The 121,896-nt window shown below is 41.9% G+C and overlaps 1 protein-coding gene across 3 annotated transcripts; it reads right to left on the reverse strand.

Moving 5' to 3' along the window:
• Window positions 1–26,218: 26,218 nt before the first annotated feature.
• Dpy19l1 (dpy-19 like C-mannosyltransferase 1) lies at window positions 26,219–121,339 on the reverse strand. 3 transcript variants are annotated; one of them, XM_057768218.1, is made up of 23 exons: window positions 120,963–121,339; window positions 103,420–103,444; window positions 102,729–102,816; window positions 99,761–99,898; window positions 96,631–96,751; window positions 95,729–95,822; window positions 76,829–76,886; window positions 69,893–69,984; window positions 65,625–65,724; window positions 62,120–62,197; window positions 51,624–51,710; window positions 50,002–50,061; window positions 49,496–49,576; window positions 43,606–43,707; window positions 41,677–41,748; window positions 39,846–39,895; window positions 36,020–36,044; window positions 34,594–34,713; window positions 33,060–33,234; window positions 32,315–32,414; window positions 31,228–31,353; window positions 28,742–28,931; window positions 26,219–27,453 (listed from the first exon to the last, which is right to left on the reverse strand). In XM_057768218.1, exons 1-22 carry the CDS (start codon window positions 121,252–121,254, stop codon window positions 28,775–28,777), a joined length of 2,241 nt encoding a protein of 746 aa, XP_057624201.1. In that variant the 5' UTR covers window positions 121,255–121,339; the 3' UTR covers window positions 26,219–27,453; window positions 28,742–28,774. The 3 variants fall into 3 exon arrangements, with proteins under 3 accessions (XP_057624201.1, XP_057624202.1, XP_057624200.1); XM_057768219.1 differs by having other exon boundaries at window positions 26,219–27,474; XM_057768217.1 differs by having other exon boundaries at window positions 26,219–28,931.
• Window positions 121,340–121,896: the final 557 nt, after the last annotated feature.

Genomic DNA, 121,896 nt, shown 5'->3' on the forward strand with positions numbered 1-121,896 from the left:
GCATATAAGCTCCCACTATCCCTTTCAAGGACACTTGGCCCCACCCCTTCAGGGTTCTACTATCTTCCAGTAATCAGCACGCTGTGAGTCAAAGTTCTTAATGTTTGACCTTGGGGGAACACTCCACATCCAACCCTTCAAATCAACCTGACAGCCTACGACTTTGTTCTTTGCTCTGATGTCGCCAGGTCTGCATGGTAGGGGTCCTCCAGCACAACACTCCATAGCTCTGTGGAGCAGTGTAATCCTATGCATGTGGACAGGAATCAAAGCTTCAGGAGTGCCGGTCCTGCAGGGAGAGCAGGCTTGTTATGGACACACCGTCTGAGTAAATGATGCCTTGGCTTCTCAGAAGTGGCAAGTCGGCTGGGAGCTAGCAGCCATTTTTCTGTCATCACTCAGTCATTTCCCTGCACAGCTCAAAAGACAGTCTGGCTCAGATAGGAATGACATACGCTGTGCTGTGTGGAGCCGCCAGCCCACTCCACCTGCCAGACCCACTTGGAGAAGAGGCTGAGTGAAAGGGGCAGGTGTGAGCTCAGTCTATTTTGACAGAAGAGTCATCTACTTACTCTCGCTTGCCCCACCCTAAAGTTCCATATGCTTGAATGAATTATTCCTATTCTAGATGAAAAGCTAAGGGAAATGGCAAGAAATTATTCTGGGTGGGTTAGCAACACACTTAGAAGGAATGATATAAGGAAAATCTCAGGGGAATTGTTGACTGAGGTTTCTGTTCTGCATGGTTCCCACAATCGTTAAGTCCCAAATAAACACACAGAGGCCTACATTAATGATAAACTGATTGGCCTATTAGGTCAGGCTTCTTATTAACTCTTATAATTTATATTAGCCCATAATTCTTGTCTATGTTAGCAATGTGGCTTGGTACCTTTTTCGGTGAAGCAGTCACATCTTGCTTGCTCTGTGTCTGGCTTCTTCTCTGTCTGGGTGATGACTGCAGACTGAAAACTCCCCTCTTCCCAGAATTCTCATTGCCTGTCTCTACTTCCTACCTGGCTACTGGCCAATAAAATTTATTCAAAATACAAGTGACCAGTGTCCCACAGCAGGGAATTTTGGTATTGAAATGGTTAGGAATGAGGCCTGCTCAGCCCCAATTTGCTCATTTGTTGTGGGCAGAGTGATTAAGGAAAGACAAAGTAGCAAGATATTATTTGTTTTTTTTTTTTGTTTTTTTTTTTTTTGGTTTTTCGAGACAGGGTTTCTCTGTGGCTTTGGAGCCTGTCCTGGAACTAGCTCTGTAGACCAGGCTGGTCTCGAACTCACAGAGATCCGCCTGCCTCTGCCTCCCGAGTGCTGGGATTAAAGGCGTGCGCCACCACCGCCCGGCTCAATATTATTTGTTTTAAAAGCTTCCTATTTATGCTTTATGGTGAGCGAATTCATCTTTTAGAGCCTGAGGCACCCATTGAACAAAACAACCTAGAGGCTGTATTTGGTTGTGAACATGAAGCCCCCTTGGCAGAGGGGATCCCAATCAGAAGATCAGACAAAGGGGCTGGAAAGATGGCTCAGCAGTTAAGAGAGCACTGACTGCTCTTCCAGATGACCAGGGTTCAATTCCCAGCACCTACACGACAGTTCACAACTGTCTTTAACTTCAGTTCCAGGGGATCTGACTCCTGCACACAGACATACTTACAGACAAAACACCAATGCATAAAAAAAGATCATATGAACAGGAAATACGATTTTCCATGTAATGAATGGGAATTCAGGCTTTGCCCAAATGGTGACTTGTTGACAAGAGGAGGAATGAGATTGAGACCTAAGAATAGCAGGACAGAAAGCACGGACTGAGAAGGAGCCTTAGTCAGTGAGAAATGTCTTTGTTGGAAGAGGCGACAACGGCAGTCATGTTACACAAGTCACGTGGCACAGTCCTTCTCTTGTCTGAACCCCAGCAGAAGTCTGCACCTTGATGCCCCTCCAGTTGACTTACAGACAAACAGGCTGCCTGCTCAGTTCCTGGAGAGGAAGAGGGAAAAGTCACAGAAGAGATGTTGGCACATGTTTCTGTCATCTGAGACCCTTTCAATATTAAGTAAAAGACAGCTAGTAATACCAAAACAATGTCGCAATAGCACATACCTCTTACACAAGTGCTGTAGAATTGTTTTTATGTGGTAGACACAGAGAACTTCAGAAATGTTATCACATTGCTGAGGTCTACTCAGACTTTCCTAGAAAATGGCCAAGGCGGGATGCAGATCTCTGTTCTGGGCCACTCCATCCTGGTGTCATGGCCTTAACTAGCGTGGTTTTGATGAAGCTTCTATGTCCCCAATGTAACTGTGGCCATCTTTAGTGATATGAAATGTGACATTTATTCTATAATGAGTGTCCAATCCCTGACATGCAGCAGGTACTTGAGCTGATTATGCTAAATAGGATCACAGAAATGAAATCCTATCGGTTATGACACGGAGAATATCCCACAGCTAGCTCAGAGGTAAATTACTTTGTTCGCAGTCATGCAGCCAGGATGAGATGCACTGTAACGGGGCTCCATCAGCCCTAAGTAAACACAAACTTTATTTGAGCCTGATAGAGGTAGTGAAAAGAAGAAAAGGAAAGGAAAGAAAAGAAAAGAAGAGAAAAACCCGGTCAGCATTTGATAATGGATACATCCAAGTGCTAAGGGAGCCCTTGGCAGATCAACAACCTAACTGGAAGAAGGAAGGAGTAAATGCTACCTTTTCATACCTGATCAATGAGTGAGAGATGGTCAAGACACATCTAGCAATGGCCAAGACTAAAGTAGGAAGACATGATTGGAAAAGATTGCTTCTTTTTGATGGTAAGATGGGTCATCTTGACTACTTCAGAAAAGGAAAGCCCAGGACTTGTCTTGGAGTTTGGGTCTCAGAAACTGCTCACCCTCGCTCTGTGGAATATTATCAATCTAAGAGACCCAGCTCTCACTGCTATGAGCAGCTCTTGGGGCCCACACTGTCCAAGATAATAGCAAGCACCACCTGTGTAATTGCAGCTGTTTAAACTTGCTAGAAAGTAAATTAAATTTGAAATGTAATTTCGTATCAGACACATTTCAAATGCTCTATAATCAAGGGTGGCCAGGAACTGCCTTACTGGGCAGCTCAGATATAGAATGCTTCCATTGGTATGGAAAGTTGAGGCACGATTTTGCTGTCAGACTCCTTTGTCCTTCTGTTGAAGCCTGAACTCTGGTGTGGAAGCACCCGGCATTTCTTCTCTAACTGGTTTGCTATTCTGCCCTGGTTTTCAGTCCCTGAAGGTTTCCCATCTTGGCATTCCGCAGTGGATCATACCACTATGAGTGTTTCAGATCTGCTTTCCTGATCACCTCTGGGTCCTTCTAGACGATTTGGGGTGTCTGTGCATTGTTGTCAGCCTTCCTCCTGGTCCATGGAGCTGTTCAGTTTGTTCTCCTGTCAGGTGGCTGTACAACTGAAAGGCACGCTTTTCTCTCAGCATGGGACAGCTACTCCTCCAGAAAACTCACAGCAGGCTCTGATCCTTATGAGGTGATTGTCAGGACTCTGGCCAGTCACTAAGTTCTCAGGAATGACAAAGACATACCAGGAGGAAGTGACACATTTTTTTACACCCCTAAGTTGTCCCCTCGTGGTCATTGGCCTATGTTCTTTTTCTGTGAGATGATCTTAGAAATCCTCCTGGCTTCTCCAAGTAGCTTGATTCCCAAGGTCATCAATGCCACTCCTAGGTGAAGACTTTGCCCACGAATCCTCCCATCTTCATTACTCCTCACCTGTAATGGGCGTAACCAGACTAGCTTAATATGAAGCAGCAAATTTTAATGAAGGAATATCTTACAACACCAGGGATCCAGCGATAAGCAGAAAATACAAAAAAGAGAGCGGCGGGGCTCACGCTCGCCAAATTTATACATAAACATTAGCCCAAAGTGGACAGGGCTAACCCTACACTCACCCTTGTGATGCTTGCAGGGCTGACATTAGCCTTATAAGCTCTGTATTTGCTTTCTGTCCCTGTAACAAAGACTCCCCTTTGGTCCCACTTCCTTAATATTTCTCTACCTTCTAAGCTGGTCTAAGCCATTAAAATACATGGGCTTTCAGGGGCACATTTTTGGACATAAGTTATACCATCTATGGTTTGGTACTTTGGAGAACCCCTGGTTTACCAGGCCTGGCTTTACCAGGAAGTTACGGCTGAGGAAACCATGACCCATGTGTGGGAATCTCAGACACCAGAATGGAGGCTGTTGCTGTTCCCAGGGTGCAGCTCTCTGTCTTCATGAGCTTCGTGAAGCCTTTCTGTTGCTTTAGAACATAGCTGCTCCAAGTCCCTGGCACTGCTCTCTAGAAGAGTTTTTTGCTGGTCTTCTACATCTAGCCTCTTTAAGGGCACTTTCCACACAGATCCCAGTAATAATGGAATTTGGAATGTGTATGCTGTGTGTGTTGAGCTCTGTGGGAGGGGTCCTCACATTCTTCCCTATGACAGTTCTGCAGGGCAAAGATCATTGATCCCATGCTTTCTGTGGAGAAAAATTAGACCCCCAACCAACTGAAGACTTCAGAGAGCAAAAGCTCAAGCTAGAACACCTGAATCCTCACTGAGATCCTCCTTGCCCAGTCTCTACTGTTAATTACTCAGAAGGGCTTACGTGTCTTATACCTACTTTCCTTTCCAGAACTCTAGAAATGAGCCTACATGCAAAGATTCTCTTTCTAGCGGTTGCTTTATGGACACCTTGACAGGGGAGTCGTATTACTTTATAGGCAACTTTGCAGTCATCCTGCATATACAGTACAAAGTTCTAGTCTCTCAATCTGCTTTTGGCTAATAACAGAGATCTAAGTGGAAGCAGACAGGTGGTATTGCAGAGTATTCTCAATAGTGAATAATGCCTTGCCAGTTCTTTGTTGCTTAGTGTAAGATCCTTGTGCTGGTTAGTTTGTTTGTTTATTTATTTATTTATTTTATTATTATTATTTTTTGTCAACTTGATACAAGCTCGAGTCATCTGGAAAGATCATCAACTGAGGGACAACCTACATCAGATTGGTCTGTGAGCCAGTCTGTGGGATAATTTCTTATTATTTAGTGTAAGATCCTTGTGCTGGTTAGTTTGTTTATTTATTTATTTTTATTATTATTATTTTTTGTCAACTTGATACAAGCTCTAGTCATCTGGAAAGTGGGTCATCAACTGAGGGACAACCTACATTAGACTGGTCTGTGAGCCAGTCTGTGGGATAATTTCTTATTAATTATTGATGTGGGAGGATGCATCTCACTGTGGAGGGTGCCACCCTTGGTAGGTTGTCTTTTTGTCCTTTGTTGAACAAGCCATGGAGAAAAAGCCAATAAGCAGCATTTCTCCCTAGCCTCTGCTTCATTTCAAGGTTCCTGACCTGCTGGCTTCACTTCGTGATGGATTAGAGGATGAAGGAAATCCTTTCCTCCCCTGATTACTTTTGGTCAGTGTTTTATTACAGCAATAGAGAAACAGACTAGGAGAATTCCCAAGCGAGGGAAGATAGCCGGCAGTGGGGACTGGGGACATTCAACAGCAGAGTCAGCCATTCCTGAGAAGAGGGTGGGAAAGAAAGGAAAAGGAAATGCCCACGGACGATGAAAGCTAAAGCCTCCAGCTTGGGAAATCCTCCATTCAGCTTGATTCCTTTGGTCCCCACAGGGATGCTTTAATGATAAGGAAAGCTTTGTAGAATAAATGAAAGAAAGGAAAAAAAAAATACCATTGTCGTTTTCACACCTGCAAAGTAAATGTCTACTCATGTAAGTGGAAACAAATTCAGTGTGAACGTTAAACTAAATGCAGGGGCATCAAGAAGATACTGAACAAATGGTGCACCCAACCATTTGCAAGCAAACCCAGAGAAAACCAGGGCTCCTGTCCCTTGCGCCAGTGTGGGGTCTCCCTACCTGGTATGCGTTGGGCTGACAATGTTGTGTCCTTTCAGGCTCCTTGTCTACAGTCCTTGTGTGCTAGATGTAAGGGAAGGAGCTAGTTTCAGTGACACCCAAACAAGAAACTTGTACATAGTAATTTAACCTTCCTAATAAGCCATCTGCTGCTGCGTCACTTTTATAAAATTGTTTTCAAAAAGAACACAAACTGTCTTTTCTCATTTCACATACCAACCCCAGTTCCCACTCCCTCCCCTCCTCCCATCCCCTCCACTTGCCCCCCCATCCCAGCCCCCACCCACTTCTCAGAGAGGGTAAGGCACATTGCTTTGGGAAAGGTCCAAGTCTCTCCCTACTATATCTAGGCCTAGCAAGGTATCCATTCAAAGAGAATAGGTTCCCAAAAAGTCAGTACAAGCAGTACCGATAAATCCTGGTGCCACTGCCAGTGGCCCCGCAGTCTGCCCCAGCCATGCATCTATCAACCACATTCAGAGGGACTAGTTTGAACCTTTGCTGTTTCCTTCCCTGTCCGGTTGGAGTCAGTGAGCTCCCATCAGCTTAGATAAACTGTTTCAGTGGGTGTCCCTATCATGGTCTTGACCTCTTTGCTCATATTCTCACTCTTCCCGCGTTTCACCTGGACTTTGGGCGCTCAGTCCAGTGCTCCAAGCTGCACTATTTGTTTTATTTGTTTGTTTGTTTTACAGTTTCTCCAGAGAAGGAGCTTTGGGGACTAGAACTGCCTTATGCTCACCTGCACACCAAGTAATAAAGCCTGGACTTCCAGCAGTCAATTCTCAGATCAACGTTTCTTTCTCGACTCCAAGGTGAACGGAATGTCCTGGGCTAGGACCTAGGGCCCGTCTTCCTCGTTTCAGCTTTGTTAACTAATTTCTTGTGTAAACTGAGGTGAATAACTTCACTCAGAGCCTAGTTTCTTCTTCTAGAAAAAGGGGAGTTGGTTTCCATTTTATCTGATAATATGGTCTTGCCATAATATCTGGATTAATTATCCTACATGACCACTGATGATTTTATAAATAACACACCTGTACTCTTCATTTAGCTTTTCACTTTCCACTCAACTGAGGGGCCACCACGACACCAAGGGAAATGTTAATTACGTTCAGAGTTTGCTGGAGAAACTCTCGATTCCTGACACACATATTTTGTATAGTCTTTTCATCTGGATAAGCATCTGAGACTCTCTTGCCTCCGTCAATATTGAATGGATAATTATAAAATATGGGTGAGGCATAATTACCTGCACTTTTGACTTACAGTGATTTAATTTGGGACTTTTCAACTTTGCAAAAGTGCAAAATGACTTTTGGTAGAAATTGTACTGTAAACTTTGATTTTTTTTCTGAAGCTGGAGACTGAGCTAGAGCCTCATATACGTGAGCAAGAGCAATATCAAACAGGAATTTTGAATTTTAATCTTCTCCCAAGCAAGTATTAAACAGTATAATTCCCCCCTTATGTTACTGGACAGTCACAGGGAACCACGGCTCCCAGTCAGTCATATATCACAATGGGCACAAATGACACCTGCCACTCTATTGTGTTGCTGTGATTTTCAGTAGATTAGGTGAGTTCAATGCATTTTTCAAGTTATTTTCAAAGCAATGATAGATTTACCAGTATACAATCTCGTTATAAGTCAGGGAGTGTCTTCCAGACAAAATTATTCCACATATTCACTTGTTCAATTTAAAGACTATAATCTTTAACCTTGAAAACACTCTGTCTCCTTCCAGCCCATCTTCTGAGAGATGGCTGCTAGTCTAACTTCATATCTATCATTCAATTGGTTTTCTTCACTGTTCACCATGTTTTACCCTTAAAACACTAAAGTTGGCGGTGTGGCTCAGTTGTAGAGCTTACTATGACTCGGTGTAATCCTCAGTACCACACATACATATTAACCTTGCATGTTATTGAAATTTCTGAAAGTGAATTCGTGGCATATGTATTCTGCAAATTACACTTTTGCTTTTTAACTAAATTTCTTTAGAATTTCTGAAGCTGCAAACAGTTTCGTATGGCCCTGCTGTGTGCTTATAACTGGTATTCTCATCCATCCCAATCTTTATTCTTCCAGAGCATGGAAGGTCATTTCTGGCCTTCTGTTTCTGTGAACCACAATGCAGAAAATATCTGGTGACAGCCTACTGGTGTCGTGTGGTCTAGAAATTTTTCTGAAATTAGAGGGAGAAGATAATACTGGGCCACAGAATGAAAATTCTCCCGTTTATTGGCTAGTCAAATATTTCCAGGTGGTTCTTTTTCCAGAAGAAGTTAAAACTCATGTGCACCATCCCACCCGCTTCTCAGCGCTAAACATTTAGCCAGTTTTACAAGTCAAAATGATGACATTAGAGAAAACTGATTTTTCCTTTCCCAGAAAATTCAATGACAAATAGTTTCTTGATTAGAGGCGGACCTTTGCCCACTTCTGCTTCTTAGGCTGGGGCTTGGTTTGGTTTGAGCTGTGAAGATCTTGTGCATGCTGCCACAGGCTGTGGGTTCTTGTGTGGAGCAGTCCTGTTGCATATGGAAGGAAGGCACTGTTTTCTTGAAATCCCTCCCCACCTCTGGCTCTTACATATGTCTCCATCCTCTTCCTCATAGATCCCTGAGCGCTGGGGGGAGGGATCTGATAAAGACATTTCCTTTAGGTTGAAGTGCTCCAAAGTCACCCACTCTCCACACATTGTCCAGCTGTGGGTTTCTTTGTTAATTATTGTCTACTGCAAGAAGTAGCTTCTCTGATAAGAGATGAATGATGTTCTGACGTGTGGGTATAGCATATGTCATTTGTAGTCATTTTATTGCTAGTATTGCTATTATTCCTTTTAAAGGAAAACTTGAAGTTTAGCAGAATAATAGCAGCAAGTTTTCCCTTATGCCCATGACCTATCTAGTCTTTGGTTCTTGACCACATTAGCGGTGCCAAGCATGGGTTCCATCTCATAGAGTGTGCCTTAAATGCAATCAAAAAGTGCTTGGTTACTGCCTTAGTTACTGTTCTATTACTATAAATAGAACACCATACCAAGGCAACTTATAAGAGAAAACTATTTAATCAGGGGCTATATTACAGTTTCAGAGCGTAAGTCCATGACCATGATCATGGGAAGCACCACACCAGACAGGTATGGAACTGGAGCAGTAGCTGGGAGTTTACATCCTGACCAGAGTGCAACAGGCAGCAAAGAGAGAGACACTGGATCTGACATCAGTTTTGATATTTCAATGCCTATCCCCTCCTCCTTCAATAAAGTCACACCTACTCCAGCAAGGCCATACCTTCTAATCCTTTCCAAACAGTCCCACTCACTGGTGACTAAGCATTCAAATACATGAGTATAGATTCATAGAGACCATTCTTACTCAAACCCCAACAACTACTCCTGTAATATTTGTATCACTATTGTAAGCCTGTCACTACTGTTTGTAGCTGGCTGAAACTGACGGCTACTTTTCTCCTCCAGTGTCATGAAAGTACATTCCAACATCATAAAGCTAGTCGGTAGGGGTGAAGCTTCTAGTTGGGCAGCAGCTAGATTTCTCCATGTTTGATGACATAAGTCAGATCTGTCATTAGCAATGAGGCCCTACCATCAGGTTATGGAGAGCAACTAATAGCTTTGACAATAACCTGTGATGTTCTGAGTGGGAGTTGTCTATGGAACCCTATTGGTCAATGACTCAACAAGATGTAACCTGTTCCTGGCATTGAAAGTTTTACTTGGTGTCATAAGACATCTAGTTAGGGCATTGTCTCCCCATTGTATGATGACTCTTCTTAAATAGTTTTCATATATGCATCTATTTTAGGAAACTTCTACAACGGCACTTTCCATACAGCTTTTCAGCTGGGAATATCAACCACACTGCAGGGCAGCCCTCATGCTCATGAGTAGCTGGCAACACAAAACATACTCCTTGTTTTTATTTGTGTGTGAATTTTTTGTTTCTTTTGGTATTGAGTTATTGATTTTTGCTTTGATTTTTGGTTCTTTTGCTTTTGTTTTTCATGTTCTTTCCTTCTTTCATTTTTGAGAGAGGTGGGAGAAAACTACAGTTAGGTAGGTAGGGAGGTAAGGAGGAGCTGGGATGAGTTGGAGGAAGGGAGAGAATATGATTAAAATGTATTATATGAAAAAAATGAAATGAACAACAAAAATGGCAACAATGCACTTTTATTTTGAATTAAGAAAGTTTTGATGTTGTAATATTTATGAATCTCTTGAATTTGCTTTCTCTGAAATGCCCACAGCCATTGATTTCCTAGCGGATCCTGCGTGCTTCCTTAGCTCTTCCTTATTCTCTATTCTAGTCCTTCCTCAGGTCTACAGTCTTAAATCTCTCCCATGCATCATGGATGACTGTGCTCCTTTTTGTATCTGTAACTGAACCCTGCTTTACATAGTGTTGGGGAAAGGCCTTGGGAACTCATAGTGAGAAATGTTTTTGAGGAGATAGATAGTATTCTATTTGGTCTTCTAACTCTTAAACTGTTGCCCATGTGTTTAGGAATTTAATCCACCCAGGGTTTCATTTTGGTGTATGAAAAATTCTATAGATTTGCACAGCTTCCTTTGTTAAATGCACCATTTGTTCCCAAGCTGTTTCCTGTTGCTAGTCAGCTGCTTCTACTCCTGTGCAGGCATGCCACTTCCACAGCTGATACAGTAAACCTTGCTGTCTGGTAAAAGAAAAAAAAGCCCTTTCATCAGACTTACCTTGATTGTATTTCACCTATAAATATTTTGTTATTTGTCAAGTCCCTTATTTTGATTTTATTAAATATATAGATAAATTTGAAAAAGCTTGATATATATATATACATATACATATACATATACATATACATATTTATCCCTGGCTTCTCATTTGCATCTTTAGTCTTAAATGTCATAGACCCACAGTTTTCCTTCACTGCACCGACCCTACTCTGCATTTTTTTTAGATGTATTTATTTTAATCTTATGTGCATGGGTGTTTTGCCTGCATGCATATGTATGCGTGCAGGGCCCACAAAGAGTAGAGGGCTTTGGCTCACCTGGAACTGAAGTTGCAGACAGTTGTGAGCCAACATGTGGTACTGGAAATCAAATCTTGGTTCTCTGGGATAATAATCAGTTCTCCTAACCTCCAAGCTATCTCTCCAGACCTGTACCTACTATAAATGCTGCAGTTATCAGAAAGATTAAGTTCTGGAGCTCATGAGATGACTGTGTTGGTAAAGTTGTTTGTCAACAAACCTAATGGTCTGAGTTTGATCACTGGGACCCATTTTGTCAAAGGAAACCAAATTGTCTTATAACCTTCACATATACAATATTACATATGCACACACACTACCATGCATTCATGCACACCAGTTTCCTTATTTCCTGGTCTCTAGAATAGAGTGGTAACATCACTTGTGTTAGGGTTTTTGTTGCTGTGAAGAAACAGGATAACCAAGATACTTTGGGAAAGGAAATGGCTTCTTTCTGCTTAGCATTGCAATCACAGTCAGGAAAGTCAGGGCAGTAATTCAAACAAGCAGGAGCCTAGAGGAAAAAGTTGATGCAGAGGCAATGGATTACTGCTGCTTACCGACTTGCTTCTCATGGCTTGCTCAGCCTGCCTTCCTAAAGCATCCAGGAACACCTGCCCAGGCATGGCACTGCCCCATTGAGCTGGGCCCCTGCACATTAATCTTCAATCAAGAACCACAGACTTGCCTACGGGAGGATCTGTTGAGGGTATTTTCTCAATTGAGTCCCTAATCCTAAATAACTTTAGTTTGTGCCAAGGTGACATAAAACTAGCCAGTATGCTGTTTTCCTGAAGGCTTAGCAGAAGAGGCATAAGACTGGATGTTTTCTTTGGGGGTAGATTTTTTTTTTTTTTGCCTTAAAGATAAACTTAGTTTCTTCGCTGCAACTGAGTTAGTTGCAATTTCTATTTCCTTTTAGGTCAATTCTGAAAAATGTGTATTTTTCAAAGAATGTAGCCATTTCACCTGTATCCAAGTTTATTGTGCAAGTTGCTTCTGATTTCCTGCCATATATCAGCTCTCTGAAAATTCCATAATTTGACACTCCTGGCTTTTTAACTTCCTACCTTTCTCATGATCATTGTTTCAAAAAACAACTTTGACTTTGCTGATCTCCTCTATTTCATTTTCTGTTTCACCAATCTGTGCTCATTTTCTTCAAATTTGACTATGAGGGACTATTTTGCAATTATTTATCTATATTCCTGACACAGACATTTGAATCAATCAGATTTTGGCTTTGTGCATGCATTTTAAAATAAAGATAACTATTTTTATGCCCACTTTATGTCTCCCAAGTTTTTCATGGCATCCTAGTTCTTTTTGTTCTTTGAATTTTTAATCATAGATTCTTGTCTGCTTTGCTTAAAATGTGTTTCTTTATTTTGGATTTACTTCTAATCTTCAATTTTGCTCTTGAGAATTGCTGTTTGGCCCTTTGTATGACGAGTTTCTTAAGCCAACAAGTATTGAGCACCTGAGTGGCCAGGGATTGTTCTAGGTGCTTGAGTTGAACTTGTGAGCAAAATAGGCCACAAATTCATGTTTTCCTGGGTGCATGTTCCATTATCAATTCTTGGAAAATCAAGTAATAGAAAGCACATTCTTTACCTGCTCAGTTCTCCTGTTCTATCTACAGGTAGCTACTAAATCAAGATTGCTTATTATTCATATCATATATTTCTTTACCCATCTTTTGATCATATCATATCAACTTCTAAAGACTTATGTTAAAAGTTCCTGCTGTGGCTGTAGATTTGTCTGGCTCTTCTGCTTCTAATTGCCACCTAGAAGGCAAAGCATCTGGAAGACAAGAAACTGTGCTCAAACTGAGACACATGCTTTATCTCACCGTCTGTATGGGATGGATCTGGGATCCAAATTTAGTTGCTGTTATACAAGTGTGAACTGTCAGATGGTCACTGTCTTTTACCTAACAGTCTCAAGTGATAACTAACACACTAATCTCTTCTCCTCCTTTGAGAAGTGCCCCTTTCCTGACTCTAGCCACATTAGCAGGTTTGCTGCACTTGAGTCAGAAGCACATTGTACCCTTGGGTACCTACTGCAGTTCCTAAGATATATAAGCATCCCGGTTCATGGACCTGTGGCAGACACACTTGCCTTGGCCATCTTGCTTTCCAGGGTTATCCAATTCAAGTTATACTGCAGAAATATTACTGTCTAGTAATTGATGAAAAACATTTTAACCTGTGATATAATTCATCTATAGATGTTGTAGATATCATTATACTCTATAGCTACCCTATTAAATCTCCATTTACTTTTACTTCATTTACAATATCATCAAGCCTCGTGACTTGTTGGGGTTGTTGTTAGGAGCCATGTAAACTCACAATGGAATAAGACACATGTTTCTTCTGTGAGGATTCAGTGTAGTTTAGGGAAAGCCATGTTGGTAAATGTACATAGCTCATGGGTGATGAGAGCTTGGGGAGTGGTCAGCTCACTTGTTAAAATGACCGGCAGTCAGGAAAGGCTTCACAGGAAGTGACAGAGATGCATTTTGAAGTAAATACTAATAAAGAAAAGCATATTCTAAAAATTATGCAAAGAGAAGAAAGTTGATTTTTTTTTCCTACATATTGAATGGTCAAAGTAACTTTTTTAAAAAAAGATTTATTTATTTATTTATTTATTTTGCATACAATATTCTCCCTCCACACACCAAAGGAGGGAGACAGATCTCATTACAGATGGTTGTGAGCCACCATGTGGTTGCTGGGAATTGAACTCAGGACCTCTGGAAGAGCAACCAGTGCTCTTAACCACTGAGCCGTCTCTCCAGCCCCTCAAAGTAACTTTTAAAGTATTTTCTCCTTTGGATTTCTACCTGACAGACTAGTCAGGGCTTACAAATGACTGGAATTTAAACCGTTGCTTCTTCATCAGGCCTTGTCATGTAAAATAAGTTGTAATTGTACAAGGATTCTTTCTGTAATAAGCCAGCACAATTGTGTTCCATGATGAGTGGAAATACTGGAAAAATTAATAATCATTTTGTGCATAAATGCACTTTTTCATGTATGTATAAACATGTTTGTAGATAGCCGCAGAGGTCAGGGGTCAATGTCAGATGTCTTCCTAAGTTTGTTCTTCACCTCATTTTTGGAGACATGATATTTAATTGAGAACTTTTGGTTTGTGTAGACTGACTTATCAGCTCCAGGGTTCCTCCTGTCTCAATAACCCCATAGTGCTCAGTGTTTTCACCGGGGGGCTGTGGATCCAATCCTGGTTCTCACCAAGTAATTTACTGACTGAGCCAAATGCCCAACCTCATAATAACTATTAATAAAAGAATGCACTTGAGAGCTAACTGCTATAATTTATGAATACAGACCCATAAAGGGTAGAAAGCCAGAAATGAGCAGAGACAACAGGCTATAAAATGTTGGCATGCACTAGGCAAGGTGGCCTATGATGGATACTCTTGGTTGTCAACTTGACTACATCTGGAAATAACTAAAACCCCCAAATGGAGGGCACACCTGTGAGGGCTTTTGTTTAATTCGAAGTGTGAAGATATACTTCTAATTCAGATCTTTGTGGTGGGAAGACACATTTTTTAATCCAGATATTTAATCTTTAATCTGGGTTATACCTTGCGCTAGAAGCCTATATAAAGATGTAGAAGAAGGAAGCTTTTGTTTGTTGCCTGCTTGCTCTCGCAATGCTTGGAAGTCCATTTCTTTGCTGGCATTAAAGCTTATTTCTTCAAGATACCAGTGGATCCTGAAGACCAGCCGAGATATCCAGTCTCAGAGACTGAGCAACTACTGAATTCTTGGACTTCCCATTCACAGCCAGGAATTGTTGGATTAGCTGAACCATACCTATAAACCATTCTAATAAATCCCCTTTTTTTGTATTTATTGTTTTTATTTGAGCTATATAATTTTCTCCACTTTACCATGATCCCCACACTCCCAATTTATTCAGGATATCTTGTCTTTTTCTACTTCCTATGTAGATTAGATCCATGTATGTCTCTCTTAGGGTCCTCTTTGTTATCTAGGTTCCCTGGGATTGTTTATTGTAGGCTGGTTTTCCTTTGCTTTATGTCTAAAAGCCACTTATGAGTAAGTACATATGATATTTGTCTTTCTGGGTCTGGGTTACCTCAATCAATATGATGTCTTCTAGATCCATTCATTTGCTGTTGTAATAGGAGCAGCAGGCTACGTTCCTGGCACCCAGCCGCCAGCACAGCTAGCTTTACCTGTAATAATTACGCGGAAACTGTACTCTTTTAAACACTGCCTGGCCCATTAGTTCCAGCCTCTTATTGGCTAGCTCTCACATCTTGCTTTAACCCATTTCTAATAATGTGGGTAGCCCTACAAGGTGTGGCTTAGCAGGAAAGATCTTAACCTGCGCCTGTGTGGGGTGGGAGAATCATGGCGACTCACTGACTCGGCTTCTTTCTCCCAGCATTCTGTTCTGTCTACTCCACCTACCTAATTTTCTTTCCTATAAGGGCCAAGCAGTTTTCTTTATTAATTAACCAATGAAAGCAACAAGACCCACCTCCATCATTTCCCCTTTTTCTGTTTAAACAAAAAAGAAAGGCTTTAACTTTAACATAGTAAAATTACATATAACAAAACAGTTATCAAGTAAGAATTACAGTTACAATATTTATATCTATTTTATCCTTTATCATAACTAAGGAAAACTATAACTAACCATTCTTCAACTCCATCAAAGACTCCAGAAGGATATAATACTACCTAAGTAAGCAAGAACTAAGAAACTTCAAACTCTAGAAATGACAGACACATCTCGCTGCCTGGACAGTCACCCAAAGTTCTTTTGCACCGTTGGGGCATCCATCTTCAGCCTTCAGGCCCATAGTATCCAGCAGACATTTTCATGAAGCAGGAAATTTCAAAGGCAGTCAGTCACTTTCTGGTGTGTCCTGCAGAATGTCTCGCAGACTCTTTCATGAATCAGGAACCCCAAAAGACTATCTCATCTTTAGGCAAGTTCAGCAGTCCTCTCTCTGCGGATTCTTTGTGTCCAGTTTATGCAACAGTCCAGGCAAGAGCAGTTTCTTGCCCAAATGGCTATCAAACTCCATAAGGAGCCTCTTTGATGCTCATCTTCCTCTTGAAGTAGATTGTTGCTGCCAGGAGCAGACGTGTCTCATTGTCATGAAAAGTCCTAAGTTATTAAAACATTAAATGCCATATTCTGTAGACTTTGAAAGATATGAAGAATGCCTATCCAACTAAAATATATCTCTATATATCTAGAAAATCTAACATGACTACAAGCTTTACTATTATTGATGATTATCCATTAACAACCTATATTTTCTAATTATACATTACATTTTTAAATGAACTACACAATCACAATACCTTAATCAAGAGCAGAAATACATATACATATAACAAAATTGACCTTAATTTTAAATCACTAAAGCAAAATCCATATCAATGCAAATTATTCATATCTATATCATATCCCCCTTTAAATGTAAAAGAACATTTATAAACAATATTTGGGAACATGGGCGCAGATTTTTTTCTCCAAACTGCTTCCTGCTGAATGGGGGCACTGTTATTTAGGTCTTTTATAGAATAACCTGTGTGCTAGATTTATCTCAGTTGACAGTTGAGCGAAGTAAATTTTTGAGGGTGTTCACTGCAACCTTTCAGGAGGGCGTGGTCTATCACACCATATTGGAATAGAAGCAATCCATAGTGTCTCATCCTCTGTGAAAACAAAAGAAGAAACTCCTTTCCAAAGCATCATATCCTTAGACCCAAATTCTGAAATCATAATATCCTTATGATATCCATTCTTGGCAGCCCATATAATGAAATGTCTCTCTGTACTTAACTTTCACAGTCAAAAATTTTAAAGAAAACACAATAATACAAAGAATTCAGACTCTCTGTGAATTTTCCATTTTTATGTGGCTTATTTTTCTTTATTTCTTTTAATCTACAACCATCTGTACTCTGTCTCTTTAAAGACTTTACCTTTTTCTTTAAACAATTAACTTTATTTTCTATATTTTTTTCTTCTCTCTCTCAAGCCTACGTACACTCACCAACACTGTGGTATTTTATGTCTGAATCTGTAACTTGTAATTTTTTTACTATTCAAGAGCATTTCTTAAAATGTTAAGCACTTTTTAAAAACTTAAGTTGCACCATGTACAGGTAATATGGTACTGCCTGTGTCCTGCCCAGTCTAAACCTTAACTGTGCTATTATTATGGTAATTACGGTAGTTTCTGCCTGAGACCAGCACAGTTCAGCATGGCTGAGCTGAACTGCTCCTGCCTCAGAGCCATTTGGTGCCCCTGAGCCACACACAGTTTCAGGCACACACACAGCAGTCCACATTGCCATCAAGCAAGCCGTAGCACTTTAATCCAAATGCTCCATTTAAAAGCTCTGTCTCCCACAGGAGCCAGACAGAGATCGCAATGGCAGCACAGCCCAGAAAGCCGGCATTTTAAAACAGCCAGTTTTTTCCTGCTGCTGAGTCAGGACAATTTCTCTTTGTGGCACGCAACCCACAAACAGCAAAAAGCTGTCTTAAATTTTCTCTCTCTCCTTTTTAAGTCCTCTCAGGTTTTACGTGGAGTTCATAGCACGTTGGGTGCCACTCTGTTGAATATGGAGCAGCGGCGGGGGCAGGGCTGCGTCCTGCCACCCGGCTAGCTTTACCAGAAATAATTACACGAAAACTGTATTCTTTTAAACACTGCCTGGCCCATTAGTTCCAGCCTCTTATTGACTAGCTCTTACATATTGATCTAACCCATTTTTTAATATTCTATGTAGCACCACAAGTTGGCTTACCAGGAAAGATCTTAACCTGCGTCTGTCTGGAGTGGGGGAATCATGGTGACTGCCTGACTTGGCTTCTTTCTCCCAGCATTCTGTTCTGTCTACTCCACCCACCTAATTGTCCCAGCATGCACTCCCACCAGCAATGCAGGAGTGTTCCCTTTACCCTACATCCTCTCCAGCTTTTGTTGTTATTAGTGTTTTTGATCTTGACCATTCTTACAGGTGTAAGAGGGAATCTTACACAGAGTTGATTTGATTTGCATTTCTCTGATGGCTAAGGATGTTGAGCATTTCCTTAAGTGTCTTTCAGCCATTTTAGAATCATCCGTTGAGAGTTCTCTGGTTAGGTCTGAACTCCATTTTTTATTGGACTATTTGTTATTTTGATGACCAATTTCCTAAGTTCTTTGTACATTTTGGTGATCAGCCCTCTGTCCAGTGTGGAGTTGAAGATCTTTTCCCATTCTGTAGGCTGCTGTTTTGTCTTGTTGTCCATGTCCTTTGCTTTACAGAAGCTTCTCAGTTTCGTGAGTTTCCATTTATTAATTGTTTCTCTCAGTGTCTGTATTACTGGGGTTATATTTAGGAAGTGGTCTCCTGTGCCAATGCATTCCAGTGTACTTCCCACTCTTTCTTCTGTGAAATTCAGTGTGGTTGGTTTTATGTTGAGGTCTTTGATGTATTTGGACTTGAGTTTTTTTCTTTTCCATATGAAGTTGAATATTGTTCTTTCAAGGTCTGTGAAGAATTTTTCCTGGGGTTTTGATGGGCATTGCACTGAACCTGTAGATTACTTTTGGTAAGATTGCCATTTTTACTATGTTAATTCTACCTACCCAAGAGCATGGGAGATCTTTCCATTTTCTGGTGTCTTCAGTTTTTTTCTTCAAAGATTTAAAGTTCGTTCTTGTCATACATGTCTTCCACTTGTTTGCTTGAGTTTCTCCAAGATATTTTATATTATTTGTGGCTATTGTGAAGGGTGATGTTCCTCTGATTTCTATCTCAGCCCATCTTTTTCATCTGTATAAAGGAGGGCTACTGAATAAATACCATTTCTATATAAAGAGATTAATTCTTTAATTTTTGTTACTCTAGAGAATCTTGACTAACACATATCCCATGCTTCTAATTTCAGTACCCAGAAGGCAGAGGCAGACAGCTTGGTCTACATAGCAAGTTCCAAGGCAGCCAGAGATACATAATAAGGCTATCTCAAAAAACAAACAAACAAAAAACATTAGCACAGACATTAGGTCTCCTGAGGGCTTTAAAACAATTCCAAATCTCAGTCTGTAACTTTCTGGGATACTACAGCATTTCAAAATTTGAGAATTTGTTACAGGAGTATCTACTAGGAAAAGTCCAATGTAGTAGGGAGCTGCGGGCCTCTTCCCACAGCCCGGCTCATGGTTGCCTGGCTAGCTTATGCCCCAAAATAACGACACACAAACTCTATTCTTTTAAACACTGCTTGGCCCATTTCTGTTCATGTATGTAGCACCCCAAGGAGCGCTTACCGGGAAGATTCTAGCCTACGTCCATCCTGGGTCAGAGCTTCATCGCATCTGCCGGGGAGAGGGGAGCATGGTGCATGGCGTCTGCTCCAGAGAGCAGAGCTGTCGAGTCTGAGCTCACTTCCTCTTCCTCCCAGCATTCTATTCTGTTTACTCCACCCACCTAAGGGGTAGCCTATCAAATGGGCCAAGGCAGTTTGTTTATTGACAAATGACCTTCCTCTATCATTTCCCTTTTTTCTGTTTAAACAAAAAAAAAAGGAAGGCTTTAACTTTAACATAGCAAAATTACATATAACAAAACAGTTATCAAGTAAAAATTACAATATTTACATCTATTTTATCTTTATCATAACTAAGGAAAACTATAACTATAACTATCTATCTATTATTCAACTCCATCAAAGACTCCAGAAGAATACAATATTACCTAAGCAAACAAAAAGTAAGCAACTTCTAAACTCTAGAAATGACAGAGACATCTCACTGCCTGGACAGTCACCCAAAGTTCCTCTGTACTGTTGGGGCATCCATCTTCAGCCTTCAGGCCCATAGTATCCAGCAGACTTTTCCATGAAGCAAGAAATTTCAAAGGCAGTTCAGTCACTATCTGCTGTGTCCTACAGAATGTCTCGCAGACTCTTTCATAAATCAGGAACCCTGAGAGATCATCTCACCTTTAGGCAAGTTCAGCAGTCCTCTCTCTGTGGGTTCTTTGTGTCCAGTTTATGCAATAGTCCAGGCAAGAGCAGTTTCTTGCCCAAATGGCTATCAAACTCCATAAGGTGCCTCTTCGATGCCCATCTTCTGCTTGAAGTAGATTGGTGCTGCCAGGAGCAGAGTGTCTCATTGTCATGAAAAACCCTAAGTTATTAAAACATTTAAAATACCATATTCTCTAGCCTTTGAAAGATATGATGAATGCCTATCTGAAATATATGCATGCACATCTAGAAAATCTAACATGACTACAAACTTGACTATTATTGATAATTATCCATTAACAACCTATATACATTACATTTTTAAGTGAACTACACAATCACAATACCTTAATATCAGAAATACATATACATATAATAAAATTGACCTTAAATTAATATCAGTAAACCAAGATTCATATCAATGCAAATTATTCACATCTATATCATCTCCCCCTTTAAATGTAAAAGAACATTTATAAACAATATATGGGAACATGGGCGCAGTTTTTTCTCTCCAAACTGCTTCCTGCTGAATGGGGGCGCTGTTAATCAGGTCTTTCATGGTATAACCTGTGTGCTAGGTTCCTCTCAGTCGGCAGTTGAGCAAAGTAATTTTTTGAAGGTGTTCACAGCAACCCTTCAGGAGGACGTGGTCTATCATACCATATCGTGATCAAAGAAGCAATCCACAGTGCCTCTTCTTCTGTGAAAACAAAAGAAGAAACTCTTTTCCAAAGTATCATATCCTTAGATCCAAATTCTGAAGTCAAGGTATTTTGAAAATATCTATCTTGGATTAGTTCAGCAGCATTTATAAACAAATATCTTTTAGCAAATGTTGCTCTTTCCTCAGCATTCAAACAATTCAAAGAGAGCATAATAACATACAGTATCAAGATTTTCTGTGTACTTTCCATCTTTGTGCGGCTTTATTTTAACTCTATTTTGTTTATTTTTACTTTTGTTTTATATTTTCTGTATATCTTTGTCCTGGAATAACTCTTTAGACCAGGCTGTCCTTGAACTCTCAGAGATCTGTCTGTCTCTGCCTCCCAGGCATTGGGATTAAAGGCGTGTGCTACCACACCTTGAAGTCACAGAGGTCAATCTCCCTCTGTCTCCTAAGTGTTGGGATTAAAGGTGTGTACTACCACACCCAACTGCTTTCTTCCTTATTTTTTTTAAGAACTTTTAGCCTGCATATACTTTTAACACACTGTAAACAATTTAGAAATTTTCTTTGTCTTTGAATCTCTCTTTACTGTATATCTCTCTTTTTCTGACCACATGAGTCTTTAATTTACCAAGCAATATCAGTAGGAAGAAAGCCGTGGCTTTGACGGCTGGATCCAGCACATTCCTTAGCTTTCCAGCCTCATGGCTGAGGTACCGGCTGTAGCCATGTTTATCACCACAACTCTGTGGCGTTTCAAGGTCCTTGCCAGCAAACAAGCTGCAATACTATATCCACTGACAACATTCAAGTCCTCTCTCTGTAGTCAGCCCTCCTGCCTCAAACAGTCAGAGTTTGCCCTGGCAGGATGGCCCAGAAAGCCGGCATTTTAAAACAGCACAACTTTTTTCCTGCTACGGCTGAAAACCGAAAAGCATGCCTTCAGCTTTTCACCAACACCGTTTTAAGTATTTCGTGGCAGGACCTCTTAAATGAGCTGCAAAGTTTCACAGCTGAAGCTGAGTCAGGAAGCCTCTCTTAGATGAGAGCGCTTGCTTGCCTCTAGCAAGCAGAACAAAACCAAGAAATTGCTGCTACCAAGAAAACATGCTTTATTCTTTCCCAAGCTTTCTCAGGCTTTCAGTGGATTCAGTCATCCACGTCTGGGCGCCATCTGTAGTAGGGACTGTGGACCTCTTCCCACAGCCCGGCTCATGGCTGCCTGGCTAGCTTATGCCCCAAAATAACGACACACAAACGGTATTCTTTTAAACACTGCCTGGCCCATTTCTATTCATGTGTGTAGCACCCCAAGGAGTGCTTACCGGGAAGATTCTAGCCCACATCCATCCTGGGTCGGAGCTTCATCGTGTCTGCTCTGGAGAGGAAAGCATGGCGTCTGTCTCTCAGAGGAGCTGCCCTGCATCTGAGCTCACTTCCTCTTCCTCCCAGCATTCTATTCTGTCTACTCCACCCACCTAAGGGGTAGCCTATCAAATGGGCCAAGGCAGTTTGTTTATTGACAAATGACCTTCCTCCATCAGTCCAAATCATCAGCAATGTGAACTGCATTCAAACTGAACCCAGAAAGATGGTTTTCCTGGACCAGAGGGAGGCTATCAAGAAGCAGACACCAGGAATGGAAAACTGGAGACCATCAGGGGCCAGGCCACACAGGAAACCAGTAAAGCACTACCAAAAGATGTTCGCAATCTTCTCAGAAGGCTCATTTCTTCTTAAAAATAACTTCACAAGGATTAAAGCTGGTGAAAAATCAGCATAACAACTAAATGTGGTTAATTTGTTAAATTAAATATTTTCCCCCAAGTATTAAATTTGCATACCACAAAAGAAAACCATACCTAGATGCCTAAAACATTTTTATATTGTATTTAAAACAGCATGCCTTCCCTAACAGAACACCAGGCACCATTGCCATTTATTTGAAAGTCATTTAACAACATTGTGTATAATTAGTTTGTAGTTAGGGATAATTGAGCATAAAAAAAATGCTTTGAAAGTCAAGCCAGTGTCAGTATCACTTTCTAAAGTTCTTTACAATAGACAGAGGAAAAGAAGGAAAGAAAAGAGGAAAGAAGGGAGGGAGGAAAGGAGAGAGGAAGTGAGGGAGGGATGGAAATAGGAAGAAAGGGAGGGAGGGAGGGGGAGGGAGCTCTTAGCTGCCTTATCTGGAATTCACGGGAAGAAATACAAAAGTTAAGTTTCTAGGACATTCCAGTACCTCCTCCACCCTGGCTGGTGAAAACACACTTATTCTGACACACCACTGTGGATTAATTTGCAAACACAATGAATCTCAAAGGCAGCTCCATGCTTTTTGCACTGAGAGTTAGTTTACAGATTTACATGAGGAACATCTAGTTGGGCACAGGAATATAGAAAGTAGGAGGAGCAGGTGGTTGATGACCTAGTACTGATTCACAGTGGCCTTCAAATAGTGGGAGAAGATTGAAGATTTCCAAGGCAAAAAAAAAAAAAAAAGTAATAAAGTGAAAAAAACTAAAACTTTCAAACCCTCACACATCACTGAATTTTATCTGTTTTTCTCTTAGACAAAGGAATCAGTTCCATTTCAATAGATTTTCATTCACTTTCCATCTCTGAAGTAAAAGCGAACAGGAACAGGAGCGCCTCGATGCCTCAGCCATCCAGCTAGTCCATTCCCATTCACTAGCACAGACATTCTCAAGCATGGGGCCCTGGACAAAATCAGCATAACCTATCTGGTGGGAAATGCAAATAAGAGGTCAAGCAAACTATGGATAAAAAGCCATAAGAAACCTGCAACTTTATAAGCTAATAAAAAAAATGAAAAATGTTTGATCAGTGATACACCTGTGCGAGTGAATAAAGCTGCTCCCAGAAGCCATAACGTTATTAAATTGCCTAACTATTTTGGATTGTACCCATTGTGATGGTTAATCTTAACTGTTAATTTGATGCAACCTAGAATCACTGGGGAGATGAGCATGCCTTTGGAATTAGCTTGATTTTATGTTAACTGATGTGAGAAAACCCAGTTGAATTGTGGGCTGGACCATTCCTTCGGCAGGGAGTCATCATGGGCCCTACAAAGTGGAGACAGGAAGCTAAGCATGCACTGGTTCCTCTCTGCTTCTCAACAGTGGATGCAATGCAATCAACTAGTTCAGGACCCCACTGCTGTGACTTTCCTGCCATGATGGACTATAACATGGGCCTATAAGCCAGAACACATTTCTCCTTTAAATTGCCTTTGTCGGGTATTGCGATCATAGCAGCTAAAATGATCAGTGTTTGTAATGTTGGTCAGGAAAGCATAGATTTGTAATAGGTGATGGTTGCTTTGGAGACTCATGACTGGTCAGTGTTGAATGACGCAAGTTGTGCCGTAGACCATCACAGAGGGTCCAGAGAGAATACAAGAGCTGAAGGAAAAAATGCAGTGCTTGGAACATTGCATTCCTAAACTCTAATCAGTGGTGTGAAAGAAACATTACCCATCAATACTGCCACGAGAGGAGAGGGAATCACAAAGCCATCTTCCCTTGAGATTATAAATATAGTTAATGGTTTCTGGCAGGAAGGAGACAATTTTCTTCAGTGATCTAGCCACGGGTTAAGTTATACATGCTTCTGAATGCAATGCAATGGAACTCTGAGTCCCAAAGACAAACACTTGATAAGAACTGGGCAACTGAATGGGAGAGGAAGAAGGGGGAGCAGAATAAAAATGACAAAAATACATAGTATACATGTGTGAAAATGTCAGAAATGAAAATCCCTGAGCAGGGGTGAGCTTCCTCCCCATAGGTTGTTGGCCAGGAAGACTACACATGTACCCAATATAGGTCAACTGCCCCTGATGCTGGCTGTATATCGTAGCTAGATGGTAAGACCCCATTACTACACACAATACATACTTTGGTTGAAAGGCAGGCAGAAGTCAAGTTGCAATTGAGCTAGAAGCCTTCTCCTGTAGGCAAGATTTTATGATGCTGGAAAGCACTGAGCAAGCTGTTGGCAGGGAGCTGTCCATGCTCCTGTGCACATCCATGAACCCCGGATACTACAGTGCTGACCTTCTGGTCAAGATAGGCAGGGGCGCAATAGTGCCAAGGCTGTTGAGGATAACTGCTTTCTGAGGAGACTTGAGGTCTACTTCACATGCCTGGTACTGCAAACCTAGTCAAAAGCCATGGCTGGGAAGGACTTAGGCTTTTGTGGGGAAGCTCTTGCTAAAAGATCACCATGTAGCTGTCATTCTCCTTCTGAATATGACTATGCCCATGGAGTAATGCAGCGGTCAGCAGTTTCCTTTTGTGCTGATTTGCAGTTCCTACAGACGTTCAGAACTGGTAGGTGCTAAGAATAAACGACCACTGAGTGCTAATCCATGAACATGACATCTATGTCCCCCCACTTCCAGGTGAAACAGGAAGGGGAACAAAGAATGTAAGTGACAGAGGGCAAGTACTATGTGGAAGAGTCTTCTGGACCTAGCAAGACCATTGCATTCTTCAACTCTTGGCAAATGATCACTGATAAAACCCATGTAAGACTGGGTTCATGATTTGTCATAGAGTCGAGAGGGCCCACCTCTCCCTGATTACTTATAGGTAATGAACATTTGCCAGGGGAAGGGCTCATGAGGCCACATTCATCCCTGAGGATCTTCAGGCAGTTAATAAGCTGACAAGAGGAACTGTTTCTTCAGCCTTTAGCCTCTGTTAAACTGCCCCTGCTCTTATGAACCTTTAAACAACCCTATATAAATATGTTGGGTCACACACACATAAAAGACACAAAAGTAGAAAAGGACACTTTGGGAATAGGAAGGGGATCAGTGAGCATGGGAGGCGACAACGGAAGGCAATGGAGGGGTGAAAGTGCCCCAAACATATTCATGTACGAAAATGTCATCATGAAACCCATCATATATAACTACCATATGCTAATAAAAACGCAAATCTTAGGGTCCCCATCTTAGACCAACCAAGTGAAAAACTTCTGTGGAAGGGCCACTTCCAGATTGAAAATTATCATACGAGAACATCATTCTCCACAAGATGTCAGAATCAAGTACAACTGTGTTAGGAAGTCATTTCTACATGGGTAAACACAACTAAACTGCCCTCCCTCCAAGTAGGATAAACAATAATGCACAAATATATGGATTACAATTTGAGGAACTTTTATACCAAATTATCTGTGGTGTAATGTATGGGAAAAGTTATCAACAACTCTGTAATTATACCAACACATATGTCCCTGGCTGAAAGAAACAATGGAACACATGTGGTTTTGACCATATACATGATAAAATTTTGGATGATTTTGGCACCCAGCATCAGCAATGGGCCCCTTGGTGACTATCCCTCCCCTTTCAATGAGGTCTACGAGATGATGTAGAGCCGTTCATGGCCATCTGTAATGAAAATGGGCATGGTCACAGTCAGGGTGCAAAAGAAAACAGCAGGCAAAGAAAACATTTTGCACATTTTTCATGTATTTTTTATTTAACATATATAATACATGTAAACAAGGGGCATAAAATTCATAAAAATACAATACTCCTACGCAGTCATCACTTCATTTCGGACACATCCTTTTATTTTCTCCTTAATGCTATTGGCCTACTTTAACAGCACACATTTTAAATCAGGCATTTCAGAGGCTTATCTTTGTATGGAAGTATTACCCAGCTTTTTAAAAAATGTCACAATAATAACTATTTCAATTGCCTCCTGTCTTTCCTTACTTTCCTCACACTAAAGCAAAAATATTTGTAAATGCTAAAAATATGCAAAATACTGAGCTTTAATGCTGCATTGTCAGCTACACAGAATCTATTACTGTTCCATGTCGCCCTAAAAGTGCTTAAGTCGCAGAGCACCGGCTGCTACTGGATGTGCTGGAGGCTAAATACGCAGTGGACCCCCAAGGCCTCTGTTCCAAGCTGACTTGCCTAAAATACAAGCAGAGCTTGCTGGTGGAGTCACATTAAGAAATACTGTTACAAAAGGCTTCTGCAGAAAACTAATTTAGACTGCTTTTAATGTTTCCCAGCGTGTGAGCTGGTTCTAATAGTATTTTAATGTTTTGTTTCTCTGCACAGAATTGCCAATCAATACACATGAACTTATTATGAAGGGACTTGTTAGAGGGTAAGGATAGAAAAGAACTTTTAAAAGGTGATTTTTAAAAAATCCTAACTGCTGTATGCACACAGCAGTCACATCAGTGTGCAGAAGGAGTGCAGACAAGCAGGGTGTGCATGTGGCCCTCACACCCACGCCGACTCTCTCTCCAACCTCAGGAGCCCTCTTTCCACTTCCTCCCAATCCTGCACCATCACTGAAACACTCCTAACCCACCTATCTCCAGCTGCCTCCCTATGTTCTGAGTTGGTAAAAGCTTATGAAATAAAAAACTGAGCGCCACATGAGGAAGCAGAGTCACAGTGTGCAACACTAGGAACGACAGTCCCTGGCAGCTCCAGGGCGGGACAACCTGGGAGGCGAGGTTGGCTCTGGGGACACTGAGGCCACGCTCCTCAGTCTCACATGCTGTCTTTGCAGGTGACAAAGCTAGTGCTTCCCCCAGACAAACTTGTTCTTGGCCTCTGGTAAGAAGGCAGGAAGAGAACAGCTCTTCTGTGGCTGCCAGGATGGGCACCGGAAACCATCCCTGAGGACTCAGGTCTCAAGGACAATCCACACTGAGGTTAATCAGCCTGTGGTTAATAAAGAGAAGACTGTAATTAAATGTGTAGTCATCCATGGTCACAATTTGCTTAGAATTTAAAACCTGAAAACCATTTCTTACAACAGTGAAGATCCATGGTTTTGAAGAATCTCATTTCACACAAATTAACTTCTAAGAAACAAAATTGTGTAAAAATTCAAAGCATGTTTGGAAATTTTTCAAAAAAAAAAAAGGAAGAAAAATGGGGAAGACTAAACATACTCATTCCTCAAACTTAATCTTTTATTTTAGACAAAATTATAAGGCTTAAGGCTTTGTCTTATCAAAGACAGGCAATTTTGAAAGCAAAATAGAAAAACTCTTCATTTATCATTATTCATTTACATTTTGACAGAAAAGTTAGTTATGTTTTGTTTTATCTTAATAGCAAAAGAAAAACTACCATATACTATAGTCTACCATAGCTATGTCTCTCTATATATTAGACTCTAGATGCATCATATTTGGGGTTGTCCAAAATAGCTTTTCTTACAACTGCAATTAATCATGAAAAAATTTTAAGTGAATTAAAGATATTAAAATATAATATTTGATTAATACTAAAAATGAGAAAAATACACATTTCCTAATTTTTTAACCAAGAATAAGCACTTGCTAATCAACTAAAGACAAGATAGCATTTGTCTGAAAGCAAAAGCCCATGTGGGAAGAGGCAGACACCACACGGCTGGGAATTAAAGGAGCTGTTCCTCCTATCATACCCAGGAATCTGGGCAACAATGGGCAGGAAACACTTGATTCACAAGCGCCATACAGAACAAAAAGAGCACCCAGAAGTGAGAGGAACAGATGATCCACAGGCCACTGACACCTGGACTAAGAGCTGAGATGGGTTGACAAGACTGGAGTACAGAATCACCCAAGTATCCAAGGTAAGACCAGGAGGTAAGTAAGGAGCAAGGCTGTGACAGACAGCCCTGCAAGGAAAAGCAGGCCCTCCCGGTTCAGAAGGAACTGCACTTTCAGATCATCTTTGTCATGACCCATGACGCATTTCTACACAGATGGCTTTGTTCACTGTAACACAAATATTTAAATGAAGTACAAGCATATACTCATTTGCATAGCAAATTTTAACAGGTGCACTGAAACAGTAACTAATTGATCTGGTGTAAGTCATTTTTACAATCAGAATGACAAATTGATAAAATAAAATGGTTTCCATTTGAAAACAGTTACTGTAAAAGACTTGTAAAGGTTTTGTAATCTGAGTTAAAATGATACACGACTTAGTGGCAAAGCAGTAAAGCCATTACTGATGCGGTCTCTGTAGCTGACGCGTGTCGCAGTCACTCTTTGATAACTTCTAGGACTTTGTAAACACCGTTCTGGAACACTGTGTTGAAGTGAGGCTTAGAATCCTTCCCCAGGATATTACACAGGGGTGTCTTCCCAGCATTGGCTGGATCCTCCACATCCCAGATTTCAGGCATGCTGCACCCAGGCCTAGAAGAGTAAATGCACGTTACAAGCAGCGCACGTTATCCAACCACAGACAGCCCAGAACACTGCTTACGCACCTTGTCTCAGTTCAACTCTCCTACTTACATTGTATTTTTTAAAATCTTGTAATAGTTACCTTTATTTTTGTAAGCTGCCATAGTCAGCCTTTAGGACAAGGGAAACACAGGGTGCATAAGGACAGACCTACAGAATACATGCGCTCAGGGACTAGCTAAGACAGCTCAGAGCCCTGGAAGCTCCGCCTCTGCTACTTGTCAAGAGTGTGTTGTCATAGTTACTTTCCTCAGTTGATTCCCACGTGTGTAAGGGGGAAGATGCCGTACACTGGTTTGCACTTGGTTCCTGTGTGTAAGGGGGAAGATGTCGTACACTGGTTTGCACTTGGTTCCTGTGTATAAGGGGGAAGATGTCGTACACTGGTTTGCAGTTGGCTCCCACGTGTGTAAGGGGGAAAATGCCCATGGTTTGGGTTTTCATGCAGAATGTGCAGATTGAGGGCAGTTAAGTAGCTACAACACCAGGTACAGTACACAAAAACAATAGTTTTAAAGATGATAAAATTTGCTTAGTTCACAGGGAAGGTGTAGTCAGTATACTCTAAAATAAATCAATTTAAAGGAAAGCCTTACTGTGACTGTATGAGAGGGGCACATCAAAGAAACTGCCAATCACCCACTTCATGGCTTTAACTGTAGGTGAAAGAGAAAAACTATCTGGAGAGAGAAAAGCACTGGACATGGCCAGGGATATCTGTGAGAGGGGCAAGAACAGCATGAGAAAGACTAGAAGAGCGACAGCCCCACAGAGCGTAGAGAACAGAAGCTAAGGGAGGAGGGCCCGGGTGCTCGTGCGGACTCTGACGTGTACAGCAGGTGAGAAGGAGAGCTGTGAGAAGACAGTGGGGAGCTTGCAGGTCAACATGGGCCTTGACATCCAACCGCATGTGCATGACAACACAGCCATGCGGCCCTTCTGACAGACCTGAGGGAAATCACTCCTTTTGGCAGATGGGAACCAGTTTTACAAGTCCCCAGGAACACTGGCTTTTTAGACTACTAAAATTCTCCTAAAGTCCAGTTTGAACTCATTCTGGATGCATGGACTTCCTGAGATCGGCACTGGTAAGCTTACATCTTAGATGAATAAATAATTAAATCTCAAATACAATGTACTTCTTGCCCCCCTCAAAATCAGGGTCTCGTTGTGTGGCCTTATACATGCAACCTCCGACCTCAGAGTCCAAGCCTTTGGGCTACAGGAATACTAGGTCTACCTGTGCGCTACCAGGCCCAGTCAATAACAGTTTATAAAGAACAACAGAAGTAGTTATTCCTAGTACTTGGGAGGCAGAGACAAGAAGATCTCTATGAGTTCTAGGTCGGCATAGGTCCAATACTGAGCTCCATCAGAAAACACAGATATTTATATTACATTTCTTAACAGTAGTAAAATTATACTTATGAAGTAGCAATGAAATAACTTTATGGTAGGTAAGGGTAGCAGCAGTAGGAAGGTTGAGAACCACTGACCTAGAACAATAAGGCTAAGATTTTGGTTTCCAAACCAAAATGCTCATGCACACATCAAAGCTGAACTGTTACCACACTTGGGGCGGAGGAGAACATGACGATTAAGAGTTCAAAACCTACTCTGGGTTTCCCAGAGATCAGCATCCTAGAGAAAAGTGAAGGGGCAAAGAGCTGGCTTATAGCCCCATCTGCCTCTGTACCACATACTACTTTTATTCTGCAAGTCTCCCTAGTGACCAGTACCATCTTTCAATAGCATTTGTGATGCGGGACACAGTGGTGTATGTCCATTAACCCTGGATCCCCAGAAGGCTAAATAGGAAACATCAGTTAAGGACAGTTCAGGGCCAGGTTGGACAACAGAGTAACACCTGTTATCAAAACAAAAAGCATCAGTGAGAACCTGAATAAGTCTTCTTCAATATAAGTACTTTAACTTTATTCTAATTAAAGGTAGTTTTATTTGAAAACATAAAAGTTTATAAAAACTCATCTACAATTACTTATTTAAAAATGGGTACTTTTAGTTTAAGGCAATATACACATGCATATCACTATTTAAAAGTATATTTCTAAAATGAGTAAAAAGGTCTAATTTAAATAATTATGTATAGGATTTTGACTCATACTTTTGAAATGTTTTATTTTATATATATTATACCATGTACTACTAATAGAACTCTTGCTATGAGCCTACACTAACTTTTCACTCTTTTGATTATAAGCTGATAATTGTATGAAATACTCACTTGGATCTTCTTATACACCATGATTCTTCTAGAATGTAGTAATTCACTTTTAATTTCATCAATTCCTTCTTTACATCTTCAGCTGCTTTTCGGCTATACATCGAATACACAATTTTTGTTCTGGCTCTTCAAGAAAAAAGAATAAACTGGCAATTTTTTTTTTTCAAGATTAAAAGGATACAGTCAACATTATCGGGAAGCAAGCAAGGGATGGGAACAAGCACACTCCAGAGCAGGAAGGAGGTGAGCACCTTGGAGAAGCCAGGGTGAGATTACAACTGGAAGCGGACACAGCCTCTAATGTAGCACATTTCCAAACTCAGTCTCCTGGTGCTTCACCTGTTTCTACTTGTCAGCAGACAGGGCTGAGAGCAAACACGCCAGCACTGCTGGAAAGGGGAAACAGCTCAGCCCACTTGATTTCTACATTTAAAAAAACCTCACTCTATGAGGTTGCTTTGGAAATTAGCTCATTAAAATTGATTTTTTAACGAAAAGCATTTTATTTATAAAATGTATATTTCATCATTATGCAAAACAATATACTAATAGTATTAATCTGATCATTTGGAAAATGAATACTTTATCTCCTCTGGAAAGTGTATTGATAATAAATCTTTACCTTTTCTAGAAGAATACAAGGCATAATTTATGGGAAAAACAAGCCTTATCCCATCAGAAAATATCTAAACTCATCACAGCAAACAGCTTCATGACAGCAGAGCAGAAACCCCACCGAATGACTCTCCTACGACTCCTCAGATGTCAAGAGAGAAGCCTGTAAGGAGCCAGCGTCACTAAAAGCCTTAAACCAGTGTCAGACAAAGCAGAGGACGGCATGAGGAGGCCTGGCTATCTTGGACAACCGCTCAGATTGCTTTTCCTTCTGCTGAACAGGAAACAGCACAAAGACAACAGCTTTACTGTAGCCCCAAGGGCGTTAGCCCAGCTGTCTTATTTCAGCATCTTCTTCCCTCCCCATGAACGACTCTGAAATGCCCCTGTTGACCCCGCCTGCTGTAAAACTCCGGTGGGTTCCTCACTCACTATCTGGATGAAACCTTTCCCCATGCACCTGTGCACTAACCTCAGACCTGCATCTTCATAGTGTGGGTGGTTCACCACGGGCCGGAGAGCAGAGAGTTTCACACTTGCCATGGTGGGCATGGCGCCTGCAAACACTGCATCTGGAAGCAATGGCATGGTCTAGCATCACACTGGGCAGCACCAGCAGGGGTTTCCATCAGGACAGCCCATCTATTTCACACGTAACCCAGCTGGCTGGGGCCCAGGGAGGTTCACAAGTTATAGATTCAATGCCAGCAGCATAATGAAGCCATGAGACCAACAGAGTACAAATCTGCAGCCAGGCTTGGAGCACCAAAGAGCGCTCATCACCTTCCTTTCTTTCACTTTCCTTCTCTAGCACACTGGAGAACAGTATCCAACCGACTGACTGGAAAGTTTGAAAGACACTTTAAGAGTCAACCACTTCATGCTGGGACAGTAAGTTTCCATAGGGACACTTGGATTAAACAGCAGGTCACCAGTAGAAGGGAATGGGAAGGCTAATATTGAAATTCTATTAAGAAAGGAAACATAACAAAATCATGCTAAATATAGAACCTACAACTTTGGAAAACTTTTATAGATTTAAATTTCTGGAAATGGCAAAATAAATTACTAAGGTTATACCGCATCCCCCTGCAAGTCATGCAGCCAGTAGTCACAGCTCCTTTAAACCCCGGGTAGGATTTTGTGGTGACATAAAATTATGGAGGAAAAAGAATCCTAGTGAGATAAAAAGCAACCAGTGTTCTCGTTCTTTTTACCTGGCTTTGTGCTGTATCTGATCCATTCTATGAGCTCTTCTTGTGGTAAATTGCTGAACTCCCCTACAATGTTCCACTGGGTTTGCAGGTTTGCTGAGCCTTGAATCGACATCGCTGCTAACACAGCGAACACAACAGTACCAGGGTGAACTTTGCCAAAGAGCCACCCAAAGAGCTGAAATCAAAGTGAAACACTGGTCATTGGCAGTGCAAAGCAGTGTGTTCCAGTAAGAAAACCATCCTGAGGAAAAACTCAACATCTGCTGTGGTCCCACGTATGGACTGTTTAAAATAAAATTTTATGATCATGGCTGTGGGAGGGGCCAGAGGTTAGAAAACAACCTCAGTGGAGTCAATTCTCTCCATCTACCTTAGGTGATTTCCAGGGACTGAGCTCGGGTGACTGTGCTGGCATCAACACCTTTACCCACTGCATCATCTTACTGGTCCAGAGAGCAGTCCTTCAGCATCCAAACAATTCTACCCAAGAGGGACACAGCTTCAGAAGCACTGCAGGAAGAGCCAGGTCACCTGCTTCCTTTACAAGGTCCAGTCAAAGAAAAATGAGCACCCGTTTCTAGGTGCATCCAGGACAGGCTAGGGACACAGCTCAGGAGCCTGGGTTTGCTCCAGCACCACAGCAGGAGCAAGCCTAAGCCAGTGCAGAGTCCTAAGTTCGGAACATGGTGCAGAGACTGTTGCCTGTCCCATTAATGCGATGGGAGTCAAGATGGAGGATCTGCCACCAACTTTCTTTCCTGTCCCAACCCAGCCTAAAGGGAGGAAAGTGAGGGAGCTGGGTCCTCTTTAACACAGCTCACACTTGGCGATGGGAGCCTGAAGCCCAGAAAAGCAATGCACGTAAGCAACAGCCCTGTCCATTGCTTTCTTCCCGGGCATCTCCTGACTAACCGGGCGCTGGATCTCAAGCTTCTGGGGAGCAGAAACACAGTTTGATTTTTCCGAGCTGGTGCTTAGTAAACGCTCATTGCAGGTAACATAGGTGATGCTTCTGCACGGCCCCTTTGCTGACTGATTGTCGGGCAGCAGCACCACAGAGGAACGAACATCTCTAACCACAATTATATGACAAATAGTGAATTACACGTGGAATAGTCAAGGATGATTAAACTTCAGAGCAAAATTGGGCACATCCATACAAATGCACACACAACAAAAAACATCCCAAAACTTGATTCTGAATAAGACAATATAATCTGAAACATAACTTGAAATCCACTTTTAGAAATTATGTGATATAAAGTTTAAAACTTTCTATAGTTGAGCTGTACTTTCTATCGGGGCCTGTAGTAATAACGGAAGAAGCCAGGCTGCACTGATTGCACTTGTTTGCCAAAGACAGTGTCACAAGGTAGAAGAGCCGACATGAGCAGTTCGGGCCATTAGGTTAGGAAGCTGCAACAGAACCAGAGAGCTCCAGTGGTCAGGAGCTACAGAAGCCCTTCGGTCAGCACTATCTTAGGACCACTGAGTAGCTAAGGCTGGGCTAGAACTCACCATCACCACACGTTACCTGTCTGGAGCAGATCAAGGACGCCATGACACACATGTGTGGTGTCAGGAAGAGCTTCAGTCTCATGATCAGAACCCCGAGGGCTGTGTATGCCAACAGCTGCAGAGCATGGTAAACCAACTGAAGGGAGGGAAGACAAGGGCTCATTTCTACCATTTGTCAAATTAGGAACATACTCTTAATCTGGACACATAGAAATGATTTCTTAAATAATTCTTCCTATGTGGTATTTTTATTAATTCTTCGAGAATTTCAAAGAAGGCGTTTTGAACACAATCATTCTCAACCCTTCCCCTAGGGTCCTCTCATCTATGTCCCCAAACTCTCCACACCTTAACTTTGTGTTCTCCTTTAAACAAACAAACAACAACAACAACAAAAACCCCAGTCCATTGATGCTTCCCATACATACACACATCCTCCCCTCTCCCTCCCTCCTCCACCCTCTCATGGTTGCAGACCATCTACTGGAGCACTGTAGACCTACTAAATCTTAAAAAAAAAACCCTGATCCTCCCTCCCTTAAAAGCCACCAGCTGTCAATAGCTCCTCAGTTAGGTGTGAAGGCTCATAAGCCCCACCAGTCCATGCTAGAATGCAGACTGAAGACTGTCTTCTGCAGCTGACCACACTGCTGTGAGGTCATGAGTGCAACAGTCCTGTCATCTCCAGAAGCAGGTCCAGTCCTCCTTGACCCCTGAATCTTACACTCCCCATCCCCCATCTTGGGAGCTGGGCTTGATAGGGGGAGGGGCCATACAGACATCACATGAGGGGCTGAGCATTCTCTTGATATTTAGTCTCTGCACTTTGGTGAGAACTGAGACCTACCTCAATCTATGGGCATAAGGCCCTGTTAAAATGTGCTTGCAGGTGGCACCATTTTAACAACCTGCATTGAGAGAGCTACTGAGTCAGTCTGTGTAATTGTACTCATAGTACAGCCTGCAGTTGACACAGCCAGATTTCTGGATCCACCTTGTTTCTGGCATCAGACCAAGGCACAGAAGTGGTCAGGGGAATTGAAGGTTTCTGCCATCCAACCACAGTGCTCTGTGCTGGGCTATGTGGAAGCTGCTCAACTCAGGAAGGTGAGAACAGAAGCCAGCCACATCTCTGAAGCTTCAGGACAAGGTGGGCGGAAAAAATGTGGCACTCTACCAAGCAAAAACACCTTGTACTTGTGCCTCACTGGGCTCCAGAAACTGCTATTACTGTAAGGCTTACTCACAGACCAAAGTCTTTATTTCAGCAAAAGAGGTACCCAATCAGCCTGTAACATTCCCACAAAAAAAGTAGATAAATTAATGATAAATGCCAATAAACTTAGATACTAGCTCTGCAAAACAAACTCCACACACACACACACACACTCACACACACACATATATATATATGTATATATGTATGTATGTTAAATATTTACCTCTCCGTGATCAAATTGGTGTTTTCTGAAATGGAAAAACAACCGACTCATTACTGAGGCACTTGCTCGCTTTATTTGTACTTTTATCTACACATATGAGCTTTTAACAACTTCTATAATATTCCTCCCACACACATATAAGCAAATCAAAATAATTAAAAGTTTTATCCCAATACTAGTATACAACCATGTAAGACTGTTTGAAAAATGACAACGTGTGTCTGACTAGGTACACATTTACTATGGCAATAATCATATGGCGTACACCCCAGCTCACTTGAGGCGTTAGGTGAAGAGTTCTGCCTCGTCCCCTGGTGAACCCTGAGCTCTTTGTGCTAGTGCTGCGCCAGAGACGGCAAGGCCACGGCAGTCGCACGCACAGTCTTCTCAGGCAGACAACAAATCTGCCCTTGGCATTGTTTGAACGTTCTCCTTTATTTTTCCCCCTGGATATGTGTTTAGAGACTGACAAGTCCCGCCCTCATCTTTCCCTGCCCATCATCAATTCTCACAGTAGCAAGAAGAGCAGTTATAAAAAGGGCCAGTCAGCCACCTACTCCTTTGCTTCAAAGTCTAAAATGGATGAGGTTCCTCTGCAATTCCTCTGACTCTCAATTCACCATCTGCAACATAAGTCCTCCAGGGCCCCACTTCTCTCCCTGCACAGCTACCTCCTCCTTGTTCTCTCCTGAGTGCAGTGACCTGGTCACAGGCTAACTGACCCCTCAAGCCAGGAAAGCTTGTATGGTACACCAGTGCCCACCCCATGGTCATGCCTATGGCACCGCCCTTCTCAGAGGAGACAGAATTCACACTTGTATTTTGCATATCACTTCACTTGCCCTTCTACATTAAAATGAGACAGACCTGCAAGAGACCAGGGTACAGATCTATGGATCTATTCATCCACCTATTCAAGTTCCTTGAGTACTGAACACTCAGGAGATAGAGGGGTGACAAAACAAAACAATCCTTATCCTCTCAGTTTACATGTAAGTCAAAGGGAAAATAAGGGGTGGGATAAGACTCTGTGTCACAGTGACCAGAACTGCAGAGAAGACGCAGGCACATGAGTGCCCAGAGAGGCACCTGATCCTCAGGCACACCACCCCTGAGTGATATTTGAGTGGGCTCAGAGATGGGAGAGACCGGGGGGCGGGGGCACAGTGGGCAAAAAGCAGACGGATCAAAAAGTCCATTGTAGGGAGGTTCTGCTGGGCCAGCCATGAAGACAGTGTGCTTGGAGAGGAGAGAAGGCAAAGACTAAGAGAGGAGTGGTTGATGTGAGGTGAGGGGTTAGAGGCAGAGTCAGAGAGGCAATGGTGATACAGAGCTAAGTGTGGGAAGAGATAACCATAAGTCTGGATAGAATTCTAAATATGATAATCACAAGATCTGCATACTGTTAGTATATGGACCTACGAGCAGAACCAAAGCTTACAGCTTCTAAGACAAGATGCTGAGGGATGGAGGGGTCTGGAAACTTTCTTTCTTTTTTTTTGGTTTTGAGACAGGGTTTCTCTGTGGTTTTGGAGCCTGTCCTGGAACTAGCTCTTGTAGACCAGGCTGGTCTCGACTCACAGAGATCCGCCTGCCTCTGCCTCCCAAGTGCTGGGATTAAAGGCATGCGCCACCACTGCCCGGCTGGACTGGAAACTTTCTGACAGAGAATTCCGAGCTGTTCCCAAGGCTTGAACACAGATGAACATCTGTACCAGTGATCATTCTCGCCAACCTAGGCAGAACATAATCTAATTTGGGAATCTAGTCTCAACAGATGTGCACGCAAAGATTTCAACAAATGCACTGATCAAGTGTGAAGAGGTGGAATGCCCCTTCTTCATTCATTCCTAGTAAAAACTCACCCTCTATTTCCTGAGCTCCCCTCACAGTATTAACAGACTACAGTCGCCCTACAGATGGCATGGAAGCCAAGCCCAGTACTCCCATCAGCCAAGCCTGCACCCAGGATGACCTCCAGGCTGAGGCAGTTTCTCCATGGGCCATGCCTACTCTCCTCTATCTTCAGGTATTGAATAGAGAACTTAATGGTGATCACATCCAAATTAAAACGTGCCTCTTTCTCTTCCCTGCTCTATTTTATAATGGCACGCCTTTTCTTCTCATGTAAATGAAATGTCAACATGCCATTCCCTTTTCCACAGAGAGCTTCAGCCCTACTGAACTGAAACCCACTAAGCTTAGGTTTTCTGAACCCTCTGTAGCAAAGCTGTTCTTCAGGAGCACTTCTAGTTTCCTTGAAAAGTTCTACTTTCCTTTTCCAGAGTTGTATGGTATGGTTCTAACTTTGAGGCTTCTCCAAACGCTTCTAAAAAAATTACCTCAGATGAATAGAAATTTTGACATTCTATACTAGAAACATTTCCCCTTTTCTGCCTATCCACACAGGGACAAGCAAGGCATAGTTATAGCCAACAATTTCTAAATGACACAAAAGACTCTGCTGTATGTTAGCAGAGTTCTGGAGCTAAGGGAATGGTGGAAAGGTGAGGATACTCAAGTTATAAGAGAAAATGCACGCACATACTGCTTAACAGTATAGCTGTCATATATGTATATTGTTTGGCTTTTGAAAAAAAAACGATATACGATTGAACTATTTTCATAAAGATGGTAAAACACTTCACTATAAACCTGGTATAAACCTGGACCGTAATTTCATTTTGTACTAATACATATTTTGACCATGCTAACTTTCCACATTACACATAACATTATGCTATGCATCCTTTGACCACTGTCTCCATTCATGTGAACACTTCCACAGCAAGTACCTGTACTCAGGGAACTGCTGACTTGAAGAGCAGGCCCACTGTATGGCTTCCTGCCTCAGCCAACTATAGCCCATTTCTCCCAGTTGTGCAAGCACTGAATATTAACAATCATTACTAATCTGGTAAGTAGAAAGACTTTCATTTTGTTCAAAATGTCTCAATCACCAAGACTTTAGGGCTTTCTGGGCCTCTAGGTGTCAGGTGTAAATACTCACCCTTTCAACCATCACTCTTTCCCAATGGCTATGGAAAGAGTCAGGCTGTAAGGAATGCAAGAAACCAATTATGGGCAAAGGGCTCAACTCCTGCAAGGCCCAGAGTCAGGGCACAAGAAGGTTCCAGGGACATAAGTGTGGTGGAGAGGGAAAAGGTAAACTCACTCTTCATTTGGTTCCCTTTTCTGTGTCTTCAATTCACTTTCTAGTGTGTCTGAAAACTTTCCTATTAATTTTTCTAGGTTCTTTATATGTCCTTGGCTGTCATCAATCCTGAGTCACATATCGTGAATATTTGCTGTAACTGTCCTTTTCCTTTCATAATACTTCTAGCAACTTCATCAAACAAGTACTTCTGGCTGATGATGTCAACCTTCCCAGCATGTAAGTGCTGCATCCTGCTGAAAAGACCTGTCACTTCTTCAATTACAAGTACCTCTCTTTGTCAATTTCTAGGTACATTGGGTTACCTATGTTTCAAAATTGCTTAATAGGGAAGTTAAGTAAAAAAAAAAATGAGGAATGGATCTAGTTTTATATTTCCCTGTTTATTTCTCAAATATGAGAACCTATTGGCCTCCATACAGAATAATCAATTTTCTCTGCTGAACCGGCAAAGTCATGTCCCCCTAGGAAAGAGGATGTGGGTGTCACGGTCAGACTTCTCTGAGTGAGCCTGACGGGTGCACACAGAGAGGAAGGGGAATGGTGCCAATGGAAAACACCACATGTGAAGTGTAAAACATGTAAGCACACAAGTAAATACTGCAATAAACAGTCAATAAGTGGAAGTAAGAAAATTAAGTGCATATTTACCTTAGATGTGTCTGTTGTTTAGCCATGACACCCCAAATATCACTAATAATCTGAAAATGGATTTTAAAGACTTTAGAAGAGCTGTTATAAAGAAAACAGATATCAAGGCTCTTAACAGAAATATAATAAGTACGGAGATGAGAGACAACTCAGAAAATAATAATTTCAGCATTATCTGTACTACCACAGTCCTTGATGGTGATACTTTAAGCATCCTGTTAGGAAAATTACAATGCCCCATTTAGGATGTGGGCAAAAGGCTCAAAAGGATGAAATGACCTTCCTGAGGGGACAAACATTAAGAAGCACTGCTGGTCCTGACACTCCCGCTCCTCCCCTACCATGGAGGTGGTGGACACAGAACTGTAGAAGTGGCTCAGACACAGCAGCTTGCACACGCCCTAGTTAAACCCTTGGAGGAACCACTGGGCTGCTGCCCAGGCTCTTATACTCTCCTGACTGGTCTTAGCATTTCCGGCCAAAAATCCTATCAATGACCATATTTCCAACGTACCAAAAGGAGCATAGTCATAGTTTCCAAATGTGGGCTTTTAAATATTTGAAAATAATTACCCAGCTTCTACTTGAACCATTTGCTCTTCAAACTAAAGAGTGCGGCTTCATTCACCTGACTGCTATATTCCATCACATCTTGCCATCAAAGCTGCCGTTTTTTGTTCTGTTTTATTGAGCCGAGTCTCATCTTACTGTGTAGCTCTAGCTGGCCTACAACTCAGTACACAGACCAGAACAGTCTAGAACCCACAGATATCCACCTGCCTCTGCCTCCCAGGTGCAAAGATTAAAGGTGTAAGCTATCATGCCTGGTCACTGCAGTCTTTGGACAGGTTCTTGACGGTCAGAATCTGGTCATTTTTGAGGATAATTATGTATGAATCACAGGGCATCCCAAGTGAAGATGGGGTGCAGAACCTGGCACACAACAAAACTGAGTAAAGTGACAGAAGCCGAAACAAGTGGAGTCCAAAGCTGAGTGCCAGCAGGTGTCTGCAGGAGGGGGTTAAGACCGAGTCTAGTGAGACAATGGGCACAAAGGGAGCTACTAACGTCCTTCATCTTCCAGGGCAGTGTCTGTTTACTTGGATGAGTGACACATCCAAATATGCTATGAGGGAGTACGAAGCACAGTACAAATACAATGTGAACGGTAATCACAAAACAGAATATCCCACAGATAAATACATTGTGTTAGCACAAATCACTAGAGATCAATAAATTGCGAGGCTTTGGCATCTCTTCTTCGATTGCACGCTAATCTTATCTCTTAGGTCTCATGTAGTTACAGCCTTCACAAGCTACTTAAGAAACAGTTTCATGCCGGCTTTTCTTCATAGAAGACTGGTATTTCTCAGGCTTAGTTTACACAGGGCTTAGAATTTCATTATCAAAGGAAACTTGGAGCCTAAACATGTTATCCACTTCATTAATATACTGCACTTTCCCAATTTTTCTTTTTTATTAATAATAAATCTCATTCAAAAGTAACAGAAAATTGCTCATATATCATATAAAAAGTTAAATATTAAATATTTTAGAAATATTACTCAACATTAAAATCCAGTCAATAATAGACATGACTTTTAAAATGCATGATAAGAACCTAAACTATTCTTTCCTGGTCTATTTTAGGCTAGCAGGGAGCAGAGTATCTTTAAGATCTCTAAGCACTCATCAAAGGCCATCAGTAAGAAAATACAGAATGTTTCAAAACTTCAGTACAAAACTATCCTATTATTGTGTAGCAAATATTATTGTGTATACAAAAACAAGAACACATTTAATTCTGAGAAGCATCTTGTGGCATGCGCACCTTTCTGACGATTGCAGCGAACACGATGAGAACAACAGGAAGCAGCAGTGTCTTTGTGTATCTCAGGGGAGTCTAAAATTGAAGGGTATTTGTTAGAAGGAAATGTTTTAGTGAAACAAAACTTCTTTTCAAATGATGAAATGGGTGAATTTCTAGAAGCACAGGGAGAGAAATACAAACATTCATCCACCAAAGAGGCCGACCTATCCACTGACTCCCATCACTGAAACTAAAGCACGTTTCCATAGAAACACATTTCATCAATGCTGAGTTGAAAACACTAAAAATACAGTTTGCAAAACTCGCGTGAAAGACAACTATAGATTCTTCTCTTCACACACTACTTGTCTAACTAAAGACCTAACTATTCATCCCAAGCACACAGTAATTATTTACAGGGAAGAAGCTACTGTATACATTTTATGTATATTCTTAGCCACTGCATTTCTTCTTCTAACACACAAATCTACACAATAAATTTATAGAAATGTATTTAGTAACACAGTCCTGTGAGCTTCTCAATTATGTCCCACTCGAGGCCTGGTCAGGATGTTGCTCTTTCACTTTTGTGAGTTAATCACAGGTAAGGTCTTCTTGTTTACTCCATTACACGTTTTAAGCATCTTTCCAGGTCAGTTTGGAATTGTGTTACACTCCCTCAAGTGACAGACACTCAGCTGCCTGGCAGCACTGTCCCTAAATCCAGACACACCCAGACACACATGGAGACAGGAATATATACAAGAGCCTGACTTTCTGTTTAAGCTGAATGGAGTCATGCCATGCCTCAGTACACAATATATCTCACTAGATGGGCAACGAAAACTCGGGGGTTACAGATGCAAGCATGACAGTCTCTGTGGTCTCCGGGCCTCCTACAACATATCACTTCTCTGCGTATCTTCACCTCTATTCCCATTACCACTTCGACGAAGAGTCTAGATTTCCTCTCAACCGGTATCTGAAGACATTTTCCCTTTGATTTTTCTCACTATCATTTGTTTAGTTTTTATCAGCTATTATGAATCAACAGCATAAATAGGATAAATGAGGGCCAAGATGCAGTTAAGGTCATCAAGGTACACGTGACTAAAAACAGACAAGTCTACACTGAAGGCTGCTGGCCTGGCACTCGGGACACAGAATTACCGGAGTGGGAGTACTGGAGCGATGAATATGTCAATAAAGTAATGGCCAGTTTAGTGCATTCCCACAGATATAGCCTTAGAGGAAAATGCATCACGTGTAAACAGCAATAAAGGAATTCAACATGGATGGGGCTTCTGAGGCTAATATAAACATGCTTGTTGAAACAAACTACCTCAAGAAGTATTGAAATAATATTTCACTTAAGAGATCAAAGTACTTTAGTATGTGAAATCTCATTTTATCTTCACAGTATCTGTTTGCAGTATACTACTAGAAGCTAGTAGACTGTAACACAATGAGTAAGATGTGTTCGTTCAAGACCATTCATTCCCACTGCAAGATGCTGTCCCACAAACCACTACCCACTCTCAGGCTTTCCCATAAACATCAAATATCTGAATCAAATTTTCAAAAGAGAAATGTCAGCTATGAAAAACTTGTGCTTAATGATATTTAAATGCAATGAGATCATTCAAATATGCACACAGTAAGTGGAAGCGTACGAGCCTGAGAGCCTGACTGAACTGTGTAATGCTGTCTCTGAAAAGAGGCTATTGGAAATGCCTGTGCTCACTCATCCAAGCACTGTGGGTATTCTGAATGCATATTTCCAAATTATCAACACGGAAAAGGTCATAAATAACTACAAAATGGGAAGGCTTGCATTAGGCTGCTGGACTTCTTCCTCTAAGCTGAGTGTGGACCTGAAACAGCAGGGCATGCTTTGTGAAAAAGAAAAGGGTTGAAGTCCAGGGAACAACACTGGAAATCAGAGCTTACCTCCCTTTCCATGAAGTCAAACTCTGCTGCACAAGTATATAGTAAGGTATCAAAATCCTTGTAACTAAAGAATTTTGACGTTAGTAAGTTCCCAATATGAGCCTAGAAAGAAATCAGGTCAGGAATCATTATACTAAACCAAACATCACAATTATGCATTGCATTTTAATCTTAACAGTATCTAAAAATAGTTTTCACTGTATGAAAAAGTCCATTGTTCCAAATCTGGGCTTTTATGTTAAAGAAAGTTCTGTTCTGTTCCTCCAACCTCACAGCTGTGTCGCCTGTTCTGCCAGCAAGTGACAAATCCCAAAGCTTCCTACCAATGTCTACTACTGCCCACTCAATGCCCAAGGCTTTTACCCCTGAGTTTTTCTAATCCTGGCGCTAAACCTGGAAAAAAACAGTTCCCCAGCCCCATCTTGCTCTCCCCCAGGAGGAATGAGCCTAGGAACTCTTAAGATTTCTGACAACCACATAGGAAGCCAGGTCTGGAGGACAGAGAGGAGGCTGAGTCCGAATGTGGGAAGGGACTTAGCAGACAGTTTAAAGGCAGCAGGCATGGGAGGAACTGGCATAAAAGGCACCTTCTGACAGTCAGTCAGGAAGGGCTTGTGTGCAGTCCCACTCTATAAACGAGAAAGGAAGGTTTGAGGGCATATGATGTTCACCAAACTTTCAAGTTAACAATTATCTAAAACAGCAAAGCCTAGGAGAAGAGACGATTTTGCCTATGGCCTTGGACCACAGGAGCTTGTGAGAGTGGAGCAGAAAGGATGGGAACTGTGACGACGCACAAGCTGTGGAGAGAAGAGGCAGGCGGATACACTTAGGAAGGTGGAAGGGTAGTTATGTGGCCTCTGAAACGGCCCAAGGAAACAAATCCCAAATAAAATGAAAAAAAATTTCCTACCAAAAGGCAACTGCCATTTACACAAAGAGCTTAAATTATCTAATTAGAGGGCAGATGCTCAAACTGACTTACGGGAACAAATACAATATTATGTTGTCTACAAAAGATAAACCACACAAAGCATAAAAGAAAATAAACAACATAAGTTTGAAACAAAATCCTAGGGTAGCAGCCATGGCATCTCACAGAACTAAGTTCAAGGCTGGGGAGATTCAGGAAAAGGAACTTGCCATGCAAACTGATGAACAGAGTGTGGTCCCAGACCACAGTGGAAAGAAAGAATCCCCCCACCCCTGCCGCTTCCCTGAAACACACTAACGAAATACAAAATTCAAGACAAAAACCACACAGAGATGCAGGGAAACCTGTGAAAAGACAATACTATGTGCTTGTGAGTGAAGAGCAAAGCCGACGACACATCCCGCATGTCGACTACCAGAGAGCCAAGTGTGTGCCTATGAATCTGACAGCAGCAGAGGAGCAAGAGAAGAGAAGATTCAACATAAATTAGCATAATATAATTAGTCCATAAATAAAGACTATAAACTTTACAGGAAGAACATACACATTTTCCTCAAGCACAGTAAAAATATTAAGTATTTATATGTAGCATGTCATAACAGCATGTTGAAATTTCATATAAAATTTTTTAATCATAAAAGCAGTAAAACCAGAAAATATCTGGGAATGGCTTCAGCAGTCCTTCTGACTGGACACTAAATAGGCCAAAATTCAATAACCTTTAGATCACGCAGAAAGTCACAAAAAGCAAATTTATAAGGTATACAAAAAGCACTACTTTCAGGAATCATTAAGACAAATTTACCAGAAAATAAGAGTGGTAAAAGCAAAAGGGTCACACATTTTCCTACGTGCTTGATCTTACAAATGGGCTCTATAAAATTAATCTCAAAAGAAGAGTGGTTATAAAGAGGGTGGGAGAAGATGAAGTGAGGGGAGGTGGTCAGAGGACACACAGCTACGGTTAGGTAGGAATAACCAGCAGACCTACTGCACATCAGGTAACTGACACCAGCGACCCTTTTGCATTCCACTGCAAATGCAGAGAATGAATGTGACGAGCTCTGGCCACAAAACAACAAGAACAAAACAATAACTGCGAAGTTATCTGAAGAAAGGCTGCTTTCTAGCATCCCGCCATGCACGAAAGCTTCCCCACATGAGGCTGTACATGGTATACACATACAATGTTACCTGTCAAGTTAGAAAAGTTGAAAACTTAATTGTTTAACAATAAAAGACCATTCCCAATATATGTACATATATAAAATTTGCATGTGCAATTCTGAAAGCATGCGCCACTCGGTCGCAAACAAAGAATGTGCAAAGCAGCCCTGAGCACACCCGTCAAAGCTCCAGTCAGATGGCTAAGTTCCTAAGGAAGTCGAGTTAGGACTGCAACCCTCCTCACACTGAAAATCCTGAGTGCTGTAGGCTTCAGTGTTGCTCTCTATCTACATTTAAGGGGGAAATGTCAGTTCCATTCAAATGTTCTCTGAAAGTAGGAGAATGAACTCATCTTTAAAAATACAGGAAGTTACCACTGCCCTGAAGACAAAATCATTAAGTAAGAAAAACTATGATTAATACCTTTCATGATTAAAGGTAAATATCCTAAAATACTAGCCTACCAAACTCAGAACTATTAAGAAAGAACAAGATTATGGAATAATATTTTGGGACACTATGAAGATGTGTCTTTGCCAAGGCACCTTCTGATTGGCTTAATAAAAGAGTTGAGTGGCTGGTAGCCAGTCAGGAGGTATAGGTGGGACAGCCAGACAGAGGATGCTGGGAGGAAGCAGGGCAGAGTCTCAGGAGACAGAAGGAGACACAGAACGAGCAGGATGGGAAGTGTGGACATGAGGTAACGAGCCTCGGGGCAGCACACAGATGAAGAGAAATGAGATGTTCTAAGAGCTAGCTAAAAACAAGCCTAAGCTAATGGCCAAGCATTTATAATTAATAATAAGTCTCGGAGTGATTATTTGGGAGCAGGTATGAGGACAGAGAGAAACTCCGCCTACAGAATAACACAATGAGCGAATCAGATTGGCTTCAGAAGTCCAACACTGGGTCAGGGTTAAATGTCAGAGAATGTGGACATGGAAGAGAGGGTCAGAAATTCCCCAGGACAACGACAACACAACAAAAGTGTCACAAACAACCACATCACAGTCTTCTAGTCTAACAACTACCACGCTGTATTTTCTGATGAAAACAAACTGTGAAGAAATGGAGTGTGTGGCACTCGTGCCTAGGCTGTCCCGTCTATCATCATGGATACTCCAGCTTGCTGGGTCAATAATGGCAGGGTCTCTATGGGGGTGGTGGGCCCAATGTCAAAAACTTGATTTGGAGCTGATTACAAACACCTGTGCTATCATCAGCACCAGTAGAAGAATGAGAGATGAAAGCCTTCCTGTGAAAAACTACAGCTTCAATCCCAGTGACAGGAACTGAAGATAGGCAGACTAGCTGTGAATGCTACAGTGAGAACCTAGAGATGAGACAACCATCTAAGGCATAAGGACATTTTCACACTCCTGGAGAACTGGAAAGCAGACACATGATCCAAGAGAGCCCAAGTATTCTACAAACCCACAGCTGATAGACAGAAGGCAGTGTAGACTTTCAGGGAGCAAGAAAAGGGGCATGGAAGGCAGGAAAGACATGATTTTATTAATATATATATAAATATTGATTGCCTTCTTAGAAATAATAAAGACCAGAAGTTTTAAAGAAACTACAGTCCACAAACAACTCTGCAACCGCAAAATGAGAAACCACAACAAAAAGCCTAAACACGGAAATAGAAATGAAGGTGGACAGAACCTACTGTTAAGAGACCTGGCTTATGAGAAATTAGAAAATGGAGTCCTAAAGGTTCAGAGTATACAAGCCTCCTCAAGCACAAGAAAGAAAGGGAAATAAAAAGGATGGAAAATGCTGCGAAATACAAAGGCAATATAAACCCCCTTTGTTTTTTTTTCTCTTCATTTAAGATATAAGAGCGCATAAATCAATGATCAAAACTCATGCTCTTGGCACTAACACGGATATCCAATGTATGACAACAATGGCACAAAGGGAGAGGAATCAGATTTAACCTCAAGATTGTTTAAATAAAGATATGTATTGTAATCTCTAGACCCACCATTAAAAATTAACTAATGAAGAGTTATTTATTCACAACTCAGTACACTGCAGGACAATCCCCCAACCTAGCAACCTAAGTACCCACCAGTGAGTCCACAGAGGAAGAAGATTGTGTGCGTGTGTGCACACAATCAATTACAACAATAACCACGACAACACTAACGAACGCTTCTTAAGCACTGACCCCATGCTACACTCAGTAAGCCCCTTAATTTAGACAAACTGTAAGATCACAGGCGAGGCATGGCCATTCCAACCTGACAAACTCTTAAACTCGGCTAAGAAGACTTTCCTTTGAAGGGTAAGTGGGTTTTGTTGCTTGCTTGTCTTTGTTTTGTTTTGAAAGCTCCAGGATTCACCTCATTCATGACAAAATGAGACCTACAGAAAACTTGCAAAGTTCAAATACTTGAACCCTAACAGCTGCTAGCTTCTCAGACTAAAGAGAACTGGCAGGTGAAGGGACAGACACAGGCTCCCCCCGAAGGACAGTGAGTGAAGAAGGAAAGAGACAGCCCTTTCCAGGGCTGGGGGCCGAGCCCCTGCTTCTTGAGCAGCAGCACATTAAGAATGCAGGAGCCACTGGTGCTGCTCTCTGCTTCAGTCCTAGAGGCATTCACATGCTTATGTCATCTCTTGTGTGGAGATCTGCACTGACAGTCATTCCAGATCATTAGAATATCGGGCTACGCAAAAATGTCAACAGTGCCTTCAGTCTGAACCACTGTGTTATTAGTTTGTCTTCCAACAGGAAGGAAGCAGAGTCCACACACCTGCACCGGAGCTATTGTCTCCCCTTCTTCCTACGTTCTGCATCCAACTCCATCACCCTTCCGCTGTCATCTGGACAGATGACTTCTGGTCAATTCCTAATTCTCCTCCTGTGTGCTCCTGTAGAATGCTGAACTTATACTCTTACTTGCCATAGCCTTCATTATCTTTTGTATTATTATAATTGCTGGAAGTACCTAACTTAGAATGTGCGGATCACAACATCAAAACAAAGTAAGCAAGTGAGGCCAGGGGGTGGCTTGAGAAAGCCAAAGCATAAGATTAGCCTGCCTATACGCCCAGCGTTGCCAAGGGTGAGACAGGAGGATCACTGGGGCTTGCTGGCTACCGTCTAGCTTCAGGTGCATGGGAGACCTTGCCTCAAGACAGTGAAGTAGAGAGAGATGATAGCTCGCGTCCAGTTCTGTTCATTTTGGGGCACCCACGCAGGTACCATGAATACACATGCACATATAGAGAAACAAATAAAGCAACTATTCATAAGAAGCCTTAAGATAATAAATCACAAACATTATCATTTTATTCTCTCTCCTAGCCAAACAAAAAAAAAAATTTCTTAAGTCTAACCTGGCTCTAACTGTGAACAGTGGCATCTGAACAAACATCCCACAAGAACTGACCACAGCGAGGGTGGGGAGGCAGATCTCCATCCATGACGGTGAAGACACTGTCTCTTTGGTTTTAAAAAGAGACCATAAAGAAGTCAGAAAATGGCTGTACATGCCTTAAATGTTAGGCCTTAATGTCCAGAGTTCTTGTTTGACATTTTCTACATCTCTGTGACATAGAAATAAACTAAAAAGGGGGCTGTGTTAATTCTGGAGATTCAAACTCTATATATAATCACATTTTTGTGATTTTATTTCTTGTATTAAAAAGAGAAAATAATATTTACTTCACCTTAGAATACAGCTTAAGAAATTACACTCTAATAATGCCACTAATTTACTCCCTGCCTATTGGATACTTTTCAAGTTTTTCCATTTTAAGCAACAATACACTTACATCATCTGCAATGCCGAAGATTCTGGAAGTCAAATACTTGAGTGTAACAGTTCCACATAACCAACAACACCCTTGGATAACCTACAAAAGAAAAATAAATAAAACAAACTTTCTTCCACCTTCTGTAGCCCGGAGCAGTGAACGGAATACATGCTTTACCCATGTTAGCAATACTAGTCCCCAAGGGAACGTCTTCTAAAAGCACATTGTTCAAAAACCAAGGGTTATTATAGCTAAAAATAAAGCTGAAAACAGAGGACCTTCCTAGCAAAATGTATTTCTGTCTTATCAGAGGTGTAAACAAGAACTCCAGCTCGACACCTACAGTGGGTTGTCACACATGGTTGTCCTCAGAAGAAACACGGGGTAATAAATAAAACTTCAGACAGAGCCCTCATATGCTTATTGCAAAGCAAACAGGCCCCTTGTGTGCATAATTCCTTAAAAAGTAAAGCACAAAACCAATGCTGTATTTTAGAGAAGAAAACACGTAGGTTTATTCTTACCCATAAACTAGGTTCAGATACATTCATTTTTAGCAACTGTGGTTTCACTGCCAGCAACCCCTGAATAGAAACACAAATGAATACTCAGACACTCAAGTAACAATTGTTCTGAATAACTGAGACTTTGAAAAATATGAAATTCAGCACATGATTGATTTATTAATTAAATCTGTTCTTTGACATTTTCACGCATGTATGAACTCCATCCTAATTAATCTACAGCCCTGTCTCTCTGTTCCCACTCTTTCTCCCTGCACATTTCTCTCCGACATCCATGTCCCTTGCTCTGTTTGTGGATTTTTCACAATTGCCACCCCATGTCCACATACGCAGTTAGTGATTGCAAAGTATACCTCAAAAAAAACTAAAAAAATCTATTGTCATTGAGAATGTAAAATTGAAAAGAAAATCAGTATATAGAAGACCTACTTCTCTATTTTTCTTATCAGGTTTACCTATGATGAACCAAGAGGTATACAACCAATTCAGAAATTTAAATAGCTCATAAAAGCATAAGATTCCCTTTAAACTTAAAATTCCTGACTTATATGATGAACTACACATGAGATTTTACTGTCCTAACAGAACAGTTCTGTGTTAAATCAAGTCTGTCCAGGTACATGAATCCTAAACTATGTAAGCTCCAGTGAGAAAAAGACTTCAAACTTGCCAAAAACGTCTTAGAGAATTTGTTGATCTTAATCCCACGGCACAGCAGTAGCAACTCCAAGTTTAGGGCTGCAAACAGCATCACCGCAAGCCCATGGCTCTGGCTAAATATACTTCAGCTACAGAGTAACAAATAACACATCAGCTACAGGTAGTGCCTCAGGCTGGAGAAAGCATGTGTGTGTCTTGGAAATGGGTATTTTAAAGTAGTTACTTGTGAGGCAGAGCTGTAAGACTCTCCAAATGTACTAATGGGCTCCTGAAGTCAAGTGAATCAAGGGATGACTATTCAAAAGTCAGAAAGCACTCCGACAGGGAAGTGCAATGTGCGTGTTATCAAGACACAGACCCAGCTGGAGTGCGTGAGCCACAGGTAGAAGGGGAAACTGGGTTTGCACAGCACTGTAATACTAAAGTCTGTGAATCAGAGTTATTTCCTAAAAGTGCACCAAAGTCTGAATTTAAGACAACTTTTAGATTTAGACTGAAACTGGAAAGATGAAAAGAAACCAGGAAGCACAGAAATCTCCTGCAATGAACTCAAGAACAAAGCAGGCGCAAGGGGAGCTGAGGGGGAGGAAAAAAGCCACCTAGGGACAGGGGGACCTGAGGCTCTGAGCTTTCCAATGGTGACGTCACTGAGTTAATTTCTCTGCTTTTGTAGTGAGAACTTCACTGCTCCATCGGGTAAAGAGAAAGTTGATAAACACTTTATATGACCCCACAGAAGCTACTCACGCATTCCAAATCAATGATAGAGAAGTTGAAACTGTTTCAGAAATAGACAGGACCAGACAGATTAACTGAATATAGTGAGCTATCAATAAAAAAGCCTGCAGCTGGGAGGATGTGCTGAGGAGATATGGGGAATATCTGTGGTCATACTTCACTGTATACATTCACAAACTTCTCAAAAATAAAGCTTTTTAAAAAACAGTTACAGGAATACTTACCCAAATAATTACCAAAGAGGATGCATAGTAAGATGTGAGTAACATTGAGTTCCCAAACATCAACACGAAACACAGCACAAGAGAAATCTATAAAAACCAAAAGAAACAGTTAGTGCACATGGACCCAAAGGAAGAACGTGGACATTCATTTTCCAATTGTACACTCCCATGATTGAAGAAATTTAAAGCACTCAAAAAGGGTGACCAGGCAAGCCCAGCTCACTCACTCCAAGACAAGGTGTGTGCCATCGCCAGCCATTTCTTGCGCACCCTCCCAGACACCAGCATCTGAAATTCTAGTTTACATCTCATTCATAAGTCACGAGTGGTCACCTACCCACAAGCTATCCTTTCTTGCTTTAACTCTTAAACATGCTTCGAGAAGCTTTCCATATCAACCCAAATCTATCTAATTCACACTAAAAACTGAAAAAAAATGCCACTCTACAGATGAGCCACAGCTTACTAACTGTTCTGAGTACTGGTCAGCACCTAAGTGCCTTCTAGTTCTACCCCTCATTTTTATTCCCCGACCCAAATAAAAAGACCCTTCTGGATGCCCCTTATGCACTGGTCAATCCATCGCTATAGATGCCTTCTGGACACATCATATGTACTGGTCAATCCATTGCTATAGTTGCCTTCTGGATACATCTTATGTATTGGTCAATCCATTGCTATAGATGCCTTCTGGATACATCTTATGTACTGGTCAATGCATTGCTATAGATGCCTTCTGGATACATGGATATGCACTGGTCAATCCACTGCTATAGATGCCTTCTGGATACATCATATGTACTGGTCAATCCATTGCTATAGTTGCCTTCTGGATACATCATATGTACTGGTCAATACATTGCTATAGATTAACCACCTCAAAGAAAACTGATGGATCAAGATACAGCCATTTCAAACACAAAAGACAAAATACTGACAAACAGATGCACCAGTTTACTGCCCATAAACTGGATGAACATTTCTGTTGACACACACTCTGACTCACCCTGCATGCTGCTTCTTAAAGGCTGCCCAGCTTACCTGGGCCAATGCTCCATCATTACTTCCCCTTCACTACTGAATGGCACATGAGACACTGCCTCCCATCAGTTATGTGTGCATTATGAGTGGGAACTGCTTATTTTTACTATGTGCTTTTGCTGTTGGATTAGTGTTTTTTCTTCAGGCTCCTGTTAGATGTCACAGGAAACAAACACGCTACAAGGATTTCCCCAGTACATTTTTCTTTGTCATATTTTTGTATTAAGATTACTACTTAAATTTTTATGTTAGTCATATCTATCATTCATCTTCTTTAGGTCCTCAAGACTTACCTTTATAATTGAGAAAGCTTTTAAAAAATAAAAAGCTCACATTTCTTTGATATATTTCCATTTGCGTGTGGATTTTATTTCAAAATACACTACAACTTGAGAATAAAAGGTAAAATCGTTTCAATCAATACAAAAAAGTATTTGGCCAATTTCAGCATCATCCAGTTACAATACATTGAACAAACTAGTGAAAGGCTGAATCTACCTCTTCATAATAGAGACCCCATATGAAGCCACAGCAGGCTCTGTTCTCAACACTGAGAGACTGAAATCTCTCCCTCAAGGGACAGCAGCATGGGACAGTGTAAACTTGTGTCATTCAGATGGGAAAGAGGACATCAAAGGCAAAATGGAGATGAAAGAGTCAACAGTCTGTTCACAGACACAACTCTGTAGGAAAAAAGGCCTAAACGTGGGAGAACAATTGTTAAAAGTTCAAAAAAGTAACCACACGTGAAGTTCACACACAAACACATATATACAACAACAACTTAGTATCCACATACTAACAAGAAACAATCTCAGAGAGAAATCTAGAAAATAAGTCCTTTGCCAATAGCATCAAAAATGAACAAAAATACTTAGTGGTTAGCTTAATTGCAGAGGCACAACACTTACACAAAGAAATCTATAAAATGATATTGAAAGAAATAAAGACATAAACGATGGAAAGGCAGCTCATACTTATTGTCTGAATGCTGTACCCATGCTATGAGCATCCAGACATCCACACAGTCAGTGCAGTAACTATGAAAACCCAGCGTCTTTTGCAGAAATAAAAATTCATACAGGATCTAAAGGGGCACAGAGGAGATAAAACAACAGTGAAAAAGAACAGGGTACAGACTCAGACTTGGATTTCAAAACTTGATATGAAGCCAAAGTCCTAAGAATGCTATAGGGCAGGCACAAAGTCAAAGAACAGACCAATGACACTGAACTCCAATTGAACTCAGACACAACTCCTCCAATGAAGGGACCGATGCTTTTTGACAAGAATTCCAACATCAGACAATGGAGATGAGACAGCCTATTCAAGGAACTGTGCTTAAGAAGCTAGACACTCCATGAACACGGACCATTATCTAGTGTCATCCCACAGAGAGAGCTCAGAAGTTGTCACTGGGTCTTAGCACAAGGAGAACAGTAACCACCCAACAGCTGTATCATGCAGAGAAGTGAGATCACAGGGAAAACTGCCTCAGGTGGAGGAGAAAGACAGGTGCCACTCAAGGCAGCGGAACACAAACCCCTGCGGAAGCAGCCCCAGAAGGGCACCTGCACTGTGATGGAGGGATGGCAGCTGCAGTGGCCGATGGGAAGGGAGCTTACAATCCAGTCATTTCTTTTTTTCCTCTCAGGGCAAAACCACAAAGGAAAAGCTTTCAGTGCTCCAGCAGGAGGAGAAAACAGTAACTGCTCTGAAATATGCCAGAGCATCCCGTTTATAGGAAGAAATCACGCTACCTGTCTACATTCTTTTCTGGAAGATGGGAGCCGAGGAAACTTTTAAATCCCTTCTAGGGTACAAGATTACTCTCATTCTAACTCAGACGATGACACTACAATCAAACTACTTCAAGTATTTCCCATAAAAAGATGAAAAGCAAACAAACAAAAAAAAAAACCAATTATCAGCAAACCAAATTGAACAATGGATAAGAAGCACACACTACAACCCGATGAAAGTACCCAGGCAGTAGCATTCAGCATTTGAAAACCAATTAGTATACAACATCCACACAGCCTGAAGAATAAAGCAGGGAAAAAAAAATTACCTGACCAAGTTCAACATGCATTCATAGTTTAAAGGAAAAAAAACTACAGCAAACTGGGTATAACAAAGACAATCCATAAACTCTACAAAAGTCCATGTGTGTACATCAGTGTTAATGTAGGGTAACAAGCTTTCCTGCCAAGCTTTCCTCCTACTGTTGCATCTCAAAAAGTCCACATCCTACAATGAGGAAGGATGCTAAGGCCAGAAGGAAGAAATCAGATATCTTTGCAGATGACATAGCAATATGTACAGCATATCTCAACCAACCAAAAAAAAACTGAGTTATAAGAAACTGCAGCAAGGTGAAATGTGGGATACTCTCCATTGCAGCAGCAAGAGCTTGAGATTAATAATGCATTGCCATTTAAGCTAGCATCTGAAAAGATTAACTATATATAAACCCAAGAAATGTGCACAAGATCTCTGGACAGAAGTTTACATACACAAACATATACAAATAAGTACTTAAAATAAATGTAATAAATGAATATATATTCATTCAAGTATTTGTATATATATATGTATGTACATATATATATATATACATATACCCACACATATATATGTGCTATAGAGATTTACACTGGTACAAATCTTGGTTTATTGATTCAAATTTAAGGTCAATTTTATTATATGTATATTTCTGCTCTTGATTAAGGTATTGTGTTTGTGCAGCTCATTTAAAAATGTAATGTATAATTAAGATAAAGAAACTGCCTCGAACTGTTGATAGGGCAAAAGAAAAGGGCTAGGCTGGGAAAACTAAATGGCATGCTGGGAGAAGGAAGGCAGAGTTAGAGAGAAGCCATGTAGCCCTGCTGGAGTCAGATGGAACTTTACCCGGTAAGCCACAGCCACGTGGCAATATACAGATTATTAAAAATCGGTTAAATTAATATGTTAGAGTTAGCCAATAAGAAGCTAGAGCTAATGGGCCAAGCAGTGATTTAATTAATACAGTTTCTGTGTGATTATTTTGGGGCTGAGCGGCCAGGAACCAAAAAGCAGCCTTCTTACTACATATATGGGCTGGAGAGACAGCTCCGTGGTTAAGAGCACTAGCTGCTCTTGCTAAAGGTTCAGGCTCAGTTCCCAGTATCCACATGGAAGCTCACAATCTTCTGTACCTCTAGTTCCAAGTGATCCAATGCCCTCTTCTGTCTTCTGCAGGTATCAAGCACAATGTGATACATAGATATATGTACAGGCAAAACATATACAGATCTATATAGAGAAAACTATGCAGCACTGATTAAAATATTCAAATAGGTAAATAAATCTTTAAAATTAAAAATTCCAACTCCAAGAAAGTCAGTGCCAAGATCATGACAAGTTGTAGACAAAGAGAAAAGTATCGGCAAAAAGTACATCTGAGCTGGGGCTGCAGCTTGGCAACAGAGCACTGGACTAGCATGGATGAGGCTCTTGGTTCAATTCCCAGTACCCAGCTTTAGAAGGAAGAGAAAAGCACCATCTGTTAAAGGATTGTTATCCAAAATAATACAATTAATTAATAAAGATTTAAACTCTGTAATAAAATGAACAATCAAATTTTAAAAAAGAACAAACGGCAAAGGACCTGAACAAACAGGACAGCAAACCAGAAACATAGATAAATAACGTGGAAGTGTGTTCAAGAGCACTGCAATGAGACAAGCATGATCAGAATGGCTGACATGTGGCACAGAGGAAGGGGTAGAGAAGCAGGATCCCCTTTCTCTCTCTCACACCCATCTTTCTTCTCTTCTTCTCTCCCCCTCTCTTGTGGTAGGAATGCAAAATGATGTAACCACTATGGGAAACAGTTTGGCAATTTCCTAAGCACTAGATAAACTGATTCCTATGATTCAACAATCACTTCCCTTGATATTTTTCCAAATGAATTTAAATTGTAAATCTACACTGAAGGCTGCAGGCAAATACTTCAGCAGCTTGTTCCTATGTCGCTCCATAACTAAAGGGTAAACCATGACATAGCCCAAGAAAGTCAAAATGTTACTCGGCTATAAAAAATGAGCTATCTAGGTGCAGAAAGAGTAATTTAACTGCCTTCAGCAATTGTGAGGAGGGGATCTGTGAATGGCTATGTGCTGTCTAAGTGCAAATACACATATTCTGCACAAGGCAGAACAACACAGACAGCAGCTACGAGGCACACGGGCAGGAGGAACTATGACACCATTCTGTGCATGCGTCATCATTCATCCAATCCTATACAATACACAGTGACCAGAGTCAGTCCTGACGGAGGCCAGACTGGGTGCTTAGGACATGTCAATGCAGGCTTAGCAGCTGGGACAGCAGTGCCATGCTGCTGCAGGACAAGGGTGTCACGCAGAGGATACTTTCTGCCCAATTGTGTATAAACCTAACTTGGCTCTACAACATACAATCTTTTAATTAAAACAAAAATGCAGGGATATTTCATTTGTATTTTAATAAATATAGCTTGCCTGAAGACAGAGAGCAAAAGAGCCCCACTGGTCAGCCTTCCAAATCAGGCAGTGGTGACACACCCCTTTAATCCCATAGCCACACTAGTCTGTAAAGAAACCGGGCAGTAGTGGTGCACGTCTTGAATCAAAGCCCTAGATAGGAATCTAAGATGGGAGGAGAAAATTCTCACACACAGTCTTGTTCTGAGATTCCGAGAGGCCGGACTGCCTTTTCAGATTGAAGTAGAGGTAAAGGCCAGTGGCTGGATGTTTTGCTTTTCTAACCTTCAGGTTGAACCCCAAATTCTTTCTCTGGGTTTTTATTAATCATGCTACACAAAGACAAGGAAAAGTTAAAATGAAACACCCTATTCTATTAGATAGGTTACAATAACTTTTCAGAGACAGAAAAAAGATGTCTTTTTCTTTTTATTTATTTATTGCAGAGACTATAAAATAGTACCATTGCTGAAGGAATTAGTATCACTAGATTGCCAGTTGATCAATTCTACTCTGAAAACCAGAAAACAGATTCTCATGTTCCTACAAGTGTTTTTGCTGTAGTTGAAGGCCAGAAGCAACACAAGTGTCCACAGCAGACAATACAATGTGATACCTCTCTCCACCCCACACGCATCATCCACAGAAAAGAACAAACCACAACACATGATACAACGCGAAATAAAGTGGAGACAATGCTAAACTAAGAAGCGGGCTGGGAAGGCACACGCTGCGCCGTTCCACTTACATGGCCTATCAGACAGTCATTAGCAGAGCGAGAACACAGCGCTGGTTTCCATACTGAAGACATGGGAGGCTACGGAGCCATGTGCAGCAGATGCAGAGCTTTAGCTGTGCACAATGAAGGCACTACCACCCAGCTGCACGCTCCCAGCTGTTCAGAGGACACATTCTGTTACATGACCTCTACCATGTAAGATGTTGGAAATGTCCTTTGGGGAAATAATTCCATATATGTTTTTCTTGATATAAATTTAAGAATCTATAAATAGGCAAAGTGATGAAAGAGGAAGAAGGGGATAATTAGAAAATTACTGAAAGCATGTATCATACTTCTGAGAATAACAAAATCTTGTCTTTTCAATATTTATTGACTTTCTTCAAAGTTCTCAGCCATAGTTGCCTGTGTAACTGGGTTACAGGCCAATGGGATGGAATGCTGGCCTTTATTCTGAATTGTACTTCAAAGTAAAAGATTTCAGTTTGGGAAGAAAAATAAGTATATTTAAGAAAAGAAAAATAAAAGAAAATTAAGTTAAACTTTAGAATTTATAGACAAGTAAAAATGTAACAATAGAGCAGGGCGGTGGTGGCACACGCCTTTAATCCCAGCACTCGGGAGGCAGAGGCAGGCGGATCTCTGGGAGTTCAAGGCCAGCCTGGTCTACAAGAGCTAGTTACAGGACAGGCACCAAAGCTACAGAGAAACCCTGTCTCAAAAAACCAAAAAAAAAAAAAAAAAGTAACAATAGTTAGAAATTATGCCTAGCATCCCCTCCCACCACTGCCAAATGAAGGGTGTTTGCTTGTTTTAATGTGACTTAACTGAAACATAGATTGAAGAGAGAATCACACAGGATCAACTGGCAGAGGAAGAAAAGCTTTTCATAAAACGTATTATTATTCAATTCTTTTAAAAAGAAGTCAAAGCATGATGAAAGCATGCTAAAAAAGAATTCATAAAGAATAGTGGAATGAACCTAGAGTAATTCACATAACAAACAGAATATAAACAATGGAGTCTACCTATCAGAATCAAAGAGATCCCATCTCTCTAACACAAGAGAAAATCTGCAAAAAGATCTGACCAGGAAAGGCTCAGAAATGAAAACAGGAAGAGACTAAACACACCAAAGATGCACAGATTCGTGGGAAAAATGAGAAAATGTAAACTATAATTGCATTACAATATTTTACATAAGCAGACATTATATTTAAATAAAATAAAATGGAGTGTCATGAGTGTCATTACCCATTGCTATTTTAAATACTCTCATCAAGTGAAAAATGATTTAGCAATTACAAAGATGAACGTGTGCATAATTTCGCATGGGGCAAATACAGTACCAGGTAGACTCCCAAGATATGCCATACACATGTCCCAGGAGACAGGAGTAAGACAAGACATCATTACTTCCTAATGGAAAGACAGTACTGGCAGCAAGAACTTCAATGTCTTTTAACAAGGAAACACAGACATAAACTGTTGTATTTATACAATGGAAAATGCGCAGTAGTAGACCTTTCTGAACTTAGTAACATGCAAATCTCAGAAACCTGAGAAAAAACTTCAGTCTCAGAAAAAAAAGTCATTTACATCAGCCTGAAAAACTAGGTTCCTAGTTCACTGAGTATCTTGAAATAACCACACAGCAAAACAGAAGGAAAGCCACTCAGTTATGGCTCAGAGAGGACAGTGGTCACCCCCTTGAAGAGGTGAGAGTTCTCTATCTTTGGTAGGATGGTAGTCTCATGTTCATTAACATTGTACCTTTAGTCATAAGCTTCCTATAACCAAACATATCAACATTCCTAAGTGTGAACTATGAGAAAAGGAAAGGTAATGTCCTTTGATTATAGCTAGTATCCACTTATGAGTAAGTACATACCATATTCATCTTTTTGGGTCTGGGTTACCTCATTCAGGATAGTGTTTTCTAATTCTATCCATTTGCATGAAAAATACAAGATGTCATTGTTTTTTTACTGCCGAGTAGTACTCTAACGTGTAGATGTGCCCACTTCTTTATCCATTCTTCCATTGAGGGACATCTAGGTTGTTTCCAGGTTCTGGCTATTACAAATAATGCTGCTATGAACATAGTTGAAAAAAGGCCTTTGCAGTATGATTGAGCATCTTTTGGGTATATGCCCAAGATTGGTATTGCTAAATCCTGAGGTAGGTTAATTCCCAATTTTCTGAGAAACCACCATACTGATTTGCAAAATGGTTGTACAAGTTTGCATTCCCACCAGTAATGGATGAGTGTTCCCCTTACTCTACATCCTCTCCAACATAAGCTATTATTAGTGTTTTTGATCTTACAGGTGTAAGATGGTATCTCAGAGTTGTTTTGATTTGTATTTCCGTGATAGCTAAGGATGTTGAGGATTTCCTTAAGTATCTTTTGGCCATATGAGATTCTTAAGCTGAGAATTCTGTTTAGTTTAGTACCCCATTTTTTTCAACTGGGTGATTTAGAATTTTAATGTCTAATTTCTTGAGTTCTTTATATATTTTAGAGATCAATACTTTGTCTGATGTGGGGTTGGTGAAGATCTTTTCCCATTCAGTAGGCTGCCTTTTTGTCTTATTGACTGTGTCCTTTGCTATAGTTCATGACTCTAAAGAAGCTAAGTAATAAGGTGAATCCAAAGAAAAACATATATAGACTCACTTGGAATTTGTAAACAGACAAGATTGCCTGACAAAATTGGGGGCATGGGGGTGGGGGGAGAAGGGAGGGTAGAAGGGGAAGAGGAGGGAAGAAGGGGAGGGTTGAGGAGTATTTGAGAGGATGGGATAGTTGAGATGAAGGAAGGACAGAGATAAGAGCAAGGAAGGAGATATTTTGATTGAGGGAGCCATTATGGGGCCAGCAAGAAACCTGGTACTAGAGAAATTCCCAGGAATCCACAAGGATGACCTCAGCTAAGACCCTAAGCAATTGAGAAGGTGCCTGATCTTGCCTTGCCCTGTAAATAGACTGATGATTATCTTAAATATCACCATAGAACCTTCATCCAGCAACTAATGGAAACAGAGGCAGAGACCCACATCAGAGCACTGGATGGACTGAGCTTCCAAAGTTCAGTTGAAGAGTGGAAGGAATGAGAATATGAGCACAGAGGTCAAGACCATGATGGGTTCACCGACTGAAACAGTTTACCTAAGCTAATAGGAGCTCACCAACTCCATCCAGACTGGGAAGGAACAAGCATAGGACCAAACTAGTCCCTCTGAATGTGGTTGACAGTTGCATGGCTGGGGCAGACTGCAGGGCCACTGGCAATGGCACCAGGATTTATCCCTACTACATGTACTGGCTTTTTGGGAACCTACTCTCTTTGGATGGGTACCTTGCTTGGCCTAGATATACTAGGGAGGGCCTTGGACCTTCCACAAAGCAATGTGCCTTATTCTCTCTGAGGATTAGATGGGAGGTTGTGTGGAGGGAATGAAAGGAGGGGAGAGAGTGGGAACTTGGACTGATATTTTTTTAAATCTAATAAATTAAAAAAAAAGGAAAGGAAAGACAATTATGGTCCAGTGAAACGATATTAAGATCCCTTGAGGAAGAAAACAGTAACTTTAAGTGTAAAAGGAGTGGCAAAGAGAAGACAAATGCTTTCAAAGCACAACCAGCATCAACCATCCTGTCTTGAGGCTTCCTCTAGCTGTTCACCACTAGATCATTGTTTGCTGTAAGGTCATTTGCCTGTCTGCCCTCCTCTCTCTGCCCTGTTCCTCCTTCACAGCTTCTCTTGCCTTCCCCTGGCTTTGTACTCCTGATATGCCCTACTCTCTTAGGTTTCTCATTCTTTAGTTTCTAATCACTTTCTAGGAAGCATTGTATTTCCAATTGTCCCTCTTGCCTAGGTCAGCAGCACAAATGCTAAGAGCTCTGCAGTTCTGGACCTGCGCATGTCTCACATGCCCAGTGAGCGGGTATTCCACTTCACTCTAGGAGGTGGCTCTGCAGGCACACAGAGACGTAGGCTGGGCACAGGGTCACCAAGATAGTGAAATCCAAATTAAAACTTCCTTGGTAGTCTATTTAACAAGGTCAACTGTTATCAGTTTTTGAACGACACTTATGCTCATGAAAGAATCATGTTATAACCTGCTTCATAAATGAACAAATCAAGTATCAATCAGAAATTTATTAAGGCCACACTAAGTAGAAAACAAACAAAAAGCATTACCATGTGTATATAAATGATCTTCCGTAATTTACTTATATCAATGTATCCCACAACATATACTGCAAATAATGATGAAATCTGAAATCAAAAGAAATTATGTTAAAAATAAAAATCATATATATACATACATAAAACAAGTAGTAACAAGAATAAAGACAAGATTAATTTATTATATCAAATTATCTTTATACAGAGTGTCTTAGTTTTCCTTCCAACTGCCAATTTATTATTGAATATGATTATTAATTGATCTTTCACTTATACTGCTCTCCTAATATGCAACTATGTGAAGTATTTACTCTGCGGAGAGTCCAAAACAACACTCATTTTAATATCAGGCTGGCTCTACTGTCAATACATATAATTAAAATGTCCTCTGGCCAATCAAACACTTGAAAATATAATTATAACATGACCACTAGGACAAAATTGCAGAAATCACAGCAAACTAAAAAGCAATTAGGTGATGTGTATTTATACAAAAACACATTAAGTCTTCCTGTTTGTCACCTCCATTAACATTATGAATAATTCAAATAAATGGTCACAGGCTAGTTGCAATCAAATGTGTCAAGTTTCATATTTAAAAGAATAATACATATAACTTTCTTTTCCACCTGAAGAAAATCTTTTATGAAGAATTCTCAGACTTATCACAAATTCTAAAATTATTAGATTTAGATGGATTCACTGATTAAATGATACTCCAGCTCATGTAGGGAGATACCATGTCAGACAGTGTCTCTCTACCCTTTTCAAAGGGAAGTCATTCAAATTAAATTCTGCACCTCTTGACATACATATGGAAACACTGCCTAACAGGTAAATATCTGCATATAACCTATGTTCCAACTATTAAGCTTCTTTTGTTTGATCTTTTAATTTCCAATCTCTTTACAGCAAATGTTCCTACTGATAAGAAAACCACGGTTTCTTTTCCCAGCTACCCATGTGGACTGCTCCAGGGTGACTACCCTGTTATGATGACTGTGGGCAGGTGTGTGCTGTTCTGCATTAGCCCCATGAGAGGCAGGATACACCTGTTTCTTTCCTCATATCCCTCCACTCCCCACTTAGTGCAGACTATCCCACTACCTGGAAGCAACCGAAAGGCCCCTTCTCATCCCCTGGAGCCGAGCCATGCACTGATCACTACAGGGCACAATCTCAGATTTCAAAAATAACTTAGCCCATACAATGAATTTAAATAGAATCAAACCAAAGAAGAAAAACAAATCCCAAAGATCAGTTCAAAGAAGATGTATATAAACCCAACTGACTTTTGGTTTTTAAATAATGAAAAGAGCAATTAGCGAGGCCCAGGGAAGGAGCGGCTGTGAACCCAGCAACCAGGAGGCCACAGCTAGAGGACCATCATTTTGAGGCCACCAAGATTCTGCCTCAAAATGTAAAACAAATCAAAACAGTTGACCTCACTGATATCTGACTGAGTATGTATACACACTAATATATGATGCAAAACCAACCTCAGAAAGTGAGGACTTTCAATCCTGTGTTTCAGAAATGATAAATCTGGAACAAAGAAAAGCTAAAATTTTTTTCTTTCTTTCTTTCTTTCTTTCTTTCTTTCTTTCTTTCTTTCTTTCTTTTTAATGGGGTATTTGTTAATTTCTTTTGTTTTGCCTAAGAAGGTAGTAAATAGTTAAAACTCAAATCCAGATATGCCTTTATTTCTGAGGTAAGGCGTCTGAGTATTTAAAGCATCTCTCCAATAGTGTTATATAAGCATGGCAAGCATAGTTTCATAAACAGCAAGTATAAAAAAACCTGAGCCTACAAAACCCTCCTCTCTCAGAGGGCTCCTTGCTTTATAAACCCAGAAGAGAGACACGGGAATACATGGAAAGATGATAAATTGCAGACTGTTAGGGGAGCCACATAAAACATGAACTTATTGCCAGCTCTTTCTCTTAGCATGCTGTGGGATAACTCCTGTATATGTTGTATGTTTATTATCATTGGTTAATAAAAAGCTAATTTGGCTAATAGCCAGAGAGAATAGATCCAGGTAGGAAATCCAAGCAGAGATACAGGGAGGAAAAGGGCAGTCAGGGAGACGCCAGCAACTACATGGGATGCAAAATGTGAGTTAACAAGCTATAAGCCTCATGGTAAATACAGACTAATAGAAATAGGTTAATTTAAGTGTAAGCGCTAGTTAGTAAAAAGCCTGAGCTAAAGCCGGGTGGTGGTGGCGCACGCCTTTAATCCCAGCACTTGGGAGGCAGAGGCAGGCGGATCTCTGTGAGTTCGAGACCAGCCTGGTCTACAAGAGCTAGTTCCAGGACAGGCTCCAAAACCACAGAGAAACCGTCTCGAAAAACCAAAAAAAAAAAAAAAAAAAAAAAAAAAAAAAAAAAAAGCCTGAGCTAATAGGCCAAAATGTTTGTAATTATTAAGCCTCTGAGTGATTGCCTTAAAGGCAGCTGAGGGATCAGGTGGGACAGAAAAGCCTCCACTTACATTATCCCACACATACTGATTCTTCATGTAATGATTTAAGGCAGCCCCAGCAAAAATCCCTCAATGAACTGGGTAGGAGTTCTTGAAGTCTCACCCTTATTGGAAGATCTATTGGCAATTGATGACTAGAGGCAGTCCGTCTCCTTCAGAGATTCAGGGCCCTGAGATGCTTTTCTTGGGTTGATGATCACACACTCATGCACATACAGACAGAACTAAAGGCATTCAGCTGGCATGGGGGCGGGGCTGAGCACATGAAGTGGGGCATGTGAGTATACAAGGCATTCAGCTGGCGTGGGGCACATGAGGTGGGGGCATGTGAGTATACAAGCACACAAACTGGGAGGGAAAAGAGGTAGTAGGGAGAAAATGAGAGGAATTCAAGGGAAGAGAATGAGAGGAATGGATTTGATCCAAATAAATAATACATATGCTTGAATGTCAGTAAAATATTTAAGGAACTATTCATAGAAGAAACATTTTCCTCAAGAGAAGTACTTTAGACTGTCCACTAGTTTTCTTTTTAGCCCTCTAATAATTATGGAATAACAAAGATAAGCATTCTTATAAACTTGGTTTTACTAGTAAGTAATAATATTCATTAATAAATTAATCTAACAAAGATTCATACTCTGAATTTTCTTTAAAATAATGAACAAGAAATATCTTCAGACTCATGAAACAGGAAGAATTGGTCTGCTCCAGGAATGAAGACAGATGGGCAGTCAGCCCAAGTACATATATAGATCCAGTGTTCCTGATAAACACCGCAGAGTGCATTTCTAAGTGTGTGTGTGAGTATGTGTGTGTAACATCAATACAAAAGTAATAAAAGCATGAATCTGAAAGTGGACATGGAGCACTGGGAGGGAGAGCAGGAGAATGGTGTTAATGCAGTACTCACATACGAAATTCTCAAAAAAACAACAAGGAAATCTTGGTTACAATTTTATACAGATGAGCTTACATAAACAGAAGCACCAAGTCCAAATATGCCAGTTTTAGAATGTGCCCACCTTACCTGAGTAAGAAGCACGAACTGGGCAAACTGCCAAGGAAGCATGAAGAACACATTGGAAATGCAGAGTGCAATCAAGCTCCCTCTGTAAAGTTTTGTAGCCCTTGAAAAAATAAATATCAGGAGGTTTAGCTACAAAACAGTCCAGCATAGCTCCAAACTGCTGCCAATCAGAATCACAAACAGGACCCGGGGTTCACATAAACTGCATGCAAGATGAACGAATGGGTTAGAAATTATACCTTCTGATTTTCAATCATAATAATTTTCTGTAAAATGTAAATACCTATTATTACTGCAAAACCACAAGCCCTGCCAAATAAAGGGGGGCAGGCCAGGTGAATACAGTCATTACTTTTCTTCACATTATATTTTAGTGAATTTATAATAAGACTTCTTAAAAGTTAAGTCAATAGATTCATTAGTTGGAAAAGCAAGGGAGTGTCTAGGAGAAATGACAAAGTGGCATATTCTATAATTCTAAGTGTGAAGTCAAACACTGTGCGGATGGGAGGCTGGGTAAGAGAGAGTGAGGTAAAGTAGCATAAAAGCCAGTCTTCTGGGGATGTACCTTGGAAAAGAGGAGAGGCAAAGGAAAGGGCTGTGCTGGAACCACTGTTAGGGGTGTCATGTTAGGACCAGCGAGTACTTTAGGAGACTTTCGGGAACAGCCTTTACTCCCACACATGAGCTGATGTCAAGCCCTACATCTGCTATCTTCTTCACAGAAAGAGAGTGTGCAGACTAGCACACTGAGGGAGAAGTAGGCAATACAGGGACACCACCATTGGTGCCTTCCTCGACTACTTTCCTGAGGAACTAACCCAAGTATTCTTAAACTCCAGACAACCTTACAGAATCAAGTAACTGGAGAAAGTCAGTACTTTTGATGAAGCAGAAAAGACAGAACATGCTGGCTGCACCATAGAACAGGGCTCTAGTCTGTGAAGCTTCAGCTTCAGCCGTGTGCTTCCCATCACAGGAATGGGCTGGACCACAGAGAACACTTACTTCGAATACGATAGACCACACTGTGAAATAAAGCAGTTTTCTATTGCTTTTGAATATGAGGCTTGACTTTCATTTTATAGGTAACAAGGGAAACTATGGATTTAGGGATAGAATGTAACACTAACCTGGCACCTGGGTACAGAATGCACTCAAGAGAAGAACCAAAAGAAACCAAAGGAATTCCAGCTGGTAGTGATCAATACACCACTAACTTTGGACAGGAGAAATGAAAACATAAGCATTACTAAGAACAATCGAGAAAAAAATAGATGCTGTGGCGCTGGGGGAGGGGAGGTGTCTGTAAATCTGGATTTCACAAACACAATTCTAGACTGCAAATCAATTTGCTGAACTAAAACCTCTTGATAACCTCATTTCTAAGGTATTCCTGCCCTCAAAGAGGTGGTGGGGAGCACATGCCACAGAAGAACCCTGATGAAAACCTCAGAAAAAGCAGTAACCCCAGAAAAAGCAGGCCACAGCAACAGGAGCAGCTCTGGGCAGAATATGCCTGAATCCTTGAGCCCGTGAGGACAACACAGGACATGGCAAAGGGGAAGAGGGCGTGCAGGCGGAGTTAGGATTTCTAATCACCTAGCCCAAGGACAGGGAGAGGATGCTGGTTCTGGTTATCCTGCTGGGCCTAGGGCAATTACAAGGTTCCTGGAAGTAGAAGGAAGCAGAGGAGGGCAGAGTAAATGTGGGGAAGGAAGGGCCCAGTTCTCCATTGCTGGCTTTCATGATTTAAAAGGAGCCAATATACAAAGAAGAGCTGCAGAATCAGGGAAACTGATTCTGAAAGGCCCTAGGAAGAATATAGCCCTGCCAGAGCCTGCAGGTTGGGTCCCCTGCCCAGACAGATACAAGGTTGTAAGTACAATCTACACTGTTTGAGCCTCTCAGCTGCCACCCATCCACAGCTCATGAGAGAGAGGGAGGTGGGTAGTGAGGGAGGGAGAGAGGAAGGAAGAACAAAGAATGAGAGGCTCATTCATCCTCGTCGGACTCAACAGAAGCAGAAAGAGAAGTGACTAAACACTCCTGAACAGTCTAGTGCCTGTACACGTGGGGGAAAGGCAAGAATGGCCTTATGGGTGTGGAAATGGCTCCTGCGGGTGAGCTGAGGCGGGCTTGCAGTGCAGCACTCCCTGCAGAGTGCACAGAAGTCCTGTCTCTCAGTCCCAGAAGCAAGCAGGCAGGGCTGGACCTCATCTGGAGATGCAAAGAAATGCCCAAACCTATAATAGTCAAGGACTTAAGGGTGTAACACTAAGTCTAATTGGTCTTAATAATAAAACACAGACTCAGATATTAGGGGGTGAAAGTTGAAGGATTAGAGAATCAGAGAGGCAAGCCATAGAAAGACGTTTAACTCTACTGATGCTCAGACCAGAGGCAATCCTGTCCTCAGACTGCTCTTCTTACTGACTCCTTCAGACTGCACCTCAGATTGCATTTTCAGACTACATTTTCAGCCTACACTGAGCTCCTGTCTCCTCTGGCCTTATATTCCTCTCCCTGCCCAGCCATATCCCTTCCTGTCTCCACCTACCTAGTGCTGGGATAAAGGCATGAGACTCCCAAGTACTAGGATTAAAGGTGTAAGCCACCACCACCTGGCCTCTAGTGACTTAGCTCTGCACTCTGATCTTCAGACAAGCTTTATTTGTTAAAACATAAACAAACAAAATATCACTACACTTTTTTGTCTAAAATCAAAAGGTGTTATAACTAATATAAGAAAACTATATACAATAAGTACAATGACTATATACAAAAAGTACATCAATGATGCCTAGTCCATTTACATTTGACAAATTCCGAGAAAATACTCCATTATCTATCCTACCTTGGTGGGTCCAAAGTTGTGTACCTAATTTATTTTCTATCATAACTAGCATTATCATCCAAAACTATCTTTTAATGTCTCTCAACCTTATACACTTTACACCCCTTTAGTGAGTTTTTTTTCTGAGTCTGGTAACAAGGAAAACTATAGCTATCGAGTCCTCAACTCCCTCAGAGACTCAAGCAGGAAATAATATTAACTGAATAAGCAGGAAATACAAACAAGAGATTTCAAAAAAAAAATGTGAGAAATGACAAAACAGACAGCTGCCTGGACAGTCAATCAAATTTCCTCTGCAACCTTTGGGGCATCTGTCTTCGGCCTACAGGCCTAGAATATCTGACAGACTTTTCTATGAAGCAGGGTTTTTGAAGAACTATCTCTCCTTATCTGGGCAAGGTTTGGCAGCCACTCTCTTTTGTGTCCTCTTTGTCCAATTAGGACAGCACACTGTCAGCAGCTGACACAAGGGCATTCTCTTGCCCAGTGGATTATTTTGCTGGCGGTATGTGGACTTTTAAAAGCTCACAATATAAAAGCCATCACTCATTTGACCTGTGAAAGGTCTATCTGATGAGACTACAAGAGACACAGGAAGCTGTGCACAGGCCCTGACTTCTAAGTACATTACATAGGCAAATGCCCAAAGGGTTTAGGAGAACAACTTTCATTGTCAGTCTTCCAAATTCAGCAGACTACTGAGTGGAGTTCTCAGACTAAGATAGCTTCAAATTTGTACAAGCTTTGACCTGTTTTTCACAGACTCTATTCTATGTTTGTGATGCATGTCTAAACCCAGCATGTGTCCACTGAAGGAAAAGCTGCTCTTACTCTTTTTCAGCGGAACTTAGACCTGCCTGGGCTCCTAACTAAGTCTAATTCAATTCTGGATTTCTAATGGGAATTCACCTAGCATAACTTTAGCATATGTAGGCTGTTTCTTTCTACCACTACTATCTGATATCCAGACTCTCAGGACAAACTCCATGTGTGAGTGTTCGCAATGATGAGTCTATGAATTCTTCTTCTTCCAAAAGACTGAGTCCTACAGGATGAGGCTCAGCATGGCCAGTCTCTTCCTTCTCCTGGAAACTGGCATGGTACAAGAGAAAGACTAGGGAATATGGAGCGGTATAAGTGAAAGTGGGTTTACTCATCTAAGCAGTTTCCATGAATCCCAAAGAAAAAGAGAACCAGGGGGCAGGTCTGTGGTACTAAGTAGTTATCAAAGTTACATTTTTTACAAAATACTTTAAAATTATCTTTATTCATTCAATAACAAGATCACCTTTTTTTTTACTGTGTCAATCTTACTAAGGAAACTTAAGGCATTCTTTTAAAATAAAACTTGTAGCTTCTAGTTTAAGTTGGGGGAAAATAAAGCTCCAACAGCAGAGTCAGTGAAAGTTACCTCAGGATGTGAGTCACAAGCAACATCTGAAGTACAAGGAATGGATATGAGAAGCTTTCCCGGAGAGGAGGCGTCCACATCACTCGGGTACACTGAAAAACAAACAGGCCAGAGAATGCACCCACTCCAGGTACAAGAGGCAAGGTGCAATCAACAAACACAAATTATTCCCATGTGAACCTTAAATGGTGCACTGCAAACATGCTGTTGCATTTTCTCTACACAGAAACACTGCAAAGGGAGAGGAATTGCTGGGAAAAGACACATGAGACTCAAGACGCATAAGGAGCATATGGACGTTATACTGTTCTCACTCCTTTGTCCATCAGTAACAACTGTTGCTGATTCTGTCTCGGGCACTGTGACTAATGCTGTGGTAAACACAGGAGTGTGGGTAACCTTTGATAAGAGTTTTATTTCCTTTGGAGATACACCTGAGGATAAAATGGCTACAACTTAGTTAGTATTGGTTACAACAAGCTGTATTTCCAAACAGCTAGAGGTAAGACTGTTCTTAGCAGAGAGACGCTCGGTGCTGGGGGAGATGCAAGTGCTTACAGTTCAAACCGTGATCTCTAAATACCATTTTCCCCAATAGGATCAAGACTCTGTGGAAAAGGTTGGTCTTGTATCTTGAAACAAGGTTATCATGAGGCATCCTTTAAACCAGAAAGTGTTCAAAGACTGAAAGAATGTATTTAAAGAAGTGAAATGCCCCAGCCTTTCCCAGAGAAGCTCTTGACGCCATTACCAGCAATGAATGTAGACACAGGGCTGCCATAAAGTGAAAACTGACTGCTCTGCCCTAAAAGGGACATTTATCACCTCCGCTGGGGCTCAGAGAACATCCTGGAAGACAGTATGGAAAGAACTGAAGGGTCACAAGACAGGGAGAAAGGCCATGAAAAGTTGTCCTCTGTGCATGAGCAGACACTGCAACTACGGCTGCCTGCCCTGCCTAAACAAAGCTGGGCCAGTCAGCAGCCGATCACAAATCTTGGAGGGGTTCATGGGGCCCTTCTCTCTGCTGCACCAGTGGCTACTCAAAGTCCTGGGGAAAGGCAATGTCTTCAGTTGTGTACCCTGATGAAGCCACCAGGTTCAAATGGAAAGTCTCAGATACACAGTGACACTGAAGTTCCTGGCTAAATTCATGGAGGGGCTCACAGAACAAACCACGCAGACACTGGATGAAGAAAGCAAACTGCTGTAGCTATGGTATGGTCCTGTGGAATATGCTCACAAGAACAGCATTCTTGCAGCTTCCACATAGCAAAAGAAAGAACTCAGACCTGTACGGGCAACAACTTAATAGACACTTCAGGAAAGAGAAACGCGACATGGATGTAATCTGCATCAGAACCAACTGGGAAAGTGCACAAGCTATTCCTCACTCACTCAGAAGGAATGAAATTAGGAGACTAAACCCTAAATACTGACGGAGATGGAAAGAAACTGGATTCCTGTACGATGCTGACAGTGAGAGTTGGTACTTTCACAGACAATATGGGTAAATACCATAGACACAGGTTGAGAGGGAGGAGTCAGGCACAGGTAAGCATGACTCTAGCACCAGGATCTTACCATCTAGCTGGCAAGTGAGCAAGAGCAATGGCAAAAGTCTAGATCGTTTTAGGTGTCTGTGGGGCCTCTCTGGTCAAACTAGTGGGAAGGTGGCCTGGGCTAAACTCTGAGATGTGCATCTATGAGTACACATCTGTCTTCTGGGAGCAGCACTGTTTATACATGGGGGCACCTCTACTCAAGCGCCTTTAAAAACAGTAACTATAATGTTAATAGCTTACAGAGTACTGGGTTTTCTTCATACAGCCTTAGTTTCAGATAACCCATCCCATAACCCTCCTTTCCCTTGTCCCAAATATCCTCCCATTCCTTGATGTTACATGTGTTCTACCATCTTATCCTTTTTACTTGAGATACACAAACATAGATTTCCATATAGCTTTTCATACACACTCCATGTTGGTCGACCTTTCTCTTCCCTCTCAATTCCTCATTCCCATCACTCTAAACCTGCATCAACTCTTCTGCCTCTAGTATTTCCCTTCCTACTTAAAGAACAGAAAGAAAGAAATCAAGTTTGAACTGACCATGAAATTCCCTTCTGGATGGCTAGCCATTCAGGTAGTGCTCAAAGGTACTATACAGGGTACTGGGGAAGAAAATGCACCAACAGCTTTATCCAGTGCTAAATCCTGTATGCTACAATACCAATACCAACCTGGCAGGCCAGTGTGTTCACTGTTGCAATAGTGGCATGATTGTCATGAAATTAACAATTAGGTTCTGTAAACCAAACCAAACCTGAAGACTATAGAAGTCACAGGTCTACAATAGAAACCAGTGATGTTGTTTTGCTAAATGTTCATACTAGCAAACTGCCTTATAAATATTTATGCTCACACCCACAGATCTGTGCTAGTCTCAAGTATGGCAGAAAAGATTCTTATTGTATATGGGTAATGGTTAGGTCAGACCCATAATTGTTCAAAGTGCTAAGAGTAAGAGACTATAAGCACCAAGTTGTTTTATGGGACGTCTAAATCAACTTGTCCCTACCCGCAAGGCCCAGGGGTCACCATGGAAGAGGATGTGAGCAGGAGGATGGGGAGAAATGCTATTAAGCAGTCGTCTAGACGTGACTTGGCTACTATACACACAAAGTCATAGCAGCTAAGGCTACCTGCACAAACCAGTTAAAGATTCCAGCATGAATGTGGGAGGGGCTCCCAAGGCCCCATACCTAGCTGAGGAGCTACTGCTGGGTGACGGTTGCTGGGTGAAGGAGAGTCGTTTTTCTGGAGGGTGCTAAGTTGCTAAGTTGCCAGTGCCTCAGACACATGCACTTGTGGGCATCTCTGATTGGACTCAATGGACTAAATTAATAACAATAACAATAGTAATAGTAATAATTCAAAAGAGCAATGAAGTGGGAAGGGAGATGTGCTGGAAGTTTCTAGGGGAAGCTGGAGGTCAGGAAGACATGACTAAGATATACCATATACATGTAAGAAATTTAAAAAAAAAATACTATTTCAAAAAAGAAAGTAGGAATCCATTTCTGTAAAGTCTCAAAAGTATCACAGCCATCAATAATGATGGAGAAAAGAGTTATTTCCCTTGGAGGAAATTAAAAGTGTAGATTGGAAAAGGTCATGGAAATGCCTGCTGAGGGCTAAAGTCATCTGTATCTTACTAGTGATTCTCAACCTGTGTGTTGCAACCCCTTTGGATCACATATCAGATATCTCCATTATGATGAAGTAACAACAAAATAATTTTATTACTGAGGGTCACCACAGCATGAGTGGCACAGAGTTAAGAAGGTTGAGTGGCTACATAATTGGGTACATATGTAAAATCTGTTCAGTTTGACAGTTACCACATGGGCTATTAATATATATAAATTATTTAACATTTAAAGTCAAGGTTACTATTGAATCTGTAATGATCTGAATATCAAGAATTATAATGACAGGTTATAGAACACTACATATAAAAAGAATCCAAATATATAGTAATGGACAAAAAAAGTAAAAGATTTGTCGTTATAGAACATCAATTATTAATCACAGATGAAATAAGAGAATTAGGAAACTGCCGTTTTCAATTGCCAACAGAGTAAATGACTCAGGCAGTGACCACCAATGATGTGGGCATTTGGTCAGACACTTTAAGGAAACAAGACATTCTATATCTCAAAGCATCAAGACATACACTTCTTACTGTTGTAAAAAGAAAGGAGCATCTTCCCAACAGATAAATTGACTTCTACCACCTGAACCATGGGAGGACTGCTTGAAGAAATCCAATTATGTGGCCAACTGGTGTCATAAGACTCAGTGTATTGCAATAAAAATAATATATCTGCTACAGTCTTCAAAAACTGTCTAATTGGAACCCGCTGATGAGGAAACCCACAAGTCAGAATCGTGGAGCCTTTACAAAGCAGTAGGCGTGCGTTCTTAAAAGAGTTCCCACTCGGCTGGACAGAAGAACTGTACTAGAAGAAGCATTCAAGATAAAACGGCAACTAGGAGCCATGTGTGGTCTTAAATCCTGCATCCAAACCAAAAGCATAAAGGAACTGACTGGGATACTGTGGAAAGTTGACTGTGGATTATAATATATGATCACCGAGTCTCAAGCATGAGTCATGACTGTGGAGGAGCTTTCAGGCAGCATATTCCCAGGTGTAAGGGAAGATGCCATCAGGCCTGCACCTCACATCCAAAGGGAGCAGGGAACTGCCGGTCTGGGTAAGGTGTAAGGTACAGAACAGTAAGAGAAAGCAAGAGAGAAAACTGGTAACTGAAGAGCTAGCGAGATGGCTCATCAGGCAAATGCACTTGCCCCAGTCCTGAGTTCATGACCTGAGTTCAATGCCCAGGACACACGTGAAGAAGGAGAAGACCAACTTCTGCAACTTGTTCAGACTTTCATACATGGTATATGCTGTATGAACATGAACACACACACAAACACACCTAGACACAGACACACAAAGGAAAACTTTAAATTTTTAAAAAACTGGCAAATGAAAGTGAAGGTAAACATGCTCTTACTCAAGCAATATCCCCTGCCCTATGCAGTTATTTGTACAGTTATTCTGTTAAGGCAAAAATTTCTTTGTAATATCATCCGTGGGAAAATATTTACAATATGCCAAATACGATCTACCACTGAAAGAACTAATTAATGAAAATAGAATCTAAAAGTAACAAGCCACAACTATGCTCTGATATATGAGTAATTCCCTCCTGTGACTGAGGATCTCTTCTAAGACAGTGAAGTGCCAGGGCAGCAGGATGGCTCAGAAGGTAGCAGCTCCTGCTGCCAACTTGACAACCTACGTTTGATCACCAGAGTACACAGGGTAAAAGGGAATGGACGCCAGAAAGCTGCCCGATGACCTTCATGAATGTCATGCAAGATGCACCGCCAACACACTCACTGAATAAGCAAATACAATTCTAAAAACAAAGGTACTGATTAATAACCAATAGCAATTTCATTGAGCAAGGTTCTTCTACAAAAGTGGCTAGATGCATTAATAGGTGTGAGCAGAACAGACGATTTCTAGAATACAAAACTTAGATACTTTAGAAGCATACATTCATTCATCATTCATTTATTTGACAAGATCTCACTGTGTAGCCCTGACTGACCTAAAATTCTCTATGTAGACCAGGCTGGCCTCAAGCTCCAGATATCCAATTTCTTGCCTCTTGAGGGCTGAGACGAAAGATATGCACCCAGCTAGAGACAGTTTTAAAATATTAGAAGAAAGCAGGGACCACAGTTGTCATAATCTGAAAGCCAAATGGTAAATTTATAGTACGTTTTTAATTACTTGAATTCTGACCAAGACTTTAACAAAACTATTGTGTATGGTCTAAATTTTAATGTCATATAAAAATGTTGCTTTTCTGCCCTATACTAGCTAAATACAGCATAACAATTAATTGGTCATTTCCATAAAACTAAAATTCTAATATTCTAATTTTAATTATTTCATGTACCTTTTCCTAAGAAAATGATACCCAAATGAGCATGTTTTAAATAAACTAAACAGCTAGAAAATGTCAAGAGGAAAAATCCATCAACCTAAAAAAAAATTGACTAATCTGAATTATACTTTAAAAATTGAAAATTCTAAGAAATAATGCTCTTGCTACTTGAGCATCAAGATTGTAAGAAAAACATAAGGAGAGGAACTAATAGCCCAGGGTCCGTGAGGGGCACAACGGTCCTCTGTGCTCAACAACAGTGCCTTTCTTGCTGCATCTGGGTCTACATATTCAAACTCCGTGCCCCAACATCCTACTCTTAACATACAATGCTCCTTTCTTGCATTATTAAGCAGTTACTTCCCATTTCAGACACCATTCTCAGAGAATCCACCCACAACCAGCCTATTACAAAGCGCAGTGTCCATAGCCAGGAAAGAGCCAAATCCTCCTCTTGGCTCGGTCTCACATTACTGCAAATGCACTGTTGCTGCTGCAGGGCACCTACAGGTCAAACGCTCCACCCAAAAGCAGCCCTACTCGGCATTTCTGTGATTCTAAACAGTGAGTACCCATCAGTGAGAATCCGTGAACGACTGGCTAGCGGTTCACATTGACGGCAGTTTGTGTAGTATTGCTCTTTAAACCAGTAGATGTCCAAAGACCGCAGACACTTGTGGCATGAAGACAAAAGATGCAGCATCTCGCACATCTTTTTCCTCCCCCTTATAATAATCTCCACGAGAGGCCTGGATAAACATATTACTAGATAATTCATTTACAGGTATGGTTAACTCAGAGGAAGAAATTCATTGAAAATTTGAATTTATTAAAATTTTATCTCAAAGTATAGTAATAAATAAGACGACTAATCTGGGCTATAAAGCATATGGCACTTTATTTTTTAAACCCTGTACTAGGCACTTTACATATATGAGTTCATCTGATCTATGCAATAACTATAAGAGATGGGTAAGGCCATGATCCTATTTACAAAGCAAAGGAATGCACAGAGAGATTAACTGACTTGCTCAGATGGGACAGATGCTAAATGGAAGAGCCAGGATTTAGACCCAGGCAATGCGGATCTAGAACTAAGTCTATGTTGTTACCTTTGGACTGCCTTGAAGACTTGCAAACATATAGGCTTAGCAAAGAGTCTGAACAGGATACTTAAAAGTGAATTACTTTTAGAACATAAGAGCCACCAGCTTTAAAACCAGACTCACTATTTGCTCAAATTGGTGAGACTCCTGTCATTTAGGAGAACACCAGCGTTTAAATTTTGGGTCAAAATAACAGGATCAAGTTCTTAAGGAACACTATTACAGATTAAACATGAGGATATTAGTTTGAAGAAGTTGCATTTCAGTCGTGATTCTGAAAGTACCTTCTGACGACCTACCTCTCCATGATTGAAGAAGAAGCATAGCACTGTGATGAGGCCTCCCAATCGGCTGCCACTGCAAAAGAGGATAAGAAAATGTAACTCGATGTCAGAAATGTAGGTCAATCCTGAAATAAAACCTCACAATACGGTACCACGATGACCTTCCATCGCCAGACGGCTTTGGCCACAAAAGACCTCTCCTGTGCTGATTCATAAAATAGCTCATTTCTTCCAAACTATCACTAGCTCAAAGTAGAGAATACATTTTTAAAACAACTTGTCAACTGAGTGAAGAGACGCACACCTGTGATTCCAACACTTAATACAGGCAGAAGGATCAGGCGCTCAAGGCCAGACTTAGTTACTTAATTTAAGGCCAGAGTATGAGATACTGGCTCAGGAAAACAAAAACAACAACTCATTTGTCACCTACAAAATGTGCACACTCGGGGACGGAGGGGGAAGAGGGAAAGAAAACACTGAAGGAAATCATTTAAGAAAGTTAAAGAACAGCTTTGCATGCATCTCTCCTCCAAACCCACCATTCTCTATAAGCAAACAATCCTACTGTGAGCCTATCGTTCACATCTGACATTTGTTCTTTTTCTACCTACCATGGAGATTATTCATAATCAGTACTTGGTACCAAAGGTACCTTCTATACCAATGTGAGATACCATATAGTCCCAGAGGACTGCAATTTCTTCATCTATTCTTTAGTGGAGTGCAGGTTCTTTTCAGTCTCTTGTTAGGCATCATGTTTATAATCTGGGAATGCACATACCGACACTGCTCTTATGCTGGGACAGACTGAGGTGTGAACCACGCTGGTGAGCATTGAGCCACTTCTCCCCAGTCAGCGCTCAGACTCTTCTCAAAGCCCACCCTTCAGACAGGCAAAACTCTCCCACACTGTTACTTTGATTGTTACTGCCCCCATTTGTATGGAATGGCCACTGTACTGCTTCAGTGTGATTTGCACAGTTCCCTTCCAGAACTGCCTGTAAATGCCCTGTGTGTTCATCTATGACTATGACAGCACGCTTCTCCACTTAAGATTGTGGTGACCAAGTGTTTGGCTGTCATGTGTCACAAATTATTTTGATAATTTACAGGGTATTCAGCTATAACTTTAAAAATACCATGTATTTAAAAATTCCTATTTATTCTCTATTGCATGCCTAGTCTGGGAAGGGTTTTCCAATTTCAAAATTTCATAGATAGCCATCTAAAATTTCTTCTAGTACCATGCACTTCCATTTAGATCTTTCATCCGGAGAGCTCTAATCTCTCCTCTTTGAAATCACCACTCATGCTAAAACACCAAGCAAGTAAAACTCCCTGTCTCAGAGAAATGCAACCCAGCCTTTCTCATACAGTAATTTCATACAATGCTCGAATCTTTTCCAGTCTAGTTAAGTGATTTAATTCTGCAGTTCTTTTCTGTCACACAACACCATTTTCATCCTGTAAGATTATGGTTATTTTAATACATCTTAGGAAAGTTCCCACCTACAGCTACACAGAGACTGATATAGGTGATTCTCTATACGTAAAACAATCTAACAGGCCCCTTTTCAAACAAATGTTGTTTGTCATCAAAATGGCATTGAATTTACTTACAACTTGTGATATATATATACACACACATACATACACATATGATGGAGGAAGACCATTGACTAATAAAGAAACTGCCTTGGCCCATTTGATAGGCCAGCCTTTAGGTGGGTGGAGTAAACAGAACAGAATGCTGGGAGGAAGAGGAAGTGAGCTCAGACTCGATAGCTCTCCTCTCTGGGGCAGACGTGATGAAGCTCCGACCCAGGATGGACGTAGGCTAGAATCTTTCCGGTAAGCGCACCTTGGGGTGCTACACACATTATTAGAAATGGGCCAAGCAGTGTTTAAAAGAATACAATTTGTGTGTCATTATTTTAGGGCATAAGCTAGCTGGTGGCCAGGAGCCAGGCGGTAGGAACGCAGCCCGCAGCTCCCACTACAGAATGGCCCCCAGACGTGTGGACAACTGCATCCACAGAAAGCCTGAGAAAGCTTGGGAAAGAATAGAGTAAAGCATGTTTTCTTGGTAGCAGCAATTTCTTGGGTCTGCTATGCTTGCTAGAGGCAAGCAAGTGCTCCTAACTAAGAGAGGCTTCCTGACTCAGCTTTAGCTGCAAAACCCTGCAGCTCTTAAGAGGTCCTGCCACGAAACACTTAAATGGTGTTGATAAAAGCTGACTGCATGCTTGTTTGTTTTCAGCAGTAGCAGGAAAAAAGCTGAGTTGTGCTGGGCGGTGGTGGTGCACGCCTTTAATCCCAGCACTCGGGAGGCAGACACATGTGGATCTCTAGGAGTTCGAGGCCAGCCTGGTCTACAAGAGCTAGTTCCAGGACAGGCCCCAAAGCTACAGAGAAACCCTGTCTCAAAAAACCAAAAAAAAAAAAAAAAAAAGGCTGAGTTGTTTAAAAATGCCGGCTTTGTGGGCCGTTCTGCCAGGGCAAACTCTGACTCTTTGAGGCAGGAGGTCAGCTACAGAGAGAGCATTTCAGTGTTGTAGCTTGTTTCCTGGCAAGGACCTTGAAATGCCATAGAGTTGTGGTAATAAAAATGGCTACAGCCGGTACCTCAGTCATGAGGCTGGAAAGCTAAGGAATGGGCTGGATACAGCAGTCAAAGCCACGGCTTTAGTCCTGCCTATATTGCTTGGTAAATTAAAGACTCATGTGGTCACAAAAGAGAGATATTCAGTAAAAGAAAGATTCAAAGTTGAAGAAAATGTTTAAACGATTTACAGTGTGTTAAAAATATATGCAGGTTAAAAGTTAAAGTTCTTAAAAGTAAAAAAAGAAAGAAAGAGAGTAGTTGGGTGTGGTAGTACACACCTTTAATCCCAACCTTTGGGAGGCAGAGGGAGATTGACCTCTGTGACTTCAAGGTGTGGTAGCACAAGCCTTTAATCCCAGTGCCTAGAAGGCAGAGACAGACAGAGTTCTGTGAGTTCAAGGTGTGGTAGCATACACCTTTAATCCCAATGCCTGGGAGGCAGAGACAGGAGGATCTCTGAGAGTTCAAGGACAACCTGGTCTACAGAGTTATTCCAGGACAAAGATATACAGAGAATATAAAATAAAAGTAAAAATAAACAAAATAGAGGTTAAAATAAAGCCGCACAAAGATGGAAAATACACAGAAAATCTTGATACTATACGCTATTATGCTCTCTTTGAATTGTTTGAATGCTGAGAAAAGAGCAACAGCTGCTAAAAGATATTTGTTTATAAATGCTGCTGAACTAATCCAAGATAGATATTTTGAAAATACCTTGACTTCAAAATTTGGATCTAAGGTTATGATGCCTTGGAAAAGTCCTTCTTTTGTTTTCACAGACGATGACACCCTATGGATTGCTTCTATCCCAATATGGTATGATAGACCACGCCCTCCTGAAGGGTTGCTGTGAACACCCTCAAAAAATTACTTCACTCAACTGCCGACTGAGATAAACCTGACACACAGGTTACACCCTAAATGATCTGATTAACAGCGCCCCCATACAGCAGGAAGCAGTTTGAAGAGAAAAAACTGCGCCCATATTCCCAAATATTGTTTATAAATGTTCTTTTACATTTAAAGGGAGATATGATATAGGTATGAATAATTTGCATTAGTATTGATTTTGCTTTATTGATAGAGATTTAAGGTCAATTTTGTTATATGTATATGTATTTCTGATCTTGATTAAGGTATTGTGATTGTGTAGTTCATGTAAAAATGTCATGTATATAGGTTATTAATGGATAATCATTAATAATAGTCGTTTGTAGTCATGTTAGTTAGATTTTCTAGATATACATAGATATATTTTAGATAGGCATTCTTCATATCTTTCAAAGATTATAGAATATGGCATTTAAAATGTTTTAATAACTTAGGGCTTTTCATGATATGAGACATATCTGCTCCTGGCAGCACCAATCTACTTCAAGAGGAAGATGGGCATCGAAGAGGCTCCTTATTGAGTTTGATAGCCATTTGGGCAAGAAACTGCTCTTGCCTGGACTATTGCATAAACTGGACACAGAGAACCCTCAGAGAGAGGATTGCTGAACTTGCCTAAAGGTGAGATGACCTTTTGGGGTTCCTGATTCATGAAAGAGTCTGCGAGACATTCTGCAGGACACAGCACATAGTGACTGAACTGCCTTTGAAATTTCCTGCTTCATGGAAATGTCTGCTGGATACTATGGGCCTGTGGGCCGAAAATGGATGCCCCAATGGTACAGAGAAACTTTGGGTGACTGTCCAGGCAGCGAGATGTCTCTGTCATTTCTAGAGTTTAGAAGTTGCTTATTTCTTGTTTGCTTAGGTAATATTATATCCTTCTGGAATCTTTGATGGAGTTGAAGAATAGATAGTTATAGTTAGTTTTTCTTAGTTACGATAAAAGATAAAGTAGATGTAAATATTGTAACTATCATTCTTGCTTTATAACTGTTTTGTTATATGTAATTTTGCTATGTTAAAGTGAAAGCCTTTCCTTTTTGTTTAAACAGAAAAAGAGGAAATGATGGAGGAAGGCCATTGGCTAATAAAGAAACTGCCTTGGCCCATTTGATAGGCCAGCCTTTAGGTGGGTAGAGTAAACAGAACAGAATGCTGGGAGGAAGAGGAAATGAGCTCAGACTCGATAGCTCTCCTCTCTGCGGCAGACACGTTGAAGCTCCGACCCAGGATGGACGTAGGCTAGAATCTTCTTGGTAAGTGCACCTCGTGGTGCTACACACATTAATAGAAATGGCTCAAGCAGTGTTTAAAAGAATACAATTTGTGTGTCCTTGTTTTGGGGCATAAGCTAGCTGGCAGCCAGGAACTGGGTGGCAGGAACGCAGCCCGCAGCTCCTTCAACACACACATATAAAGCAGTCCATAGTATATACACATATACATTTATTATAAAACAATCCATAACAAGTTATACACAAATTCAGTGCCAGTAATTCAGTAAATTCAGTACCATCTCAATTCAGTATGTAAATTCAGTAAGCCAAGTGCATATAAATACACATGCATATGTAAATATATATGCATATATGTGTGTATGTATGTGTATTGTGTATGTATGTGTATGTGTGTGCGCAGTAGTTATTCTGCCTGATCAACCAGTGAATATGTCACTCCCCATTTATTCAATTCTAATTATATTACTTCAAAGAAAATTTTGTAAGCCAACAATATAGTAGTCAGGTACTAACGTTAATCCTTCTATAAATACAGAGAATGTGTGGAAATCAAACCATGGTGGTTGTTTTCAAACTTTCAGAATTGTGACAGGTCACATAAGCCAAGGAACACATGCCAGATATTTGAAATACATAACCAAAATGCTCAATTTTATAAAAATATACAACATTCTGCCTAAACAAAGAATGTGTTATTTCTTACGTCCCTAGAGCAATGAGCCCTGGAGACAACTCATTCTCTGATTATAGTCTAAAACATAAGACAAAAAAATTAAGACCTTAATATAAAATTCATTTTTTAAGACTTCCCTTGAGCAAAACAGAACCCAAACTAAGCTTTTCTGACTTTAGTTTTCCTTAAAGAAGAGTAGAGGTCTCTGGAAAGCTGGAAGAGCACAAGGAAGGAGTGCAAAGCCGAGCAAATCCTGGCTGGAGCGGCCTTAGCTGCCCTGCTCACTCAACCACCACCAGCCTGTGAGGCTCCGCGACTGGATAGTGTCCAAAGGACACGACACGGCACAGGGTCCAGTCTGGTACCACCTGTCTCTGTGCCTAGCTACCCAGGGAGACAGGCTCTCTGACCCACTTTGTAACTTCCAAAGTTGGGAGGCAGAGTACAGCTAGCTTGTCTATAAGTGATAGTCTAAGTCAAAACACTATTCAATGATGTGACCTGCAAAAACTCAAAATTAGTGTCCCTAACACTAAGCTGCCATTCTGATCCTAGAGACTGCCACAAAATTTTATTTTGACAAATAGAAATGGCATTGCAATCAGAATATTTAAAACTGTTTAAATTTTTCTTCATTATAGTTGATATTTCAGTTTTCCTTAGTAATAAAAAACTCTTCAGTATAATATCACCAACTGTTAGGAAGCAGGAAAGCCACTACTGTGTGAATTTATAAATCATGCTAAGCTCCTAAACATTTGCCACAGGCACTCACAGACCTTATCCGTCTTTTTATGAATGGGGTCTATGCATATGTATATATGTCTATATAGACTTACAGTGTGCGTCCCCATGTTATGTATGCATATGGCGGTCAGGGGTCAACAGTGGGTATTTTCTTCTGACTCTCAGTGACCCTGGAGAATCCTCTACCTGCCTCCCCAGCACTGGGGATCACACGGGTGCCTCTGCACTACCTGACTGCCTGGCCTTTACATGGCCACCAGTGACCTGAATCAGGTCAGCGTTCTGGGTAAGCTGGCACCTTACCAACTGACATCTACCTAGTCTCTTTACCCTTTGAGCCTCGATGATCTTAGAAAATTAAGGAGGGGCATTAAAGCTTAAAATTTAAAAATTCTTCCTAGCTCTGAAATTTAGTAATTCTATAATAGTTCTTACTCTTTAATTGTAACAATTGGAATCAATTATCAAAATTTAATGGGTTTTGTTAATCAGAAACTGCAGTAGTACAGAGAAAGATGATGGAACATAAAATATAAGATTTGAAGAGGAAAAAGCACATTCAGGGTTTTTTAGACTATAGTAAATAACACTTGAAATGAGTTTTCCTATGTAAATACTTAATATATGAGAAAGAGAAAACTGTGGAAGCTGAATGGAGAATTTTCAGTCTCACGTTTGGGGACTAAGGCTCTGACGCTTTGCTGGCCTAGTGAAGAATCCACAGGACAGGCCTGGCTCAGAGTTGAGGACCTGCTCCCTACAGTTGTGGGACTGAATGGTGCAAAAAGAAAGAGAAGAGGGTGAGAGGGCTCCATGGGTGAAGGCTCTAGCCACTCAAGCCTGGCAATCCAAGCACAGGCTTCTGAACGCACACAAAGGAGGAAGCACAGAAACAACTCATGGTTTCTTCCACACAGGCAGCAAGGCCCAGGCCCAGACATCTATGTCACGCACACACATGTGCGCAATAATAATGACTTTAGAAGAAAAAACAAGGGAAGGAAACAACAACTAAGTATGTTAAAACAATGTCCTGGCTTGGCCCTGTGCTTACATAACAACTAGCTAACACCTTTAATTTAACTGTCTGCTGGCACCTAAACAAACCTCCCTCTCCCCTGGTAAATGTACTTAGTACTAGACCAGCCTTGCCCATGGCAGACTCACAGATGGCACCTGAGGGTAAACAAACACAAATGGCACATAATCAATCAAAAGGCTGTTGGTAGTCACTGGCTTTGGAAACTTGCTGTGAAACATGTCCTTGTTGTCCTTAATCTTGCCCAGACATAGAGGGCAATTCATTGTCACAGCTTGTAGTCAGGAGTCTCTGAACTCATACAGGCCTCCCCACTGTGCCTTCCGCAGCCGCTAACCAGAGTACTCCACCTCTCTGCCTCACAGCCTCTTCCCAGGGGCTTTCTCCTGATGCCACTAGAACGGCAATGTCTTTGTGTATTTGTTTCACTGAAGACTCTCCCCAGCTCCACAGTCCACACACTTCCCTCATAGCAAGCACACACACTAGAAAAGATTGCCATCCTCTTCTACCTCAAGATCTCCTTCTCCCATGGCCATCTCCTTTCTCTAAACATTATGAATTGCCTCAGGCCACCACCATCCACACAGGGCAGCATAGTCAACTGCAGCCGCCACCATCCACACAACACTTCACTGCCGTTCTACTTCTCTCTCAACTTCCAATCCAAACATGAGAGCATGTTCAAAGGCCTGCAAGATTTGTCCCCTGCTCCACCCCCAGACCCCTTCCCTCTTCTTTCTGACCTGAGATCTGTGGTCCGGCTCCCATGTCAAGGGAAATGACCACACAGACTGCAGTGTGCAGAACAGTGTGGTGAGGGGCAAGGTCGATGGAGTAGCTAGGTGACGGGTGAAAGGAGGCTCTGGTGCTGGAGTGACGTGATGCACAGGGAGAGTGAACTGAGGCTCAGGTGTTAGAGTGACGTGATGCATAGGGAGAGTGAACTGAGGCTCTGGTGTTGGAGTGACGTGATGCACAGGGAGAGTGAACTGAGGCTCTGGTGCTGGAGTGATGTGATGCACAGGGAAGTGGAGGAACGTGGGATGCTGATGAAAGGAACAGGATCCCGGTGAGATAACACAGGCAAACGCAAACCCAGCCCCGCCCCTTGAGGACCTGGCAGGGGCAAAGTGGCCACCCATGCACCCATGGCAGGCAGTACCCCGCCTACGCCTGCTCTCTTCTTTCTGTGGAGGAGTTTCTCTGAGGTAGCAGGTGTTGTGTCTCTGTCTATCTCTGTCTCTCTGTTTCTCTCTCTTTCCCTCTTCTCTCTCCCCTCTCCCCTCACTCCCCTCCCCTCACAATAAACTTCCTTCCCATGTAAGTTCTGCCTGCTGGTGTGTTTGTCCCCAGCCACGGGATTGGCAGTCTCATGTTGCACCATATAATATTACACCAGGTCCACCTGGATTACAGAGCCAAGGGCCACGGAAGTCATAGGTAGGTCCCAGAAGTCAGGTGTGGTCTTCAGTGTAAAACAGTGTCATTTGCTAAGGCAGTGAAGACATACAAAGGAAAGGATTTGAAAAAAAAAAAAAAAAAAAAAAAAGCTAGTGTTTTCTAACAACAACACTCACCATCTTATGCATACCAAAGAGCAGTAAGTATCTTTAAATATTCATACACAACTGCTAAACCAAATGGGTTGGTTTAAAGATGTGACAGCAGGCCAAGTTACTAGAACATTCAGAAAAGTATGTAACTGACCAGGTTTCAGATGATATGATACACAACCTATTTAAGACACATTTTACCAAGTCCTGCCTGGAAAAGCTATAAATGCCTGCTTGAAGATAAGGTAAGAATTAGAAATTATCACATAAAACTGTGGAAGCAAGATGGGTATAAACATATTCTCATGAGAAATTTAAGTTTTCCTTAAAATAGGTAAGAACTAGTGGAAAGAAAAGAAACAGATAATAAAAGAAGTATTTTCTTCTATCACAGGGCCACAAAAAAAGAGTTTTGATCATACCTGGGGTCGTGGGGAGATTGCAATTCATTTCAGAGTCAAAGGGTGACACAGGCAAACCAAATGGGAGGACAACAACATACGGATGGTTTATTTGGGCCCTTGGGCCTTCCATAACACATCTAGAAATAAAATCACATTTTAAAAGTTTCTCTGCTACCGTGAGAGTTGCTCTGCCCTTCAGTGGCAGAGGAAGATGACAGAAGGGCAGAAGATGCACACACTGTGCTCTGACTGGCAGAACTCAAATCCCAAAGAAAAGGCATCTTTCTGATGACTAATTCTGTCTACAAAAGTAAAGAAGCAATGGAGAGTTGAGCAGACAGAAGGAAGATGACTATTCCCTAAAAGGAGGAAAGTATCAGGGACAGATCAGAGTGGCCAAGGGGACCCTGGTCAGCAGATATGAAATGGACAGAAATGGATGAAAAAAGACTGTCAGTTCTCACTAAGCTAGCTCAGCACAAAACATGAAGGCAAAAGAGGAACAGGAGAGTTCTGGGGCCAGTGTGCAGCCACTCAGCCCTCACATGTCATTGCTCCCTGTGGTGGGCTGCAGCATGTAGGTATCACTTCCACAGGCCAAGTTAACAGAACATTCAGGAGGAAATGGTCAAAAATGCAAAAGTTCTTTCTTTCCCTATCTCTAATGCAGAGGCTACTGGGCCAATAAGGGAAGAGCTACAGACAAAAGGAGTCTGAATCTACTCTACAGAGAGCTTTGACTCTGTAGTCATGATTACTCATGAGACTAATCTCAAAGTCTGACTCCCTTATAAAACGTCATCTTTTCAGGTTCTAAAAACTCTCTAATTCTAAAATATAACTGTTAAACTATGGATTACCACACTCTGGGGTCACTTTCAGTGTAAAAATAGAAACTATAACTCAAGGGGTAACTAGACATAAGAAATAGTGCACACAGAGAGAGAAGGAGAGAGACAGAGACAGAGACAGAGACTGAGACAGAAGAAAATTCAAACCCAGAATCTTTAAAAAGTTGAAGTTTTACTAAGAACAGAAAGCATGATAGATAAAATCAGGGAGGAAAAACAACCCTTAAAATTCAATTAAAGAATTCTAATATCCAAATGATTGGACTTTGAGAAAAATAGAAAAACAGTGAGTAAGAAAGTCATCTTTTGTGTGTGTGTGTGTGTGTTCTAAAATTTATTTTCCTGTTTTCAAATTTAGATATATATTTGAGTATATATACATACATATGTATATATGAGAGTTATAATAATTGGTAATATTCAAAAATAGATACTACAGAAGTGGGTATGTAGATAATTATGAAAATAATGTTTTTATATCATTTTATAACCAGTAGCTAAGTTAGACATGCATTGATTCCCAATATTAGTATGAAACTGGATATATTAGATTCAAATTATATGTAACAGATAATCATAATATTACATGATTAAACTAGCATTGACTTTTAATGTCATAGCTTGAAGAAAGTCATCTTTGAAATAATACCACTAGATAAAGTCTTCATCCAAACTGAAAACAGCATTTGTCTGCGATGAAGAGCCCAGAGCTCCCACAGACAGAATGAACTGTCATCTGCTACAGTAAGACTTTCTGAACAATAAAGATAAAAAAGAAGGATGTAAGGGGGACAAGGGGGGGGGGCGGTTAAGAGGCAACAGAAGGAACTGATGGCAGGCATCCCTGCTGTGAGGCAATTTCCTGCAAGATAAAACCTCCATCATGGAAGGAAGCTTCCTCCTGTGGGGAATTCTTTAAACCCAGAGTGTAAACAACTGATGAACTTCAGGAAGTCCCTGAAACTGATCAAATTTATCAGGTCCCCGCCTCTCCAAACATATATAAATGTAAGGACTGCTGAGAAACAAGCTGAGCTCCCCCAAAACACAAACCAGCTGAGCTACCTGGAAAGGTTACTCTCCAACATTATGAGCTGCCTGCTCCAAGTTCCTAGCTATGTGAGCTGTCACCTGTGCTTGGTGATGCAGCTGTCTCTGAATCATTCTGATCCTGTAAGTACCCCTCACCCATATTCCTGTAAGTAACGACAATAACACTCCCTGATTTACCACAATGCATTTTGTGGGTACCTTTATGTTAGTCTGTCAGTTCCTCATCCAGGGTGAGTAGACAGATGATTGTTCACACTTACTCAGAAACAGTCTCACCAACAGTGAGGCCAAGAAGACAGCAAAACAAGCCTTCAATGTCTAAGGAAGAACAGAATTCTATAACAAGACAAACAGCAATAGAGTAAAATAAGTGTTAAAATCTGCAAGATATATGTATTTTAAAATGATCTCTAGGTTTTCTTGATGTTTTGGAACTAACTAAGAATGTGATTCTCCAAAATAAAGGAAACCAAGAAAGAGGCCACTACAGAATTCCAAGTGAAGACAGAGGGCAGAATGTTCAGGATGGTGGAGACAGACACCCAGGGAGCAGCCATGCGGGCAGCCTAGAGAAGGTTCATCTAGACCGAGGCGGAAGAAGAAGGGCTCCAGAAGAGAAACACAAGAGGTGAGTGGGGCGAGGGGGCTGAAATAAAAGTACAAAATATGAACTTATAGTTCAGTTGTAAAACTGAAGGTCTAATCAGAAGATGGAAAACCAGGGAAACCAAATTAATAAACTTATTTATAAAATGAATTCCAATTTTTATGTCATTTCAAGGTACTACATTATACATTTATGCAAATGTTCCAAAATAAGAAATTCCAAATCTGAAATCTTTCTAGTCAGGTCAGTGAGTCTCAATGTGTAATGACTCTAGTGCCAGCTAAGCATCCATCAGCATCAGGTTCTTAACAGATACACTGTTTGTGTGCCAGTTGATATTTGTCATGCAAATGACTGAGAAACAAAGCCATAAAAATGCCCCAGATGGTATTAAAACAGAGATTCCTATTTATCACCAGTACTCCAAAAATAGTAATTTTGGGTTAATTTTGGCTTAAAAACCATTAGGAGAGAAACTATCCCTAAAACAGATGGAGGCAAAACACAAACTGCCATATCATCTAAAATCAAGGAGTCATGGGTTGGGTGATAAAGAGAGCAAACCCAGGGCAGGTAGTCACAAGGGGCCTGCGAGGCCACAGAAACCCTGCACACCATAGTGTCCTTAACCTGCAGGCCAAGACAACTGGAAAATACGTATTTCCAATGGTCTTGGGAACCCCTAACCATATTTTGCCATTGCTACTTCAAAACTGCAGTTTTGCCACTGAGCAGGATCTCAGTCTTTAAGACCATGGGAAGTGTGCATTTTCCAATATCATGACCCACATGTTAAGGGTTATGACTGCTGGCAGACAGCATGTCACCTTTTCTTCCAAGTTTTGTTGTAGTTTAAAAGTCAATATAGTGACTCCAAGAAGAAGAAATCAATGAGAAAAAAACTTCTCAAATGATTATAAAAATCCCCTGTATGGTAGTGTGGAAACAGAGCACAATGAGATGCTGACAGGTGGCAGAACTGAAGACAGTCAAGTGGAAACAGAAGGGTGCGTACAAGTCTTAACATAAGAATGCCAAAGTCCTGGGGCTGCGGACACCTTAGGAAATGAACTATGGAGAGAGAGAGAGAGAGAGAGAGAGAGAGAGAGAGAGAGAGAGAGAGAGAGATCAGAAAGTAGGGATCCTTCTAAGTACCATTCATCTTTGAAGGTAAAACTTTTTAAAAATTAAGTACCACTCTCCATGAAAATGAAATAAAAAGTTATTTTTCCTTCATTACTGAGAATGTATAAGTAATAAATTAAGCTATAGATGATTTAATTTCTGCAGGAAGAACATACACACTCTGAAGTCCTGTCTGCATTCAAATCCCAACATGGCAACCGAAGAGCACTCAGGAAATCTTAGAAAAATTGCCTACTGTTATCTAAACCTCAGCTTCATCGAAAGACTCTGTTCACCTGCCTCCTAGAGGCACCGTGGGCTTAAGTGAGTTTCCCACCACAAAGAGCCTATACACAGTGTATTAGATGGGTTTCTTCAATATGAAAATAGTCTTCAGTAAAGATCAGACTATGTGGATAGAATGGGAACCAATGCAGAGCAGATGTCACTGGGAAAATCCTTCCTACAGAAGTAAATTCTAGTAAGGCTTACATGATAAAGAACAATCCATTTCCACCATGCCTTTTATGTGTGGCAAGCATGAACTAGCCACTCTGCCATGGGTGGAACCTCTAGAGCTGTGAACAGAAACAAAGTTCTTTGCTGCAAGCTGAAACTTTGGTTTGTGGCAGCAATGGAAAGCTGACGCAAATGTCCTGACGGTTACAGAGCATTTAAAGTCTCAGCTTCAGTTTTCAGGCTTAAACACTTTTGCATCCTGCCTTTCACTTCCTAAGCTTCTAACCCAGCACTGCACTCCATCTCTTGTTGTATTAGTTCCAAAAGGAAAACAAATCTTTGCCCAAATAATGTTGTAATTTGTACACATCTTCCATCAGTGACTTTTAATGAATTTTCTATGTGTGTATTTTTTCAGATTGCCCGTTGCAAAACATCCATCAGTGAACCACTGCAGAGGAGATATTAACTCCAAAACTAACCAACCAATCGACTCTCGGTGCACAATGTCCAGAGTTAACTTTAAGCTCTGCAAAGGACTGCAAAGCCTTGCTACACTGCCAAGAGCTGTCTGCCTGCTTGGTATCTACTCTGAAATCCAACAACAAATACTTTTGGTATTTACCTATCAAAGAAGTTCATTCCCTGGGCATTTATCAACTTTCCAATTAAAGAAGTTCATACCTTGAACATTTACGAATTTTACAAATCAAAGAAGTTCATGCCTTGAACATGTATGAATTTTCCCCAAAAAGAAGCTATGGAAGAAACCCTATCCTTAGTACTGTCAATCTACAGCATGCTAATACCAAGATGCCCACTGAACAATATAACTACCGTAGCCACGAACTAATGATACAGCCTAAAGAGTAATTTGAAGGGGAATTTAGGAGAAATACTAAAATACTGAGAATTGCAAGAAAAGAATTACATTGTGAATAAGCTACGTTTGGAAAATATCTCTCATTGTCTCCTTAAGTCAAATCCTGGGAGTCAGTCCCAATCACTGTTTGCTATTTCCCTTCTATTTCTTCTTCTAATAAAACGCAATGGGTATCTGGCTTCTGAAAATATATAACTGCATTGCCATGCTATTTTAATAAACAAACAAACATACAAATGGCATACACTTAGTCTGCCCTGTACATTTCTAGTCTGTTAGACAAAACTCTAAATTTTATTTCTCTCTACCTAACACAATTCATACTGACAAATTCCTTGACAACTTTTTATATCATCCTCTTTATTCTTAACTCATGTTTTAAAAACTCTGCACTTTTATCCCAGTCAAAATATTAGAAAAGTAATTAAATTAACCTTCAAATAAGAAAACATTAGGAAAGTATAAACATGGTAACTCTCATAGTACTTCATAGCCGTTAACAATAACTCTAAGAAGTATAGCCAGCAGCCAGAGTCAGCATAATTGGTTTATTTGGAAAAGCACTTGAAATAGGAGGACAGAGTCCTGTCATCAGACCTCACACTTAAAAACAAACAAACCAACAAAAGCACGTGGTGGCCGATTCTTGCAAAGCCAGTGCTGGGCAGGCAGGACAGACTGATCCTAGGCCAATCAGCCTCACCTCACTGCAAGCTCTAAGCCAGTGAGACCCCGTCTCAGTCCCAAGGTCATCCTCTGGTCCACTGTGCAACGAGCTACCAGTTCTGTGGGGATGGTGATGCCGAGGGTGCTGTGGCACTGAAATCCTTGCAATCCCCAAAGTGACAGGTTTCATCTTCACAGACCACTTGGTAGCTCCTAGACAGCTTAGGGGATGGGAACTGGTCACAGGAAGTGAAGGCAGAGTTGAGGGTTTAGGAGTTTTTGTTAGCAACCCCAAAATCCAGGAACGGTTAAAGGTCGGGTTGACAGGAGTGACTCATCTTCCCAACACAACAATGCTCCCATGCAATGACACAAAGACGAAATTTAGAAAGTTTCCAAATGGCCAAGCAGAGGAAGAAGGTTCATGAATGAAAAGGGAGAGCTAGGAGGCCCCGTGTGTTCCACGTGTGTCGCCCTGCATGTCTCTCCACCCCACCCTCTGCAAATGTCTTTGTAGCAGCCCGGCAGCACAGGGACATGCTGCCTGAGTTTAAGAAGAAGCTCAAACAAACTGACTGAGTCAAGAATGGGGACATGAAACCTGCACCCACAGTCACCCAGCCGAAGCACACGTGGACAGGGGACTTTTCAAAGAAGCCTTGGTGTTGTTGGTGCTGAGTGGTGACTGTGAGCAGAGCAGCTGGGTTGGTTTTCTCATCTATCTTCAGAGAGACCCTTGGGCAGGACTAATAAAAATGATATGAAACAGGAGGGACACATAGAGGCACTTTCTAGGCACACAACTTCAAACTGCAGAAAGGAATTCACACACACATACACACACACACACACAAAGGGCTTGTTTGTTCCAAATTGCCTCTAACCAGGTGGTGGCTCAAGGCTCAGTAGCCTTGGGGTCATGGAAACCCCAGTGCACAGAGAGAAATCATAGGAGGAGAAAGTGGAGGACAGGTAAAGAGCAGTCAAAGTATCAAGAACCTCAGAGACACGGCAAATCACCTGACCAGAAGGCAAGGGGAACTTTGGAATGAAGAGGGCCCTGAGGTCATGCTCTAAAGCCTGCTCTCAGGAGATGGGGTGGAATGTAGTTTCAGCCTTCTCAGATCTGGGCAACTTAAAGTTTAATTCCCAGCTTGGCTTATTGGCATCTATGATGACAGGCAGCATGGGCTCTACTTGGTGGTTATACAAACCACAAAGACAGCCGGAAAATGAGCACGTCCTAGTAATGCAGGCTGTGGTGGAGCATCCAGCTTGGGCAGTACAGAAGAGGTCAAAGGCAGTAAGGCAGGCAGAACTGAGGCAAGCTGTAGGCCTTGTCCCTGGGAGAAGAACAATGATCACTATTTGGACAGACTTGGATGATCTGAGTCCAAATCATTCCCTCACCACCGTGACCTTAAGACCACAGACATTTGTGGGACTGCAACTATAGACAGGGAAAGCAGTAGGGCGTTACCCAGCACACACAGACACAAATGTAACAAGCTTAGGTTGTAGTGACACTATTAAAGATGGGACAGTCCTGCATCTACTTTAAAACATCTGTGGTGTGTGTGCATATGCGTGCGCGCGCGTGTGTGTGTGTGTGTGTGTGCGTGCGTGCGTGTGTGTGTGTGTGTGTCTGTGCGCATGCATGCATCAGAATCTACCTGTCTCAGCCTCCCCAGGGTTAGGATGTACCTACCACCATGTCAAGTTTCTTTTTTAACAAGGTGTAGTGGTTTGGATAAAAATGTCCCTCTTAGGCACAGTTATTTGAGAACTTGGTCCCCAGATGGTGGTGATGCCTGGAGACTCGTACAGCCTTGCCGAGGAAGTAGAGGTGGGCTTTGAGAATCTATACCTTCACTTCATGCCCTGCTTCCAGTTCGCTCTCTCCACTTCCTGCTCCTTCTGCTGTGCCTGTCACCTGCTACCATGCCCCATGCCCAGATAATCTCATCCCTCTAGAACCTTAAGCCAAAATAAATTTTTTCTTCCACTTTGGTCATGGTGATTTGTACCAGCAACATGAAAGCAACTAATATCTCTGGGTTCTGGTGAAGGACCCAGGTCTCCATGCTAGAAATGCAAGCATATTACCAACTGAATCATTTTCCCAGTCCCTAAAATACTCTTCTCCATGAAAAAAAACCTAGAGTGCCAACCTAAAGCTCTTTATAGCTGACGCTCTGCAGCATGACGCCATGCTGAGGGTTCACTGTGTGCCTCTGGGGAAGGCAGCAGTGCGGGATCCGCTGAGATCAAAGCTCAGCTTGACTCATGACTCTGCTTGGTAAACGTCAAGTTTACTCCGTTCACTCTGGAACAAGTTTGAAGCCAGCCTCACACTAAGGCCTTCATCACCCATCCCACCCACGGCTGTAACTTTAGCTGCCCCATGACCCCTGGAGAACATGAACCCTCAGGTCAAACTGTCCCCATGACGTCTGCTTCCACATCTTAGGTGTCCCCATTTCTGCCTACCCCTGGATGTGTTTTCTTGTCAGGTGCAACTATTCAAATCCTAGCATTCTTCAGGGTTGGGCTGGTGTCCCTTCAATCAGAACAAACTCCTCCTACCTCAGGATTCTAGATTTTCTTCCTTTCTTATTCCCTCTGTCTTCCACTGATATGTGTAATGGCACCATCCTCATCTCCCACCCTGCCTGTGCCCATGTGCAACAGGCCACAGCCTTAAGAAAGAATCCACCTAGCACGTATCTCAGGTGTGGACTGAACAAGTGGGCATGTGTTGCCCATATATGGAGAAAAGTGTTTGTTTATCATGAAATGTTAGGGTTAAAGAGTAAGGAAGTCGTTCAGGCTCAGTGCCACTAGGACCAGAACCTCATATCCTCTTCATGGATATTGTGCCTTTACCTCTAGATACAAGTTACAGCAACCATGGCAAGAAATCAGCGTGAATGTTTACTCTTATGATGGTGAGAAAGTCTTCCAACAATAAAAGCAGTAGAACTATCCGTGCAGCTAGCAGTAACACCAAGTTTGCATTTAGCTTACTCAAATCTAGTCTCCTAAATAAGGTAAAGGTGTTTGCATTTAAATCTATACAAAAATACATTTTAAACTAATCTAGTTGCTTCTTTATCTGATACTCATTTATCAAATAACTTCTATATATTCAAAACTGAGCTAAAAACATATGTCTTTAAGCAGTTATAACTGAAAATGCAAAGAAGATAATAGGACAGTAAGGGGCCCCAAGTCTCTTCCACTAAACACGTGTAAAATCATATTTGTATGCACACAGTTTTGCATTTCAGTCAGCAAGCAGCAGGAAGAAACATCTAAGATACTTTCAAGGTCAGATAAGCTCACGTGGCTGAGGAGATGGCTTGGTCTTAGAGTGCTTGCCTTGTAAACATGAGGGCCTGAGTTTGATACACCAGAATCCATGAAAAACGATGGGTAATCCTATCATGTAATCTTAGCCTATGGAGGAGGAGACAGGTAGATTCCCAGGGCTTGAAAGTCAGCTAGCCTAGCCCACTTGGGGAGTTCCAGGCCAGCAAGAGACCTAGTCTCAAAATTTTGGCAGTGCCTAAGAAATGACACCCAACATTTTCCTCTAACCTCCACACAATACACTCACATATATGCACATGCACACACACTCAGACAAACAGAGACACATACTGTAATATGTTATGAAAATAAAAAGGGAAATGCGACACAAGTCTTCAAACACTGCCATAATTTAAGGTGCAGGAACACTGACAGTGAAGACAGGCAGACAGTAAATAGTTGTGTGGAGTACACTTCTGCTTTAACACTACCAAAGCAAAGGCCATTCTTATCACTTGATGGTGATGCTTTCTAATATTTTATGAAAATGATGCATATTACATATCTCATGTTTATGAATCCTAGCACTGATCACATATGCCCACTCTAATTAAGTCTCTAAAACTATCTGAAATGTGACCGCCACATCAACAGTAAAATCAGATAAATAAGAAATCCTATCATAACCACAAATAGACATTTTAGAAACACTATTAAAATTGAGCAATAAGCTATCAATAATTATTAGCTAAAAACTTTTTATTATGTATTGTAAATATATATTAAAATATTCTTACCTTAAGTATGTGCCATAGATGAAGAATAATGCCATCATTAGTCCATTTAACATAAAAATCACAGCAACATAAAAGCAAGCAGGATCTCCCAATCCTTTAAAAATAAACAAAACATATGCTCTAGCCACAAATTATGTTATGAGTCTAGCAATTCACATTAAACTGTGCTTACTGTGAAACGCTTGCCAGATAAACGGTTTCCTTGGTTGCCATATGAAAACAGGACATGAAGGCAGAATAGTGATGACAACAGTATTACAGATATGCTGGTCTGAAAGCAGGGCTGTAAACCTGCTGAAACACCTTTTAAGGAGGTGCAGGGACTTGGGCTGGACCTGCAGTAGAGTAAGGCAAAAGCAACACCACTGCCTCTGGAAAGCCAAATCAGCAGCCACAGCAGACCAGCTGGAACGAAGCTACCTTGGGAAGAGCATAGCAACTTTGTGGCAAGCACCTTGCTATAAAAAAAGCTCAAAGTCTAGCTTGGCAGTGGTGGCACACGCCTTTAATCCCAGCACCCAAGAGGCAGAGGTAGGCGAATCTCTGTGTGTTTGAAGCCAGCCTGATCTACAAAAACTAGTTCCAGGACAGGCTCTAAAGAAACCCTGTCTTGAAAAAAAAAAAAAAGTTCAAAGTCCATGGAAATGTGGCATGTAACACATCCTAGGTGACACCTGAACCACCCTGCTCAAGGCCAAAATGTGACGAAAGAAACTTCGGGTTCAGTCCACTTCTTCCAGTCATGCGATTATCCTGTCACCATGGAAGCACAGCAGCCTGCCCAAATCTGTGATCTGAAGAAGCCATCATGAAGAACCATAACATGGCTGTTATTTGCAGCACTAAGGTGAAAGTCTATGACGTCCCAACAGACAAGGGGACAGCATGACAAAGGAGCTCACCCTCGCAGCTTTCAATTGGACTGAGTCCTTCTCCTCGGGTAACTGTCCAGCATATCTTGGTTTGAATACCAATCAAATCCATTATTTTGGTATAAATCCGGTACCAGCTGGCTAAGATCACCTTTTTAAAGAAAATAAATACGTCATAAGAAATAATTTTCATTACTAGAATGTGTTTTAGAGATTTTCATAATTGTCAAACTTCCTTTTCATGCCTCAGCTGTTTGACTCCCTCTATATCTAGACAGAGGAGGCTCGACCTCTCCCACACAGACTTCACTACACAAGTCTTCAAGTGGTGACGCACAGGGAAAAAAACTAAAATAAGAAATTTGCAAGATTTATATTTTTAGAAAAATATAAAATTCTACCCAAGGAATATAAAAGACGTGTGTGTGTGTGTGTGTGTGTGTGTGTCTGATTTTTCAAGATGTAAATCCACATCTCAAATTAGTTCATAAAGATAAAGCAATCCTTTCAAAAGTCTCAATAGCTAAAATGTCCTGGAAACGTGAAAGAACGAACAAGAGGAGAGCGCCCTACTGACCCACAGGTCCATCACAGAAATGACTGGAACAGACTGACACCGACAGAAGCACAGCCAGATAGAGCAACCTAAGAGTGGAGGTGCTGGACACCAGCTCATCTGCCTTCCAGGCAGCTGCACTCCCAGCTCCAGCAGCTGCCCAGATGGTTGGCAGCTGACAGCTGTAAACTCTAAGGAACTGCTCTGGGCTGAAGAAAGTAATGGACTCAAGGTCACACGAGCATCCCATAATAGGCTCCTCAACAGAAGTGATACCTGGTCCAGGGGCCTTTGCCACAGGAAACCTAACCATATAAAGCTATCCCCGCACAGAGATCCCAGGAGGTTTACTGGAGCTTTTGATGGGACTCAATTGCAGCTCAACCCCTTTTTATATCTCCTTCTGCTCCAACCTGGCTGAGGCGGGAACCCTAGGGCACTCCCTGATACCTTGCTGTAAGGAAATCTCCAGTTCAAAGTCCACTTTCAGGACCTTAAATAAGGCAAACTGGCCATCAAATCCAGACAAAAATGATAGTGCTATCGGACAATGGTCTGTACCCTGTCACTTGTATTGTTTTTAATAAAATGCTGATTGGCCAGTAGCCAGGCAGGAAGTAGAGGCATGGCAATGAGAATTATGGGAAGAGGAAAGTTTCAGTCTACAGTCATGACCCAAATGCAGAGGACGCAAAATGTGGCTGCCTCGCCAAAAAAGGTACCAAATCACGTGGCTAACACAGACAAGAATTATGGACTAATGTAAGTGGTAAGAGTTAATAAGAAGCCTGAGATACTAGGCCAATTAGTTTATAATTAATGTAGACCTCTGTGTGATTTCTTTGGGACTTAACGACTGCAGGAACCAGGTAGGACGGAAAACTCAGTCAACATGATAGTCATCTATATGTACACTAAGCTTGTATATAAAATTAGTGGAGAGAAGATGGGTCTCTCATCAGTGTTAAGTTACACATTAGACCAGTGTGGAAAAAAATTCTCATTCTACAAACCCATCAACACAAATTACAAATGAGTTAAAAATATAAAAATAACTATAACGAATAAATATTTTACATGCATGTTTAAAATTCATAAGTTAAAAGATTCATGGGCATAAAATGAAGCATAGAAGTGTCTATAGCTAAAAAGAAAATATATATTAGTTTGTCATAATAACAACTTATGTATAAAAAAGGATCTTTAAGAAACCCAATAGAAACAGACAAAGAGGCATGAATAGTAATTCTTTTGTAAAATAGAGATAAGTAGCTATATAGCACTGAAATGCATACATATGCATGAATGAATAAAATACATCAAGGAGTTATAATTTCCCTGTCTATCAAAATCAGCAAAGATGCAAATCAACATTTCCAAAACTGCTGTTGGCAGGAATTCCATCTGTATAACCTATGTGGAAGGCCTTTGGGCAATATGTCCCCCAAATCATTACAATACATATTCTGCTGAACTGAAGGGCTATATCCACAAATTCAGTTTTTTTTAACAAAAAAAAATGAATAAATGTTTTGCTAGTGGTTTCTGTCAATTTGACACAAACCTAGACATATTTTGAAAGAAAGATTCTTAATTGAGAAAACACCTCCAAAAGACCAGCCCATCAGCAAGTCTGTGGGGCATTTTCCTGATTTAATGATTGATGTGTGAGGGCCCAGCCCGTGTGGGTGGTGCCACATCTGGGCAGGTCATAAGAGCAAGCCAGTAAGCAGCATTCTTCCATGGTCTCCTTTTCAGTTCCTGCCTTGAATTCCTACTTTGGCTTTCTCAATGGACTATGGCCATTAGATAACCACATAAACCCTTTCCTCCCCAAGTTTGTTTATCACAGTAGTAGAAGCTAACAAAGGAAGGTGTGTATAATTAAGATTTAGATTCACGGACATTCACTGCAGCTTTGCTTAGAATATTCAGAAACTTAAAAAGTTAAAATGTCCGTTAAAAACTGGGCTAAAGGAGACAATAGTAGATCATGCATACAGCCACTAAAACTGACACAATGGAAGGGTCGTGGTAGAGAGGCTGGCTATGAATATCCCCAAAAGACAAAAGGAACACTTAAAATACTGCCCACACCCTGCAATCCCATTTTTGTAAAATCTACTTGTATACAGTCACAGAAAATACTCAAGAGCAGTACTTTGTGGGAAAACACTGAACTCTGGAGGGTACAGTTACTGATTAATCAATAATCAATCAAGTCACTGACCCAGAAGTGACAGACATTCTCTCAGTAGGAAAAGAAAAAAAAAAAAAAAAAAAAAAAAGGCCTGCAGACCCACTAAGGACAGCTGCTGAGCAGAGAGCTAGACAGACACGGCCTGGCCATCAGGTGCCCTGACACAGGACAAAAATTCACCAAACACAGACAGTTCCCTCACCTTCTAATAAAGCAATCACTATTATGGCTCCCAAAATCCAAAATTCCCCCAATAAACTCCTTCCCCATGGTGCATATTTTCTACTAAAAAGTGAAGTAAAACTTAGTACGGTGAGTCAGAACTGAAGAGTTAGAATCATATTTAATTTCTAAGAAGCAATTTCGTAAATGAAAAATCACAACTGAGAAAAGTAACAACTTACCTCAGGATAAAGATTGAACCTTTTTAATGTATTAATAACAAGAGGGTATTCAGTAAGCTTGTCATTCATTATCATCCACACTCCACTGAAAAATGAGGGTGCTTCCACTATAGTCTTGAAGTAAGAATAATACAGCCCCTGAAAGAAGGATATGCTCCAGTTACAATCAAAGGTACAGTTATTCATCTTCTTCGATTACAAATATTTAAAATACACTGGTTTAGAAAAACTGAGCACTCAAGCAGGTAATAGCTACATTTATTTCACAGGCTTCCGGTTACTTATAAATTCTTAGGTTCCAAAAAAGGTGTATTTTAGAAGAATTTCATCTTAATTGAAATAATTATGTGGAAAAATTGCTTCAAAAATAGCTTCCGAATTTAAATATGTATACATGTAATTTAGCATATGCCATGTATGAAAAGTCTATTGAATACATAAAATGCATCAATCTTACTTCCTCCACATTCACATCCAAAAATCCATGTGTTCTTTAAAAAGACTGCACATTATGCACGTTCCTATTCAACAATAACTTTACAAACCATGTCTCCACACACAGCAACTCAACAGATGAGCTGAAACTGGGGACGGGGTGGGGGTGGGGTGTATTTTGAGGGTAATAGGGACATTTTGTCTGGCATGCTATTTTGAAAAGGGTTGCAATAAGAGTGAAATAACACATGAGACAAAAAATAAGAGGCGGGGCTGAATATATAGCTCACTGGCTGGGTGCCTGCCCAGCATGCAGGAGGCTCGAAGCCCACCACTCCAGATACAGCCACCACCGCTGGGAGGCCAGCGCTTGAGAAGAGAAGGCGGGAGGAACATCCTCAGCTACAAAGTGTGAGGCAGCCAGGAATACATGAGACGCCCCTCTATATAAACAAATAAAATTAAAATAAAACCCCCATGACAGTCCATGAAGTTTAGGCAAGAGTCTGAGAGGCAAGTGTAGGGGACATAGACAGGCAGGGTGCAAATGACACCTTCTTGGCAGCTTGACCAGAGCAAGGACAGCTGCCAGGTTCTGAACACAGGAAGGTGATTCCCCACTGCCCACAGCGCCTTGCATTAGTTCACACACTTCTTCCTAAACTTCCATTTAAACTAACTTAGTATGTTAACAAGGTCTCTTGTGGAGACCCACATCGGGACTCCGATCTCCCCTGGAAATAGGACCTTTAATGACATAATCAAGTTGAAGCAAAGACAAAGCAGACCAAGGTGACTCTAAATTGAACACAGCCTTAAGACACAGAAGACAGACAAGGATGAAAGATGCTAAAGAGGGATGCAGCAACAAGCCAAGCAACCCCAGGCAGCCCAGGGAGAAGCCTGCCTGGTACAGCTCCTTCCTCGTGCAGGAAACTCAGAACACAGATGCCCGCTGCTTTCATCCCCTCCGGATGGACACTGTTGCAGCAATGCCCGGAACCACTGCATCTACCCTGGCCTGGGAGCTTCACTTTAGAAACATACAACATTTCATATAAGTACAAACAGACAACTTCAATATTTAAGGAACAAAAGTAAAGAAAAGGCATTAATTATTTACCAAATTGAAAGAGAATACCAAGTAATTTTCCTGGTCATTCTGTCTGCTAGAAAACACTATGTTTCTGGAAATAATTGTATTCCTAGTCATGAGTTTGGCATTGTATCCTATTAAATAAGTAATTTGAAATTAACATTCTCATATTAAAACAAATTTAATATCAAGTAAAACAGATCAAATCCTAAATTTTAATTTGAAAATCTTAATATAAATTGATGACTCACTGTTTTGTAAATAAACAAACAAACAAATAAATAATGTTTGCTAATTCTGCTCACCAAAAAGGCCAAGCAGTGGCCCATGCAGTAGGAATGAGGCTAGCAGCACAGGGGTCCTGGTGTCTACACAATGTCTGGATTCTACCTGGAAAACTGGCTGTTACCAGGCCTAGGTAGGAACTATCGTGCAGCGCCCCAAAATAAGGGATCCCTGGACACCAAGGAAACACGACTGAGGTCACTGAGGGCCAGCACAGCCAACTGCAAGAGAATGGCCAGCTCCCGACACCAAAGGTTACAAAATACATTCCAATCAGTTTACTGATTTTAACTAGATGTGACAATCAAATTATTTTTATGGAAAAAAAAACATGGTAAATAAAAGAAATGATCATTTTCCTGTCTTTCCACTACGAAGTAAACCTCACAAAGAAACTAAAGCCACGTTGTAGGAAAATTCTTTACAGAATTACAAGTCAACTGTGCAAGAAAATGGCAGTTTGTCTATTCTAATAAAAAGAGTGAACTATGGAGATGGCTGGGCTCGAGGAAGGACTCGGCGAGGACACTAAAACATGTCAAGCACCAACTGAACGTAATCCTCACAAAAAGGAAGCCACATCTTCCATTAGTTTTCAGAAAACACAGGAAATAGGAACATGGTGAGAACATGAGTCACAGTGGACAATTCTACTGAACATACATGTTTACTACGTGTGTGTGTGCATCTGTGTATGTGTGTTTGTGTGTGTGTGTGCATGTGTGTATATTCTGGTTCTTCAATAGATAAATGGCAGAAAAACAAAACAGAAAGGGGGATTTATAGATTATCAGACTCAGTAATACAGCAGGTAAACACAAGTGCAGACAGTAAGGCCATCATCAGTTGCTAAGTGCCAATCGGCTCACTCACAGACCAGTTTACATTTGATGGTGCTAAGAAACCGCTAACAGCGAAGAGTCCTGTGAAGAACCTGAATGTACTCGCACAAGGGCTAAGTGTAGCTTCCTTCAAACAGAGATGGGTAAGGAGGATGGGCGACTGTGTGGTCTGTCACTGATGCTACACGATACGATGAGTAAGAGAACCGTCCTACTTCTTTTACTTGGGCATGGCTTTCTGAAACTTTTCATGCTAAAAGGTCTGAAAATTAAATATTACAATGAAATAATATACACACAAAAAACTAACCATTTCAGTGCGGAAAGCCATCTCCCTTTCCAGCGTTGAGAGGTGAGAAAAATGCCGATCATTTTCAAAGAGGTGTGTTATGTGGCTCCTGGAAACATTAAAACAACAAAGCCAATGGTGTAAAGCTGTAAGATTACTCCAAAAGCAAAGAAATAAGTCCTACAGATTGCAGACAGTTTGCAATAAAACTGAAAAACGGTTGTATTTGTATTTGTTTTCTACCAGGTTTTAACAAGTCTACTAAAATTTCTCTCCATAAGAAAACACATTCCAATTAGATTTTAACATTAAAATGAACTATAACAATATTTTAAGTGACATACTATAAAAATATAGATCACACTGAATGTGCCATCGGGTACCATTCAGAAACTGCCTAGATCACAAAATTCATACATCGTTCCATCCAGAAGATTAAAAACATCAATCTAATGCTCAACATACACCCAATATTAATGTTAAGCAAATTGGAGTATCAAATATAGCCTCTTTAATAATGGATATTTTTATTTTAAAAGTTTATTATTCTGATCCTGATTTATCAATTAAACTAGTCTTTCAGAGTACTGTGGTATATAAGATACATTTATCCTTAAGATACAGAAATTATTCTTTTAAATACATGGGATGTAGCTTTGTTAAGTTATAAACATCTACATAATACACATCACTAAAGAAAAAATGATCTTACCAGTGCAACAGGGCTGCAAAGGAAGCTGAAAGAAGAAAGAAAGGTACATTAATTACTATTTTAGCACAAATACCTCCTCCTCACAGATCAGCACTTCAGATGAGATCCAGCACAATCAGAGCGGGGTGGCTGTGGGAAGGCTGACCCAGGCTGTGAGTCAGGAGCGATTACTGAGGCTTCACAAGAAGCACTACAGCCTACACACCACTGCCACCGGACCGGCTGAGGCTGTGGCCCCAGTTTCCATTCATCCACTCACTCAGCAAGATATGTGAGGCCCTATTATTGCCAGATACTGTACAGGACCAAAAGTTGGAAACAGCTACCAAAAGACCCAGGGGAACAGGATCAGTAGGTAAGGCTGCCTTAGAAAAAAGAACACATGACTGGTGGGCCAGAGTAACAAGAAAATAAATACACAAAGTATCACCACCTTTTAACTCCCCTAGGGCCTGAATTTTCACAGGAAGGCCCACTCTGGTTTGTGTGTGTGTGTGTGTGTGTGTGTGTGTGTGTGTGTGTGTGTGTGTTGGAGTTATCTATTAGATAATTTATTTCTTTCCACTTAAACAAGTAGACCCTTTTTGTGTTCTCTCAGTAACTGAATTTTTCTTTAAAAGAAAAAAATCTGCAAATAAAAAAGAAGTTCAAAGAAGGTCAAGGAAGGTGATTGTGGAGGACCCCGCTGCCTCCATGCTGGATTTGAAAGCCCTTCAGTCTGGCGGGAAGTGTCCATACTGCCCACACCAAAGCTCAATCAGACACTGGGATATTACACCAACTCCTGATTCGCCAGATTCTACGCTACATTGTATCTTCAGTCTCAGGGACTGGAGGTGAAACATTACAAAGCCAAGTCTCTCCTTGCTGCTGGACTCTAGCTAACCAAGACAGAGCCCAATTCCTCTGCAGACGGGAGTTAGAACAAAGTTCCTGAATTTACTCCAGTACTTGTTAGCATCAGTACAGCTGGGGCGCAAGTGAGTTTGAAATGACTGCAGAACTAAGTGTGACAGGAGGGTCTCAACTAAACCCAAGTCCTGCCTTGTAGCACAGAAGCTGAATTGAGCCTTTTGGTAGACACGCACCCATATGCAATCTTTTCTACATTTACTCCCTGGAGGTTAGACAGTTCAGTGTGCAACATCAGTGAGCAAGGCCCCCGGTTGCTGGCCCAGCCACAGGTGTGGGAAGCAGCGGGGCATTTTATCCTACTGGAGCTCTTGGCAACCAAGTGTCTCCTGCCCAAGCAACTTGCCAGATGATGAATCCACATTCCAACCACAGCTCAAGAGTCCAAGGACTGACGGGACGGAGTTCGGGCAGCATGTGCTAGGTATGAGCGACCTCTTTTCAAGCCGCTCTACAGTGCTGTCCCATAGATCCTCCCTCAAACACTACAGTCTATTGCACTGCTCTTGGTTATGTTGCTGATGGAAAGACCCACGCACTAAAGACATACTAAGTCATACACAGGGCATGGATAGACCAAGCTGGTACTGCCCTGGAAGCTTCCTCCTACCGGCAACTTCAGTGCTGCTGGAAGGTGCTATGCATACTACATACTCAGTAGTCTGACCCAGCTGTGACCCTGTAAGCAAGCTACAATCATTACTGCCCTGGCTAGACACACAACTAATGAAAGAGTGGCGCAAATGTTAGGGGAGTAATCAATCACTTTCTGATTAGATTTAAAGCCTGATCCACAAGGCAAACAATTGGGCCAACATCCTGTGGTTAGCCAGGCCATAGACCCTAGGGGAAAACATATTACTATCATTCTGCTAACTGAACAGAGTAATAAAATGCCTCTTAAGTTATCTCTATACCCATAGATTAGTACATCTCCCAACCCTCATCAAGGAAGCTCCGTTTTACAGCAGATAATGATTAATGCCTAGACCCACAATGGTAAACATGCAGAGAAGAGGCTAGGTATGGTACAGTCAGCTCTAAATGGGGTGTCTCTAATACATGCCCTTCCTCCAAATCTTAGGAATCATTGCCAAAGAGACACTGGACAGCCAGAGGCAGCAGATGTCTGCAGCAATGCAGTATTCCCGGCATGGCAAGCTGCTGTCCACAGGATTCAGAGGCTGTAACTGCACACACAAGATAGTAACAAGATCCAGCCAGCCAAAATTCCAGCATGGCTGTGGAAGGAGTTCATGAAGTCCCACTCCTAACTGTGGAGCCACCAGCAAATGTCACCTGCTGTGGGAGAGAGACTATCTTCTTTGGGGCCATGGCCCCCAGAATGCTGCCCATCCTCCAGAGACTATCCTGCACTAATGCACACCCACACAGGCAGTGCAAAATGGAGAAAGCAGGTTTTAAACAAAGCACATGAAGATGAGAGGAAAAGTTGGATGGAGGTGGGGGCAGAGAAGAATGGAAAGAGGGAGAATGGGAGGTGGATTTGATCAAAATATAGTATATTCATGCATGAAATTCTCAAACAAGAAAAAGTCAAAAATTATCTGTGTATCATCAATAGTGAATTACCTAAATAAAAAATATGTAAGAAATAAAGGGCTTGTGTAATTTAAAAAAAAAAAGGGTCGAGGGAGGGTTGTTCCTTTAGGTCCTAATGGTCCCCCAGAGACAAAGTAGGTGTCAAGGCAGTTAGGGAAGGGAATCTACTGGCACTGCCCAGGTCAGGTCCAGTGGTCAGGAGTAGAAAGGAAGCAGTCCACTGGGGAGCTCCTATATTCCAGGCTACATAAGGACTGCCTGTTTCAAAAGCCAAAAGTCAAAGTTACCGGTCTCCTCTCCATACTTTTGATCTCCACAACAACCATGCATTTATCCTCACTCCACAGATTAAATGTTGGGCCCTGAAGGTCCTCTCCTTCCACACAGAAGAGTTCCCTCCTTCCCATTTGTGAGCATTTGGTGAGCGTATCTTGCAACAATATACACATGAAGAAATGTATCCTAAGTCCAAATTTCAACACAGTTCAGTTCAGTTTTATGAAAACATGCTACACGTTCTGGTCTCATTAGCCCTCAAATGGCAAGCTGGCATTACAAGGTTAAAGGTGCTTCCTACATCCATCTAGACAAGGTTTCTGAGTCAACCTTGACAAGTTACTTATTCCCCATTGCTAAAACCAGCTACTTCTTACTGTTTAAGGGTCCACTCCCAAGCCTTCGCTTCTCCAGAGGCTGAAGTCGTTTGTAAAGAGCCTCCGTATGCTACACCATTAAGCATCCTGGGGAATGAAGCCGGTTTCTGAGTGAGCAGATCTAAGTACCTCTCCTGCTCCTCCAAACTCCATGACCTCCATACATGGCTCCCATGATGGGCCCATACTTTAGCAGGCTTTCTCTTGGGCCACCCACCGCTCCCAAATCATGACATGGAGTCTTGGTATTTGTTACGAATGCTCAGCCTTATCTTATGTTCTTTTCTTGCTAGCTGTTGTAACTTATACTGTTTCTCACCATCTATATTTTGTCTTGGAGCTTTTTGATTCTGTATGCCTTACTCCATGTCTGCCTGGCTGGCGGCTGCCTGACTGGCTGGGACCAGGCATTTTCCTCTCGCTCTTCCTCATTCTTTCCTCTTCTCTCACATCCCTCTCATTCTCTTCTCCTCCTATTTATTCACTTTGCCTGCCAGCCCTACCCATCCCCCTACTGCCTAGCTATTGGCCATTCCAGCTTTTTATTAGACCAACCAGGTGCCTTAGGCAGGCAAGGTGAAGCATCAACACATCTTTGCATTATTAAACAAATGCAGCATAAACAAATGTAATACATCTTTACATGGTTAAACAAATATAGCAAAAAAAATTAACACATCTTGGCCTAGTTATATTTCACAACATAAACAAATGTAACACATCTTTACATAGTTAAAGTAATATTCTATAACACATATTCTTGACTATTCCCAGTCAGTTCCCACCACACAGCCTTCACTCTGATTGTACCGAGCAACCACCTCCTAAAATACCAAGATCTATCCTTCAAAGTCAAACCTCTCCCTCTTCCTCTTTGTGTGTGTGTCTGTGTGTGTGTATGTGTGTGTGTGTCTGTGTGTATGTCTGTGTGTGTGTGTGTCTGTGTCTGTGTGTAGTGTTGTATCTAGAGTACCTCAAAAACAAAACCCAGTTTCTGGGCCCTAAGCTAACAAAAACATTTCTGCTTCTTAGGACCCAATTGAAGGAAAGCAGGACTTTCAGACTATGAATGCTTCAGAGCCAACGGGTGTCTAAAAGCCCTGGAGACTGGCAACACACATCCAAGAAACCAAGAGCGGTACTCCAGCAACAATCAGCAAGTAGCTGGTCTTCTGGGGTAAAATTTCCAAGGGCTAATAAGACTTAAGTCTCCAGATCAAGTGAACCAAGCACTCAAGCAGACCTAATGAAGACTACAAATGATAGAAATCTAAGAAGGTGCATCAGTGACCTTCTTAAAACATAGTTTATGAAAGGAGGACCCTAGAAAGTGGGGTCAAGGCATACACATAACTTGGTGCATGAATAAGAAATGAGGACATGAGTGCTCCAAGGTACTGCTGAGGAGGAAGCTTTGTTGTAGACATGAGAAAACAGCCAGAGGCATCTAGAAGAGTCTGCACTGAACCAGGCCATAGAAAAGGCTGGGCGGAGGAGGGAAAGAGGACAAGAACCAAGAGACCAAGTGAGGAACCAGGCACCAAGAGGACAAGTAGCCAAAATGGCCTAGGTTAGATAGGAATCAAAGAAACTGGGTGACACTCAAGGGCTGGAGAGGTTTGGGGTGGGAGACAGGGAATGCTAGCCAGGATGACTCTGTAACAGGAACCTGTGATGCGGAGGGCTGAGGGCCAGCATCAACTTCATGTGTCAACAGGCACCTCAGTAAGCCATTTTTCCTGGGTTTGGACCTAAAAGAGTGGACTTACAGCAGCCAGCCAAAAGACTGATACAATGAAGCCAGATGTGACTTGCATCCAACACACAAAAGAATTCTCATCCCAGTGCTGAGGGCATGGAACAAATAATGACAATCCACTCACAATCTCTGAGGACTCACTTGTGACCTATGCAGTGGGTCCCACGCCCTGTGCCCCACAACATCAGGAGTGTGGAGCAATCAGAGCTTCCCAACCACGGGCCAAAGGTGGAAGAGCTGCAGCCGTTCAGGACAGCCACCTTCTGAGGAGCAGCTTGGCTTTGAAGGAGCTGTACATTCTCCCACTGCACAGTGTGGTCCTCACTCTCTGGATGCATCATGGCGTAAGAGGGTTGGGAAGGTCTGAGCTAGTTAACATAGAAAACAAGCAACTGCCTGAGAAAAGCAGTCTATACAGCAGTATAGACTCAAAGTGGTCCAAACGCTCATATTGCATTTGAATCTCCAGGAGAACTAGATAAAACTAGACATTTTTATTAAAATAAGATAACTAAATAAACTAAATAACAAATAAATAAATAAGCTAAGTAACTAAATAAAACTAGTTAGTTTTATTAACTAGTCATATTTACATTATTAGCCCAAGAGTCTAGGAGTTTCTAATTTATACATATTTAAGTCCTTTTCTCATCACTGTGATTAAATGTATCGAGAAGCAACCTGAGGAAGGAAGCATTTACATTTCTTCATGGTCTGGGGTGACGCCCTTCACAGTGGGGAGGTGCGACAGTGACAGTGAGCTCCTCAAGCAGCTAATTACAGGACCCATCTAGAGGTAGAGATAGCCCACTGGAACCTGGCTGCTGCTGGGGCTATGACCCGCGAGGCCCATCTCTCAACGACCCATTTTCCTCTAGCTAGACCCACCTCTCCTGAGAGAAACGCATCTCCTCGGCAATCTCCTCAGCACCACTGCTCGGGGAGGAAGTATTTCAACAATAAGCTAATGGAAGACACTTCACATTCAAACTATAACATGTGACCATGACAGACTGATCAAGGCTGGCTGTCACAGAAAGGCCAGGGCAGGTTTACTGTGAGCACTCCGGGTCCCTTATGTCCCGCACGTCTTGGAGGCCAGCAGTGATTTACTACCTGGCAGTTAGGTGGATCAATCTCAGGCCAAAACCACACCTCCCAGCCAACAATCAACATTTCATGAAGCCAGAGGAAGACACAGACAGCTCACCGACTCCCTGGCAGCCTTCCACACTACTAGTGGCCTTGGAGCACAGCCATGCACTGGAGGAGCACATCACCAGATCACACCAATCTTGGGCCCAGCTCTTAAAATCTCTTGATTCAACAGGTACAGGACTCAAAGCCATACATTACTAACAAACCCTCAGGTGATTCATAAAGTCCACACTTTGAGAAGTGGGACAGCTACGATACAAAGCCAGTGACAAGAACAAAGTGACCATTCAGGTAAGATGCGGAGGCCTGGAGGGTGGTGACAAAGAGGGATTGGGAACATGAAAATACAAATTCGAAAGGTAACTCTGAGTGTAACTGTTAAAACTTGGTGGCCACACATAAGAATTAAGAAAGGAAAAGAGTTAAACTTCCTCCCCTCTTCCTTCCCTAAGAAGAAACACTCTGAGATTTTCTAAGACATCACTGGTCTAGCCTTGAGTCCCATTTGCAGAAAGTCTAGAATGGGGGATGGTGTTTGGTTATCTCAGCGCCCAACACTTACTGCATGACCCAGAGCTGTTACCACTAGCACGGGACTTCCCACTCTCTGAAGTGACTGCAACGGTGATTTTCTGCCCATTTTCTATTTTCATTTTTATCTTCCTGTTCCACAACTTCAAAGCCTTAATAGGTTGAATTCATTTTATTTGTTCCCTCTTTGGGACTGAGGGAAATGTCCTACTCTTAACAGGAAAAGAAGGCACAAGTTCAATTTACTAATAAAGACATTAAGTCTCAAAATGAGAAGCAAAACTGCTTTTGAAACTCACAGTCCATGTAAAGAAACCCCACCTCATAAGATCTAGAGCTCACAGGGTTAATTAATTTGGTTAATTCTGGTCTTCTAATACATTTAGCATTGAGAAAAAAATCGACAAAAGCTAGGTAAAATCATAGAAACTCTTAATTATATTGATAGTACCTAACGTCTGCTCATCAGTATTAAGCAGAAATGATCCAGGAGTCAATCTAAAGAACCAGTGGCTTTTATTTCCCCAAGGGACCTAAAGTCTCATGTGGCAAGGGTGCATACAGCAAACGCTGCAAGAGAGTTCAGGCTTCCCTGACTCCAAGTTTAGACATGAAAACGTTGAACACACACAAAATGCCTTAGAAATCTCAAAGGTATAAAAGACAAAATGATGTGTTCTAAAGTGAATATTTGGAAACAACAGAATTCAGAAGGTATACACCACCACCCCACAGACAACATGACTGGGATTCTAAACAGAAAAACACACAAAGTCAGATTGCATATATTTTAAATATGAATTTATGTACAAATACTAGAGTAAGCAATGCATGATTACACAAGACATGTTTTAAAGGTAATGAATTCTATCTTCCTTTAAAAGTCTTAGCCTTACACAATGTGAAAACAAATATTTCAAAATCAAACAGTATCCGCATTGATAATTTCCATAAAGTAAGTTCTTTTCACTGGCAAAGCACAATGCATTTTACTGTTCAAAAAACAAATAAATATACAGCCAAATAATGTGCTTCTGAGCACACAGAGGGCAATTGTGAAATCTAATAAATCCAGTAAGGAAAGTGTAGAATATAGGTCTTTTCAACACAGGAAAAGATACAAAGACAAGCATGGGCATGTGGGCATGCATGTGCACAAACACACAAGCAAACACACAAACACCCCTAAATAAATAAATCAGCCTTCATGGTCCACATAAAGCGACTTGTATGTATATGACATTAGGGACTGACAGACCTGGAGGATCCGAGATGCCTCCCCACTACCCCGAGGACTAGCTTTCATGATATCAAAGGCACCATGCAAGCTTCCAAGAGAGGAAAGCAACCAACCGTCTTATTCAGCTATGATGCTCTGAACTAAACAATGACATGTGTGGCACAATATCGATGCCATAAATGCAATAGTGGCAGAGATATCTTGGTGGCAAACAACAAATTATTAGACTTAAGCCCCACGCAACAAGAGAAAGTCATCTGGTACTAGAAACCTAGCCGACTTCCCTAGGCTAGCAAAGTCATGGATCCTGAAGGAGAACCTACAACATCATTTACCGTATCAACATAATCCCTAACTGTATTCTATATAGTTATTCTTACACCCAGAGGTCCCTCATCAAAGAAATGCTTCCTTGCAACAGATGAAAACCACCACAGAAACCCACAGCTCATCAAATGCAGATACCAAGTGACCATGTGGCTGGGGCCCAGCGCCAACTAATACATACATCTACAGCACAGTTCCTTCATGGAAGCATCAGGGCTCACCGGGAGAAGGGGGCAGAAAGATTATAAATCTTTAGTAATTTTCAACAAGCTTGTTTCCTGATAAACAATTCTAATGTTAAGATAAAGAAACCCCTTCCAACTGCAAACTTATTAACTATCTTACTGCCAAACAACCAAGAACCTTTTTTTTTTTTTTTTTTTTTTGGTTTTTCGAGACAGGGTTTCTCTGTGGTTTTGGAGCCTGTCCTGGAACTAGCTCTTGTAGACCAGGCTGGTCTCGAACTCACAGAGATCCACCTGCCTCTGCCTCCCAAGTGCTGGGATTAAAGGCGTGCGCCACCACCACCCGGCCTAAGAATCATTTTTTAAATTAAGAATTTATTCAGTTTTCAAAAATTATAAAGTCAAAATGAAGATGGGGGACACATGCATAGATCTGAGGATATAGAACCATAACGAGTCTCAGAATGAGCAGAAACAGAAACTTCTGTTCCGTCTAGAGAATTAACAGACTCAGGACAGATGAGGTCCTCTTCCCACCGATTTGCCTCTGACTGCTGTCTAAGCCTTCAGATGTGAACCCTACAATTTGACCAACATGACTGACAAGTAATTAGCTTCAAGTTCAAACTCAAGAACGTTGTCCCCATAGGTAAAATTCTCACAATAACATTTAAGTTCTACATACTCAGGACATTTCCGCAGACATCAAAGATGGGTGAGGAATGACCAAGGTCTTCTAAAAATAGCGTTTAACTAGTAAATCAGCAGACGCATGAGGACGGCTGTGTAAGCATGCTAACAAAGCTGAGCCATGATATATTTCAAAAGTAAAAGTGAAAAACATCTGAATTTTGATACTGCACTCACAGTTGTAAGGAAGAAGCATTTCCTCAGGAGAGAATTTATAGTGGTCATCACCACAAATCTTTCTCTCCCAGCAGAGCTTCCCCATGAATGCAAGGTCCTAACACATAATACTATAGGCAGTATAGTCAAGCTTCTTCCAGTTGATGGGAGCAGCAATGAGGGCATAAATATTCTCTATGAGAAGCAACAGACCGAGTGCCCTAAGTAATAAGGAAATGACAAAGCTACTGAGAAAAGGGAGCAACTACACACAGAAGAGGTTGTAACAGAGGAAGTCCTTCAAATTGGCCTGTGTAGCTAATGGAAAACACAAACTCTCCCAATATTAGTGTCCTTGGCCACTTATCTTCTTTTCTCTATTAAATACTCTTTGAACACCAGGCTTAAAGCCAATCTATGCACAGGGCATACACTCTTGTACATCAGCTTTCTCATCACTGTTCTTAAATAAATACGCCCACACATAACGGGGAAAAAAAACGAGCCATGACTACTATGAGGAGTGAGATTGAGGGTGGAACAGCCACATAATTGGGCAGATTTGAATTATTATAAAATCCTTGCTGGTATAGCCTACCCCTTACCATGAACTTTACAACCCAGAGACTGGGTTGCACTTCCTCCAGCTGCTCTTTCTTACATAACCCAGACATTTTTGTTATGAGCCCCTATTTGATTTACCTTTTGGCCTCTTGCCTTCTTGGCCACTGTTCCTGGTTCCTCCCTCCCTTCCTCGCTTTCCTTCTCCTCTTCCTCCTCCTCCTCTTCCTCCTTCTTTCTCTCTCTCTCTCTCTCTCTCTCTCTCTCTCTCTCTCTCTCTCTCTCTCATCTCTCTCTCTATCTCTATCTTCTCACAAGGCAGTATGGCGGTCATGTCTACTCTGAACTCTCCCAGATGTCTCTGCCCTGCCTGTATTCTCCCTATTCCCTCTTATAACTAAAATAAAAACTTCAACCCTTAGAAACAGTCATGGCCTCCTTTTATTTCTTTCTCATTCAATCATGATAATGTCAAGAAAATAAAACGTATATTTAAAGCATGTTCCACAGCTGTTGTAGACTGATGCATTTTAAAATACACTCATTAAACAACTCTTGATTGGATTATAAAAAATCACCCACAGAGGAATGACCTCTTCATGGGATTAAAGGTGTAGATCTAGAAATGGATGGAATTTTTACCAGTTTTGATTACTAGCACGTGATGGAATGGAGGACTAAAGAAAACTAACAAATTAATTCCTAGAAATATCCTAATGGTAAATTACAGCTAATGACAAAAGATGAGATCCCAACATAAATTTGAAGCAAGTATGTAAATAATAAGCTTTGCAGTCTACGAAATACAAATGTCATTAGTTAAACTTACAAGAGACATTAATAAACCTTTACACTCACCAAGAGAATTAATATAATCTATCAGGATAAGGCTTTAAGTGACCAGACTTTAGCAAGAGCTAAGTGTGTGTGTATGTGTGTGTAATTAGAATTTCATCTATTTTTAGAATAAATGTCCTACTATTGGCAAAATATCACATAAAGAACAGAGCTTTATAAACTTACAAAAACTGAAGTTGACTGTCTGCAGTTTCGGTGCCCACAAGCACTTATTCTTGGAAACTTTTCTATTTAGAGCACCTTTTTAACAAGAAAGCATATTTAGGTGATTATAAATATTCTTAAGGATCAACCAGAAGTCTATTTTAGAAAGGAGGATAAACAGTTTCAAACCCCCAAACTTGCATCTTTTCTCTGGCTCTGATGGGATTCCAATAATCAACACAGCACTCCCTTATAGCTGCTTGCTCGGCTGAGTCCAGGCTCTTCCTGAGATCAGTCAGCACAGGAGGAGCCAAAGCTCCCAGGGCTTCACACTTCAGTGTCTCTCCCATCCACCCACAAACTGCTTGCTTTCCATCCTCCACTTTGGTATCCACCTAAGATCCCTTTCTCCTTACTTCTGAAGAAACAAAGAAGCAGTCCGTGCTAAACACAGACCCCTGAGGTTCTCAGAACCGGATGGAAGGCCTCACTTGTCCTCTTGCTACATGCTCACTAAATGAAACACCACGTAGCAATTAAGAACATGAACTCAGAAGACCAGGGACTTGGGTTCAAATCCTGCCCGGAAGAATTCTGGAGGTGACAAGGCTTAAGTTTAGTTACTAAGCACCTATGTGCCTCAGATCCCACGTCTAGTAAATACGACAATCACAATGTCATGGTCAGGCCCAAGTCACTGTAAGATGAGTTCACCTGCAGCACAGACCCAGAGCCTGGCAGGTACTGCCCCTCCATGCCCGAGTAAGACGCTATCTGTGGAGTGTGAAGTCACTGACCCTGGTGCTGAACACTTACTGTTTTCTCTTCCACTGACAACTTTTCTGTCTTCCCACCAAACTGACATTTCACACAGGGTATCCCGCACCCCTCACAGTGGCGTGTCCAGACACAATCCTCGTCATCTCCATCAGGCCTACCCTGGTCCTCATCTGTACAGTCTCCTCTGTCTCCTCCAGGAAGAACTGTCCCCACCCCTTACACCAAGGCCAGTAACCCCAAGTTCGACCAGTTTTACCTTCAAATGAAATCCACTCCTCCTTACCATCTTCACAGCCATGCCCACTATTCATGTCACTCTCACAGACCCTGGAAGAGTCCCACCTCGGGGTCAGGTCCCCTAGATTTTCCAAGCACAGATTTCTCGGAATTAAAATGTAAACATGCCCATCTTGCTCAACACTCCTCAGGGGCTTCAGACAGCAACAGGAATAAACTCGCTCCCGTTCCAGATCTGGTCCACAGGCACGGCTCCTCCATTACAGGGTAAGTGAGACCTGCTCCTTCCTTCCTGCATCAAGAAGCCATCCCGCTCATCTTCCACAGGGCTCACACAGGCTCAGCTCACACTGGCTCAGCTCACACAGGCTCAGCTCACACAGGTTTAGTTCTCAGGCAGATGCCACCGCTTCTCTGTCCTCTGGTTAAAGTCAACTACAAGGCCCCTTCCCAAAGTCTGTCTTGGCTAAAGAGAGGACATTCCCTGGCTTTGAGATTTCCTTTGTTCGTTTTGCTTCATTTTTCCCCACACAGAAGCCCTTTCCTTTCCTCCAGGGCACTTACTACAAACTGTAACTAACTAGTCACTTATTCTTCTTACATCCACAATGCAAATTCCACAGGGGCAGGCAGCACAGGTTTCTTGTCCGTCTTTTTCCCAGGATGCACCTGGCAAAATAGGCATTCCAACTGGGGTTCTACTCCAATTTGAACCAGACGTACTACTGTGCATGTAGTACCTCACCTACTCCTTTACTCTCACCAAACCACTCACCATCCCCATCTCAAAGATCAGGAAATAACGGGAAACACTGGAGGACTATAGAAACAGCTTCCATCGCGGGTCAGCACTGAAATGCCAGGCTGTTTCCACCGCATCAAACTCTGATGACCCATCCCAGTCCCCAGTACCAGGACTCAACTCTGCCTTCACAGGCCTCCTCCCTGTTCCCAGCAAGTCATAGGCCCTCATAGTCATGGCTCTTGGTGGTAGTGGTTCCAATGTGCTGCTTGCCTCCCAGCTATACTTGCCGGTGCTTAGGAAGCATCTGGTTGCTACCACTGGGGAAGCGCTACTAGGTTCTGGTAGGTAGAACCTGGGACTCTGATAAACCCCCTGCAAGGCACAACAGTCCCTCAAAACACAGAACAGTCCCACCCAAAACATCATGAAGCTCCAATGGGTTGCTACTGCCACAGGAACTAGGTCGGACATGACCTTCTGTCTTAGTAGCTGTTGCACTGCTGTGAAAAGACACCAAGACCACGGCAGGCCTTGCAAAGGAAGGCATTGAACTGGGGCTTGCAAAGGAAGGCATTTAACTGGGGCTTGCAAAGGAAGGCATTTAACTGGGGCTTGCGTACAGTTTCAGAGGTTTAGTTCCTTGTCAGCATGACTGGAAGCATGCCGGGACACAGGCAGACACGGTGCTGGAGAGGAGCCAAGAGTTCACATCTGGATCCAAAGGCAGCAAGAAGAAAAAGACATGGGCCAGGCTAGAGTTTCTGAAACCCACCCCACAGTGACACAGTTTCTCCAATGACGTCATATCTCTTAATCTCTCCCAAGTAGTACTACTTCTCAGTGACAAACACACACACACACACACACACACGTATGTAAATATATGAGCCTATGGGGGGCATTCTTACTCAAAGCACCACAGTAACCTTTTTAATGATTCTACAGATGGCATCTTACACTGCAGTCCTGCACCACTAGCATGTTTTCTGCACATGCACGTTCAATAGGAATATTTCTCAGTGTCACCCCTGAAACAAAGACCTCTCCAACTACAGAACTTTCTTCCTTCTTTTGATAAAGGTCAGGACACAGGTGGGTGTAAGAGGAAGTAGCTATATCAGGCAAGTGGCAATTAACAGCTCCAGTTTTGAGGAAACAATCGATTAAGAGAAACTACAGCAATCGGATGGTTCATGTGTCCATTTCAAGGAAGTGGGTAGAGCAGGGATGCAGGCTCAGTGGGTAAAGGTTCCTACTACAAAGCCTAAAACCTGAGGTCTGGCCCAGGCACCCACATAGTAGGAAAGAACTGACTGACTCCTGAGGTTTTCCTCTAACACACAAGCACTGTAGCACATGTACACGCACAAGCACGTGTGCACAGGCGTTTGTCTGTGTATGCTCATGTGTGTGCTCGCACAAGCACATACACACATGAGTGAATAAAGGAAAACAATGAAATAAAAGGAGGGTACAGATTTACAGTCCCAGCACACTGCACTCATAAGGGATTCCATGTCCCAGTGGTGCCAATCTGCGTCTGGAAGCTCAGTGGTTGGTACAGGACTTAGGAGGCAGTCCCCAGCACTAAAAACAAACAATCATTTCAAACCCACCTCCTCCAGTGTGCTTCCTTCTGCCATATACCCAGCACTAGACACACAATTAAGGGGTCTAATGTATGGACCATGGGATGCTTCAAGTTTTCAGATATCACCAGTGCATAGCTCAGGTTAAGAACTGCTGTTCTAATTCAGATCTCTCATCTTACACAAGACCAAGTCAAATGTCAAAAAGCTAAATATGTGGCTCAGAAACCCACCAAGTTTGCGGCAGGTCTGGAAAGAACGGCAGGAGAGAGTAAGGAAGTCCTTGTTTCATTTCTCTTACTGTTACAACTCTCCTGACAAACATCTACATAGCGGTGGGAGAGGCCACACCAGGCTTTAGCCTATTACTGCAGGGAAGTCAGTTCAAGAATGTATAACGCATCATGCTCAGGTGAGAGCAGAGAGAGAAGAGTAAACGCGTGGATTCATCTTTGCTTGCTTATTCTCACAGCTTTCTCTGCTCTTGGACTGGTATAGCCAACAACTGGCTAGGTCTTCTTACATCAGTCAACAGCCAAGATAATCCTCTCCTGGCCAACCAACCAGATCTAGATAGTTCCCAAAACTCTCTTCCCAAGTAATTCTAAAGTAGTGTCAAATTGACAGTTAAAATTAACCAGAACAGAGGAAAGGAGAAACAAAAAAACAAGCCTTACCGAAGGGCAGTGTTAACTGGACTTTGCCAGTTAGTGTTCACTGCCTGCCTTTCTCTGCCTTGACCACAATCCCAGGAGGTCACTTTAGTAGACCTGACAGTGAAAGGCACTACAAGCAGAAGACCAGAGTGTGGGAAGACTGTGCAGCTCCTCCTGTGGGAAGATTGTGCAGCTCCTCCTGGGTGACCTTGCTCCCTCAGCACAGCTGCCCACACCTCCTGACAAAGCTGTGTTTCCGCAAGCCTCGCATCCCCCTTGTGAGTCCATTCCCACTGCTCAGTGGACCTCAATGGCCTGACAGCTTTTGTAGGTTTCTCAAACCTGTTCGTAACTCTGAAAATAGCTCAATTATTAATGCTTCCTGCCTGAACACAGAAATCTATGCAGACATAGTGCTATGCAGCAGGATGAGCTCTCTGAGGTGGGAACTGGTTAGAGGCGACCTATATTATTTACTGTGGTCAGGCAAGTTTGATAAACATTTTCAAGGTTCTCCCTCCACCACTGCCTGTGTAGCTCGGAACTTCTAAAAATAAACATTTCAAGACCTCTTTGTCACCACTGAATTAAGTAGTTATGTCCATCTATAAGAAAACATATGTTCACACTAACTGTTCGTCATTGTCCTGCACCCTCAGCAGTGGAAAGGGACACCTGGTCATGGTTTACCAGTGCCCAGCACACGCGAAGAAACACTTGAACAGTTCTAACATGTGCCGCTATGCTATCATGGACGTCCAAGTTAGGACATTTTTTCTTACACAAAGCTACCTTGTCATAGCCAACACGTAGTTGATAGAGCCGAGCAGCTAAAATTAAGCCAAGCAACAAGTGACTATGAAATAAATGCCCCTCAACATGGAAGACCCAGGAGCCACTTTCAAGTTCCACACTGAAATACAACTCTCACCTCCTCTGGGAGGGTAAAAGAGAAAATGAAGAAGCTTTCAAAGACATGGAAATTGCTGGAAGCTTCTGCAGCACAAGTGCCTTTCTGATGCTCTGGGAGCATGGTGCCAGGAAGAATCCCTGCTGCTGCCAGTCTTGAGGGTGCAGAGCCAGAGCTGAGCCAGGCACACCAGGTCTGATCATGCACAGAACCTTCCTCCAGATGCTGTGTGGCCTGACAGCAGATGTTCACACAAGAGGACAGCGACTATGGTGTTCCTCCCAATTCTACATGCCTGGTGACCTAAGTCCAGGGAGAACCTAAGCCTGACACACTCACTGTACTTCCACTTACAATGCCAAAAGAGCAAATCAAGAGAAACGCTGTACTAAACAAAACTGTATTTCTGCAAGAGCATTACTAAATCCAAATACAAGTCATCCAGTGTAAGAAAACCCAAAGGAAATTCACTGTAAAATATGAAAAAAAAAACAGTATCATTTAAAATCTATTATTGTCTCTGCCTGAAATGAAAACAATCCATCCATTACTTTACTACGATTGCTGTTTATACTAGCCATTCACAAAAGCTGCAGATTTATTCTGTCATGGGATCCGAAATCAGGGTTATGCATTTGCTTCCACAATAGGAACTGATGCTGCTAAATGCTTTAGACACAAACATGCATTAGCCATGGAATTTTTTGTTTGGCTCCTTGGGCCATTCCTAAGTAGAGCAAAAGATAACTCCCTAAGTAGAGCAAAAGATAACTCCACATAACAGAGAAGGCCCTCAAAGTGAGCCTGAAACCAAACCCAAGCACTGTGCACCAGCTCTGCGTGCCTTCGGCCTCATCCACTGTACCACGCTGCCTCCCCAAGGTGAATTTAACCTGTACACTGGCCAGGTTCTCAAGCTAGCTACCAAAGGGAGGCATGACGAAAATAATGAATTTGCCTAATCTTGGCCCAACTATAAAAAAGAGAAAATATCGTTGTAACAATGCGAGCCTTCTTGAACCCACAAACATATAATCGTGCCTAGCTTACAGTGACTCAATGGCTGTGGTAAGATGCTATCCCCACAGGAAGGCTAATTTTGCTGTATGGCCCCTCTAACCCCAAATTCCAGGCTTGAAGCACCCCAAACATGGAAAGGTCATTAAGGAAAAGTGAAAAATAGTAACAAAATATCACTAGTAACTAAATAATTCAATAGCCAAAAGCCATTATGACAAAAAAAATTTACAGGATCTTAATGAAGGACTTGGAAAAATTAGGCCTGCTAATCCAAACTTCTATAAACTTGCCTTATGGGACAAAGTCAATCAGAAAGCAAACCCAGAGGCCACCCACGCGTGAATGCTTGCTTCAACTTTCTTTCCGGCACACAGTTACAACCCATCCTTTTGGTGCATGGAAGAAGGATGAGAGATGCCAGCAGGGAAGGTTAAAGCTTGGGCATCCAAAACACAACACAACCTGGAAAGTGACAGAATCACGAAGTGCCACCCGCAGTGTTTGCGGCCAAGAAGGGAAAAAGCACGCTAAAATTTAATTATAAGTTTGGCAACTTTCTAAGACAAGAACCTGAGTATTTCGAGCTCCAGGAATCGCTCCCATCCCTAAGCAAGCCATCCTCCGAGATAGCGGCCAAGCCAGCGGCAAAGAGTGGACTGTCGCTGCAGGCTTTAGCCCGGTCTCCTCCGCGCGGACCGGCCCGCCCGCCGCCAGCCGAGCTGCTGATGATCTCCGGGCCATGTTTTTAAAAGCCCGGGCGGACGGCGGGGCGAAGGGTGCGCGGAGCTGGGCCCCCGGAAGGAGCGGGGAGGAGCAGAGGAGGCAGGAGCGTCCCGGGAAAAGTCGAAGAGGGCTGCTAACTGGCTCACCTAGCAGCAGCGTGCTCCAGGTCCGGCCGCGCCCGCGCCGCAGGCCCAGCGCCCAACGCAGCCCGACCGCCAGGCGGCCCGCGAGGCCGTCCGGGGCGGGCGCAGCGGTCTCTGCGCGGGGCCCCTTCCTGCCCGCCGCGCCTCTGCGCCCCGGAGACGGCGGCGCGCGCTCCAGCCCCGGCTCCCCGGCGCCCACCTCGGACGTCCCGCTCAGTGGCGGCGGTGATGCGCGGGCCGGCCGGGGCGGCCTGGGAGCCGCGTCCCGGTGCTTGCTCCGCGCCTGCAGGACCATCTTAGCATAGTCGCGCCCGCTAGCTGCGCGCGCCCGGACGGCAGCCGGGATCCGCGGACTGGCGGTCGCTCACTCCGGCCGGCGAGGGCGGGCCGGGAGGCGGGGACAGCGCAGGCCGGGCAGCCGCTGCCTACTGCTGGGCGGCCGGGAGGCGGCGCCGGACTCTAGCGCCTCCGCCGTTGCCGCTCTCGGGTTGCCACGGCGACAACAGAACGCCGCGGGGCGGGGGCGGGGACAATCTGAGAGTGGCGCGGCCCCGCCTCTCCAGCGCGCGCGCCCCGGCGCGTTCCGGCCAGCAAGCGCGCACGCGCGAGCTGCGAGCGGGGCGGGACCGGCGACTGGGGGGGGGGGGGAGCAGCGTGGACGACCTCCCGGAAGCGGCCGTGCGCCCTCGGGGACAGGCAGTGGGGCCCTGAGGCCGTGTGGCGCCGGGTCGCGCGGGGAGGGAGCTGGGTGGCCACAGAAGGGCTCTGTGCCTGCGGTCCGTAGTTCTGTGCGTTAGGCTTGTGCATGAAACTAACGGGGTAAAGTGTGGCCTCGCCCTTCTAAGTATCATCTTTCTGGCTCACAGGTGAGAAGCTGGGGCCGGACCGAGTATTCAAATAGTGCCTGTCCCACGGGATGGAGCGGGAGTGTAAACTG

This window comes from Chionomys nivalis, chromosome 4 (genome assembly GCF_950005125.1).
Source record: "Chionomys nivalis chromosome 4, mChiNiv1.1, whole genome shotgun sequence".
NCBI lineage: Eukaryota > Metazoa > Chordata > Mammalia > Rodentia > Cricetidae > Chionomys > Chionomys nivalis.

What these genes read in the sequence shown, in the direction of transcription:
- Dpy19l1 (XM_057768218.1), bottom strand. Translation starts at nt 121,254, where the DNA reads ATGGTCCTGCAGGCGCGGAGCAAGCACCGGGACGCGGCTCCCAGGCCG. An exon ending in TTTGCAGCCCTGTTGCACTG is followed by an intron (nt 102,817 to 103,419) that starts GTAAGATCATTT and finishes TAATGTTTCCAG; the next exon opens with GAGCCACATAACACACCTCT. An exon ending in TGGCTTTCCGCACTGAAATG is followed by an intron (nt 99,899 to 102,728) that starts GTTAGTTTTTTG and finishes TCCTTCTTTCAG; the next exon opens with GGGCTGTATTATTCTTACTT.